This window comes from Tiliqua scincoides, chromosome 4 (assembly GCF_035046505.1).
Source record: "Tiliqua scincoides isolate rTilSci1 chromosome 4, rTilSci1.hap2, whole genome shotgun sequence".
In the NCBI taxonomy this organism is placed as follows: domain Eukaryota; kingdom Metazoa; phylum Chordata; class Lepidosauria; order Squamata; family Scincidae; genus Tiliqua; species Tiliqua scincoides.
Window position 1 is genome coordinate 15,920,982 of NC_089824.1, and position 117,482 is coordinate 16,038,463.

The following is a 117,482-nucleotide window of genomic DNA, read 5'->3' on the forward strand; positions in this document are numbered from 1 at the left end:
ACTACAATAGGGTGTAGTAATCTGCAACTAAAATCATAAGAAAAGCCTTGCTGGACCAAGCTGCAGCCCACCAGATGCCTCTGGGAGTCCTGGTACCCTTCCCATGATGCTGTCATCACCACATGATGTTAAGGTCCTTGGAGAACTACATGAGTTTGCAGGTTTATTGTGCTCCAAGATGAAATACTCATCTTCCTGTGGCTCATGGTGGCAGGCACCTGCTGTGGCATGCAGAAGCTCCTGGGGCTTGATCCCTGCCAGCTCCAGGTGAAGCCAGGAATGATCCCAGTCTAAAACCTCACACAGATGCTGCCAGTCGGTGTAGACAATTCTAAGGGGGTTAAACCCCAGGGGTCTGACACAGTCAAAAGCAGGAGCAAGACTGTTACAATTACAAAAGTTATATTTCTGTATCTGATTGCCTTTTGGTAAAGCCAGATTTGCTGGACTAAAAGCCCAGTCCTAGGCGTGTCTACTCAGAAGTAAGTCCCATTACAGTCAATGGGGTACTCCTGGGGAGAAAATGAAAGTGGTGGAAACCATCTGACAGCCCACTCCTGTGCAGGCCTACTCAGAAGTAAGTGCCACAGCAGTCAGTGGGGCTTACTCCCGGGTAAGTGTGGACAGGATTGCAGCCTGCACAGCCATCTACACTTACCTAGGAGAAAGCCCCATTGACTGTCATGGCACTAACTTGTGAATAGACCTGCCTGGGCGTGGGCTGTCGGCCTGTTTCAACCGCTTACAGCCTCTTCCGAGACTCAAAGGGCTTCAGTCCCTCCAGGCCGCCAGGATTCCAGCGCCAGATTAGTCCCGCCTTCCAGCCTGGAACCCGACAGCGCCGCGAGATGCTTGCCTCTAGTCCAACTAGTCTACTGTCCATCACGCACGCGCGAAAACCCGTCCCCTTACTGCGCATGCGCTTCTCTGCGACGGCGCGAGACGTTCCATTACCAGCTTAGCTGAGCGGGGAAGTCTTTTCTATCCCTCTCACTCGCGAAGCCCCGCCCTCTCATTACTGCGCATGCGCACCTCTGTGGCGCTGTAAAAAATTTTTTGAAACATTCTATTTCTTCCCCTGTGGCCGAGGCCTCCCTTTCGTCAAGCAAGCCGGGAGCCGCTAGTGACTCCAAATTAAAAAAAAACAAAAGCAGGGACGACGGACGTTGACGCTTCAACTGACGGCGGGAGGTCAAAGGGCAGGGTCAAAATGGCGGCCGCTGAGGAGGGGCGGGCGTGCATGGAACGGGAGGTCAAAGGTTACCGAGAACATGGCGGTCGCGGCCGTTGGCGCTGAGGAGAGGCGGCCGTGCAAGGAAGGGGCCTAGAGGGAGCCGCGCCGACCGCCTCCCTCCCCCGCCTGGGCCGGGCCGGGCCACCCTGAGACGGCCTTTCGGCGCTCGCTCGAGCTGAGGCGACGGCGTTCTCTGCGCCCGGAGGAGCCCTCCAGAGCCTCCCTGGACCAGCCCCGTCGCCCGCTGCGGGTGCCTCTCCTGAAGCCCCTCAGGCGCTTTCTTCCCAACCAGCAAGGCCTACCTGAGGCCTCCCCCCGCAGACCCCTCAGGCCTGAGGGGCCTGGTCTGAGCACAGCAGCTGTGCCTTCCAGCCACGAGGAGCCCTGTGGGAGCACCTCAGGCACCCTCCAGCTGCCTGTGGGGCCTTGTGGCAGCCGCGCACCCTGCTGGAGCCACAGCAACACCCCGCCCCTGGTGGGGGCGCTTCTGTGGACAGCATCGCCTGCTCCACAAGGGCAGGCCTGGCAGTGGACGCTTCACCCGCGCGGTGTGGACACATCACAGTAGTTGGCCCTCGATGTACAGACTCTGTCATAACTCACAGCCTATTCTTGCTCCAGCCTCCCTTCAGCCTACCTGACAACGCCGGAAAGAAGCTGTACTTGCTTGCTAAGTCCGATGCTTTGCTCCCACGGGGCCATGTTGTGGTCTGGGTCTTCTCATTGTGCTAGCCATGCACCCTGCTTGAGCCACATGCCAGATTAGGCTCAGGCACCTAGTGGTGTCGCTTTCTAAGGATAGTGTTGCCTGCTGTCCTAAGGCCAGGCCTAGGAGGCTGGACTGTGGTACGATTGGGCACAGCACAATAGTTGGCCCTTGATGTAAAGACTTCGTCATAATTCTTGCTTCAGCCTCCCTTCAGCCTTTTTGAGGCGTTGGAAAGAAGCTGAACTCAGATTCTTTGCTCATATGAGGCTACTGTTGCTTTTGTTGTAGCTCTGCTTTGAGCCACATGCCCCCCTCCAGATCAAGTCCATGTGCCTGGTGGTGTTGCTTTCACACACAACAATAATTGGCCCTTGATGTAGAAACGCTGTTGTAATTCACTGCCTACATTTCCTTCAGCCTGCTTTAGCATGTTGGGAACATTTTGTTAGTAACCTTTGACCTCCCACCATCCATTGGAAAGGTCAGCATCCACCTGTTAAGACAGCAGCCACACTCCTTGCTGGAGCCAGTTCTGCAAATTGGATCAGCTGCACATCGGTTATTGGTGTTTAGTCTGGATAGGAGCATCAACAACAGCCAGGCCTCAGTCTACAGGCACAACCACAGCTCAGCCAGGAGCATCCAGCAACTGCTGTCTTTAACAATAGTACAATAAGCATCTTTTTTTTGCCATACCTAATGAAAAACCTGCAGAAAAGATGTCAGAATGGCAATCTGTAGGTACTAGAAAAGCTCTCATACTTAAATATCTATAGGAAAAGATGCTTTCTTTCTAGATCCTTGTTAATGGTCAGTTTACATCACATGGTCCTGATCACAATGCGTAAATCTCATTTAACAGATCAGTGTAGGTAGCTTTAAATTTAGGGAGATTTTTGAGATCTCCCTAAACTTGTAGTATTTGCACATTGAAGACTGCCATCTGTTTTATGGATAAATCCACCTCCTTGGACAGTTTGAATTTTGCCTGTTCTTGTATCTGCTGTGGAGAGATCTTTAACAAGAAGAAACTTGTTAAGAAAGGAAGAACTGAAAGGACTCTTGACAAGCCTTTTGATTAGGATGGTGGTGGTGTGTATTTGATTTTCAGCAAGGTTCACTTCTGTCATTCATGATGAACAGGAAGAAAGGAGACAAGGGATTTGAAAGCCCAAGACCTTATAAATTATAAGTATCTATTACTGATTCTTTTGGTGTATCTTGTGATCATGGTTTCATTGTTTTAAATTGATAAAGTAACCCTTCAGTCTCCATAAAGCTCCTGCTTGCTGAAGGCTGGTATATAAAAATATTGTAGCGGAAAAACTGAAGAGTTGTTAAAATTGTATTTTGACAAAGTCAACTTGATGCATAGTGTAACATACAGCACAACTTTTAAATAACTGGAAGTGGAATTTTTTTTATTTGTGTGGATTACTCTTATTGATGTGGGGCTATTTAGAATTAATTCTCATTTCCTCAGTTTAATTAGTTTATGAGTTACAGTCAAAATAAACATGTTCACCTATGTTACTGAGCTATGTTTCTAAGTTAGTGTTGCATTGCTTTTAGAATAGCTTGCATTGTAGAACAGCAAGTCAGCTTGGTTTTAGGTGGGGGTGAAGTCTTTTTGCTGAGGCTAATTGTTCTCTGCAACAGAAATAACTGGAACTGTTGCTTCAAATGTTTATTTTAAGCAGTTTAAAACAAAGGGTTCCTGCCCTGAGTGGCTTACAGTTCAGCATGGGGCACAACAGGGAAGGGGAAACAGTGGTAAACGGGAAAAATATACATTTATTTTTGCTGAATTTATTTAGGCTTTGTGATGGGGAGTAAAAGACTGTGGCAGAGCAGTCATAGAAGCTTATCTCTTCTAGCCTTGTCAGTCCAGCTTTAGCCAACTACAGAGAGTGAATAATAACTCTCTTCAACCAAGTCACCTGCTTATAACTGGCACACCTAAAAACTGTTATGTGACACATGAGAGTGTGCAAAGTGGCAGACTGGTAATTTCTTGTTTGGATTATATTTATCAAGATACTTCAACAACATACAGCAAACCTTTATTAGGTATATAGTTTTACAACTAATATCTCCAGACAGTCATGTACGAAAGTATATGTTAAAAGAGAGATTAAAAAAACACAATAGTAATAAGGGTTAAAACACAACAATTTACTTACAGGGTTGCTCCAAGTTGCTTAGGACCAGCAGATTAGCCCGCTTCAAGTTGCTAAAATATAAAAATTAAGCAACTGGAAGGGTCACTAATTCAGATTCACCTGCCAGCAGAAGTTGTAAAAAGGTGTTCTCAGAGAGACCTTTTTTGAGTCTTTTGTCAAGATACTTATTTTGGTTCTTTTCCCTCTCCCCAGCACAACCCACCAAGTGGTGTGTATCAACAATATAAATTTTCAGCGAAAATCTGTTGTCGTAAGTATATAATTGATACAGTGAAAGACTACATAAAATATTTCTGCTTTTTTATCACAGGTACTGAGGACTTTGCTTTTTTTAGAGTGCAGCCCTAGTTTCCTGTTAACTTCCCCTTGCGCCAGCCCAGGAGTGTTGCAAATGTGTCGTAAAGCACAATCACTGCTACTCTCAAACTGGCTTGGCCAGTGCAAGGACATGCACTGGCCTACCGGCGCCTGATCCAGCCCTGGTGCTGGCCCAAAGGAATAAGTTTGCACCTGCTTCCCCAGGCTTGTACAGGGGGTGGGAGGTGAGGAGGGGGTGTTTTGGGGCAGGGAAGTATAGAACAAGAGGCGGATTGGGTCAGGGAGGGGGTGGAAACAGCGGCTGCAGCCCACGCTGTATCCTAAACCCCACTCCTGGGCCCTGCAGCCTTACATAGGCTGCTTGAATTTATGCCAGTGGTTTTGCTGGTGCAGATCTGAGAAGCCCCATAGGGGTGGCTGGGGCTCAGCACAGTGTAAGGGGAAAAATATATCATCATGAGCGTTACTACGTACATGAAAGCATTTCTGGTTTCATGAAGTAACATATTTTGATGTGGAGTATTGCCAACCACTGTAAGCCTCATAAATGATTCAGAGACAATTACAAGAGAATATGGCATAGTAAGTAGTTGTTGGATTCAGATCCAGGGACCTCATTTTGAAGCCTCATTCATTCTTGAGGCTCCCTGGGTGATCTTGAGCAAGACACTTTCTTAACCTGACCCACCTTCTGGGGTAGTTGTAAGAAGTAATGTGATACCCACACGTACCTGCCCTTGAGCCCCTTGGAAGTAAGAATGGATGAAAGGATGATAAACAGGAAAAGAATAAGCAGACATTTGAGGGAACTGAATGTGGCCTAGACACTTTCATGTGTATGTGTGCTGTGGATTAATTTAGAACTGGTTCTTAAAGGCATAAGCACTTGTGATCCAAATCCATGAATTAAGTTATGTGAAAAGAATAATAGTGTATGTGTTTGGTGCTGATAGGTGACGCATAGAATGATTTGTAGAGTCTCATTGGACTTTTCATTGATGTAAACGGATGTTGTAATTCTCTGGTTACTATTTCATTATTAAAAAAGCAATGTGAGAAGGAACCTTAGACAAAGCTTGAGCAGAGAGTGGGAGGGGGAGGCTTCTTTTCAGTTCAGAAGTTTATTCTGAAATAAATCACTTTGAATATTATCCTTGAATTTAAAATGTGGACTGATTATACAATGTATGCATGTTCCTGATTTGTGTTTTTTTTCCACTCTGCAAAGGGTTATGTGGAACTGACAATATTTCCTACAGTTGCAAACCTGAATAGAATCAAGCTGAACAGTAAACAATGTAGGATATACAGAGTGAGAGTCAATGATTTGGAAGCAGCTTTTATTTATAATGACCCTACCCTAGAAGTTTGTCACCATGAGTCTAAACAGTAAGTAAATGGTTTATTTATACTAGCAAGTCAGATCATTATCACTCTGTTATGATTGGATAGAAACTTGTTTGAAATTGTGGATTCTCTGTAAACAAGTGTGGCAAAGGCAAGATGATTCTACCTGTCCATTAAGAAATTTGGCAGGTGTGTGTGGGGGGTTCTGCTTCACATCCCACCTCCATCTGGTCTCAGATTGTTGTGTTTTCAGGACTGGGTCCTCTTGGTGGTGTTGCTTCAGCTTTGGAGTTTCATTCTCTGAGAGGCACATATGGCCCTCTTCCCCTTGGCTATAGACCCTCAAATGCTGCTTCTTTTTAGATGAGTTTTTATTTATAACCTACATTTCTACCATCAAGTAGTTTACATGAAGCTCCCATCCAGGCACTGACCAGACCTAGAACTGTGCAATGTAGTTCTGTCTGGTTTCTTGGGACCAATGCTGTCAGATTTTCTGCTGTTATGGATTGTAATGGATTTTGGGTTGCTTTTTTTTTTACAATGTAAGCTTTTATTGGAATTGAATTGACTAAACTTCATTCATTTTAATGTATTTTGGGTTTTGGCTATGAACTGCTTTTGAGGGTTTCTATGTAACCACAAAGTGGCATATGAATGCCAAAATAATTTAATCCAGGTGGGGCCTGCATATCTGTGGCTCCTGTATCCGTGGCTCTGGTTCAATGCTGGTCCCTTGGACCTGCATTGAACCAGACTTGGGCCCCACCTGAACCCTCCAAAGGGGATTGGAGCTGTGCTCCGGACAACTCCGGAGGGCTTTCTGAAGCCTGCTGAGGGTGGATGTGTGTGGCCTCTGCAGGCTTCAGAATGACCCATGGAGGCGAAAAAATGGTTTCCAAAGGAAATGGGAAGTGCTTTTAAGGCATTCTGAGGCACACAAAAGCCCTGTGGGTTTTTTTGCCTCCATGAGCCATTTCAAAGCTCTGGTCCCCTTTGGAGAGCATAAGGGCCTGAAAATCGCACTTACCTGTGATTTTCAGTATCTGCCTGGGATCCGAGAACAGATCCCTGCGGATACTGAGGCCCCACCTGTAATTTATTTTACATTCATGCTTTTCGTGCTTACAGTGTTCATGCTCTTTAAATATAGTGTGCTAGTGTCTTAATTCTTCTGTTAAACCAGTGGTTCCCAACCTTTAGGAGACCGTGGACCACTGAGGCAAAATTTGGAGTTGTCGTGGACCACATGCAACCCCCCATCCCCGCACACAAAAAATACATTTAAATTTGTAATAAAGTGGCCCTCATTATCCATGGGGGTTCTGTTCTTGGAACCCCCATGGATAATAAAAAGCTGCAGGTAACAAAAACCACACACACCCCTGAGCTCTGATTGGTCCACAGGCTCTTCTGAAATCTGCAAATGCCGCCTGTGTCCACCCTCAGCCTCTGTTGGCTTTAGAATGAAGCTTGGACTTGTTTAAAGGTAACTCATGGTTTTCACAGAAAACTGAAAGTCACCTTTAAATGATACTGGGCTTCACTTTGAAGCCCACAGAGTCTGTGGGTGGATGTGTATGGCCTCTGTGAGCTTCAGAAGAGCCTCCAGAGGCAAGAGCAGAGCAGCTCCCCTTACCTCCGCGGGCTCCAGGCTGGTCCACACCACGGGTTCAGGGATTAGAGAAGATTTGTATAGGTCCAGCCTATTTATGCATGGTTTTGACTCAACACAAATGGCCACTGCAAATGAGTATAGTGAGGTTCAACCTGTAATTGGAAAAGATTTTAGATATTTTTTATTTATAGAGAAGATTTTTAGTTTGCTGCTTTTGCTGCCAGCTGCAGCTGCAGGGGGTCCATTCTTTGCCCTCTTTGGTGGTCCATGGGGGACTGCTCGCTCAGCGACACACTGGAAATGATCAAAAACAAATTTTTTTCCTGAAACTTCACAGACCACTTCTCAGGGTCTTGAAGACCACAGGTTGGGAACCAGTGTGTTAAACCAAAGGGGTGTTAATTCTGGAATTGTATATAAGTTGAGAATGAGTGCTGTGATTCTGCTTGATTCTTGGTATATTCAAGCATATGTTCTGGCAAAATATTTGGGAGCAGATGTTGTATTTGCAGATGTATCTGTAGTACTGCTGCAGTTTTCAGTTAGGGTGTGAAAAGTGCACATGTTATATGAGACTTCCATTTTCTAAGGCTGATTACAATTTCTTAAGCATTCATCTTCACAAATACACTGATGGGGTCTGAAGTGTTGGTCAGGAAATAAATCTTGAATTTCCAGCAGATAGTTCAGTGAAAATGTTGACCCAATGTACAACTTCGGTGAAAAAGATAAATTCTATGCTAGGAATGATTAGGAAAAGGATTGAAGATTAAACTGCTAATAATAATGATACAGCCAGATTTGGAATACTGTGTAAAGTTCTGATCACAGTATCTCAAAAAAGGATGTTGTAGAGCTGGGACATTGACTTCAGATTTACAAATGAATCATAGTTGGCAATACAGGCTTTCCCCGTATCCAGTTGTCTGTGGTTCCCCATGCTCCCCCACACTCTATTACCTTTATGTTGATTTCATTCCCCCAAAGTAATAAGCTATCTTGTTTGAACAAACACTATAAGCAAAAAGCTTATAGCAAAACAAACAGGCAAGCAGCCTAGGCTAAAAGCAAGCAGGAAACTTGGAAATAGTTTTCCAAGATAAAGTAAATTCTAATGTATACAGGCAATAAGATTTCATGTGACTGGCAGAACACCAGCCTTGACATTCTGTAAGACTTTTCTGACAGGCTTATGCTTGCTTTTAGGTCAGATAAAGTCAGTAGCTCACGTAGGTTTTTAGTGTTAAATGAATATATGTAATATGATTGAGGTTCACATCAATGCTCCACAGTAGCATTTATTAATATTCCACTTACAGAGGAATAGCACGGCTATTAAACATCTAACAGCCAAATCCTATGCATGTCTACTCAGAAGTAAGTCCCATTAGAGTCAATGGGGCTTACTCCCAGAAAAGTGTGGATAGGATTGGGCTGTGATTCACCTAATTGGTTGTCTAAATATTTGAGCTGGAGCAATCCACATGAGAAAAAGAACAAAATAAATAATGGCTATTATGAAATATTAGCCTCTATTCTAAAAAGACCACCTTTCATTATATAAATTGGCTTCTTCAAGTCTGTGAATCCGCTGGTATTTAGTATCAAACCACAAGTTCCCTTTAAATACAGACATTCTGGAAAGTTGTCCCTTGGTGATAATCAGAGGCAGAAAATTCCTGCAAAAGATTTGGTTTAAAGTAATTTGAAATAAGGATACCTGAAATTAATATGGAAGTTGAGACTTGTGTTAATTTTTATTTCTGGCACTCATTATGTGCTCTAGTCACTGAGAATACCATTAGGACAGAGGCACAAAGTAAGAACTGCTTTGTGGATAGTTTATTGTTCTTGGGCTTGGATCTGATTCTGGAATTAAGTGCCTAGATAATCAGACTGCAGTTACTGGAATTTCATATGTTTGAAGATTTGTGGGGAAAGGGTGTGTTCCAAGTACATGTGTTCCAAGTACATTGTTACTTTAGGGGTGTCCAAACCCCGGCCCGGGGGCCACTTGCGGCCCTCGGGGACTCCCAGTGTGGCCCGCGGGCAGTCCCCTAGTCTCCAATGAGACTCTGGCCCTCCAGAGACTTGCTGGAGCCCATGCTTGCCCAATGAGAGTGCTCTCGGCATGAGGGTGATTGATTAACCTCTCGTGTGAGGTGTGGGATGAGGTCTCCCTCCACTGCTTGCCATTTCACATTTGTGATGCGGCAGCAAAAGAAAGGCCAGCCTTGCTTTGTGCAAGGCCTTTTATAGGCCTTGAGCTATTGCAAGACCTTCATTCATTCATATAAGTTCCATCTCTAATATCTCTAATATATTCATTTATGTAAATTTACTCAAATTTGAAATGTAAATTAATTCCCCGCACAGTGTCAGAGAGATGATGTGGCCCTCCTGCCAAAAAGTTTGGACACCCCTGCTTTAGAACAAAACACTGGTAATTCTTAATCAAGAGCTGAATTTTGAGGGAGTAAATCTAATGCCAGCAGTCTCCAGGTGATGGTGTGAGACTTATTGGACTAGCATTCTGAAATTCTGCTAATAATAATGCAGTCATTCAGGTTCTGTCACTCTTGCTACTGAAAATAGAATTGTAATTGTGAGAGATTAATAAAATGACATTAAACCTGATATTGTTGCAGTTTTGCATGGTGTTTGACACCATTTATCATAAACATATGAAGTCGCCACAGTCTAGTTGTCCATATGGTCCACATCTGTTTGGTCTGACTGGCAGCTGTTCTCTCAGATTTTGTGTCTTTCCCAGCACTTCTACCCAAAATCCTTTGACATTGGGATGCCAGGAGTTAGCTCTGGAACCTTCTATGTGCCAAGCATGTGTATCACCATTAATGGTTTCTTGGGATAAGGAGGCTAGTGATAGGTGATTTTTACTTATTGCATCTTCAGAAAACATGGAAGGGGCTCCTGCATGTTTTCTCCTTGCCATATGCTAAGAAAAAGCAACAATGGAAAACCAAATAAAACATTTTGTGAAGAGTTCTTAACTTGTTTTAATTGTGTTTTTAATTGTTTTTGTTTTTGTATTCTTTTATTTATCGTTGTAAACCGTCTTGGGTCCCTTCGGGGAGATAGGTGGGATATAAAAAAACTTGAAGGGAAAAAATGCTGTATTTCTCATTTTATTTTAGCTGTTGAATTTTCTTGACTTATTTCATATGAGGGTCGCCCAGAAAGTAATGCACCACATTTTTTTTCTCAGCCTACAGTAATGGTACGAATGCGAAACTTTAGATATACATTATTTGAATTTTCAGGAGTGCACACACAAATTTTTGGTTTCTTCAGACAGATAGCGTAGCTGCAGCAGTGTTTTGAAATGGCATCTGTAAGTGATGTATGTTACAAGCAGCGTGTCGTCATTGAATTTCTCACTGTGGAGAAAGAAACTTTTGGGAACATTCACAAACGTTTGTGTACAGTTTATGGAGAATCTGCAGTCAACAGAAGTACGGTTAGTTGCTGGGCACAGAGGGTGAGGCCATTAGAAGGCGGTTCGGTAGAGCTCCAAAATTTGCAGCGTTCGGGACGGCCACCCACGGCTCTCACCCCTGACAAGACGCAGCTTGCTGATGTGCTCATTCGCGAGGACCGACGCATAACGACTAGGCAGTTGGCGCTGAAGCTGTCAATCAGCAAAGGAAGTGTGGATGCAATCATCCGTGCTCTTGATTACTCAAAAGTGTGTGCACGATGGGTTCCGCGCTGTCTTACGGTGGACCACAAATCTCTCAGAAAAAACATTTCTTCTGAGTTGCTGAAACGTTTTGAAGATGAGGGGGAAGCGTTCTTGTCCACGATTGTGACAGGTGATGAAACCTGGGTTCACCATTTTGAGCCCGAAACAAAACGACAGTCGATGGAATGGCGTCATCCTCAATCTCCACAAAAGAAAAAATTCAAAGCAACTGCTTCCGCCGGTAAGGTCATGATCACTGTGTTTGGGACTGTGAGGGCGTCATACTCATTGATGTGATGCCAAGAGGCAGCACCATTAATTCTGAAGCTTATGTGAAGACATTAACCAAACTCAAGAAGCGCTTCCAGCGACTTCGGCGCCATAACAACCCAGGTGAATGTTTGATTCAACATGATAATGCTCGGCCTCACACAAGTTTGAGGACTTCGGAACACATCACTAAACAGGGTTGGACTGTGTTACCCCATCCACCCTACAGCCCTGACCTAGCTCCCTCAGACTTCCACTTGTTTGGGCCATTAAAGGATGCCATTTGCGGAAGACATTTTGAGGATGACGAAGAGGTGATTCACACAGTGCAGAAATGGCTTTGTGACCAGAACAAGGAGTGGTACCGACAGGGCAGATGCCCTTGTGTCTCGCTGGAGGAAGGCCATAGAACTGGACGGAGATTACGTGGAAAAATAGGGAGTGTAGAAGAAACATCATTCTTTCTTGTGTGTAAGTTTCATTGTGTTCAATAAATGTTGAAGAAAAAAAATGTGGTGCATTACTTTCTGGGCGACCCTCGTATATAATTTTTCCACTGCTGAAGTTATTTATTTATTTATTTATTTATTTATTTTGAAAATACTGTACATATGCTGCCTTTCAACCAAAAAGAGCCTCAAAGTAGTCCAAGATGATACAAAAACACTGAGAATTGGAGCAGAGCATTCTTTTTGGCCAGGAGAAGGAAAGCAACCCCCCTACAGCCACGTCTTTGGCCAATGGCTAGGTCAGACTGGTCTTTCCCTCATCATGTCACACTTCTGGGAAGGAGGGAGGGAAACCTCTTAGTAGCCATTAGTTCAGTGGCAGATGCCAGCATGTGCTTCCCTTCAGCAGTTTCAGGCCAATTGGATCAGAGTATTCTTTTATAAATAAATGCAAATTACCTCTCAGTGAGGAACTTCAACTAATCCAGAAAAGGAAGGCTTCTGTAAATTAGGTATGTTAGAAAAAATTCCCTACCTAAGAAAGGTATTCTCTGTTCTCCATTTGATCACCCTTTAAAAGAATGTTAGAGGTATGGTATAAAGCCACCCTGCCAGGAAACTCAATTGACTGTGAAATCACCACCATTAGAATGCAAGAGGATGTAGCAGAGTTAGCAGTAATGAATGGGCTTCGTTGTGGCTAGGAACTGGAGGGTTGATTCAACTTCCAATTTCTATGCATTCATGGTTTGAAATTTAATATATGAAAAATTAAAACTGTGTGTGTAGCACACAAAATATATTGTATATTATAGCCTGTGTCAGAAGGATGGTCCCAATAAAAATGGTTTCACTCTTATATTCCTTATGTAGATAGTTGGAAAAATCATAATTTTGTCAGATGTGAAGAGGCACGAACGCATGCAACGTATTCTGGAGTAATTGTATTGGCTGCCAGCTGGCTTCTGGACCCAGTTTGAAGTTCCTGCCTTAGACCCCTGAATGACCTGGAACTCTCATACCATTGAAACTGCCTCTTTCCATATATAGCTTTTGTTTACATTGTGTGATAAACAATGTACTGCTCCTTCTATTGACCCTATGTAAGGTGAAGATATCTGTGACAAGGAGCAGGGCCTTTACTGGGATTGTTCTGATGTTGGGGAAAAACTTCCCCAATTAGGTCAAAAGCTGTACAGCTTTTTGGAAAGCTTGCAGTTCCTATTTCTTTCAAATGACCTTGGGTGGACACTCTTGTTTCTGTAGTGATACTGAATAATGTACTGCATTTATTATTGATTTTGAGACTTAATTAAAACTGTCATTGTTACTGGTGGCATTTCATTTGTTTTGTTGATTCTTCTGCATAGAAGGGACTTGTGTCAAAAATACTTTCTCTTCTTGAAGAAGCTGTTGTGTATTTTCTTGTTACAGGAGAAATCTCAACTATTTTTCCAATGCTTATGCTGCTGCAGTGAGTGCTGTGGATCCAGATGCTGGAAATGGAGAGCTGTGTATTAAGGTGCCATCAGAGCTCTGGAAACATGTTGATGGTAAGTGTAGAGATGCTGTGGATTCTTAAAATGAAAGTTCTACAGACTTGCTAGCAACCTAGGATCATTTTACCTTGAAGAGATATGGATGTGGTGTTATAGTATGGGAGTTACTCTCAAGCACTGTAGACCCTTTCTTGTATATAGAAAAAGATATGCTAAAAGTAATAGTCTCCTGTAAATGTTTTCAGTTGTCTCATTTTACATTATAAAATCATATAGCACTAAGATGTCATCAGCTCTTTTCAAACATTTCAACTTCACAGTTTCTTCTCCCCACTGTACCTCTCCTTAGTATATTGAAGTTCTGACTGCAGGATGCTTTTACAGAGCTGAATACTAAGGGCAGGTTTTCAGTGTTGCTGTTTTTGTGTTGCAGAATTAAAAGTCCTAAAGGTACATATCAACTTTTCTCTGGACCAGCCAAAAGGAGGCCTTCACTTTGTGGTACCCAATGTGGAAGGCAGTTTGGCAGAGAGAGGGGCCCATGTCTTCTCTTGTGGATATCAGAACTCCACAAGGTGAGAATTATACTTGTCTTACTCTCACAGCGTTTCGCTACCACAGCCTTTGTTAACTTTGTAATGGCAAAGTGCTCTAGGAGTTAGATAAAATCTCTATGGAAGTCTATAAAAGATAGATTTTTTCCATTATAGCAATAACATCTCTGTAGAACTGGATAAAATTTTATCCTATTGTGCTTCACAGTTATCTCTAAGTATCTTAGAACTTAGATATGACATACTCCCCACATGGTTGAGATGAAATTTCTGTAGACTGTCACAAAAGTTGTGACTGTCTTATGTAAACAGTGATTGACCACTGTGTGAACATGCCTCAGGGAGTCATGAACTTGCACATTTTCTCTTCCTCACGTATGAGAGAAGGATATGTTTTTCCAGCCCCTTGAAGAATAAAGAGACGTTCTACATTAAGTACTAAATTAGAACTTTCTTAGCTAACTAGAGTTACTGTAAACCATCGTATCAAACCATAGCTTGATCCTGGTTTGATATCCTGGCTTGTTCCAGCTAGTTAGTTACAATTTGTTACAATTTGTTACAATGTCACCCACATTTATTTCATATTACATAAATTGGAATTACACTTTATTCTGTTCAGAAATGTTAAGTCCTCATGCATGCAAAAGAGGAAGGAGAGCGTGTGAGACAATGACTCATTTGAGCATGTGTTGTACATGTAGTCCTAAACCATATCTTGGAGTATGTGTGAACTGGGCCTTAGTCTCAACTCTCTGGGCTTGTCTCCCATGAGACTGAAGCACATAATCACAGTGAGAAATTTGTGGTGATTGATGCGTTAATTTTCTTTTTAGGTTTTGGTTTCCTTGCGTTGACTCGTATTCTGAATTGTGCACATGGAAATTGGAGTATACAGTTGATGCCACAATGGTGGCTGTCTCAAATGGAGACCTAGTGGAAACAGTGTACACTCATGATATGAGAAAAAAGACCTTCCATTATATGCTGACAATTCCAACTGCAGCATCTAACATCTCTTTGGCTGTTGGACCATTTGAAATCTTGGTTGATCCGTACATGCACGAGGTAATACTCTTCATATGGTTTTATGGAACATCTGGCATATTGACCTGAATTGATTCTGGTGTGAGGTTCTTGGGTGATAGGATTTCACTGTTGGTGCATTAATTGACTTCTAAAGTGGTTATCTCTTTTATTCTTAAACACACTGTTATGAGTTCTGAACTTTCAGGCTAATGTGGAATAAACAGCAAAAATACATTGACAAACAGAACCATATAACTGAAATGCAAATCTTCCTTGCAACTTCTGCTGCTGTTTGTCTGCATTTTTCAGTTTTTTGCTTTTTAGAGATTTGAATCTTCTCCTGTATCTATTGCAGTATCTTTAGAAATACTATTTTTAGTTAACTTGGGTGATTGGAGGTGACTGTGTCACAACTCGGGACAAGACAATAACATGTGCCTTATGGCACGTTTGCATTACTCCTGGGCCTCTGTAAGGGATTTACGCTGACCCAGTATAATCTTTGGATTGTGCTGTTAGTTACATAGACTATAGATAGGCATCTCCCCATGCAGTTGCATGTGTCCTAGTCGCCTGGCTTAGATGATTTTGAATGTCGGATCAAAACTAGTTTTTATTAATTGAACTTCAAACTGTCAGTGTTTGGACTCTCTGCTACTTACGTTTTTTGTTCCCTTTATTGCAGGTGACTCATTTTTGTTTGCCCCAGCTTCTTCCGCTGCTCAAGCACACCACATCATATCTTCATGAAGTATTTGAATTCTATGAAGAAATACTTACCTGTCGCTACCCTTATTCCTGTTTCAAAACTATCTTTGTAGATGAGGCCTATGTTGAAGTCGCTGCTTATGCATCTATGAGCATTTTCAGGTTCATACTTCTAACATGTCTAAAATGTGATGGTTTAAGAGATGTAACAGGATGTGGTGGCTATAGGCTATTGGCTATTGATGCGGAAATGTGATTAAGACAAAATCACCTTTGAGTCATATGGTATGAAAATGGAAACCCACATCTTCCTTGAAGTGCATGTATCCCAGAGGATAGTTTAGATTTGGGTTGTGCCTTGGTTCCAAAAGGACATGAAGGGTCATGGGACAAAAGTCTGTCACTGCACTGTGTGTGCTTCGTGGTGAGAGGCTTTTGTCCTGTGATCCTTCCCTGAAACAATACTCAGAGAAGTTTGTTCTGAAATTTGGTTTTAAATTATAGTCTTATTTAGTGATATTGCTTTTTTTTTTTTTTAATCAAAATGTAACTACATATTGGGGGGGGAAAAACACTCCACTCAGAGGAGAGGCTGTAGCTCAGCTCTGTATGCAAAGTATCATCTTTGCATACAGAAGGTCCCAGGCTCAATCTCCAGATAAAGCAGACAAAAAATCCTGCAGAACTACTGCCAGCATTAACAGTACTGATCTAGATGGATCAGTGGTCTCACTCAGTGTAAGATGGTTCGTACTTTGAATCTTTGAGACCATTAAAAAATTGAATGTTGGGGAAAAAAATTATGTGTATGTTATACCTAATTTTGTTTCAGAAAATGGAAAGTATCACAAGAGCTTCTTTGGTAAAACACACAAAAATATGGTAACCGTTTACTGTATTTGGAGAGCAAATTTTGATTACAGATTTGAAACAAGCTTGTGTTTTGAAGCTTATTTATTTCAAAACTGTGAAGTACAGGATGGTGTAGACAAGTGGTTCTCACACTTTTAGCACTGGGACCCACTTTTTAGAATGTGAATCTGTTGGGACATACTGGAAGTGATGTCATGACCAGAAGTGACATCATCAAGCAGGAAAATTTTTAACAACTCTAGGCTGCAATTCTACCCACCCAGGAGTAAGTCCCATTTACTATCATTGTTTAAAGCATATCTGTGTACCTGTTACAAGTACAGATCTGAAACATTTCAATCAACAATCAATCAACAGTATTTATATACCGCTTTTCAACTAAAAGTTCACAAAGCGGTTTACAGAGAAAAATCAAATAACGTAAATGGCTCCCTGTCCCAAAAGGGCTCACAATCTAAAAAGATGCAAATCAATACCAGCAGACTGCCACTAGAACAGACAGTGCTGGGGTGAGGTGGGCCAATTACTCTCCCCCTGCTAAAAAAAGGAGCACCCACTTGAAAAAGTGCCTCTTACCCAATTAGCAGGGGTTTCACCAAATGTAGTCACATACCATGGTAGCATCAAATCTAATGTATTAAAAATAAAATATTGAAATGAACGGGGACCCACCTGAAATTGGCTTGCGATCCACCTAATGGATCCCGACCCACAGTGTGAGAAACTCTGGTGTAGACAATTAGGACACCTAACATATACTCTTTTTAAAAAATGTTAAGAATAGATGTGTTTCTTTTTCCAGGAGATTTATATATGTTGTGCATTTGTTGTTTCTTTTTGTTTTTTAATTTAGCACAAACCTTCTGCACAGTGCAATGATAATAGATGAGACACCACTGACAAGGAGGTGTTTGGCTCAGGCTCTGGCACAGCAGTTCTTTGGCTGTTTCATATCTAGAATGTCATGGTGAGTTCTTCTTAAAACATATAGGTCACATGCAATATGATGTATAAGAGAATGTGACACATCAGCATTGTTAGTCATAGTGAGATCAGTGGTTGCCAAACTTGCGACCGCTGCATAACAGAAATGCAGTCTCCGCTTGGACTGCATCTTACTCTTCCGCCTAGTCGCAGCATGTATTCCTACTAGATTGGGGGACTGGGAAGCTATAGGCATCTGTTGCCCGGTGTCCCAGAAAGCTGCATGACAGGATGTCCAGGCAGACGCCACTGCCCAAACCGTCCCTGTTCCTCGATGTAGTAGTAATACACGCAGCAGCCCGGCAGAATGGTAAGATCTGCTCACTGGGCAGACGTTTTGTCCAAATGCCAGATTCGGCCCCCGGGCTGGGGTTTGAGTGGCCCTGGTGTAGATATTGATCTGGTTATCATAATGGCTACTAAATGTACGTGATAAACTACTGGACTTTACGTTATTATTTAACAGTGCGTGTGTTGTGTGTACTTACTTACTAAAGTAATAAAAAGATCCCCCATATCTGCATATCCCATATCCATGGATTCACTTATCTGCGGATAGGGTCTGGACCTTCCTGATGCGTGCACCACCTCTGGAGCAGGGACAGCCCCTCGGGACTGCAAGGATAGGCATTTGCCCTTATCCATGGTTTCAGCTATCCACAGGGAATTCCAGAATGGAACCCCCGTGGACAAGGGGGCACGCCTATACCAAAGTATAAGATTAATTGCATTTGTCTCTTATAGCGAAAAAGGGAGTGTCTTGGCATGTTAAACATGAGGATCAGGATCTGGAAAAGTTAATGTATATGCTGGGTCGGTGCGTGTGCGTGCATGCACATGTTCCAGTTCTTTGAACTGGAGACAACCCTTAGTTCTTTATTGGGTGCTTCTTTGGAGGTTCCTCATGTACGTGAAGGGCTGGTGCTGCTGGAAGTGGACAGGAGCTGAAAAACCCCCATGTAGATGTGGAACACTGAATCCTAGCCTAACCCTTTTGTTGTGATACGACGCATATGAATCTATCATTAAAAGGACTATTCTGAGCAGCTAATCTTATCCCATCATCCCCAGGCTCATCTGTGTTGCTTTCAGAATATATCTGGACTCTGTTCTTTGTTGAACAGGAAGGCAGAAATTGAGTAGATTCCTCTTAAGGTGTATGAAGTTTGACCACGAGAGAAAAAGCTCCTTTAGACACTAGCAAGGATTTATGCATGTTCTGTTCAACCTCTGATTTTTTTGAAAGGAAATCCACATTCTACCCTAAGCTACTGTTCGCTTTTGCACTAAAAGCAGCATACTATGTGGTTTCAGGTTTTTTTTGTCTATTTTTTTAAACTAAATTGAAAGCCCAGCTGTGTGCATGGAGCTGAATTCTTTTAATGGTTTCTGTTTTGGTTTACCCCTTGGTACTTGTATAAAAATACATATAGTGAATGAGGGCATTCAAAAGTCAGTTTTGTGCACACTTTGGCCTGAAGTTACCTAGTAGCTAGATGAACTTCAATATGATGATGCACACTGACGTCTATCATAAAGGGAGACAAATACTAGAGAATTATAATGTCTGCACTCCTTTTGTGGCAAACTACCACTGAGTGGTTTTAATGTTATGTGGGATACTATCTTAATTTTGTATTATTGGGCAGTCTGTATTATTAACAGACTTCAAATGTAGACTTTAAAGTTATGTAACGGCAGCATATTTGCACAAAGAAAATGTTAAGAATGCTCTTTTCTGTGATCTGACTATGAGTCAAAAATTATGGCACTCTTTTTTTTCTTCATTGTTTTATAGGTCAGATGAGTGGGTGTTGAAGGGAATTTCTGGCTATATTTATGGCCTTTGGATGAAGAAAACCTTTGGCGTAAATGAGTATCGCCACTGGATCAAGGAGGTACTGCACCCTGAGTGATAACTATTTTGAAAGCTCTTTGTGCTTTAAGTTGTGGGAGGACACAGTGAATGCAACTGCCCATGCTCTTTTCTGTTTAATGAGAAATTGACTCAACGGAATTGCCCACGACGTGATTGTATGTGTGTTAATCCTAAAGCAGTAATACTGCTTCCAGTGATACTATTAAAAACATGTTATACTTTTAAGGCCATATACTATTAGATTTGATTGTCTTCTGCTTGTAGTGGATTACTAATTAGTAGATTACTAACTTTCCCATCTTTGGTTGCACTTTTATAATCCACCACACAGAGTGATCTGCAGAGCTCTGATAGTCTGAAAGTTTCCAGTGTGGTGTTGCTTGCAGCAGGTTAGGTAAGCTAGCATTTCGGGGAGAGAAAAGTTCTAACCTAGCCTTCACATTCTTTCTGCAAGAATCTGTGTGAGTGAGAATGTGAAGAAGCATTCCCTTGTGCTAGCTCCATCTTGTAGTCTGAAGTGATATGGTGCTTACCACCTTAGTGAGAACAAGGTCGAAATCATCTTAATCTAATTTTCTAGCCCAGCATCCTGTCTGCGTATGTTTCCTTAAACAGCCTCACATTTTTTGTGGGAATATTACTTGTTGCTCCCTACCTCCAGAGAACAACCCTGTGTTTCATTTTTCTACTAACAGTTCACTCTGTCCACTTAAGACAGGGCATCAAATAATAGATAGGAAGGAGGACAGTATCCCTCTATCTTGTGTAGAAAAGAACGTTTCATTAGGTGACCTACCTCCCCATCACATTTACATGCAGAACAAGCTACATCTTCCAAAATTATATTTTAGACTGCTTCTAAGTGTACAGAAGACCTGATTAGATGCAAAGTAGTTTGCCATGTGGCATGGAGGGCTATTATTGAATGCCCTTTGTTGTATCCTGACTTTGATGATGAAAAAAATCACTGAAGCTAAATGGATATGTTCCCTTGTTTTTTATTCTTGCATGCCTTGATATGGTATGTCAGGTATGCATGTATCGGGTATGCCTACTTGCCTCTGGTAAGACTTTTCTTTTCTTTGCAGCCAAATACTCATTCACAATGTTAGTATGTGTTGTGTTTCAGGAACTAGACAAAATAGTAATGTATGAATTGAAGACTGGTGGAGTCTTGCTGCATCCAATATTTGGTGGAGGAAAAGAAAAAGACAAGTACGTTTAATGAGGCAATGAGTAAATTTCTGGGGCTATTAATATATGCACTTTTGATAAATAATGAGACATTATATAAAGGCTTAATTACCTCAGCTGCCTAATGGTCCCATAAAGGACATCTCTGGTAAATACTGTATCAGCCTTGCTTGAATTATAAAATGGAAGTGTATTAACTGAAATATCTGCTAGCAGTGAAACTCTTCTAGCAGTGGAAAGGAAATTATTTCACTGAATAAGGAAAAATAATTTAAAAACTAAATTTTGATGCTTATACAAACACTGATATCCTGTCAATGTCTGATGCATGTTGGTTTTCAGAGAGACCTGCAGTTTTTTAAAATGCACATTGAGATGTCTTTATTGTTCATTGCTTTGAATACCTTGGGTCCTGGGTCTTAAATCATTATATTTTAATGGCAACTTATAGCCCAATCCTATCCAATGTTCCAGCACTGGTGCAGCCACAGTGCAGCTCTGAGGAAAGGGAACAAATATTACCTTATCTTGAGGAGCCCTCTGTGACTGCCTTCCTAATACATGGCGCAGTACACGTCCCAGTGCCCTGGCTGCACCGGCACTGGGAAATTGGATAGGATTGGGCCCTTAGACGTTTATAAACCATGATCTGCTTTTGGGGAAATATAATTTATCATGTGTTGCTTAATGCCACATTGTATCTGTCCTAGAAAGGACTTGTTAAAGAAGTTTTAATTGACAGCTATAGGCAATTTAAACACTTCTCCAGTAAACTATAATGGCTGCTCATTTTAGCTGTTTTCCATTATTTTGCTGCTTGGAAGTACCATTGGCTGCACCTTTATCTGTTTTAGGGATAGTTTACACTTGATCAGAGGTGGTGTGAAGTTATCACCGTTATGAAGACCCAGCAGTAGGATTCTTACTGTTTTTCTTGGTAACTTGAAAGAGAAGTTCAGAAAAAATGTAACTGTTGCTGTCTTCCTAGGAAGAGAATCTGGCAGAATGTATTTTGTTTAAAATAGCATTCTTCAAACTCACTTATTCATTGCAGGGGAATATGGGACTTTGGTTTCCCACTTGTCATCATAAAGAGAATCAGCCATAGTTTGTATCTTAGATTGAAGTGTAAATAGAAATGATACAATGAAGTGTTTTATTGCTGAAGTTCAGATAGAAATAAACTGCTATTACTTTTGAAAGCTAGAGGTTCCACATTTTGGGGAGCTATTGTACCTAGATAATATTACTTCTATAGCTGAAAATTTTTATTTGTATCTGAAATTTTGTACCTGAAATTAATTTAATATTAATTTTGTATTTGAAATTGTATGTGCAAGTTTTAGAAGTTGTGCATAATTTGTGAATTCACTTGAACTCTGTTTTATTTTTACAGCCTGGTCCTAACCAACTTTCCAGAGTCAATGAAGCCCCAAGGTAAGGGAACAAATATTCCCTTACCTTGAAGAGACCTCCGTGATTGCACCCCCCCCCCCATGTGCAGAGCACACCCTGTTGTTACAGCTGCATCGGCACTGGAAAGTTGGTTAGGATCGGGCTGTGAATACCATAAACACTTATAATATATGACTTGGGTATATATCCCATTAGGCTCTTGGGTCTTTGCATTTCTCATGGAGAGCAACTGTGTGAGCACCTTTTCCTGAATGTATCCACCAGCTCTACCGCACCCGTAATACAAAATAGTCTGCAGAGGCAATTGCTGAATGCACAGAACATGTTTTTTCCTGTGATTGGAAGCCAAAAACAACCAGGAGAAACTCTTCCCATGTTCAGCATTTTCTTTTGTACACAAGCACAGAATGTGGGGGGTGGGGGGGTGTGGAGGTGGGGCTAATGTGCATCATTGGTGGGGCAGGTTTCTGCCCACGTTCTGGAGGAGCCTGTCATGCATTTGCTGTCTGTGGGAGACCAAACAACTATAGTCTGTGGTGTAAACTGGTGGGATTTTTCTTTTATCATTCTAAACAGAGAGCCCTGACATGACCTTGATTTAATTTTCCAGCCCTGCATCACATCTGCATTTTTCTATAAAACACCCTCACACGTTGTCATGGGAATACTACACTATGTTCCAATGCAAAGCTCACCTAGTCATGAGACTCATAGAAAACAGAATAAGCATGGAATTCATGTTACAAGTAAGTATAAATAAAGAAATAAATGTAGTGGCAATAGCCTTGTTGGGCTTAAGATCTCTAAAATGTGCTCAACAATTGGTATATAACTTGTCTATAACTAATTTATTTCGACTCTAATAACCTAGAGTGCTTCTTCCCTAGAGCAAACATCCCCTCTCCTTTTTTCCATGGTTAAGGAATTTAGTCAAACCAAGTTTAGCTGTGGTTAAATGTTAATCAGGTACTCTGCTTATCCAAAGTTTGAAACCAGTCTTTGGTGTTGGTTGACAAACCTATGTACAGGGTGTCTGGCCCAGCCATGAAGTAAACTGAATTGGCTACTCTGAGCTGCAGGCTGGAGGAGACACCAGTGAACCGCTGTGCCCCACAGCTGCCTGTCACCTCCTCCAATGTGGCACCCACCCAATTACTTCACTTTGCATTTCAGTTCTCTTCCTGCTCCTAATCTTTTAACTGTGGTTGAGAGAGAGCCAGCAAGCTAGAATTACAGGCATACCATGGTATCCGCGGGGGTTTTGTTTTGTACCACCCCCGCAGTTAATTGAAACCACAGATACCAGGGAATGTCTCCCCACCCTCTGGAGACAACCCTCCAGAGCATCCTCTGAGCCCAGCAGAGGCTGCACATGTCTGCCTGTGGCCTCTGCCCATTTCGGACTGTCAGAATTAAAAAAAAAAATTTCCTGGTTTTTTTTTCTTCATAAAACTGTAAGTGACTTTTTAATCTTTTTTTTAATAAACTTTTTAATACCTTATAAGGCATTAGGAGGCTTGAAGGCAAAACATCGCTTCCAGTTTTACAAAAAAGCTGAAACTGAAAGTGGTATTTTTTTTTTCATTCCAAGGCTCAGTCTGAGCCCGGCAGAGGCCATGGACAGACATGTGTGGCCTCTGCTGGGCTCAAAGTGCCCTCTGGAGGTGAGGGGGGCAGAGCTTTCCTTGCTTCTAGAGGAGGTGAGCGAGGGGGGCACGGGGATCCCACAGACCCAATCTGCAGATAAGTGAATCTGTGGATACTGGTCCCCCTGTACTTGTATCCTGTCTTAGGTTATTACATATGGACTTGCCCCATGGCCAGACTTAGATTTGCTTAGCTTAAGCAGTGTATCATGCTGCCTTTACACTATTCTTTGGAACCTAGGCTGCATGGGTACTTCTCTGCATGCTTAAATTATTTTTATAATGGATCGATATGGTTTGGACCAATCTGTAACCATGTATAGAAAATGAGGTTTCTCCTCATTTGTGTTTTGCATAGCAGGCAGTGGAATTGCCTATACCAGTGGTTCCCAAAGTGGTGGGTCGCAACCCACCTTTGGGAACCAAAACTGGGCCATTTCCCCTTAAGCGATGCAGTGATTGCAGCGCTGCGGGAACCCAGGGGTTTTTCCCTCTACTTGGTGGATTCCTCTGGCCTAGGAGAGGGTCCAGGAAGCTCACAGCCCCCTCCACCGGCCTCCCTGATGCTAAAAATTGCTCCATTTGGGGATCGGAGCACACTTCAGTTTTTTGTGCGAAAACCAGAAGTGTGCTTTGATTCCCAAATGGAGCAATTTTTAGCATTGGAGAGGCCCACGGAGGGGGCCGTTAGTCTCCTGGACCCTCCCCTAGGCCAGAGGGACCTGCCAGGTAAGGGGGAAAACCCCAGCGTCTCTGTGGCGCCGTGATAGCTGCGGCACCATTAGGACAGCTCCTAGCCCCGCTTATACTTAACATGTCGCTGGCCTATACATTTTAGATACGTTGAATTGAATGAGCTAATCTGTTCCCTGCATCGAGATGTTTGTTACTGGAAAGCTAAATCTCTCAAACAGCATCCTTCTTATAACTATGCATGCAGTAAGGAAGCTGTTGGACAATGGCGTATAACTAAATGGAGTTTGCATGTACGAAGGCAAAATATCTCTAAATGCTAGATGGTGAGGGCCAGCAGCATGGCAGGGTTGTTGCTTTCATGCCCTTTTTTTTGAGCTGCCAAAGGCATCTCACTGGCTTCTGTTGGAAACAAAATGCTGGCGCACATCTCAATGGGCTTATTCAGCAAGACACTTTTTATGAGCTTTTGCAAACAGAACATGTGTCAAAGCAGATGTGTTTTCTGATATGATTTTACTCCAGCAGTGCTCGCAAGCATTGTGGCAGTATTGTTAAATGTAGCAATTTTGAAATAGTTTGCTTCCTACCATCAAGGTACAGCTGAAAACAACGTCTGAATTGTCTTAAATCTTATTTAACTTTGTGTTTAAATGAATTCAAAATTATATTAAGTGATTTGATAGTCATTGATATTTCTTAAAGATGCCAGAACTCATTGTCTGTTTTGATACTGACTGAGGCTCTTTTCATCTTTAGGTTTTCAACAAATTGTTGAGTCTGGCCAGTACTGCCTCATCCCAGAAGTTCCAGTCTCATATGTGGAGTCAGATGTTGGTTTCCACATCTGGGTTTTTGAAATCCATCTCCAATGTCTCTGGCAAAGATATTCAGCCATTAATAAAACAATGGGTGTATCCTTTTTATACTTGCTCTTGGGCTGTAACAGTGAAGATGAAAAGGTAGCTATTTATCTTGGAACGTACAAAGCAACCTTAAATTTGTCTACAAAGTTGCAAAAAGTGGTATTTAAAAATTGCTATGATTTAAACCCTTTTTCTCAGCAGTCATTGTTAGGACTGTTTAGTTTTCAGCATTGTAGTAGTGGTAGTTATGGTGGTGGCATCTGTAGCATTTTGTTATAGTGTTCTCCATCTGTAAGTCTTAGATTATGGATGAATTCAAGGCCAAACTACACAGCAAAGATCCAGAGGAGTTTTAGAAACATTCTTAAGTTGACTATGGAAAATGCCACAGTCTACTTCATTCTCAGAATTGGCAATTCCAATTCTTTTAGCCTGGCACCAAAGGACTTGGGAAAACGTACTTTAATTTAAATCACTCAAATAACAGAGTGGCTGGTGCAAAACATGCTGGCATTTTGACTTAATGAGCTGTGCTTTTGAAACTGCTTAAATTTACCTTGAGAATAGTAAGGGAGACCAACAGCCTAATCCTGTCCTTCTCTTCCCCCTTGTGCTGGTGCAGCCACACCAAAAAGGCACGTGCTATATCCAGCAGGGGGCAGAGTGGGTGGCTTTGGAAGGAAAATCTTCATAAGCCTCCCACCCCGCATTATATTATGAATGAAGGACAAATTTACAAGAGCTTCTCCTTCACTAGCCCAACTGAAAGGAGAACTCTTACTTCTTAATGTTTACGGTTACTGTTCTGAAATGTAGAAATTTAAGTGGCTTGTATTTTTAAGGATCGGTTATTCTCCTATTCCATTTGTTAGCGATCAGAGTGGTGTAGTAAAATTTTACGGCAGTTTTGCATTTAATAGAAAACGAAATGTTCTAGAGTTAGAAATAAAGCAAGACTATACCTCTCCTGGGACTCAGAAATATGTGGTAAGTTCAGTTTTTGCTGAAATATATCAGTATTTTTATATATTTTTCTTTAGAATGTTTTATATTGTGTTACTGCCACTAAATTAGGTGAGCAGCTTATTTGTTACTGAGTCATATCTAGGAGTCTGTGGCCCCCAGTCTGTTTAATTACTTTGTGGCATGTGTAAATGTTAACAGAATATCATATTCACTATGACTTAATACTCTCTAGCTAACATTTTTCATTTATCAGTAGTTGCCCTCAAATATTCTTGGACTATTTGTCAGCATGTGGTTGGTCTGTGGAACCCCTTGCCACAGGATATGGTGATGGCATCTGGCCTAGATGCCTTTCAAAGGGGATTGGAAAATTTCTGGAGGAAAAAGCCATCACGGGTTACAAGCTATGATGTGTATGTGCAACATCCTGGTTTTAGAAATGGGTTATGTCAGAATGTCAGATGCAAGGGAGGGCACCAGGATGCAGGTCTCTTGTTATCTGGTGTGCTCCCTGGGGCATTTGGTGGGCCGCTGTGAGATACAGGAAGCTGGACTAGTTGGGCCTATGGCCTGATCCAGTGGGACTGTTCTTATGATTTTATGTTCTTGTGACTAGCTCTTAGGAAATCTGATTTATACACAAAGAATTCAGTTCTTCAGACTGTCTTATTTCTAAAACATAATGTTTCCTATCATATTATCAAATGTGACTTGCTAATGATAAAACAATTTGTTTTTAAGGGTCCTCTTAAAGTGACTGTGCAAGAGCTTGATGGATCTTTCAACCACACACTGCAGATAGAAGAAAATAGCCTTAAGCACGACATACCTTGCCATTCAAAGAGCAGACGGTAGTAGTGGGATCATTTCTAGAGCATCCTTTATACCCCATATTACTGGAATGACTACAATTTGTTCCTTCCATATACTCTGGTCCACTTCTTGTTTTATACCAGCAGCATGAGAGCCATTAAGTGGTGCTCCTACATGTGATACCAGGTTTTTGTGAGAAACTCAGGATCACATGTGATAGAACCACACTCTGACTTCTCCCAAGACCAGCATCCTACCAGACACAGGTAATGCTGGTAAGGAAGACCCAAGCCTGATCTGAAGCTAATGACAACCTGGTGGGCTGGGAAGGAGCAGTGCTATACTGGCTGTCATGCCACCATTGTAATGCAGTAATATATGGTCTTGGTAACTAGCATAGATTTGAATTCCCTTTTCAGGGACAAAAGGTATATTGAAAGAGTTGAAAAAAGACCTTTCTCTCACTCTTGAATCACCCTAATCAGCAGAACTGAATGATTAAAATGTATTAACAGTAACTTTAGTTGATGACATATGACCTTGAAGATTCTTGTTTAATAAATTCTATTAGGAAAAAAAGAATTCCTTGAAATGGAGAGTTTGCAAAAAAAAAATAAATTTAAGAACTAGCTTTGATTGGCACAAAGAAGTTTTTGTGACTCAACCTTAGTTACCTCTGTGATCTGCTTTTACACAAACAGAACTTTATCTCTTTTCAGAGTTGTCAAAATTATTTTAATGTACATGTGATTTTGTTTTAAATTCAGGAATAAGAAAAAAAAGATTCCTCTAATGAATGGAGAAGAAGTAGACATGGATCTTTCTGCTATGGAGTAAGTTGTTGAAAGCAAAGGAGTACTGTCCTCTTTTGTGCATAAGGATGTCCCAGGCACATAGCTGGGCTTTGGGATGGAGACAACCTTGGACACTCTGGTGGATGACCTACGCCAAAGACTGAACAGAAGGAGTATGTCCTGGTTGGTCCTGCTGGATCTCTCCGTGCCTTTTTTAGCAACATTAAACAGTTCTGGGGGCTGTTTCTCAAGTTGGGGCTTGGAGGCATCACATTGCAGTGGTCCCGCTTTGGCTGACAGATCAGCCAGAGGGAGTTCTAGGAATTTCCTCCTTTCTGGTGGGATTTAAAAACTGTCCTTTCCCATATGACTTTCTTCTGCTAGTGGTGTGAGTTCTGTGTGTGTTTTGGGGAGAAGAACTATGTTAATTTTTGATTGCTGCTGTTTTTAAATCTAACTTCATTTTCCTGTGGTTTTATGGTTTCTTTTTTACTGCTTCTGTGTGCTGCTTTTATCAATCCTTTCTTTATATTTTATGCTGCTGCTTTGGTTATTTGGTTTGTTTATGGAATTTCTTATTTTTATTGTGTTAAATATTGTAATGTATTTATTTTTGTTGTAGTATTATATCAGAATTTTATTATGTATTGCAAGCAGCCTTGAGCACCGTGATGTGAAAGCAAAGGCTGGCTAAAAATTGTTAGTAAGTAAATGTAAATGAATGAATAAATGTTAAGGCTAACATAGCACAAATTTTGCTCATCTCTTGTAGTGCTGATTCCCCTTTGCTCTGGATAAGAATTGATCCAGACATGTCCGTATTAAGAAAGGTAGAGTTTGAGCAAGCTGACTTCATGTGGCAGTACCAGCTCCGGTATGAAAGAGATGTGGTTGCGCAGGAGGAATCCATCTTGGCCCTCCAGAAGTTCCCCACTCCGGCATCACGACTTGCATTGACGGATATACTTGAGCAAGAGCAGTGTTTCTACCGCGTGAGGATAATGGCATGCTTCTGTCTAGCGAAGGTGAGATATGGCCATGTTGGGCTAGCTTTGCAAGAATATTCAGTTCTGTCACGGTTTCTAGAAATCTGTATAGCGACAATTGTGAACTGTCGAACGATAGCTTCTGGAAATGCTAATTTTAGCAGTTGGGGACCAGTGTGTGAACAGTTCATGGTGGTGGTTTGCTTTTACCCAGTGGCTTAGGAACGAAAGGATATTCCTGTAGAAACTATGGGTGACCTCATCCAAAAGAGTTCAGGGTCATGACTCAAGTTCCTGTATTGATCTGCACCAGTTTCCCTCCCATTGTGTATTTGACCCTAGGACTTGGAGCTTGCTCAGGCTCTGACTGGATGTTGAGTTGTCATATTGAACATATGACAGATCTTTCAGGACTAAGTTGTAAATATTCTGATATTCACTGCTTGGCAGGGGAGAACAGAGAAAGAAGGAGCAAGTGACTGCTGCTATCTCTTGAAATTGGAGAAACCAGACTTTTTCCTATTCTTTTATGAAAGTAATTTTAGTGGTACTCAGCTTAACAGGATTGCTCCCTCTGGTTTTCAATTTATGGACATAATTTACCCCTTCTACTCTCTCTCTTTCTTTCTTTCTCTCTTCAAAATCTTCAGCCTTAATAAAAGTATGCATAATATTTATTGGTGCTACATAGGACGTAAGAAGAGCCCAGCTGAATCAGGCCAAAGGCCCACCTAGTCAGCTTCTTGTATCTCACACAATAATATTGGCCACAATTCAGAGAACTACACAAGCGCTGCAGGTCAGTTCTTTGGACCCTAGTCTCACCTCCATACATGAACAGCCCATATGACTAAATCTTTTTAAACTGTGTCTGTTTCAAGAATAGCTTGTGACTTGCCATTGTTGGGTGCTACTGGGGGTGTCTGCTGTTCTAGAACAGCGGTGCCCAAACCCCAGCCCGGGGGCCACTTGCGGCCCTTGGAGGCTCCCAATCAGGCCCTTGGGGAGCTCCCAGTCTCCAATGAGCCTCTGGCCCTCTGGAGACTTTCTGGAGCCTGCACTGGCCCAATGCAACTGCTCTCAGCATGAGGACAACTGTTCAATCTCTCATCTGAGCTGTGGGACGAGGGCTCCCTCCACTACTTGCTGTTTCATGTCTGTGATGCAGCACTGGTAGTGAAGGAAAGGCTGGCCTTGCTTTGTGCAAGGCCTTTTATCAGCCTTGAGCTATTCCAAGACCTTCATTCTCTCTATAAGTTTAAGTTCCCTCTCTAATATATTCATTTATGTAAATTTATTCAAATTTTAAATTTTAAATTCTTTCGTTCCCGGCCCCTGACACAGTGTCAGAGAGATGATGTGTCTCTCCTGCCAAAATGTTTGGACACCCCTGTTCTAGAAGAAAAAAGTCAGGAATTGTACTGGTGGCATGTAAGGCACAGCTAAAATAGTTCCTTGGATGATGGTCATTATTTTTGATGATTTAGTAATTTGAAGACCAAAATACAGTTTTTCTAGTTAAGCAATTGTAGTGTAAAATTTCAGGCTCCTTTTCAGTATTTTAACACATCAGCAGATGAAAAAGACCTCACCACTTCTGAGCTGGCTTGAAATCCAGCCTTATGGAAGTATTTACCAAGTGCTTATAAATGACTGATGTGAAAAGAAAACTACATTATTTTAGTCTGCAAAAGGAAACTAGAGAAACCTTTAATAATTGCTGAAATGGAGATGTCAGACATTTAAAACAGTTTTTTCCCTTTTTGTCACTAATCCTCAGGACTAAAGGAAAGGTTTTTTTAAAGCCAACATTTTTACAGACAGCCTAAATGCACATTGTTTTGATGAAAAGTTCTTTGGCGCCTTAGAAATCAGGGGCAGTGGTGAAATGTTGACCTCGTTGTTTAGCAGAGCCTGCTGGCTACCCTCGTTCACTTCAAAGCAATGCAGCATATTCTTAATAACATTCTAAATAATATTGTTGTGAATTTAAAAGTATATAAAATCAAATTTAAAAGTACATAATGGCTGAGGTTTAAGAAGCCCTTTATCGCATTTCTCTTGCAAAACAAATGTTCTTTGGGTATAAAGTTGAAGTGAAGTTTGCATTGGACAGATATAGATGGGGTATAAACAAAAGAGGAAATACATAAATGTAGTTGAAATTATTAGCACCCTTTATTTATATCCCATCCTTTGTCCATGGAACTTTGAGTGAAATACGTTTTTTCCTACACCCTGTTTTATTTTCACAACAATCCTTTTCACAAAAAGTAGATTGGGTTGAGAAATAATCAGATGCAAGGAAGTGGCACTAGGATGCAGTTTTCTTGTTGTCTTGTATGCTCCCTGAGGCATCTGGTGAACCACTGTGAGACACAGAAAGCTGGACCAGATGGACCTTTGACCTGTTCTAGTGGGACTCTTCTAATGTTTTAATCCCAAGACCATCATATGAGCTTCAAAGGCTAAGCGAAGATGTGAACCTGGGTCTTCATAGTTTGTGTCCAAGAACTTAAACACTATACCCTATTCTTTCAGTACTCAGTGGACCTTTTATATAATTTCCCTTATAATTCCCAAACTACCAAGAGCAAATATCAGTTGCCCCTGGAATAGGTAAGTGACACATAGCACCTGCCTGCATCATACTACTATACTGTACTTCACCAGCTGTGAAACTTGGTGCAGGGCTATGGTAGCAATGTGCCCCCTCTTCACTCCATAACTTTTCATTTGTAGATGTCATTTATGGGTGAAATATACTAATTTTTTTTGTTCTACACGTTTCTTGAAACAGATTTTAAAAAATTACATTGAAATTGATTGACTGTTGCATTTAGTGCAGTGTTTCTCAAACTGTGGGTTGGGATCGCTAAGTGGATCGCAAGCCAATTTCAGGTGGATAGTGTAGCACCTAGCTTAGCCGCCATTGAAAATACAGAGCTGTAAATGCAAGATACAGAGCTGCTGGGCAGGACAGGCTCCCAATGGGAGAGAGGCATGGTGCTTTGCCCTGGATAGGTGGGAAGATGGAATGCTGGCTGGAAGGGGGGGGAGGGCTGTGCAGTTGGAGAAGGATCCAAGTCTGTGTTTTGCTTTGACTTCTGAGCTAGAATGTTTGAATTTTGAGCTATGCAAAATAACAGCATGAGTGTGCTGTGTAGTGGGACCTTTGGCTGATCATGACTTAGGTTTGAAGCCTAAATTGATTATGTAATTTCTGACCATGACATCACTTCAGGTTAATGACTTCCCTTCTGGTGGGTCCCAACTGTCATTCTGTCATGATTGTCATTCTAAAAACGGTTCCTGGTACTAAAATGTTTGAGGACTGATTTGAGTGCTTACATAATTCATCTTTAGTGGGTAACAGATGAGTAAATATTTAGTCTTCTTTTTAAATGCAGTTATTTGAAATCTCATCGAAATTGAACCCGTTCTGCTGTGTTATGTTTAGAAGGATACATTTTCCTGTGTTGTCTTATGAGAACTTGCATTATAGAGAGAAATCCTATCTCAACTCCTGCCTCCTTTATTGACTAATGCAGTACAGGTCCAACCTTTTTAATACACGGATTTTTTAATACATGGATTTGACTCAACACAAATGGCCACTGCAGATGAGAAGGAATGTGCTGATCCCTGGAATAGGGGAAAAATGCACCCCTTTAAAATCACAGTTTAAAAAACTTCTTATTGTTGTAGAGCGACAGTCATGAAAGTGATTACAGGTATAACCCAATAATCCATAGATTTTTCTTTCTCAGCAAAATGAGAAGGGCCCTTTAAATTAAAGAAAAACAGTCCATTATGGGCAGCCAGCTGACAATCCATCAGTCATTCTCTCTGCAGGCTTCATTCCTCTCTTCCCCCTGAGCACATGAAAGAAGGCTAAATGGCCAGGATTATCACCTCAATTCTTTCCCCCTTGCTGGGGCTACTGGTGAAGGGAGGGATTGCTGCCTCCTAGTGAAGCCTAAGCCTGGAGAGAGACTGATTGCCTCTGTGTGCATTTCAAAAGGTCATCAAGGCTGTTTTTAAATCAAAGAGACTTTGTTTTTTAAATTGATTTGCTCTAGTTCTTTTTTTGCCATCCACTGAGTTTTTGGAATGGAACCCTTGTGAATAATGAGACTCAACCTGTACATACTACTTTCTGCAAGCCTTTACTAGTCTATACAATAAAATTCAGCATTTGGGGCAAGTTTGTCTCTGTATACCAGTCAATAACTTTGCTTCACAGCTCTGCATGCACTCTGACTAGAACTTAAAGCTAGACAGAGTTCTGAGTTGTCTATCTTTTTGGGTGGTCTTGTACTTTCTGGGTGGCTGAACTATGTTTGAAAGCTGCACTGAGGTTATTGGCAGGGTAAATTGAGGAAACTGGTAATGCTAATGTCTCTGCCATGACTGACTTCTGTAGGGATTGAGTATGTGGCTTAACAACTGAAGGAAAAAAAACCCATATGAAATGTAAATGTGGGGGAGACAATTAAAACCAGGTATTGATAGTGGGAAGGTAATTAGTTGCAGATGACTTAAAGTAGAAGCAATTTCCACATTCTGTTGATCCAGCCTATAGAAGTAATGGTGGTGATAGGCTGGCTGGTTTTAGGTAATGCAGTCATTTAAATAGGTGGTTTTGAACCCCAGGCCTCTTTGAAAGCTTCTCAGGAGTTACTCCAGGAGAAGTTTTCTAATAGCAGAGAAACTGTGTCAGAGACCGCTATTGCTCTCCATTACCAGTCTTACCCTTCAGTGCCCGGCAGTTCGATAATGTGTTGAGTTTGTTGTACAGCGGGAAATGACATTGGGATTTCTGCACGATTAATGTGCTGTTGATTGACAAGGATTTCTGACTTGCTGTAGTTTAACAATACCACATTCATTTCACTATAGTCTCAGTGTTCTTAACTAATAAAATAGGAGTTTGAATTGATTGCTTTTGAGCAGAGTTTTGTGCAGCTCTGCCAGTCAGTTTTTTCAGTTGTGTTCATAGTACATTATCTGTGGTAACTCGGATGTAGATTTGTACTTGCATATACAGGTTACCTCCATGTATGGCTTGTAAGGTGCAGCTGAGCCCTTCTTTTGCTTCTGGCTCAATCTCCAGGGCCTCTTTTCTGCAACTGGTTAGTGGCTCTTGGGAAAAGCCGTAAAGAAGATTCTGGGAGCAGCCTGAAATCTGTTTACTCTTGTTTCAGGATGAAGTCTCTGTTTATATGGGGCAAGAGCTAAACCAGCTATTTTCAACCTTTTTCAGCTCACGGCACACTGACAAGGCACTAAAGTTGTCAAGGCACACTACTAGTTTTTAACAACATTATTATGTTACAATTAATTTAATTATTATAATTAAGGGCACAATCCTAACCAGGTCTACTCAGGAGTAAGTCCTATTTTGTTCCATGGGGCTTACTCTCAGGAAAGTGTGGTTAGGATTGCAACCATAGATCATTACATGACAATGAAAAAAATTCCCAAGAAGCTTGGAGAGGGAAGTGTATGTGGTTTCTGGAAAGGAAGAACAATGTTTTGAAGCAGTTTTGTTCAAACTGTTATCAGTTGGTGTGCTCTGATATGCCAGGAGGTGCTGGCAAAGAGAGATGAGACTGAGCATACTGGAGAAATGTGCCATGAGGGACAGTGAGGAGATGTGAGTGAAACAAGTGCAGGTTTCACTGGGGTGGGGGAAGAGAGAGAGAGAGAGAGAGAGAGAGAGAGAGAGAGAGAGAATGGGAGGCAACTGGTTTTGAACTTTGGAAGGTGGGGAAGAGGGAGGGGAGGAGCAGTCAGAGAAGGGTTAACTGCTATTATGATGGGGGAATGTGTGTGCAGGAGGGGAGGAGGTGGATGGGGGGAAAGAAAAGCATCACTTCCCTGCTCATTTATTCAAGAAAGAGGGCGACCAAGCCTCTGTGCGTCTAATCAGAAGTAAGCCCCATTATAGTCAATTGGGTTTACTCCTAGGTAAGTGTGGATCGGATTGTGGCCCAGCACCCTTACTGCCAAAGCCTTGCCAGGGGAGGCAACACAGGCAGGGTCACTTTGGGGCATTGTAGGCAAGGAAAAGGGTCTTTCCAGGATCCTTTCCAGCCAGCTGCTTCTGGTTCCTACCTACTTCCACCTTCTGGCTCACCGCTCGCTCTCACTCCCTCCTGCTCTTGCCGCTCAGCCTAACTCCCACCACATTCCTGACTGCCAGGAGCTCTTCCAGGCTTCTCGAGCTGCCTGGCTGGCTGCCCAATCAGCATGCGGGGCAGGCACCAGCAACAGCAGGAGTGTCCAAGCCCCTTTGGGGCTGCCCCTTTTTCTCCTACTGCCCCGAGGCTCCAAGCTGCTGCTGCTCTCTCTCTCGCGCGCGCTGCTGCCTGACTCCTTGGCCCTGCGGCACACCTGAGGCAGCCTCACGGCACACTAGTGTGCTGCGACACAGCGGTTGAAAACCACTGAGCTAAACCCTCAAAGATTAACTGCATACCTTTGGATATGCCTTAGAATTAATAACAGATGCACAGATGTTCTATGGTAGCAACCTGAGCAGGGGGAAAAATGGTCACTGTGGAGCCCTTGCGCATCTACTTAACTTAGACTGAATTATCTACTTATCAAATCATTGTAGATGCTGTTTCTTTTTATTGCAGTTGTTTTCCCTCTTTGGAAATAAAGGTCATGAAAAAAGAAGTTGAGGCTGGGAGAGCAGTAGTCCAGACCTTTCAGTGTTGGTGATACTATGGCTTTTCTTCCTTCCTAATTCTGTAGATTGCAAATTTCATGGTGAGCACTTGGACAGGACCACCAGCCATGAAGTCTCTCTTCACCCGAATGTTCTGTTGTAAAAGCTGCCCAAACATTGTGAAAACCAATAACTTCATGAATTTTCAGAGCTACTTCCTGCAAAAGGTAAAAGGCCATTTACCATCTCATTGTTCTTCCACAAGCTGGCGATTTCCCCAGGCAGAATTGAATTAAAGTGTGGGCTAGGAAGATTGATGGCAAAATAAGAATGGCTACCTGCTTCATTTGCCAGAATACCATCTTTCCTTTCTTGGAGATAGATAGAACTGTTGCCTACCTACACTGAGTACTATATGCCATGCTCCATACAATAGATTTGTATCCTGCTTTTTGTCTGGAGCCTCTAAAACAATTCTAAACAGTATTTTTTGCTTAAATATTGCCTCAGAATATGGAGGCTGTATATCATAACCTTAGCTGAGCTATGAGCATGGATTTGTCCATTTTTAAAACCACCAGAACAGGTGACTATCACCACACCTTGAGCAGCAAAATCCATCAATTACTACTGTGTGAAACTACTTTGTGAATAGCAGTTCATACATATTCTCAATAATAATAAGCAGTTGACCTGTTAGAAAACATACAAAATCAGTGTAAGTGGAGAAGTGAAAGGTTCTCTGGTCTTTGTTGGCCTCCCCAGGCCAGGGCCTCTGAGATGAATTTTATCAGGGGGTACCAAGTTTCTTTGCAGCCCCTTCCCAAAAAGGGAGGTGGTGAAACAGAGTGGGGGGTGGCAATGGGGGCAGGCAAAACGGGGCAAAACCGACAGGGGGAAAGGGGCAACAGCCAGAATAGTCTTTGGAGCCCAGGTCTACCAGTCTTCCCAGTGCAGAGTCCTGTGTACACCAATACTGACTTTTGCAGTAGCTGCAGTCCTGCAGCTGTGTCCCTGAGCTCCTCCACACTCTTTCATGGTTAGTGGATCCGCAAGCCAAAGAGCTACTATAGTAGGTCAGTTTCCTTCTAGTTGTGGCACCGTTAAGGAATGTATGCATTTCTGGTCTTGGTGTGTATGGCTTGTGGCAGCAGTCCCTGCCATGTGCCCATGGTAATGCTCCCAGCATCCCATGTGGGCACTGAGTCTGGATCAGATTGTAAAATGTAAGATCCCAGGAAATTTCTGGGGCTCCTTCTTTGGCTCCTGGACCCCCTTTCTGACCCTGGGCCCGGGTACAAATTACCCCCTTTCCCCCCCTCTCCTAGGCCCCCCCCAGGCCCCCCCAGTCCTTCCCCCAGGACAGCTGGTATCCTGTCTTCTTTCCTGATTAGCAATTGTTAGGCGCAGCATAACATAACAGCTCACCGTTATGTCTGTGAGCTTTTGCATACCTGTGTCTGGTCACTGCTGGACATACGATATCAGATAAATTGAGCTTCTGGTCTTGTTCAAACATTTATTCCCATGTTTCTATCTCCTTTGAATTAAAGGCCTTGCAACATATATTCAACGTGTATAATGTATGCAGCATCCACATACATCAGTTTATTGATGGTAATATTTAAATTAAGGCTGTTAATGTTCATCCTTTTTCACAGACAATGCCTGTTGCGATGGCCCTGCTCAGAGATGTTCATAATCTGTGCCCTAAAGAGGTTTTAACGTTCATCTTGGACCTAATCAAGTACAATGACAATAGAAAAAACAAGGTAAAAATGTTTGCATTTTCTATGTGTGATCCCACTCCTTGGCGCACAAAGGGCAACTCTCAGGCAGATTAGATTACATTCCAGGTCACTTCCTGTAAAAAGAGAATCACATTTGCTGGTTTAATCAGCTTGTGGTTGGGATATATCTTAAGTTGCAGACAATTCATCTGTTTCCCAGAATAGACAATTTAGGAAGCTGGTCCAAGGGTGCACATCTTTGGAAAATGAATACAAGCTTCTGTATTGTGTGAGTACCCTTCTTTCATTTTTAAACATGGTTTTGTGATCCATGCTGTTAAACATGTGACATTAGAAATTCCAATCCAGTCCAATAACATTTATTGGCATACATAGATAATACATGTGGCAACAGCCAATTACAAGAGAAAACATGGTAGAGTAAAAACAGAAATTGATAGAATAAAGTAGGGTATGGAACATTGTCTGTGGTAGGCTTAGCAGATAGACTAGGTGTACTTGGAGGACAATGAAACTAAGAATTTAGAAACCATCTCCATTATATCAATTGTACAATCATTGAGAAAAAATTTCAAATTCTCTGGATCAGAAAACCCATCTCTATTAAGTAACAACAGTCCCAAATAGATGGAACGGGACCTAGCATGACGGGGACAGTAAACAAAATATGCTGGATGGTTTCAGTTTGACCTTGATTGAAGGGACAGATATGTTCTGCGTAGGGGATCTTACTATACCTCTCCTCTGTGACCATGGACAGCAGCAGATTAAATCTTGCTAGAGAAGTAGCACGCTGCTCGTTTGGATTGGTCATAAAAGAGAGAGATGACGCCATGAGACCATGATATAATGGAATGGAAAAGTTAAGGGGGGGAACAACTTCTCGAAACCACTTCATGGAGGTTTTGGAACTCAGTGTCCAGCATTCTTTGTTTTATGATCTTATAAATCGCTGGATAAGACTGCAGGCCCAGGAAATAGAGTGAGAGTCGAATTGTTTTGATTTGATGTTAGAAATTGCTTGTGTCTGTGTGCATATTTTTAACATAAAGGTTACATTATGTAAATAGAAAATTAGAAACCTGCCTTCTTATTTGTTTGTTCTCATCACTCAGAATTCCTAATTCTTAAAATGAGTGGAGTGATTGCCACTCACCTTAGACTCCACCTCTTGCTGCTCTATTAATATTAGAATATATTGTAGACCAGTGCTTCTCAGTGAACTGGTGTCTAGCAGTACTCATGGTACCCTTGGACACCTACCACTCGGAATGTGACACAACAGACAGTGGTAGGAGGCTCCAAAGCATGCTTTTCCACTATTCAAAAAGCCCTCTTGTCCACCCTCTTACTTATGTTTGTCATGTCGCATCCTGCCACCCAACCTAGAAGTAATTGGCAATAACGTCATCGTCAGTTAGTTTCAGTGGTACTTCAGATAGGGGGACCATGTGAAGTAGTACAGCGGAGGACAGACGCTGAGAAACACTGCAGTAGAGTTGTGGAAAGAACCACACCGCCACCCCATTCAACCCAAACTCTGATATTATTGCTGGTTCTTTTTTCACAAGGGATCTGACAGTGTCCATGCGGGTTCTAAATTTTTACAGTACCAGAATGTCGTGGGATGGAGCCATGCAGTGTCAGCCATGCTCCTCTAGAATGTAAGATTTGGACCTGTATATGTTCCTTAGATTGTAGGATGCCGTTCTGTGAATGGATTTACACATCCCTAAGTACCATTGAAGACAGTGGGAATGATTCATACTTAACTGATTACAGGATGGGTTCCATGACTCTAGAGGTACTCTGCTGTATAATGTTCCATTTTGCACAACTTTAGCTTATATTTGGATCTTTGGCTTCAGTTTTCAGATAACTATTACCGTGCAGAACTGATAGATGCGCTAGCGAACTCTGTGACCCCTGCAGTCAGTGTGAACAATGAAGCTCGAACGTTAGATAATTTAAATCCTGATGTTCGCCTCATTCTTGAGGAAATTACCAGATTCTTAAACATGGAAAAGCTGCTACCCAGTTATAGGCACACCATTACAGTCAGGTATGATATGATGATAATCTGAATTTCTGATTTTGAATTTTTACATATATCTAAAGGAAACATACATAGGTTTCATTTCTGTAGTTTGCTTCATCATCCTTGGCAGTTAATCCTAATGTAGACATTATGATCTTGCACACTGTAGCATTTAATAGCATTCTTGCTATTGTCAATAAATACACAGGAGCCAAAGATGGAGGGGGGATTTAATGGGTGCTTGGAAAGTTATTTTAAAAATACTATAACAGCCTTGAGAGAGAATGCATCGCTATGCACTTTAACCCATTTCTGCCCAGCCCATAGATGTACACACTTTAACCCTGTTGCGTATATGCAGCGTTGGACAGAAATGGTTTAAAACCAGAGCTTTTTGGAATTTGAATGCACACTTTAATATTCTTCTAATCTTGCACAACAAAACAAGGTAAAATGCTATAGATAATGGAGGCTTAATGTTTAAGAATTAGATGCATATCAGATCAGTACAACTAATGCACAGTGCAGTCCATACCTTCTGATAGGTAGTGCACACGTGCATTCCCCTTGCAAGCACACATTTCTTGGGCTGTGAGGGGAGCAGCAATAGAGGAATCTCATACACAGAGTGGCAAGTATGGAAATGGAAGGGAAGAGTTTTGTAAAAGATTGAATTATTTTCCCTATTTCTCTGATAATTTTAGCCTGATATCTGATCTTATTTTTAGTGTATGTTGTATTAGGTTATTTAATGATTGCCAACCTAAATATTCCAAAGTTTCTCTTGGTGTAGTTGAAGCAACTTTAGGTGTCAAAAACGAACCTCCTTAATTTCACTTCTGTAATATTTCAGATAAAGCCAATATTCTTAAAAAAACAAGACAAAACAAATACACTTCTCTCACATGAATGAGGTATATTGCAGGAGTTTATAAAATTCATTAATAATTTGCTATCATAGTGCCTATATAAGCTTATTTCCTGTAATCAGAAATTCAGAATTCAAAACAGATCATTCTTGCTTTCTCCATTTCTGTTCTCCTAAACACTTAGCTGCCTGAACGCAATCCGCATACTGCAGAAGAATGGACATGTCCCGAGTGACCCTGCTGTCTTTAAGTCATACGCAGAATATGGACATTTTGTAGATATCCGAATAGCAGCTTTGGAGGCAGTTGTTGATTACACAAAAGGTAAAATAAAGTTCATTTTATCATTTGATTCATCATGATTCAGATTTACGTAACCTTATAGTTTTCATATTAATGCTTCCTGTTGTATTCTTGCAACATTTTCTCACTGTGACCAAGAAACAGAACCCAGAATGGGCTCTTGTAGACTTAGAGCCCAATCCTAAACAGTACGCAACAGTTTACCACCGGCATGCACTGTTGCAAACATGCCATAAAGCACATTTGCGAGGCCCTGGCACTGGCCGGTGCTGGGCTAGTGCTGCTAATCACTGGTGTTCTGCCACTTGGTGGTTGTGTGGTCTGCTGGGTGGCAGAGGTGTGCGGGGAGGCGGAGAGGAGGCGTTCCAAGGCAGAGAGAAGGTGGGGAGGAGGCGTGCCGGAGAGGTAGTGGGGTGGGAGGTAGGCAGGACTTGGAGGCTCTTGTTTCTACAGAGACTCAAGGGTTGCTGTAGAATTGAGTAGCCCCATTGTAGGGTTCCTCACCTTACCCCGGGGAATGAGACAAAAGTCCCCGTCTCCTGAGGTACTGCTGGCGCTGCCCAGTTAGCACTCAGGATGCTGCAGCAGCCCCGCACTCCAGGCAGCATAGGATTGGACTGCCCATTCTTAATAGCTGGGATCACTGTCATTAAGGCATTACTTAAACCCTAAGTAAGACAGATTCTGGAGTTATTGTGAGCATGTTAGAACAATGTTATAATTGCCTCCTGTAGCACTCTTTTTCCAGGAACATTTCCACAGAAATACAGAAGGGATTATTGCATTGTGCCCCCCCTTGAAATGATGATAGTGATATATTGTAACATATATATTCTATGCCATTTCGCAAACAAGGTGTTGTATATCCCTTCTTGTGGATTGTGTTTGCGGTCTTTTCTGACTTCTTGCTTGTGAGGTCTATATCTTATTTATCAGGACATATTTTATCTTTATAGTTGACAGAAGCTATGAGGAACTACAATGGCTGCTGCATATGGTTCAGAATGACCCTGTGCCTTATGTCAGGTGAGTCTCCGCAGCTGGCAGCGAAAGTAGTATAATTTCTGTTTATTTTTAATAGTCCATTTTTATTTCTTTTACAAAGGATTTCCTGTAATCCAGTTTTAACAGACTTAAAAGATTGTTCATCTGGGTTCTAAATAAATTGAGATGCTAGTATATTGTTAACCACCTTGGGTGCCCTTCAGGGAGAAAGGGGGAATACAAATCAAATAAATAATTATAATAATGTTATCCCGCCTTTCCTCTAGAGAGCATGCATGGGGTTCACACGAACTAGTCAGTCTAAACTTCAGTTTCCTCAAAGATGACCATATTTGAGGTATCTTGTTCCCAAAGGGGGCAAACACGCCTTCCAGAATTGTGAAGAAAAATCTGCCATATTCTGCTAGTTACAGTGTTTGGTTATTGTCTGAGTCGAGAGACTGTCCCGGTTTTAGTCTAGAGCTGGGGGCAATTCGAAATTATGAAGCAAGAGGGTGGCACTTTTCCATGTCCCAAGGAAACAGTGAATTCTCCTGGTGAAACCCCAAGAGAGTTTAGGAAGAGGTCCTGTACTTTTCTGAGCCAGACCTCCTAAATGAGACCTTCCTCCCACTTTTTCAAACTTTGGCCATAGATGAAGCATCTCTAAAAATGTCCTCATTTGAAAACAGAAATCCACACTGCTCCCAGTGTATCAGAGGAGAGTGAATATCATTATATCTGGATACCAAAGAAAATGTAAATTGCTTTCAAGGCTGTAGCTGGCAGACAAAGCTCATAAATGACACATTTGTAGTTGAATGTCTGACTGTTGGTTTTGAGTTGGAGAGTGTGCCAGTGCAGGTCTGTACGCCTGGTGACCTGAATAATGGCTACCTTTGAGCACTGCAGCCCCTCTTCATGCTCTTTGCCGCTTGATTTCTTGTTCTTTCCACTGACCATTGCTGCCGCAGGACTTTTCTCTAAAATGGCCATTTGATGTATTTTTAGGAACCAGTGTAAGTACACTAAATTTGATTCCCTAAGATCTGTGTGTACTGAGGTACAAATCTGACTATATACAATTTCTGTAATCCTAAAATAAAACTTTGGAGCCAAAAAAATGCAAAAGTTCATTTGTATGGGTTAAAGGTTTATTTTTGTTCTATTTTAGGCATAAAATATTGAACATGTTGACAAAAAACCCACCATTCACCAAGAACATGGAATCTCCTTTGTGCAATGAAGCTCTAGTGGATCAGCTCTGGAAACTTATGAATTCAGGTTAAATCTTTTTTCTCTGTCAAAGAACTTGTCTGATTAGCATACTAACATTCCTTTCCTGTACATGTTTATTGCAGTCACACTGACAGTGGGCAGTGGTTCCTAAACTTTTCAGCAGCAGGGCACACCTAAAAAAAAGTTTCACTTTGCCAGCTGCTCAAGCCTCTGTGGCTGTAAGGGTGATTGGACAGCTTCCCCCAAGTAGCAGGTTGTTTAACCCTTGATATACATAGCCTAATCTGCCTTGTCAGTTTTGCGACACACCAAAAATTGAGTTGGACCTACTGGTGGGCCACTCAGTTTGGGAAATGGTGAATATAGCAATCCCTCCAATAATGCAGGAGATATGTTTCTGGAAAGCTACTATCTGAAGCAATGCTGTAGGAGATGTCACTGATCATAAGTCATGAAACTGACTCTGATTGGTTGTTCTCATTGGCTGAAGTAGAAGTCAGTCAAGCCAGAGCAAAGAGTTTTATATCAAAATAGGATTCCACCTTAATTTCTTGCAATTGGCAATTCTTCAGATTTTGCTTTCACTCTTAGTAGAAGGTTGTCCTTTCACTGGGGTTTGATTAAGTGTGATGTTAAATTAATGGAAGCCTGTTCTATTGCTGTTGCCTAGGATTGCCTTTGTGTAGGTTGAGTATGCCTGTCCTGATCCATATGATAGGGATTTTCAGTGTTCCTCTCAGCTCAGAAATTAGTTCATCCTGTAACAACACAACAGTGGATATATTTCTAGCTGCAGCTAATGTTGATATATTGATAAGAGTCAGGAGCAGAGTCAGAACTTATCAAAATATGCTGTCCTTGAGTGGATACCATCTGGGCTACCCAACTTTTTTTTACTGCAGTGGAGTGAAAACAGGGAGCAGCTTCCAAAAAGTGCTATCATTCTACTTAGAGCAGTGAAACTCAAACTTTATAACTCAGGACTCACTTTTTAGAATGACAGTCTGTCATGATCCACCAGATGTGATGTCATGGCTGGAAGTGACATCATTAAGAGGAAAAATTTTAACAATTCTAGGCTGCAATCCTATCCATGTTTACCCAGGAGTAAGACCCATTGACTATCATTGTTAAAAGCGTATACATTGTAGTCTGTTAAAAGTACAGATCTCCTCAAATAAAGTCACATACCATGTTGGTATCAAGTCTAATATACTAAAAATAAAATGTTGAAATGAATGGGGACCCACCTGAAATTAGTTTGCCACCCACCTAGTGGGTCTTGACCCACAGTTTGAGAAACAGTGATGACTTACAGTTTTAAGGTAATGACAGTTTCAGAATTTTAATTCACTTTCTAAAGCAATTTCTAAAGAAGAGAAAAAGTTATTGATTTTCCTTTTACTCCAGTAAGAGTTACTTCAGGGATAGGGCATACGAGGACCATCAGCCACAGCCAGGTGCAATATCATAGCTACTCAGAATTACAGAGCCAGATGCAAAATGGTGAATTACGGGTGGGGAACCAATTACTCCCTGTACCTCATGCACCATACAAGTACAATCTCTGTTGGAGTTAGTACTGGCAGGGAATCTAAAACTGGCCAGTAAGAGCTACACCCTGGTCGGAGGCAACCAATTAATACTCTCATTTCAATAAATTAATATGCCTCTCTCCGATGAGGCTGAGAGAGAAGCAATTAACACAGTGTCAATGATGGCAGAGAATGTTGCTTGCTATCAAAGTTAGTGAATGTCTGAAGCTCTTTTCAGTGCCTGCCCAGATATACTGTAATTGCATTCACATCTTAGATAATGAGTGCGATACCATAGTCTTTCAAGACTGAAGGTTGCCAACACATACTTAGATAATGGGACATGTTCTTTATGTTGTCGTTTATATTTATTTCTCATGTTGCTTGCTTGCTTTATTTTCCAATACCCCTCAACACATATGAGTGTAACCATTCCCTCTTTTGTCCACTTCAAGCATCTGAATCAGTGTCTTACGTATGAAAACCTTTATCATAAACTTGTTAGACTTCAAAGTGTGTTTTTTTCCCTCCTTCAAGGAAAGCTCTCAGCAGTGAAAAATGAACAATAGGATCTGAATAGCATAAATTAAAAAAAAAAATCATGCTCATATGAATTTCGCAGGCTAGTGGTTCCCAAACTTACTGGGACCAGCACGCCCTGGCTGCCTCCTCTTCCCTGCTCAGCCAGATACATATCGGTGTAGCCTCATCCCTTCATTTTTGTTTCTCTAGTCCAGTTCCATTTTGTGGTACCATTTTGTGTACCATAATCTGTCAACTCTGGGTCTTGGGATTTATAAGCATTTCTAATTGAAAGAGATTTTGGGAAGAATTTTGTTAAGACTGTAAGTTAAAAATATGGGACAGATGAGTTGTATTTAGGTTATTTCTGATGTAGTGATCTTCAGTGGCTGAATACATTCAGAAAATTTTGTATTGAGCTGATAAGAATCTATATAGATTTTGCAGTTAAGCTCTTTAAATAGGATACTTAAGGAGATTTGGGTGCAAAATTAGTTTGATATTTTTCCACGTGTATTTCTCTTTGGAGGGCAAAAGACATACAAGAATCGATCTGTTCATATGCTTTCCTGTAACAAACCGATCTTATCCACTGTGTATGAACTGGTTTTCAAAATGTGACATGTTGGTTTATAGTGCTTCCATATGATTATTTATATCTCTTCTTCTAGGAAACATTGAGGTTTTTGTGCTCTCTCTGCACAATTATTTTTAGTGTTTAGAGTTTACAGCTGTTCTTTGGGGGCTGAAGCAATGTGGGGGGGGACCCGCTTCAGTTAATTTTTTGGAAAGATTTACCAGATGTCAAATTCAGGAAGTAAACAGTTTGGATCTTGCCACCAGAGAACTTGTGTTCCTATTTTTTCCTCAAGAGAGTTGTGTGTACACAGTTAGTATTTAACCAATTGGCCTTGTTGTAACAAAAGGTGATAGTGAGAGATGTTCTTGATTGTTGGTGTGTTCACAACATTCATCTCTGTGAATCATGTGGACTGTTTGCCAGAATCTTACTTTCTGTAAAGAACAGTTTTAATGTCCCAGAGTGTCAGTAAGAATATTCGTTAGAGGGCTAAATGAAACTCCGACCTTCCAGGTTTAATGCTTCATAACTTGTTAATGCCTAAAAGCCTAGGGAGGACAACAAATCTTCATGGTTTTGGCTATATTTGTAGTGGGAATCTGAAGTATCAGGATTTAAGAAACTGCATTTGTAAACATTCTTACTTTCTCTCTCTCCCACCCTCTCTCCCCAAAGGGACCTAAGGCAGCTTACAACAATGACTAGAAATACAAAAACATAAAATCACAATTAAAAACACAAATTTAAACATGAAAACCCTTCACATTAAATAGTATCTTAAAACAGCAATCACACATTAATAAAATAAAAAGAGCAACAGCAGTAACTTTATAAAAGCCCTAAACCTGTAAAAAAACCAGATGTTAAAAAATGTTTAAAAGGCTGAGAACTCAGAAGGCTTGTCAGACCTCGCTGGAATGTTTCCAGGGAGGGAGCAGTTCGTAAATCAAGAGGGAGGGAGTTCCATAATGTTGGTGCTGCTACTGAGAAGTCCCTATTTCTTGCAGCTGTCCCATGCTCCTCCCTGGGCGGCGGCACTCATAAGAGGGCCTTCTCCAGTGACCTAAGCCTAGGGGATGAGCTGGATTATATGGAAGAACACAGTGAAACTTACTTCTGAGTAAACATGCATAGGATTGTGACCTACTGATGGTAAATTACAAACATTTAAGGTGTGTACCAATCTATTCTACAGGTAAAATTACTGTTATGGAACTACCTTTGTCTTCCAAATGTACAAATCAGTGCTTTCAGCAGTGTTGGTTTTTTTGCCTGTAACAGAAACCAGTGTATAGTTAATGAATAAGTAAGTGGTTCTCAAACTTTCTAGCTCCACTGACTCACTAGAAAGCGTTATCATTAACCTGGAAGTGATGTCATGGCCGGAAGTGACATTATCAGTTTAGACTTCAAACCTAAGCCACGATCAGCCAAGGTCCCATTACACAGTGCGCTCGTGCTGTTATTTTGCATAGGTTGGAATTCAAACATTCTAGCTCAGAAGTCAAAACAGAACACAGACTTGGATCCTTCTCCAACCACACAGCCCTCCCTCCTTTCCCATATCCCATCTATTCAGAGCAAAGCATCATACCTCTCTCTCACCAGGAGCCTGCCCTGCCCAGCAGCTCTGTACCCTGTATTTTCAACTCTGTATTTTCAGTGACAGCTGAGCTAGGTGCTAAGTGACCCAACTGAAATTGGCTTGCGACCCACCTAGTTTGAGAAATACTGGAATAAGTCATTTGGAAAAAGAGAAGCAAAAACAATCTTTAGTTTCTTATCTTCTTGAAGAGTTGTTCAAGTTTGTGTGACAAAAACAGTTGAGTATCACGTCATTGTGTGTTCCCAGCTATTCTAAAGTCTTATCAGAGCAAAGCAGCATTCCTCTCTGTGTATAACTATACAGTATTACATGCTGCAGGTTCTCGTGACTATTGTTTTCTAACGCAGCTAGTCTTGTAATTTTCCTCTGAGTTTTTTTTTTGGGGGGGGGGGTGGGAATATGCCTTTAACATTGTTTACTACTTTTCCCATCTTGGAAATGACCACTCATGGTCAGACTTGATGTTACATTAGGCATGTGCTTAACACTGGCATGCTTGTTTCTGTTAAACTAGATAGCAACTGGGTCAACACCAGCTTTTTTTCCCCATGGTAGGTAACAGGCCAGTCTGGACTGGGATGCTGGTGGAGAGTTGGTATTAAATCCTCCCTCTCTCCATGCTCTGATAGGGCAGCTATTTAGTGTAAAGCAATTTAAGCATGTGCTTAACAGAACATATAGTTTAATTCTCAGTAAGTTGTCTTTCAAATGGGTCAGCGTACACTCACTTAGCTTCCCACACAGTAAACATAAGGCTGATCTGACCCTGTTTTTATGCCATCTGATAGCATTGTTCTTTGGAGAAATGTCAACCTTGTCAGGAACACCTCCCTGACTCTGGAATAACTGAGCCCAGTGTGGCAACTGTATTCCCATGCAGCCTTCCTCAGTCACCAGTCTACTTCTCCACTGAAGTGAGCTGCTTTCTCTGTAAACATGACTGAGGCCAGCCAGTGACTGCCAGTCACTGTCTTTCAAATGAGAGCCTCTTCCTGAGCAATGTCACACAATTGCTGTGTTGGCCAAAGCAACAGTAGATGCATCTCTTGCTCCCTCTCACTGTGTTAGTTACTGAATAAGAAACTGATTTTGGGTCCTAGTCACAACTGAGGTAGAAAACTGTCTCAACTGAAACACTTCTGGCTGCCAGTTGGGTCTCATGTAGTTGAATGTGCATGCGAAAACAGTTCCTGCACTTAGGAAACTAACATCAGAGAGAAAGCTAGGTTAGAACCCTTCTCATTGAAATTTTTCTGATTGGAAGCATTTTGTAAATGTGGAAGCTAGTTGCCGCTCATCCTCTGAGAATAACCCAGTCCTTGCCAGGGAGCTGTTGGCTCTGCATGAGCAGCAGTGGAAGGGTCAGAGGGCAGCACTGAAATCAATAATGAGTATGTTAATAAATTATTCTTGATTAGAAATCTGAGTTTTTTATTGCAAAATGATTGTTAGCTTTAGCAGGGAGAAGATTTGGGCAGCAGACCTGTAGTGCCCTCCAAATCTCTTGCTGTTCTCTCCCCTCCCCCCCAAGAGACATAGCAAGAGATTTGGAGGGGCACTACACATCTACTGCCCAAATCTTCCTGCTAAAGCTAACAATCATTTTGCAATGAAAAGCTCAGGTTTCTAATCAAGAATAATTAGCATACTCATTGTCATTAAAGATAACTGTGTACAACCTCTTAACCTTCGTGATGACATTGGATTCAGAGACAGAATTCTTCACTCTGTCTCTTGGTTTTTGTTTCAATGAAGCTATTGCAGTGTACTGTAGCATGTGAAGACCTTAAACCCCATTGTATGGCATAGAAATACATGTTAGAGAGGTTCCTTGCTATGTTTACTTAGACTTTTTACTGATTCTTGTGACATTCAACATGGTCTTCTCCTGGCCCCATGTTTGTCTTCTTAACCTTACAGTAGTTTAACCAGGATTTGAGACATGACTTTGGGCCTGGAAAAGATGAGTAAGAAGGCCCAATGTCAACAATGGCTTTTCGGTTTCTCATTACTTTATTAAGAGCTTTGAGGTTGCAAAAAGAGAACTTGGATCTGTTTGTAGTAAACATTGTCCTTCTCTGTTTTATGGTGTGCAAGCTGCTGTTAAAAGGAGGGATGTTATCAGTGTGACATGTAGAGTGTTCCATAGGAGGCAATATGAGTTAAAACCAGTTAGAAAGTTTTTTTCTTTCAAAAGTAGCATGTAGGAGAGGGGTGCATTCCCAATTAAAATCACAGCAGGGTTAAAGTCCCCCAGCTCCCTCCTGCAGTTTCTCTGTACCCCAGATGCTATTTTAAGAAAAACATTTTTAAAAGAACAGGCCAAAACTCATGTTTCTTGTAACATGTACCCTGCCAAATGATGAAACTGCAGCCTGATTTAACAACTTCAGATTTACAGATGGTTATTTGTATTATGGAACATAAATGATTGACTAATGTTAGTTTGGCAAGGCTTGGTTTGTTGCTAATAATATTTTTAAAGTCACTTTTCTCTTGCGCTGTCTTTTCTCCCCTGATACTAACTGTGCTGGAACAAATACTGTGTTCTATTGTAGTCCTATGTATAAATTTGTGTCATCTTGTTCTGTACAATTCCCTTTATTTGGGAGATGACCTAGTTTTTAAAACAAGGTTTGTTTTAGAGGAAGACAAGATGGTTCTTCACTTAATTTGCAGTTGTTGATACGTGAAATAGACAGGGATGGGAAAATCCAACACAGCTTGACTAAAGTCAAGACTAAAGTCACTGCCCCCCATGACATGACTTGAAAATGAGTCTTAACGGGGGCACTTGCTGAGTCGCCCTTTAGTACCTCTAAAGCAGTGTTTCTCAAACTTTGGGTCAGGACCCACTAGGTGGGTTGGAAGGCAATTTCAGGTGGGTCCCCATTCATTTCAATATTTTATTTTTAATGTATCCGACTTGATGCTACCATGGTATGTGGCTGCATTTGGGGAAATGTGACAGATCTGTACTTTTAACAAGCTACTATGCACATTCTTTTAAAAATGATAGTAAACAGGACTTAATCCTGTGTAGGATTGCAGTGTAGGATTGTTAAAAGTTTCCTGCCTGATGATGTCACTTCCTGTCATGACATCACTTCTGGTGGATCCTGACAGATTCTCATTCTAAAAAGTGGGTCCCGGTGCTAAATGTGTGAGAACCAGTGCTCTAAACCAGGGGTGTCCAAAGTTTTTGGCAGGAGGGCCACATCATCTCTCTGACACTGTGTGGGGGCCAAGGGGGAAAAAAAGAATTAATTTACATTTTAAATCTGTACATCAATAATTTGTACATCTGTACAAAAAATTTACATCAATAAATCCACATACGTTTACATAAATGTATGTATTAAAGATGAATTTATATGAATGAATGAAGGTCTTGCAATAGCTCAATGCCTATAAAAGGCCTTGCACAAAGCAAGGCTGGCCTTTCCTTTGCTGCCACTACTGCATCACAGATGTGAAACAGCAAGCAGTGGAGGGAGCCCTCATCCCACAGCTCATGCAAGAGGTCAAACAGTCACCCTCACGCTGAGAGCAGTTACGTTGGGCCAGTGTGGGCTACAGCAAATATCCAGAGGGTCAGAGGCTCATCGGAGACTGGGGGCTCCCTGTGGACCGCATTGGGAGTCCTCGAGGGCTGCAAGTGGCCCCAGGGCCGGGGATTGGGCATCCCGCTCTAAAGGACTCAAGTTGAGTCACCTCACCTTAAAAAGACCATGGAAAAATGGAGCAGCTGCTGGTGTGTGTGTGTGTGTGTGTGTGTGTAAAGGCTCCCTTGCTGCCCTGTTCCTTCTGTAAAGAAGGCAGAAGGGGGTGGGAGGGACTGCTTGAGAGCAGGGACAGAAGCAGCAAGAGGGAGGAGAGTGATGTGCAGCAGCTGCGAGGCTTACCTGGATGTCCCGATTGTTTGCAGCTCTGCTCAGAAGTAAACCCACTGCAGCCAGTCTTTCAATGAGGCTTCCTCCACCCAAATAACAGCAGAGCTTGCAGCAGTCATGCCGTGTGGTTGGCAAGCATGATCGCCACAAACCGTCTCCCTCCATCTCCCTGAGCTTCTGCAGCAAATCATACGGCAAGCACCTTTTTGGGCTCCTCCTCCTACCCTCTCTCACCAAACATCCAATGATCATTGGTTCCTTCCTTTCTGTTAGAGACCCGCTCCCACCTCTCCCCTCCCACCCTCTGCAAAAGCAAACATTAATCCTTCCCTACCTCCTGGCTGGAATTCCCTGCTGCTTGCTTGGTTGGAATGATGGTGCCATAAGGGTTTTCATGCCACGAAAACAGTAAGCAAGCACAGTGAAACTCAAGTCAGACAGACTCAAGTCAGTGTGCATGGGGATGGGTGCCAAGTCAGGGGTCCCTCACTCAAGTGTTTTTCAGTCTTCCATATGTGCAACTCATGAGTCAACAAGTCACCAAAAAACATGCATTTTCCTGACTTGAGTCCAAGTCTCTGACTTGAGTTCCCATCCCTGGAAATAGAGATATTGAGAGCAGAATATACAGTATTCCATCATGTCCCAGTACTATTATATTTCCCTTGAATCGGAGTCAAATTATATTCCTGTTAATGCAAAGTCATATGGTGTGTGTATGTAGGAAGAGCTGGCTCATCTCATATTATCTTTAGCCATATGAGGGACAGAGTTGGATTCAAAAGTGGGTTGTATCGCTATTTTTCTCATTTTCTCTCCCATCCCCAGTCTTTTGTGCTTGAAATCTCTTGTAAGTTAAATGTCAAGAGAAATGAAACAAACAAAAAGCTACGTACAAGAGGTACATAACAAAATAGGTGTGGAACCCTAAGAGCAAACTTTTGGTCAGGGAAAGTTGATGGAAAAATATAAGAAGCTACACAGTATCTTGTATATTTATTTAAAACATTTTTGCCCCACCTTCCCCTCCATAATGGCAGCTTATAACAAACATAAAATGCAGTAATTAAAAGTCAGTACAATAAAAGCAGTGCAGACAAGCAATAATAAGAAAGCCAATGGCATAATAAAAGCAGATTGAAAATCTTGAAACAAAAGCAGCCAAATTCATGAAATAGGAAAATAAAAGGCTGGATTGATATCCAGTCAATGTCCAGAAAAACAAAAACATACCTTAGCAAGTCAAAATGCAAACAAATCTATAGTGGAAAATCCAGATGAAAAAGAAAGGTTTATAGCCCCTGCCAGAAAGGTAGCAAGGAAGACATAAATCTCAGTTCCAAATGGAGGGAGTTCCATAATTGTGGCAGAAGCACATTTACATAAATGCAAATTTTAATAAATGAATATATTAGAGATAGAACTTATATGAATGAACGAAGGTCTTGCAATAAGGCCTATAAAAGGCCTTGCACAAAGCAAGCCTGGTGTTTCCTTCGCTGCTGCTACTGCATCACAGATGTCAAACAGCAAGTAGCCCTCATTCCACAGTCTAACATGCTGAGTCCCTCATGCTGAGAACAGTTGCGTCGGTCCATCACGGGGTCCAGCAAGTCTCTGGAGGCCCATTGGAGACTGGAGGCTCCCCACGGGCTGAATTGGGAATCCCCAAGGGCCACAAGTGGCCCCCGGGCCTGGATTTGGGCACCCCTGTTCTACAGAGTTGTGGCATATATCCTGTCCTGATTGCAGCATAACTGGCTTTAAACGTACTGCTTGACAGCATGTGGAGGTGATTGAAAACCTTTTCTCTCTTGCTTTTTAGGTACATCCCACGACTGGAGGCTACGGTGTGGTGCTGTTGACCTGTACTTTACGCTGTTTGGCCTCAGCAGACCTTCCTGCTTGCCACTGCCAGAGCTTGGGTTGGTCCTTAACCTAAAAGAAAAGAAAGCTGTGCTGAATCCTACCATCATCCCTGAGATAGGGGCAAGTGGTCCGGAACCAGCTAACAATCCAAATAATCTGGGTCAAATAGTTGGCTTCCAAAGCACAGTAAGCAGTTCCTTGTTCTTACGTAGCCCTCCTTTTGAGTTTTGCTGTCTGTCATTGCATTCTGCTGACCTTGCTTCTTCTTCTGTCTATTCAAATGCCAGTCATAAATCTGTTCTGCTTCTGCTTTGACTAATGCACTTGCTATTGTTTTTCTGACCTCAAAAATTATATTTATCAAGCCAGACACTTTTCATCATTCATTCTTTTAAAAAACCCTAATTTTAATCATGTTTCTTAAAAGTAATGTTACAGCAGCATGTGCCTGGATATCAAACTTTTACTCAGGGCTTTCCAAACCCTGATTTATGCTTGAACTTTATAAAGCTAGCTGTTTTGATTTTAGTTGCAGTGAATGCATCATTAATTGTAATCTTACCCTTCTTTTCCTTGGGAATTTCAATACTTACTCAACAAGGATTCAAAACCCCAAATTTCTGTCTATAAAGAGCAGCAGTCACTGTTCAAGAATGTATTGGTTACATGACGGATTTGAAGAGCGACAGATTTTTTGCATTATATTTTATAGTGATGATGGTGCAGGGACATGTGATCAGGGAAGGCACAGCCTCCCCTGTGATTGTGCATGCATTCCAGCCAGTTTCTGAGTGGTTGCATGATTGCTGGGGAGGCTCAGCACTCATTGCTGCAGCACTGGTCTCTTTCTGTATAGACTTGGCTTAGCCTCCTCTGTAATTCAACTGTACTGAAACTCTTTGACGTGGACATTTGGGGATGATGTGATGACATCGTCATGTCACAACAATACTTCTGGGTCACTGAGCTCCACATGTAGTGCCTAACCAGCTTTAACCTCACCGCGCATCACTGTGTGCTTACATGATGCATGTATTCCCTCTCAAATTTTGCTTCACAATGGAACTATGCCTGCAGATGAAACTACTTAGGGGTGTTATATGAATTGTTTTGAGTTCACAGATATTCTTATTACTGTTATGTTTTGCCACTTTTAGTCTTGACAGTGTTTTTGGTCTGACTTGGATGAAATCTGGAGTTTTTTAATTACTTCTTCAGGATGATGATCATCTTATTAAGGAAGCAGCAGCCATCCCCCCTCCTCATCAGCAAGGGTTGAAGAGAAAAGCTGATACACCTCTTGGATCCCCACTAGAACCAGGCCAGATTCTAGAGAAGAATGAAGATAGTAAAGTCAAACTCAGAATACGAGTAAGTAAATGGTAGGCTACCTGCTCTGGATGATTGAAGAGGCTGCCCAAGGTACTGCCTAAGATTGGCATCATTCCCAATCTTAAGCCTCTGTTGATATCTCCAGTCTATTTCTGTGTCTATTTGGTGAAAGATCCTAACACATTTTGTAACATACTCTGACAAAGGGGCAGAACAGCAAAGGAATACTCTTAACATTTGGTGTTATTTTGCCCAGATGCTAATCTTCCTTCTCTAATTTACAGTGATGGTGAACACTGGTGGTTGTTGAGTGCACACTCGCTAGCTGTTCATTGTCTCCTCCATTCATTCTCATTGCAACAAGTATATCTTAAGAACTACCATGAACTGTTCCTCTTAGATTTTTAGCCTTTAGAGAGCCAAAGTTATTAACTAATAGAGCTCTTTGTTGTTTTACCGAATAACTGTTGAACAACCTAATAACCTCAATGAAGTTTTACGCGCAGCCTGTTCCTGTGTAGAGCACACACAAGCCCCTTAGTTTCAGTGGGCTTAGAGATGCCTAATTCTCCGTAGAACTGGGCTGTTAAGGTTTGGTAGCACATGTGGTTTTTAAAATTTGTGTCATCTTTTGAATAATTTTTTGTGGTAGAACTTTCTATATCAGAGAAAATATAGCATACTTACATTGGTGTATCTAAGGTAGTTGTTCTCAGACTTTTAGCACTGGGACCCACTTTTTAGAATGTGAATCTGTCAGAACCCACCAGAAGTGATGTCATGACAGGAAGTGACATCATCAAGCAGGAAAATTTTTAACAATTGTAGGCTGCAATCCTACCCACATTGTAGGTTTAGTGGATAGGCTGCAATCCTATCCACTACTAAATGGAACCCACTAAGTTCCATTTAGTATCATTGTTAAAAGCATATACATAGTAGCCTGTTAAAAGTACAGGCTTTTAACAATTGTATCAATTTTTACAATTGTTACAATTTTAACAATTGTAGGCTGCAATCCTACCCACATTGTAGGTTTAGTGGATAGGCTGCAATCCTATCCACTACTAAATGGAACCCACTAAGTTCCATTTAGTATCATTGTTAAAAGCATATACATAGTAGCCTGTTAAAAGTACAGAGCTGTAACATTTCCCCAGATGCTGTCACTTACCATGGTAGCATCAAGTATAATACGTATATTAAAAATAAAATATTGAAATGAATGGAGACTCACCTGAAATTGACTCGCAACCCATCTAGTGGGTCCCGGCCCACGGTTTGAGAAACACTGATCTAAGATATGGCAGGTAGGGCACATGCCCTGGGCGTCACTTGAAGGGGAGGCGCCCCAGCAGTTTCCATTAAAGTCAAGCAAGTGGAGGTTCTCTCTGAGCCTCTAGATGGGGCAGCAGCCAGACCATGAGGCCACTGAAACGTGAGGGGGTGATCCAGAGAAGGGAAGCAGGATTGCAAGAATCACAGGGCTAACACTGCCAGCACCTCCTCAGGAGAGAAGAACCTGGAACTGACATTGATGTCCTGCGATGTCATGACATCACGATGTCATCTCCCCAGGTGCTAGGGCCTCTAGCTATGCCACTGCATGTTTAAGCAGAATAATTAACCCTTGCTAAATTTCTTTGTTCTGATGTTACAGTTTTCAAACTCTCAAGAAGAAGAAGAAATTGATATGGACACTGTTCATGATAGTCAAGCTTTTATCCACCATCATTTGACCATGCTGGAAAGACCATCAACACCAGGTTGGTTAAACCAGGAGCAAGCTGTGGTCAGAATATTGCTTGCAAGCTCTATGTTCCTTCTCTGTGTGAATCTTAATGGTTGTATTGCCAAACTCTGCCCTTCTAGACTTCTTGGCATAGTTAAAGTGCTAAGAGCTTTATTTGATTTCTTATGCAAATAACATGAATGGATTGTGAATGGTCAGTGTCTGCCCCCACCCCAGTAATTTAAGGACATCTGAGTAGGACCCGCTCCAAATTCCTTCATTTGTGGGAAACTGGAATATCTGTGGCAAGGCTTTTACAGCAGTAGCTCAAAGTTTAGGAAATTCATGTAGTAATGTCGCTCCTGGTTTTATTTTTTTGAAAGCAGTATAATGCTATTTGCCTAGTAGAGTATTTGCATGCTGTAAATCTGTGCTGCTGTAGGGGCCTAAAGGAGGCGACCCTTATACAGGAAGGATGCAGTTACAAGTATCCCCTGCTTGCCTTAGGTTTGTTTTTTGACACAAGACGTTTTAATTATTCCCGGAAGTCATTCATTTAACACTTTCCCCTCTTTCGACCTCTCTCTGCTATTCTAAAGGCTAAAATTGCCATCCCCCATGCTGATTTGCATATCACATGGTGATTCAAACTGTTTTGGGGTATATGTGTGTGTGTGAGAGAGAGACTTTACCACTGGGTCTATTCCCATTCCCGAAGGCATTAATGAGAGTCCATTTGCAGAAATTTTTGTGTGACAGCAAGAATTTGCAAGATAAAAAAGGAGTTTGCAATTTGCTAACTAAAAAAAGACTGGGTTCCACTTTTCACCATTGCTCCAGTTCCTAACCTGTCAAATGAGCCGGAGTCATCTGTGTTTGAGTGACTGCGGGTTTGTATATCTGCACCGCTGCTTTTTAATATAACTATTTTGTAATTTATATCAGCTAAAATCCATAGGAATATGTAATTGATCTGTAAAATAATTTTTTATAATTTATTAAACCTCACCTCTGGCTTAATGCTCCTATTGCATTCTCTGTCTACAGAAGTCCTTGTCTTGGTAATTCTCAGAGCAAATTTTTTGAACCTAGGAGGAAGAGGCTACTCAGTGAGTCTGCGATCAAGATTAAATTTGAAATTCACTCTCCCAAGTGCTTGATTTACAAAGGTGTTTTAAAGTGAACATTCATTTTATTGTTTGTTCATTCAGGTTCATAATTTGATAAGTTAACAGGGACAGCAGCTCATTGACTAATCTGTCAGTGGAGTGACGAAGACCCAAAAGTGGCCTCTGAAATGCTTATGACTTTCAAGATTTGACAGATTTCCAGCTATGACTAGTGTTTTTCCTGTTCTTAAGCCAATTTTCTAACATACTCTTGTACTGTCTCCATTGGATCTCTTTTTTAATTATTATTTTATTTTACAGGGAGTACTTGGCATATTTCTTCTAGGAAATTTAAAAACAGATTCCCTACTTTGACAAGGCTTTCTTTGTTACTGATATTTGAAGGCTGCAAACTAACTAGCTTGTTTCAGTCACTTATTACACAGTAGCCATTGTAATTCTCAAGCTATTTGCTTTTGGAGTTCCAGGCTTTTGATCTGAATCAGACTTTCAGGAAGCATAACTTAATCCATTTCTGCCCAGCCCACAGGTGTGCACTTTTGATCCCTGTTGAGTTATATGCAACTGGGCAGAAATGGCTTAAAGGTGCACAAGCCACACATCTAACCAAAAACAAAAATCCCAAATTGTGGTGAGATGTCCCAGCTTTTCCTTTTTGAAATGGGAAGGTCAGAAGAATTGCAGAGTTAAAGATATGAACAAGCTTTTATTGGAATTGGCAAACAGATTTTAAAATTTAGAGATGGCAGGCAAAGCAGGTCTGTCAGGTGAGCAGGGGAGGGATAGCCCTTGCTTTCCCAATAGCAAAGTGGCATGGGAGCGTAGGAAGACAGCACAGGAAGCAGGCGATCCCAAACAGAGCCAAAGAAGCAGACACAGGCTTGTTTGTTGCAGAAGCAGGTATTGGTAAAAGGAGCAGGCAGAAGAGTAGTCCGTCATATGGTCCAGAAGTCAGAGATACAGAGAGGCACAGTCACAATAAGAACATAAGAACAGCCCCACTGGATCAGGCCATAGACCCGTCTAGTCCAGCTTCCTGTATCTCACAGCGGCCCACCAAATGCCCCAGGGAGCACACCAGATAACAAGAGACCTCATCCTGGTGCCCTCCCCTACATCTGGCATTCTGACTTAACCCATTCCTAAAATCAGGAGGTTGCGCATACGCATCATGGCTTGTACCCCATAATGGATTTTTCCTCCAGAAACTTGTCCAATCCCCTTTTAAAGGCGTCTAGGCTAGATGCCAGCACCACATCCTGTGGCAAGGAGTTCCACAGACCGACCACACGCTGAGTAAAGAAATATTTTCTTTTGTCTGTCCTAACCCACCCAACACTCAATTTTAGTGGATGTCCCCTGGTTCTGGTATTATGTGAGAGTGTAAAGAGCATCTCCCTATCCACTCTGTCCATTCCCTGCATAATTTTGTATGTCTCAATCATGTCCCCCCTCAGGCGTCTCTTTTCTAGGCTGAAGAGGCCCAAACGCCATAGCCTTTCCTCATAAGGAAGGTGCCCCAGCCCCGTAATCATCTTAGTCGCTCTCTTTTGCACCTTTTCCATTTCCACTATGTCTTTTTTGAGATGCGGCGACCAGAACTGGACACAATACTCCAGGTGTGGCCTTACCATAGATTTGTACAACGGCATTATAATATTAGCCGTTTTGTTTTCAATACCCTTCCTAATGATCCCAAGCATAGAATTGGCCTTCTTCACTGCCGCCGCACATTGGGTCGACACTTTCATCGACCTGTCCACCACCACCCCAAAATCTCTCTCCTGATCTGTCACAGACAGCTCAGAACCCATCAGCCTATATCTAAAGTTTTGATTTTTTGCCCCAATGTGCATGACTTTACACTTACTGACATTGAAGCGCATCTGCCAGGTCCTCTAATTCCCTGATTGTGGAGTTTTTTCAGTAGCCTTTGGTGAGGGACCGTGTCAAACGCCTTCTGAAAGTCCAGATATATAATGTCCACGGGTTCTCCCGCATCCACATGCCTGTTGACCTTTTCAAAGAATTCTATAAGGTTGGTGAGGCAAGACTTACCCTTACAGAAGCCATGCTGATTCTCCCTCAGCAAGGCCTGTTCGTCTATGTGTTTTGAGATCCTATCTTTGATGAGGCATTCCACCATCTTACCCGGTATGGATGTTAGGCTGACCGGCCTATAGTTTCCCGGGTCCCCCCTCTTTCCCTTTTTAAAAATAGGCGTGACATTTGCTATCCTCCAATCTTCTGGCACCGTGGCAGTTTTGAGGGACAAGTTGCATACCTTATTCAAGAGATCTGCAACTTCATTCTTCAATTCCTTAATAACCCTTGGGTGGATGCCATCAGGGCCCGGTGACTTATTGATCTTTAATTTATCAATGAGGTCTGAAACATCTTCTCTTTTAACCTCTATCTGACTTAACTCCTCGGTTAGGAGGGGCCGTTCGGGCAGCAGTATCTGCCCGAGGTCTTCTGCCGTGAAGACAGATGCAAAGAACTCATTTAATTTCTCTGCCATCTCTAAGTCTCCTTTTATCTCCCCTTTCCCTCCCTCACCATCCAGAGGGTCAACCGCTTCTCTGGCGGGTTTCCTGCTTCTAACATATTTGAAGAAGCTTTTATTATTCCCCTTAATGTTGCTGGCCATGCGTTCCTCATAGTCTCGCTTGGCCTCCCATATCACCTTCTTACATTTCTTTTGCCACAGTTTATGTTCCTTTTTATTCTCCTCATTAGGGCAAGACTTCCATTTACGGAAGGAAGCTTCCTTGCCCTTCACAGCCTCTCTAACTTGGCTGGTTAGCCATGCGGGCACCCTCCTGGATTTAGTGGAACCCTTCTTTCTTTGCGGTATACACCTCTGCTGGGCCTCTATTACTGTTGTTTTAAGCAGCCTCCATGCACTCTGGAGAGATTGGACTCTTTTTACCCTCCCTTTCAACCTCCTTCTAACCAGCCTCCTCATTTGAGGGAAGTCCGCCCGTCAGAAGTCAAGGGTTTTTGTTAGAGATTTGCCTGGTATTCTTCCACCAACGTGCACGTCAAAACGGATCGCAGCATGATCACTGTTCCCCAATGGCTCAGTAATGTTTACATCTCTAACCAGGTCCTGCGTACCGCACAAAATTAAATCCAGAGTCACCTGTCCTCTGGTGGGCTCCGTGACTAGCTGATCTAAGCCACAGTCATTTAGCACGTCAAGAAATCCGGTTTCCTTATCATGACCAGAACACAAATTGACCCAGTCAATATGAGGATAATTGAAGTCCCCCATGATTACAACCCTGTCCCTCCTTGTCACCTCCCTGATCTGTTTCCTCATTTCAAGGTCCCCATCAGATTTCTGGTCTGGAGGACGATAGCACGCCCCCAGTATTACATCGCTGCACAAGCCTGGTAATTTAACCCACAGAGATTCTACAGTGGAGTCGGACCCACCTTCAATCTCTGCTTTGCTGGATTCTATCCCTTCCTTAACATAAAGGGCCACCCCACCTCCAACACGCCCCTGCCTGTCCCTCCTGTAGAGTTTATAGCCCGGGATTGCGGTATCCCACTGATTCTCCGCATTCCACCAGGTTTCCGTTATGCCCACTATGTCAATATTTTCCCTTGTCACCAGACATTCCAGTTCTCCCACCTTTGCTCGTAGACTTCGGGCATTCGCATAAAAGCATTTGTACATAGAATGCCCCAGGATGGGCTGCTTATTCGCTCCTTTGTCCCCGCATCCTCTCATTGTGCCAAACCGTCTATCACATCCCATCACCCTACCTTTCCCAATTTCTTCTCCTACCCTGCCTTTGTCTTGTTGTTCTCTAACCTCCCCATCCTCATCCCATAGGGATGAGGAGTCCCGAACCGGATGCCCCTCGGCTCCTGTCGGCCTTCCCCCGGGGATCAGTTTAAAAGCTGCTCTGCCACCTTTTTAATGTGGCACAGTCCTTTTTAATAAGCACAGTCCAAGTCAGAACACAAACCAGCAGCCTGGCACGCAGAAACTCCACCACAACAACCCACCCATCTTGGTGTTTGTGCTTCCCCCATATATACTGGGGCCAGCCAATTAGAGTAGGGCGACCTCATAGTCACAAAACAGTCTTGTGACCCACTGTGATTGGCTGTCCAGTGGTGCATTGCACCACTCCACCACAGCCTGCACACATCTCCCGTGATTCCCACCTGTAACAGGTGCAACTGATTGCTAATCTGCATACAGATACAGTGCTGCTGCTGTTCCTTTAAGTATATTTTATACCAGGCCTGGACATCAAGGCCTCTCCTGCCACATCCTGGCTTATAACAATTCAGGGCCTGGGGTGCCAAAGGCCTGACAAGGTCGTTTTGGTACCTTATGGAGAAAGCTGAACTATCCTTAGATAATTCGTAGGCACTTGTTTGTAGTGATCCAGTCATGCTCTAAGTTTGAAGTTACTTACTCAGTGATGCATACTTTGACATTTGTAAAATTAGCTGTGCCCTTTGGGCCATGTTACATTTTGAATGAGTATTTTGATTTCTTATCTAAATAACTAAAGGCAGATTACAATATAAATGTTGGGTTGAATCAGCGACATTCTCCTTGATGACTGGGCAGGGATTTGGTCTTCTGCAACCCAAAGCAGCTCCATGGATACTTGTTCCCATCCCCTTCTGGGAGGCTGGGGGGGGGGTACTCTGCGTATTCACTGCAATGTATTTCCCCCAACAGTTCTGACCTTTACATGACCTATAGTGATGTTTGATATAAATCAGGGGTCTCCAAACATTTTGGCCAGAGGGCCGCATCAAATATCTGGTGTGGTGTGGAGGGCCGGAAAAAAAAATTTAAATATATCATTTAAATAAACAAATTAGAGATGGAACTTAGATAAGTAAATAAATGAATGAATGGGCTCATTCGTTTAACCTCTCTGGCCCTCAGAACACCCTCCAGACACAATCAGAGCACAGTTCTGGTCATGTACAATTGAATGGGCCAGAGGCTTTTGGGGGACAAGAAGTTGGCGGCAGGCCGGAAAGAGGCTTGCTGCGGGCCGCACCTGGCTCCCGGGCCGGGGTTTGGAGACCCCTGATATAGATCTTCAACTACTCAATATTTTGAACTCAGGACAATGTTTCTCAAACACTTTGAACTTGGATCCCCGTTTTAAATTTGCTTTATCTTCTATCCAAACCCAACACAAAAAATTTGTTCTATAAGTTCATATATCAAGATCTCTGCACACCATGTGCATTCATTTTGCAGTTGCATGCAAAGATCTCTTGTTCTAGTTCAGCACTTGCATTAACTAGAGCAGGGGTGCTCAAAGTTATTGGCAGGAGGGCCACAACATCTCTCTGACACTGTGTTCATAAATGAATATATTAGAGACAGAAAATGAATGAATGAATTCAATCCAGTTTATACTCAAATTCACCCTAAGAAGGGGAGGGGATCTTCATGCCAGTTTATGATCCCATTCACACACACACACACACAAATGGAGGGGGGGATCTTTCACACTTTGACATACCCGCCTGCTCACCTGCCCCCTCGCCCTCCCTCCTTCCCTCGCTTGGGCTGCCTGCCTACCTGCCTGCCCATGTACTAGTGCTGTTGCCTGCCTGCCTGGCCGGCCAACTGGCTGGCTGGCCAGCCAACCAGCCCTCCCTCCCTCCGGAGGGAGACGTGCTGCGAGCTGGGCTGGGCTCCCCTCCCTCATGATCTCTCTCTCTCTCTCTCTCTCTCTCTCTCTCTCTGTCCCCCCTGGCTCAGGCTGGAGGAGGGGAAGGGAGGGGAGCCGAGCAGAGCCAAACGGAGCTGCTCCCAGCCCAGCCCAGCCCATGGGTAAGGAAGAAGAGACTAGCAGGCAAGCGCGCAGGGTCTTTTATAGGGGGACGTAATGCGAGACCTGCAAGTCTCACATTACCTTCCCACTATAAAAGGCCCTGCACGCCGGCTGGGCTCGTCTTTCCTTCGCTGCCACTGAGCTCAGTGGCAGCGAGGGAGAGCAAGGCGCGGAGCTAGCGCGGCAGGCCAGCACGGGCTGGGGTGAGGGCTGGGTGCCCATTGGAGGTGGGGGGACCCCCTGGGGACCGGATGGGGACCCACAGCGGGCCGCAAGTGGCCCGCAGGCTGGGGTTTGGGCACCCCCTGCACTAGAGGATAGAATAGGTATCTCTGGCTCCCTCCTCAGATTATGTGCATGAGAGAATTAGAATAATAAAACAGCTCTTCTTCCTAAATCAGTTTCTCTCAACCAGTGGTATTCGAGGCAGTAAGACCAGGAACATGATGCAACAAAGTAGTATTTGAGGCAGTAAGAGGCTTGGCTCTGTGGGCAGAGCTCCAAAGCTTGCTTTTCCATGCTTGCAAAAGCCCTCCATGCACCCTGAGCCTCTTTTTGGTGTTGGTCATTATCATCTGACCTCCCAACCCAGAAGTAACTGGTGATGGTGTCATTACCAGTTACTTCCGGTGGTACTTTGAATAGGTGGACTATGTGAAGTGGTACAGTGAAGAACAAATGTTGAGAAACACTGTCCTAAATCATTTTGGAATTATAGAGGAGTAGTCAGTGCTAGTCACCCCACAAGTCCAGTGCGCATCACTAAGTGTCCTGTGCCAGGGATAACTTTTAACTCAAGGTCTTGACCGGTGGGAGAGAAAAGCTGTACCTGCCTATCTACCTAGACTCGCTTCCTTCAGTGCACTGGGACAAATGGACAACCCTGCAGCTTGAGAACCTTAAGAGAGATAATTGAGGCAATTGATAAGCAGAATTGGAATAAGGTTTTGTTGTTGGCAACTTTCAGTCTTGAAAGACTATGGTATCGCACTCTGAAAGATGGTTCTGGAACAGCGTCTAGTGTGGCTGAAAAGGCCGATTCGGGGGGGAATAAGGTTTAATGACAGATAAATTATGAAGGTTCAGATCAGATTGAGACATTATAGATACACAGTAAAGCTTCCAAAACAGATTAGCCATGAATGTAGTTGGTATTTATAGCTCTTTTATTAGTGTTTCCTAATACTTGTTTTGTGCTATTCTTGTATACCCTTATGATGGGGAGGAGGGTATAATGTAAACAAGAGGTGTTGTAGGAGTGTGCCAGATAGTTAACAGATGTTCCTTAAGGGACTATTGTATCAGCAGCTGCATGCTCCATATTGTTCTATGTCATGTATGCTGGGATACAAAATTGACGCAGTGCAAATCAGTGGAGAGATTGGCCAGTTGGCTGAGATTCATATAAAACCTACAGCAGGCAAAGAAACTATTTTGAGCTCCCTGTTTGTTCAGAATGGCCATTCTTTGAATACTGCAGGGTAACCTCCTATCTCCAAAAGTGACCTTGTGCTCTTAGCTTTTTAAAAAAGAATATGAGTCCCTTTCTTCCCTGAATGAAGAAGGGCTGAATAGTTCAGGCTGAGTAGCTTGGGCTTTTGTGTTCATCTTCCTTTGATTGTCAGTTGTACAGATTAACTGCTTTTCTATCCATTATAAGTGGATATCTGATCCAATAGCAGAGGGTGATTGTTATGGCAGAGTTTGGTTTGTTTGTGGTTTTTTTGTTAGAACTGAAACAGCTTGAAAATGGATTATCATCTCTTGATAGAAATGGGAGTCCCATAAATCAAAGCATGAGGCCAGCACTGAAGTTTTTAATTCTACTTACATAGAAGTTTTTGTGAGCCAGTTCCACTTAGTTTAAAAACATACAACATCAGGGTTCTAAACACAATAGTCAAGCTTATCTGTTCATTTTGAAAGCTTCCAATCCTTCAGAAAGCAAAAATGAACTTTATGTCTTTGTCCAGTCTGCTGTTGGCATGTTAATCGTAACTCTGCCCTAAGTACAGTAGCTTTGAAGGCATCAGTACAAGCCTTTTAAAGCGTCTGATGCCATTCAGGACCTGACTTATAATATGAAAAACAGATTTTCATTTGCTCTTAAAGCTTTAAAAACAGTAGGGAGTGTTCCACCCTCTGTCTTGCAGGGATCAAAAGAATCCAAAGTCCAGACTGTATTCCCATCTTTCATTTTAAACTACTTTCAACTTCCATTGCAGGTTATGAGGGAGTTTGTACATCCCTTTGTATGTGCATCCCTTTGTATATGTGAATATAAAGAAGGTTGTTTTCTTGAGAACCCTTACTTGGAAGGTTTACTAGTATAGTATTTACTTACATCTTCCATTTAAAACTTCATCCACTGTATTGCAATCACTTTTAACCAAGTATAATTTTTTTTAATACTGTGCAATCAATATACATGGCAATTTGCAGTGTTACATATATAGGTGGAGCCTGTTTATCTCTGGAATTTCCATCCATGGATCTGGCTCAATGTGGGTCCCCTGGACCTGTGTGGAGGCAGACTTGGCTGCCCTGAGTCTTCGGGAGGCAACCAGAGGCTCTTCTGAGGCCCGTGGAGGCAGTGCACAGCCTCCACAGTCTGGTTTTGGGGCGAAAACCGGAAGTGCCTTTTAGGACCTCCACCACCTTTCTGAGGCCTCAAAAGTGTCAGAAGGCTTCTGATGCTTTCAGGGTCCTTTCTGAAGCCTATGGAGGCCAGGCACAACCTCCACAGGTTTCAGAAAGGCCTCTGTAGGTCCTAGAAGGGCCCTTCTGGATTTTGTCCAAAAACTGGAATTGCCCTTCTAGGGCCTCTGGAGGCCATTCCGAGGCCCATGGAGGCTGCATGTGGCCTTCACGGGCCTCAGCACAGCTGTGGATGTGACCGGAGCAAGGCTCCAGTCACATTTGGAGCTCACTGGACCCTGAAATCTGCATGATTTGATTTCACACAGCATTCAGTATCCAAAAAGTGTTCCAGAAGTAGAACCCTCGCAGATAATGAGGGTCCACCTGTACAAAAATAGGATAGGTCCTTGCACCCAAGAAGCCTACAGTCTGTACTGTGGAGAATCAGCAGGGGGAGGGAAGAATGGGGGTCAATGCCATTATGTATACTTGAACTTGGGTTACATTTTGGAACAAAGATTAAAAGGATAAGTGAATATAATGGTATTGATTGATATAGTGGAGCAGAGGCTTGTTAGAAAGAGTTGCTTCAGTGTTGAAAACTACTCCGTGCTTAGGGTTGATGTTGCTTCATGATTCGTACAGAAAACCACATTTTATTGCAGTATTGATTTAAGACTGGAATGCCAGAAGAAGAAAGAACAGCAGTATTTATGAGACCCAAATTAGGACAAGTGGTAGCAGACAGTGAGGCCGACTCTAGATCTCCGTCCCTGGTGCCAGCACCAAATTACTGTGGAGGCCCTGAGGCAAAGCCCTGCCTTTGGTTCCCCAACAGCTGCTGGGTGGGTAGTGATTCTTTCCACTCTCTTCATCTGCAAATTGGGTGTCAGACCAGAACTGGAGGATTCTGGAATTGGCCCAACTAGGGAGGACCCTTGACTTTTTGGATATTGGTGTTGTAGTGGCCTTCGTTGTCATGTATATGAGAAGCAGTTGGCCTTCTCCACAGGGACACAGTCCCCTGCTGATTTTAAACATCTGCAGCGAAGCTAATAATTACATTGGCCTCTTCACATCCAAATGTGGAGGAAGGTGCCAAGTGAATCTGCTAGTATAATGCGTGTTCTGTTCCAAGGAATATTAGTAATTGCTTCAAAAGCAGACTCCAGGACCTCGCCCTCTGTGGCTGTATGAGGCAGTTATTGAGAAATCCTGATTTAGTCTCTTGCTCCTTGAAAAGTTAGAAGAGCACAGCACCCTTGAGGGCAGCAGGGCGTACGTTCTCTGTTCATTCTCTTCAAACAATGGGAAGGAAATCCTTTGAGCAAGTTATTAATCATAGAGAATTGTGGAAGATTATTCCACAATTCTTTATGCAAGTTCCACTACTACTTTATACAAGTTGAGAAGTAGAATGCAAAGAACACGTTAAGGCAGTGGTATTCAAACTGGGGCGTCGTGACACCCCAGCCTGAGGGTCCTGGTCCCTTTCCCTTAAGGGGCGGGGGCAGGGATGAGACAGCGGCATGATCCCCAGGATTGCACCACTCAGGGGGGCTGCAGTGGCTTGGGTAAACTTGCCCAAGCCTCCTGCAGCTGCCAGGGGTGCAGGGAGCACTGCGAGACCTTTGGCAGGGCTCCCCAGGTCAGGGAAAGTGAGAGTGGGGCGATCGCGCCTCGCCTCCGCTGAACCGGAATCGGAGCACAATTGCTCCACTTTCCCTTCTCACGGGGCTGCAGGGACTGGGTTGCACCAGTGAGAGTGGAGAGATTGCGTTCCGCTTCCAGTTTTGCGAAGGCAGAGCACAATCTCTCCACTCTCACTTTCCCTGACCTAGGGAGCCCTGCAGGTGCTCACGCATGGCTTCTCGCACCCAGGGACAGCTGCTGCAGGGACTGGAGGGTGCACCCCAGTCCCTGCAATCCCTGAGTGACGCGATCCTGGGGATCGCGTCGCTGCCTTCCCCCTGCTCCTGCTGCCTCTGCCCCTGCTCCGCAAAGACTTACTGCGGGTTTCAAACTCCCTGAGAGTTTGAAAACCGCAGCGTTAAGGTATAATTTTAGTATTTTTCAATCATTTCAAAAATATTTTTTTCAACTTAAAATTCACAAAGTGCTTTATGTAGCAAAATAAATAGAACAAAAAGTTGAAGGAAAATATTTTGTTCATGATGCAAATACAGAGAAATTGTTGCCATTTGTGAGGAGTACGTTAATCTCTGGATTTTTCTTTAGCAGCTAAGCTCACAGAGAATTGTAACAGTATTCTGAGGAGTGAATGGCAGCAGTCTAATGAGATATTCATGTTGATATTTCTATGTTCAGAACAGTACTCGAAATCTATTCTTCTGGTCCGGCTCAAAGATATCTGGTCTGAGATGTTTTAATTGAATTCGGACACACACAGTTCACTTAAACATGATGCCAAACCATGATGTAGCATTCCATGAACAAGCCCCAGTGAGCCTCAGGCTCACAACCTCCCTCCTTCCTTTGCATTTGACAGAAATTCCAGTCCTTGTTTGTGACAAACAATAGTTTGCCCATTTGATTGAATTGGCAAACTTTTGGTTTGCCCCAAACAAGGATTGGAAGTTTGCACTTGCTGCACATGAGGTATGGGAAGGTAGAGAAGGCTTGGCGTTGCATCAGAACTCATTTGATACTGTCTTCATGTGTATTTGATAGTTTATGTGACAAACGGCTGTAACTCATTTGGGAGAGTTAATGCTATTAGAGGCCTTGAGGAAGATCTGCTGGCAAGAGAGTGAACCTGGCAAGATCTTGATGCCTATATTTGACAAGAGATAAACATTAAGCTGTGTGTGTGTGTGTGTGTGTGTGTGTGTGTGTGTGTGTGTTCATATTTGGCATTTGTAGACTGTTGCTGAAAAGTAGTGTATAAATATTCTTAATGATTTCTGTTATGTAGTATAAATGTTGTTGGGGCGTTGTTGAAATATGAGTTCTTGATTAGTGGAGGATTTTTTAAAAACCAAGCAAGCAAAGGTGTCAACCCCAATTTTAGACTTCTTAGTTTATGGAATTTCATTTTTGTAAGACAAAAGCCATAAAACAGTGGGATTAGGGTCCCGTTCCATCCCTCTCATAGCCAGGAAGATCTCCAAGACTGACTACAGACTTATTTTCTACAGTTTACTTTGTTTAATTATTTAGGATCTTCAAAAAGCCAAATAGGTGTAATTTGTATTTTGAAAACTAGAAGTCTACATAGAATTTAAACTTGAACCTGTCCCTCGTTTTGCTTAGTTTGCCTGCTGTCTGATACCGCAATGTTCTCCATTTCTATCAACAGTAAAGTTCATGTTCTACTTTTTCATCTGGTTTCTGAACTTGTGTTTTGAAATGGCTCTGAAATCTGGTTATGGTTTAGTGTGTGTTAGATGTGTGTGCCCAGATCATCATGGGTGCACTTTTTATGTTCATGCCATGAATTGTGGATGACAGCTTCATTGCTACAACGTAAGCTTGTAATGTAGAAGCTGTAATCATGTGGTCAGAGGCTTGACTGGGAATAGAACAAGGCAAGAAATCCAGCATGTTAAAGCGACGGTAAAGAGACAAATAGGCAATAGACTCAGGATTCCTGGAAGACCACAATTAAGTCTCAACAGCTTGGTCTCTTCAGACCACCTTCGGATGAAATTGCTGGTCAACACCAGAGCAGTACCCTCCATGTATTAAGCAGGAATAAGGTATTCTCAGTCTTTCCCCTGCTGCAGGTTTTTCACAGCTTGAGCTTATGTATTTCATAATAAATTTTATGACAACAAAAATTTGATTGAGCTTAAAAATGGGATGAATTTTTATACTTTGTTTGGTAGAGTGAGGATGTTCTTCTCAAAACTTTTAAATCTAAAATTAAAACCTGATATTCTGTATAAAAATGCTTGGGATTCATTCATTCATTCATTCACTGTTCTTCCAAAGTAATTCTTAGCCCCATTTTAAAGAGACCTATTCCCATCCATCTTTCTGTTCTGCTTGCTGCTATTGCCAGGAATGGAAATCATTTGTCTTTCTTCATTTTGAATGCTGTTTTGAGTTTCTTTTCCATTCAAAGTATTGTTCAAAGCCACTGCACCATGCACCCTGCATATTCAGGAAAATGTGGGTGTGTCAGAATTGCTTTGGATTTCTCTGTGGTTGTGCTAGAGTTTATATGATGCTTTAGATAGCATGTTAGATTTTGCCTCTGGGAGATGTGGGCTCCCACCTCATTTCAGCAATAGATTCACTGATGTCCTCAAGACTCCCATCTGTAAAAATGGGCTTAATTATAAGTATATAAGGACTGGTTTGCACTGACTCAGATCAGTAGTCCACCTGACCCACATTGTCTACTTTTGACTTTTAAGCTGAAGCACTGTTATCACGCACATGGCTTGAACCTGATACTATCCTCTTGCAAGAACATATACTGTTCTGGAGAGCAAGGGGCCCTTCCTTACCCCATCCCCAACTTATAGCTGTGCAAAGTTATGCATTTGAAATTCATGAAAAGAATATACTACCACAACTTTAAAAATAATTTTATTACAGTTCTTAGCAGTTGGGTAGTGCTTTTGAGTGTTCAAAACACTAAATATATATTACCAGTGGTCGGGAGCCAATTTCAGGTGGGTCCCCATTCATTTCAATATTTTATTTTTAATATATTAGACTTGATGCGACAATGGTATGTGACTGCATTTGGGGAAATGTTACAGACCTGTACATTTAATAAGCTACTATGTATATTCTTTTAACAATGATAGTAAATGGGACTTAATCCTGGGTAGAACTGCAGCCTAGGATTGTTAAAATTTTCCTGCTTGATGATGTCACTTCCAGTGGGCCCTGACAGATTCTGATTCTAAAAAGTGGGTCCTGGTGCTAAATGTGTGAGAACCACTGCATTATCCTGATACAGTTCTTGCAACAACCCTGTAAATACTAGTATCTTCATCAGCAGCTAAGGCAGAGAGGAAGTGGCTTGCCTAAGGCTGTTTCGTGAGATCTCATGACAGAGACGAGACTTGAACTGCAGAAGTCTTGATTTGCAGCTCACTCTCTTAGCCACTATACTACACCAGCTCTCCTATTAAAATTATGTTGATGAGAAATGTATATTTGGTCTACAGGACTCTTGTGAGTTCTGATCATCATTGTGAGTACACTGTGGTACAGTAAACATCCCCAAAGTTTTGCATTCTTTAAACTTCTAAAACAGCAGTAATAAAATGTTAAATAAGTAGTTGAGTTTTACAAAACTTAAAAATGATGTATATGGAACATCATACTTGTAATGATATGAATATCATACTCCTACATTGGCATGAGTATTACTTGATTCTCTGCCCTCAGAACAATTGAAGCCACACTTGCTGTGAAATTCTGCATGCTGTGTTGCCATAAAACTGAACTTCCCCATGTCTTTCTCTTTCAGGTAAAGAACAGCCTTTACTGGAGCTAAACATGCTACCAGTGACCACACCCCCGCTGCCTGGTTTTCCTAAAGAGTCCAGCTCTTCCAAGCATAGTGAGCACCACCATCACCACCATCATGAACACAAGAAGAAGAAGAAGAAGCACAAACACAAGCATAAGCACAAGCACAAGCATGACAGCAAGGAAAAGGAGAAGGAACCCTTCACCTTCTCCAACAGCCCTGCCAGTGGGCATTCCATCCGCTCGCCATCGCTGTCAGACTGAAGGAAGCAGCTCTAGAGCATTTGGATGCCGTGTACATGTGGGGACAGCCCAGTTTACCGTTTCTCTTTGTGAAAGTGGGAAAGCATGAGTCACTGCAGTGGTTCAGAAGCCACATTCAGATTGGAATTCCAGAGTTTCTCAGCTGCTGATGATGATCACATTTTGGAAGGGATGTGGTAGTCCTAGAGATCCAGGTCAACTCCTATTAGACTGTTCCATCCATCCGTATTATATTTTCCTCTGAGATGAAGCAACTTTTAAAAATATATGGTACCATATTCACCGCACAACAGGCTGCCCAGGTGTCCTGCCAGAACAAATTATGTTTTAAACCTTTGATGGCTGTCATGAAGTGCATTTTAAACAGAACCCCACTGCCAAACCTTCTGGAAAAGCTGCAGCTCCCTATACTGCGTTGTATAACGTAATGTCCTCCTGACAGAGACATTGTATAATTTGTCCCCAACATATTCCTTAACCTTTGTGGCTGTCTTCCCACTTTTTTTAATGCCTAGAATACTTGTGTGCTTGAAATTGCAAGCTTTTTGTTTTCAGATGCTGATTTAAAAAAAAGACAATTATGAGGAAAGCATCATTTGGCAACTGTTTCCATAACTCTGTTTTCTTCAAGAAAAATGTGACTGTACACTGTGCCCTGTAATCATCCTTATAATCATATAATGAACCTCGGGGAAAAACAACCCTTTTACAAAACGGGCAAAGGAAGCTTTTCCATAAAATGATTAACCTTTAAAATATGCTCGGTTGGGGGTGATGTCTTTGCAAAAATGTTTTAAACCCTGCTGTTTTCTAGTAAATTTCCTCAGACAAGGAAGTTTAAACTCCTGTAAAAGTGCCATCTGTAAACTTAAATGTGAAGTGGTGTCTTGGGCTCTTCTGGTATATAAAAGTATAATATCCAGCAACTATGCCATAGAAGAACTTGGTAATTCTGCAAAATGGCATTGCTTTCTTTTATATTTTTATTTCATTTCTGTGTAGCATTAGTGCATCCCTTTGAGTCCTAATCTCCACTTTTCTAGAACGTTTTGAGTTGCTCCTATACTTGGTTTAGATTTTTCTTACAAGTTCAGCTGTTAGATTCAGATTTTTCTATTTGGTGTGCATATATTTTTTAGTTAAATAACTCATTGACAGTGGAAAGGATAATGCTGATCCAGGAAAAAGAGACTTCATGAGGGACCCAAGAAAGATTTTTTTAAGAGAAGGTAATTTGTTAATAAACCCTTTTATATAATCTTTTGGTTGAGTATTATGGATTTTTTGCTGTTTACAATCCTCTGTGTAAAAACATGAGACAGTAAGGAAAGAAAAATGCATTCCATCATGGAAGCTTGTCTTTTGTTTCTGGCTGACATATTATATAAAAAATGCAGGTTAGTTTCCATCCCAGTCTTTGGGAGAGAGATTTGTGAGTGAGATTCCAATGAATAACAGTCTCACATCATTCATCACAATAGTGTTGCTTCCTTTTTTTTCACAAAGCTGCATCCATTTTGTATTAGTCCTAAGTTATGTTGTCTCAAGATATATTGTTTTTATAAATATAATTATTTCCCTGGTACTGTTGAATGCATGTGGTTGGTTAATTACAAATCCAAAGGAGTCCATGTATGGTGATGGTGGTACCTCTCTTTTGGCACATGGTAGTGTGTTCATAAGAGTAGTACCATAGTGGAATGAGAGACAACGAAGTATATGCTATTTTCCTCAATTGAGGGAAAAATTACATTTACTGTCTTCATTGATGAATATTCACTGTTATATTTTTTGTCAGAAAAACACGATCACAAGGGTATTCTCCAGAGAACACATATTCTTGTGCATTGTGGTGTTTTTTTAAAGTATTTGTTACTTTGCACTTTCACCTGAAATCAACGATCTCCGACACTCTCTCACTCTCAATACCGAGCTAAACAAGCGCATCGGTAAAGCAGCTACCACGTTTTCCAGACTCACAAAGAGAGTCTGGTCCAACAAGAAGCTGACGGAACATACCAAGATCCAGGTCTACAGAGCTTGCGTCCTGAGTACACTTCTGTACTGCAGCGAGTCATGGACTCTTCGCTCACAACAGGAGAGGAAACTGAACGCTTTCCACATGCGCTGCCTCCGACGCATTCTCGGCATCACCTGACAGGACAAAGTTCCAAACAACACAGTCCTGGAACATGCTGGAATCCTTAGCATGTATGCACTGCTGAAACAGAGACGCCTGCGTTGGCTTGGTCATGTTGTGAGAATGGATGATGGCCGGATCCCAAAGGATCTCCTCTATGGAGAACTCGTGCAAGGAAAGCGCCCTACAGGTAGACCACAGCTGCGATACAAGGACATCTGCAAGAGGGATCTGAAGGCCTTAGGAGTGGACCTCAACAAGTGGGAAACCCTGGCCTCTGAGCGGCCTGCTTGGAGGCAGGCTGTGCAGCATGGCCTTTCCCAGTTTGAAGAGACACTTGGCCAACAGTCTGAGGCAAAGAAGGAAGGCCCATAGCCAGGGAGACAGCCCAGGGACAGAGTGCACTTGCTCCCAGTGTGGAAGGGATTGTCACTCCCAGATCGGCCTTTTCAGCCACACTAGACGCTGTTCCAGAACCACTTCAGAGCACGATACCATAGTCTTTAGAGACTGAAGGTTGCCAACAGTCACCTGAAATCTCCAAGACAGCTAAAGATTAAGACATTTAAGAACTAAATAATCATAACAAATGCAAACATAACACTTTCTTGAACTATGTATGTTTGTTGAAAAAAATACTGTGAGGTTGTATCCTAAGATTTCTCATCGTATCCTAATTTCTCCCACTGGAGGAAAAAACTTTAGAACAGAGCACTTAATTAACACACACACATTTTGTTTATTAACAGGGAACTAAGAACAACATCACAACCAGCCATAATTCAACACTAAAACCACCAATAACATTATCTTCTGAATGCCTGTAAGATCAGAACCACAGTGGTGAAACAGTGTTACAGACCAAACCCTCTGGCCCTGTGGTTCTCAAACTTACAGTTCTGGGACCCACTTCTTAGATTGAGAATCTGTCAGGAGCCACAGGAAGCGATGTCATAACTGGAAGTGACATCATCAAGCAGGAAATTTAACAATCCTAGACTGCAATCCTACCCACACTTACCCAGGACTAAGTCCCATTTACTAGCATTGTTAAAAGCATATACAAACTAGCCTGTTAAAAGTACAGAGCTGTAACGTTTACCCAGATGCAGTCATATACCATGGTAGCATCAAGTCTAATATATTAAAAATAAAATATTGAAATGAATGAGTACCCACCTAAAATTGGCTGATGACCCACCTAGTGGGTCCTGACCCACAGTTTTAGAAACACTGCTCTGGCCAAATTGGATCCCTGTGCATGTACTGTTTACAAAGGAAAATATCCCTGATTTGCTTGCAGTGACATTTTTGCAAACAGTGGTAGACAGTTAGTGCTGACCCCAGGTTGCTGGGGCTTGTGGGGCAAAGCCCTTCAGTGGGTCCCTGCATGCCCCAATGGCACATTAGGTGTTACCACTGCCATCACTGCTAAGCATTTAGACATCTTGGCCAGTAGCCCATCTCACTAAACTCTGATGTCACCCCTATATCTTTAGTGACTGAATGTAGAAGAGGAAATCCTGGTTCAAATCCTTGCTCAGCCACAAGTTACTGGCTGAGCTGCGCTAGTTATTCTCAGCCCATCCTACTTCACAAGGTTAGTGTGTACATAAAAAGCCTTGAGCTCCCTGGCCAGCTTCTGTTGACTGTCTTAAATCCACAGTAAGCTATATTATGATCTACCTGCCATAAGCCCAATGTAGATAGTGTTCTTCCCATGTTCATGGAGGAGGGAATAGGCACATGCCAGCTGACAGTTTGCCACCCCTGTATGTTCCACGCTTCTTACTGGCAGTCCTCAGAGCATCCTGTGACAGGATTGCTGAGGGCAGTGGTTCTCAAACTTATTAGCACCAGGATGTACTTTTTAGAATGACAATCTGTCAGGACCCACTGGAAGTGATGTCATTAACCTGGATGTGGTGTCATGGCCAGAAGTGACGTTATCAAGCATGAAAGTTTTTAATACTCCCCATATCAAATCAATCAAGTAAAAGTTTACAATAAGTATAAATTTAAAAATTTATCTAAAATAAAGAACCCTCCTAATGTTCCCAAGCAGTTGCTGATCTGTTAAAAAAAAAAATTCCTCAAAAATCCCAAAGGCTGCAATCCTATCCATATTTACCTGGGAGCAAACCCCATTGACTAGTATTGAAATGAATGGGGACACACCTGAAATTGGCTCGCGACTCACCTAGTAGGTTAAATATTAAAGGTTAATAGCAGCACTTTGAATTCAGCCCAACAATGAAGATGGGACAGTGTTGACAGAGCTTGGTGCTTCAGTCATCTACTTGCTGGTCTGTACTCTAATTTGCTTTGTAAATGGTGGAGTCTCCCTTTCTAAAGGGAAGCCAGACAACTACGCAGAGACATCCTGCTGTTGGTCTTCCTCTGACCAGGCATGTTTATTTGCTTCTTTCTGAGTCTTGGAGAGAGCCTGTGGCCAAGTATCAGAACTTCAGCCAAACCTCTGCTGCATCCCTCTTATTGCTGGGTGTTCTTTAGAGTGGTTCCAATTAAGAGACTTTGCTGGCGTTGCTCTCTTTGGTCACTTCAGTATATACTTTCTGTATTGGTACAGGGCAAACAATGGTTGGCAAGGAGTCCTCACTCCATTTTTCCCTGCTCACAATATAAAATCAGGGGTCCTAAGGTAGTTTTCAAAGAGATTTAAAATCACAGCAGTCGTATTTCAAGCTTGCTTATGTGGGTAAGAGATATTGGGCATTTTCCAGGTCCATATGCCTGAGCAAAGAAGTTATTTACTTCTGGCTGGATTCAAACATCAGACAAACGTTTAGAGCTGTGGCTTCCGTGACGTGCTGATGGCCTTCCCAGAAGTGTCTGATCTGGCAAGGCTCTTCATATGTTCTTGCTATCACAGCAGACTTAGTTTTCCTGTGGTGGATTTCCACACTACACCAGTCAAGTGGATCATGTGAGGCCAGAGTTTTGCAGCACAGTCTGACTTGTCAGAGGTGGTCAGGCTCTATATACAAAATGCAGCTGTGAAACTCAACAGCAGCATAATATTTACACCATATTACACCCCTCCTCTTCGAGCTGTGTTGGTTGCCAGTTTGTATGAGTGAAGTTTAATATGCTGGTTATGATTTTTAAAGCCCCAAATAACTTAGGACTGGGATCAGGTTTGAGGAGAGGGCCAGGACATAACACAAGCTGTACAGTACAATTTATTGCAAAATAAATTTGGGTACCTCAAATCTCCAGCAGTGGACTTAGCACTGGGCAAATGGAGCAAATCCCCAGGCACTGAGTCCACATGACTCTAGGACCACATGGGAAGGCTCACTGAGGCTCCCAAGATGGTCAGAAACTACTTCCGGTTTTCCAGAAGTGCCGTTTAAGAGCGCAGGGAAGCCTCAGAAGGTTTCCCAAGTTGGTTCTACCATTGTGTGAGGTAGGGGGCGACTTTGTGCACAGGGGGCAGCATCTTGGGGGGGACCTTCATGGACCTTTGCTCCAGGAGCAGGAAGGGGTAAGTCTGCCACTGTCAATCTCAGCCTATCCAGGGCCGCATCTCCACTACAGCTTTAATCCACTTTCAATGTGTACCTGAAAATGTCAGTATTTGTCTTCTCACTTTTAGTAAAGCTGAGAATTTCTAGTTTGCATTGCACAGGTAATCACATAACAAAAAATGTTATGGTTGATTTTCCTCCTTGTTGGCAACCTTCAGTCTTGAGAGACTATGGTATCGTGCTCTGAAAGGTGGTTTTGGAACAGCGTCTAGTGTGGCTGAAAAGGCCGATTCGGGAGTGACAATCCCTTCCACACGGGGAGCAAGTGCAGTCTGTCCCTGGCCTGTCTCCCTGGCTATGGGCCTTCCTTCTTTGCCTCTTAGCCTCAGACTGTTGGCCAAGTGTCTCTTCAAACTGGGAAAGGCCATGCTGCACAGCCTGCCTCCAAGCGGGCCGCTTAGAGGCCAGGGTTTCCCACTTGTTGAGGTCCACTCCTAAGGCCTTCAGATCCCTCTTGCAGATGTCCTTGTATCGCAGCTGTGGTCTACCTGTAGGGCGCTTTCCTTGCACGAGTTCTCCATAGAGGAGATCCTTTGGGATCCGGCCATCATCCATTCTCATTACATGACCAAGCCAACGCAGGCGTCTCTGTTTCAGCAGTGCATACATGCTAAGGATTCCAGCATGTTCCAGGACTGTGTTGTTTGGAACTTTGTCCTGCCAGGTGATGCCGAGGATGCATCGGAGAAAGCGCATGTGGAAATCGTTCAGTTTCCTCTCCTGTTGTGAGCGAAGAGTCCATGACTCGCTGCAGTACAGAAGTGTACTCAGGACGCAAGCTCTGTAGCCCTGGATCTTATAATACAGTATATTCAACGTTTTCACCACCATAATCGTAGTCACAGTTACCAATATTTACTATCTATTTAAGGGATTTTTATTCCACCTTTCTCAAGATTTCTTAAGACACAAGGCAGTTTCCAGTGGGAGACTGCTCATAAATCCCATTTTTTAATCAGTAGGGTTAGTAACTTCTGTCTTTTTTCTTCCTCTGCACCCCCACAAACTGCCAGGATATCCAGCATGATGAAATTCCTAATGAAAAATAAGCTAGAATACAATGGCAATGTTACAATGGAAACCAACCTCTAGCAGGGGAGAAGATCTAAAAAAAGGCACAGATGTTAGAACTAATCTAAAGCAGATCACAAACTGTGAGCAAAGACACAAACCAAATTGTGCAAAAGAAACTGGAATAAGTTTCTAAGAAACCTCTTATAATTATACGTGGAAAGTACAGCAGTGTTTTCTGTCCACATGTCTGCTGCTAGCCATCTGCTCTGCTCTGCTCACTGTTCCTCTGCAAGGAGGTTTTCTACTAAATTAGCATTCTAGTTCTGAGATACAGACCAGAGGTGCCTAAAGTACGCACAGCCCTGAAAAATGTCATCAGTCTTATCAAAATATCTGCCTTCTCTCAGAATTCCTTTGATGGTTCACCTGAAGATGACTTTCCAGATGGTCCACGAATTTAGTTTCAAGTGACATTTCAGTACTGGACAGATGAGCTATGAGGTCATGGCCTGACTTTTCAATGAGGGTTAAGGATTGTAGCTATTGCACTCAGACATTCAAGATGGGCATTCCACAAATGAGTACAGTTCTCTAAACAGCCCAATCCTAACAGTAATAGAGGCCCAGCAGAAGTGTATACCGCAAAAGAAGGGCTCAACTAAGTCCAGGAGGCTGCCCACATGGCTAACCAGCCAAGTTAGAGATGCCATAATGGGCAAGGAAGCTTCCTTCCGTAAATGGAAGTCTTGCCCTAATGAGGAGAATAAAAAGGAACATAAACTGGTGATACGGGAGGCCAAGAAAGAATATGAGGAACACATGGCCAGCAGTATTAAGGGAAATAATAAAAGCTTCTTCAAATATGTTAGAAGCAGGAAACCCGGCAGAGAAGCGGTTGGCCCTTTGGATGCAGAGGGAGGGAAAAGGGAGATAAAAGGAGACTTAGAGATGGCAGAGAAATTGAATGAGTTCTTTGCATCTGTCTTCACGGCAGAAGACCTCAGGCAGATACCGCTGCCTGAGCAGCCCCTCCTGACCAAGGAATCAAGTCAGATAGAAGTTAAAAGAGAAGATGTTTCAGACCTCATTGATAAATTAAGGATCAATAAGCCACCGGGACCTGATGGCATCAACCCTAGAGTTATTAAGAAATTAAAGAATGAAGTTGCTGATCTCTTGACTAAAATGTGCAACTTGTCCCTCAAAACGGCCACAGTGCCAGAGGATTGGAGGATAGCAAATGTCATGCCTATCTTTAAAACAGGAAAGGGGGGACCCGGGAAACTATAGGCCAGTCAGCCTAACATCTAAACTGGGTAAGATGATGGCGTGCCTCATCAAAGATAGAATCTCAAAACACATAGACAAACAAGCCTTGCTGAGGGAGAATCAGCATGGTTTCTGTAAGGGTAAGTCTTGCCTCACAAACCTTATAGAATTCTTTGAAAAGGTCAACAGGCAAGTGGATGTGGGAGAACCCGTGGACATCATATATCTGGACTTTCAGAAGGTGTTTGACATGGTCCCTCACCAAAGGCAACTGAAAAAACTCCACAGTCAGGGAATTAGAGGACAAGTCCTCTCCTCGATTGAGACCTGGTTGAAGAGCAGGAAACAGAGAGTGGGTGTCAATGGGCAATTTTCACAATGGAGAGAGGTGAAAAGCGGTGTGCCCCAAGGATCTGTCCTGGGACTGGTGCTCTTCAACCTCTTCATAAATGACCTGGAGGCAGGGGTGAGCAGTGAGGTGGCTAAGTTTGCAGAGGACACCAAACTTTTCCGAGTGGTGAAGACCAGAAGTGATTGTGAGGAGCTGCCGAAGGATCTCTCCAGACTGGCAGAATGGGTAGCAAAATGGCAGATGCGTTTCAATGTAAGTAAAGTCATGCACATTGGGGCAAAAAATCAAAACTTCACATATAGGTTAATGGGTTCTGAGCTGTCTGTGACAGATCAGGAGAGGGATCTTGGGGTGCTGGTGGACAAGTCGATGAAAGTGTCGACCCAGTGTGTGGCGGCGGTAAAGAAGGCCAATTCTATGCTTGGGATCATTAGAAAAGGTATTGAGAACAAAACAGCTAATATTATACTGCCGTTGTACAAATCGATGGTAAGGCCACACCTGGAGTATTGTGTCCAGTTCTGGTCACCGCATCTCAAAAAGGATATAGTGGAAATTGAAAAGGTGCAAAAGAGGGCAACTAAGATGATTGCTGGGCTGGGGTACCTTCCTTATGAGGAAAGGCTATGGCATTTGGATCTCTTCAGCCTAGAAAAGAGGTGCCTGAGGGGGGACATGATTGAGACACACAAAATTATGCATGGGAAGGATAAAGTGGATAGAGAGATGCTCTTTACACTCTCACATAACACCAGAAACAGAGGACAGCCACTAAAATTGAGTGTTGGGAGAGTTAGGACAGACAAAAGAAATTATTTCTTTACTCAGTGTGTGGCTGGTCTGTGGAACTCCTTGCCACAGGATGTAGTGATGGCCTCTGGCCTAGATACCTTTAAAAGGGGATTGGACAAGTTTCTGGAGGAAAAATCCATTAAGGGTTACAAGCCATGATGTGTACGTGCCACCTCCTGATATTAGAAATGGGCTATGTCAGATGCAAAGGAGGGCACCAGGATGCAGGTCTCTTGTTATCTTGTGTGCTCCCTGGGGCATTTGGTGGGAAGCTGGACTAGATGGGCCTATGGCCTGATCCTGTGGGGCTGTTCTTATGTTCTAGGTGTGTCTACTTAGAAATATGTCTAAGGAGACTGACTCCCAGGTAAGTGTATATACTAGGATTGCAGCACTCACTTATTGCCTTCCAGAGTCCCATATAACAGTCATCAATATCTGGATGAACATGATCTCCGAAACATAATGCCTGACTGAACATATTGAAAATGTGAACTACTTTGAGAGGCCTCAGCCCAACAGATGGTAGACAAATAATCCAAATAAACTAAAAGCAATTAACTATGAAGTGAACAAGTATTAAGAATGGTTTCAAACAGAACTGCAGTCATCCAACAAATTCTGATCTTGTCACAAACATCAGGTCCAGCCCAAGACCTCCTGAAGGGGTATGCCAAATCCTGTCCCCCTTATCCAATCATGGTCTCTGCTCTTCCCAGTCTCAGCACTCTCCTCTCCTCCATTTGTCCTTTTTCTTTCTGTAGCCCTGGTTCCTTTTTCTGTCTAGGAAGTGGAAGGGAGGAGTAGTGGAGGCAACTAGGCAGACAGAGTTGGGCATGTTCCACCAATCTGCTACCTGAGGCAATTGCATCAGTTGACCTCATAAACAGACCAGCCCCACAGACACATTCTAAAACACTAATTTCTTTTTCTGTTGGTTATTCTCAGATCAATGGCAAATCAATACAAAACTACTGATAACACAGAGGCCAGAAGTGCATGCAGAGTTGACTCCTGTATGTTTGAATAGGGGAAAGCATCAGAGCTTGGAAGTTCTTAGAAGAATCCCCCCAAACTAAATGAAGGGGCTGGGGTGTGGGTGTAAAAAAAAAGCAAAAACAAAACCCCCAAGCAGGTGCATAGCTCTTGGGAGAGACAAACAGAAGGGACAGATTCCGCAGCACATGAGACAGAACTGAAAGTTAAAGATGCCTTATCAGTTTGGGGGGTTCTATGGTAGACCACAGCTGCGATACAAGGACATCTGCAAGAGGGATCTGAAGGCCTTAGGAGTGGACCTCAACAGGTGGGAAACCCTGGCCTCTGAGCAGCCCGCTTGGAGGCAGGCTGTGCAGCATGGCCTTTCCCAGTTTGAAGAGACACTTGGCCAACAGTCTGAGGCAAAGAAGGAAGGCCCACACCCAGGGAGACAGACCAGGGACAGACTGCACTTGCTCCCAGTGTGGAAGGGATTGTCACTCCCGAATTGGCCTTTTCAGCCACACTAGACGCTGTGCCAGAACCACCATCCAGAGCGCGATTCTTCCGAGACTGAAGGTTGCCAACAGAAATCTAGGAATCTCATTTGATCGGTTGCTGACTTGCACATACTCTTTACCACCACCTGATGCTCAGCTTGCGTAGTTGTAAATAAACCCAATATTACAAAGACACCATCAGTCTCCAGGGATCTTTCCTCCAAAGGAAACCAAAACCCAAATAGCGCTACTCTTAAACGTCTCATCCCAAGGGACAGTGGGGAGCGCATATGGATATATTTGAACCATAGATATGTCCTTCAGCATCATATGCGAGGGACATGTCCCCCAGCGCATGACATGGACAGATCTCATCTCTTCAACCACAAAGGGCAAGTCTACTTGAGCTTTTCCATGCCATAGCATGCCTGGGTTTTTCCCAGGTAGAAACAGGAAAACTATTTCTGTACTTATGATTTGGTGATAAAAATGTCCATTTGGAGCAGAAAAAATTCATGTGTAGCATGCCTGTGTCATCTTGGGCCTGCTCAATCAAGATTCATTATAGAAATTTAGTTATATGAATAATCCTCTCATTTATACATTTCTCCAAATTCTCTCTAACATGGCAAGAAGAAAATTTGCAGTAAAAACCATTTAAAATGTTCTCCTGCTGGATTTACTGTGCTTGATGAACCTTGGAGGTTGTGACTTTGCTGTTTTGGCACAGTTCTATATGCTAAAGTTGACTGACTGTTTTGTTTACAAGATTCTCTTGTTACAGTCCTGAGGTGAGGAAGGGCACTATCTCCTTCAGGAAACTTGCATGCAATTGGAGACCTGGAATCTGTAGAGAAAGCATGGTGTGACATTTGCCCAAGTCTACAAAGGTTTGCAAATTAATGGGTCAAGCAGTCAAGCAGGGATGGGTGCAGAGAGTGAATGGAGAAGTAAAGCTGAACTAAAAGCTTTAAAAAGCCATTGGAGATAAGAGATAATGTTTTGACTGGGAGCCCCCCTCTGAACTGAGGAAAATAATATGGATTAGTTGAGGAGATTAGATAACAGGAGACTACACATCAGGCGCTCCACAGCCTATTAGAGGCCAGTACTATTCCACTCTTTCTGAGTTCTGAGGCTTGACACTCCCTTTACTGCCCTGATCCCTGACCTGAACACCCAGGGTTCAGTTTAGCATGATAAAAGCAGTAATACACTTCAAGATACCAGCAGATTCACAGATGGGCAAGAGCCTTTTGTCATGAGCTTATTCTTCTTCACTAGGAGTTGCCATCTTTGAACCTGGTCAGTTATAGACAGTTCATCCATTCCCTGCATCAATGAGGCAAAAGAATGTCAAAGGGACACACTCTAATGTACTATACAATGCTAAGTATCATGATGATGAAGATGATAATTATATGATGACCGCAGCATAATGAAGGGTCTAATTTCCTCTGCATGTTTTGTTTTCATGGGTTATTTCTCATCAGAAGCAAAATTCCAGCAGATACAAACTTTTCATAAATGAGAAATTACACAAAATGAGTTCAGGAAGGAGGAATTTGTCAGATCAGAAGTGTGCCTGACAGCCATGCTGATGCACAGTCAGATGTTGCTCCCCAAATCCAACACAAGTACAACATTTGTCTGCAGTGAGATCTTCCCTGAACACAAATTCCTCTCCACTCTGAAGGTGACATCTGAAGAGGGTTTCTGATTTGAAAAGCCATCTTCAGGTGTCACGTTGAGAGTGGAGAGGTGATGAATGTGTTTCATGAAGTAGGGAGGGGCTGCAGCTCAATGGAAAAATCACACATTTTGTGGTCTGAGGTTCATTCTCTAGCATCTACAGGAAGGGTTGGAGAGGAGTCCTGTTTAAAACCCAAAAGATATTTCCCTTTCAGGAAGACAGTTTTGAGCTAGATGGACCAAGGTTTGACTCCATGTAAAGCAGCTTCATATGTGACAGAAACACTCAAGGTTTTTTCTTTTTCAAAAAGGCCTTTTTGCCTCTGTGCTAGGACTTTGCCCACATACCAATTTCGTGGCTATAGCTCTTAACTACCCCCAAGCTATTATTAGCCATGCAGGGAAAAATTTGTGGGTACAGTGAACAGGGTTTGGGAATTCCCTTTGCATTTGAATTCCTATACAAGAGAACAAAGAAGCCCCACTACATTTGTTTAGCTTTATTCTATGAATCATCATCAAATCTTTGTTTTGCTTGGTCAAAGAAGCCCTGAGAAAGATTAGATCAGATATGAAAATGCTAGTAACCCAAGATTCTTTGTGGTTTAACTGGAACATTCAGCTCTTCTCTTTGTTCTTTGGCCTGTCCATGTGATCTTGCTATTCTTAAACAAAGCTTGCTATGTATGTACTTTTAAGTTCAAATCAGGGGTGTCCCAGAGGGAGACTTTGTCTTCTAGTTTACAGCCTGATCACATTCATTTACAGTAAGTTCCAGTGCATTCAAAGGGGCTTACTCTCAAGCAAGCGTGCATACTGCTTGGCCCTATGCAGAGCTGAAATCCATGAGTTTAACAGCACAGTCCTGTGCATGTCTACTCAGAAGTGCCTTTGTGTTCTGTAGGGTTTATTCCCAGGAAAGTTTGTATAGGATGGAAGCCTAAGACAAGTGCACCAAACTCTGTGTAGAGGACTGGGCTGAAAATTTCTCTCTTGCTCTTTTTCTTTCTAAAGATTATAAACTAGCAACCTCGTTTTCAGTTCTCTGAACATTTTTGACAGATGACCGATAAATCCCTTTCAAAATGCAGGACATAGCAGAGCAGATGATCAAAGTGCAGTAACTAAAACCTCCCCCCCCCCCCAAACACTCAAGAAATCCAAGCCAAAAAATTAAATTATAGATGTGGCTCAAAAGCACACATTCTGATTGCGGGATGCGACAGAAAACAGCCCCTCTCAACTACAGCTCCAAGTAAACTTCTCTGCTAATTGAACCTTTGGGGCTCAGTGGGTACTGTCCTATGGCTGTGCAGCTCAAGCCACACTAATCTAAGGTAGCAATTGCCAAATGATGGGTTGGAATCATCAGTGAGTCAGAGGAGGCAGGCAATGGGTGAGCAGCCAAGGCTACTTGAAGGCTACTTGGCAGCGCTCTGGAAAGAACTGCAGTGGCAAGCTAAACAGGAGAATGGCCTTACACACATCTGACACACTCTCCCCCGGGTGCCCAGGACACAAGATGCTAAGAACCCCAGCCTATGCATGCCTACTCAGGCATAAATGCCATTAAAGTCAATTGAACTTACTCCCAAGGATTGGCTTGCTGTCTGAATCCTTGGTTAAAGAGGGTTGTTTAAACCTAGAAGCACCCCCTCTTTAAAGAAAAGCAGTTGCTCTGGAGAAAGGATTCAAAATGGGACTGCATCACATGGGGAGGAAGGGGTTAACTGGTGTGGCTCAGAGACTGAGCTCTAAAATCAGGATCCATATCCTCATTTAGGATATGCCATGAACAGGCTAGGTGGCACTAGCCAAGGGACAACCCCTGAGATTGGGTCCTTCCCCCATCCACAATACGCACCTACATACCTTTCAGGGTTGTTAAGATAATACATGTTAAGCCATTTGCACACTCAACCCTCCCCCCATCACCTGCATTTTTTTTTTATGATTAACTCTTTCCCCCAGTGACTTTATCCACCAAAAACTAACACCCCCCCCCCAAAGTTACTACTTTTCCATGAAGCAACTGGGGTGGTGGGGGTGGGAGGACAATAGCACAAGAGGAAAAGTTCACCACCCTCACCCTGTGCACTGTGTTCAGGATTGGGCCCCTTTTGTGTGATAGAAAAGGTACTTGCCACTTTAAAAGGGAATACAGAGATTGTTCCTTATGAAGGGTTCATGTTTGGACCCTTAAACATACTCAAGGTAGATTATAAAATCAACATCATTGTACAGTTGGTGTGATGAATGCCCTGGTTCCCCTCCCCTCCCTTTTCTTTTTGCATTTCTGGACACTTCCTAGATGCTCCTCTGCATGTTCAGCAGCCTAAATAGCTGCTGGGGCACCTTTTGCAAGCACCCTTTGTTTGGGACTGGCCATTATTCCCCAAAGATGTGCTGTTTGTGGATTTGGTTTTGCTTCCTGCCTGGAATGGCTATCTGCTACCCAGGATTGGAATGTACTTAGCAACTGGACAGCCAAACCTATCCATGGTCAAAGGGATGGAATGAAGTGACCAAGTGTGTTCCTCAAATCAGATAACTTTTGGGGGTCACCACAGCAAAGCTATATATTTCCTAGCCCACAGGAAGTATAGGTTGTTCTTTCCCACTTGCCTGAGTGCCCCATTTGCTGGTAGCTCAGAGAAGAGCACCCACTTGCTCACCTATGAATGTATGGCCTGGTTATTCCTTGAGCAATGTAAGTAGCTAAGCTAGAGATTGCTTAGCTAAGGGGTGGTCATCCTGTCAACTTTAAGAATTGTGCAAAAGAAGGAATTTCAGCACACATGTCACAGATGACAAGCTGCACCTGCTGAAATTTCCTCTTCAACACAATTGTTAAAGGTCCAGGAAACCTAAAGTTGAAAGGTTGGTCTAGCTAGATTGCAATCAGGGACTTTTTGTTGCTTTGTCTGCTATGTAACCCCAGCTAGTGTGCAAACTTCCCCCTAAGCCATTTCTGCCCAACATTGCATATACACAATAGGGATCAAGTGTGTACACCTGTGGGCTGGGCAGAAATGGGTTATGACAAGGATGTTGGTGGAGGATGAGTTGAAGGCTAAGAATTTTGAACAACAAATCAGCAGAAATATCAAAGAACAGAAACCTCCTCCCCTCCCCCCAGGTCTTCCAGAACAAAAAGTTTTTTACTTCAGGGCAAAATGCTAGGAATGAAAATGACAGCTGAGTACCCAGGGAGAGAGAATTCAAAAACACAGGTGCGATAGCAGAAAATGCCCTTAGCTATGTCCTTACTCACATGGACTCTGGGAGTGAGGGAATGCAGAATCTCCATGAAGGTCTTAAGAGAGCAGGCAGTGGGAGAAGGCTGCCCTTTAGGTACCCTGGTCTCATGGTCTGTAGGACTTTAAGAGTCAGTGCCAGCACTCCAAGTGGGATTCTGACATAAAGCAAAGAATTGCATCTACTCCTCCTGTTTATTCTAGATCCATTCCTGCTCTGTTTTCCCTTTGTGTCAATTTCTAGATTGTAAGCCCTTGGGGCAGAAACCCTTCTTTTTAAAATTCTATGCGCCATATAAATTGTATCTACTCCCTCTCTCACTATTGATGGCAGTAGTACAATCCAATGCAGGGTTTTGCTGTGGGGCCCCCAGGAACCTGGCACCAAACTAGGGGTCCATTCACCTGGTTGGAGGTTCCACAACCTGGACATTGCTATAGAAGGGCCCATCATGCCAGATACATGCCTAAAGGCAAGAGGACTCAACATGAGATCCCAATGGATGACTGAAGCAGGTAGGCAAATTCATGTGGGTAGAGTAGGGCCTTCAGTGGTTCTCACACATTTAGCACTGGGACCCACTTTTTAGAATGTGAATCTGACAGGACCCACTGGAAGTGACATAATCAAACGGGATCATTTTTAACTATCCTAGGCTGCAATCTTACCCACACTGACCTAGGAGTAAGTCCCATTGACAATCATTGTTAAAAGAATATACATAGTAACTTGTTCAAAGTACAGGTTTGTAACATTTCCCCAAATGAAGTCACATATCTGGGCAGGAGGTTTGGTCTAGAGGGTAGAGCCTCCATTAGCCTGAAGATAACATCAGAAGGTAGCCAGTTCAAGGACACCAGCAGCTCCCTGAACGGTTGAGAATGGCGAGACTGTGAAGCAGCTGACAAGCCAAGCTGAGTGATTCCACCTGCTCTTGGTGTGAGCAAGAAGCATCTTGGCTGCCTCCATGGGAGGCCAGGAGTGAGACCAAACCAGGAAGATCCATTCTGAGAGAACCTTTAGGATTGTAAAAATCCCCTTGAGGGATTTAGAAATGCCTGCCTATGTAAACCATCTTGAATAAAGTCAGAGGAGTAATCTGATGACTAGAAAGATGGTATATAAATACCTAATAATAATAATAATATCATGGTAGCATCAAATCTATTAAAACTAAAATTTTGAAATGAATGGGGGCCCACCTGAAATTAGCTCATGACTCACCTAGTGGGCCCTGACCCACAGTTTGAGAAACACTGTTCTATATGATGGCAGGGCTGGATTGGATCCATCTCCAAACCTGAGATTTTCAAGTGGGCCAGGTAGTTCCCAGCAGCAGTCTAAAAATGATCTGAGATTAACCTTTCCTGCCTGTCCATAGGGCTGCCAGTTCTGACTGATGCTACTCCTGGAGATTCCCCCCCCCCCAAAGCATGCGCTGGGATCCAGTTAAAATCCTTAGGGTTGCTTCCAGTACCTGCCTATGAATGAATTATTGGAGTTTTCACACCATTTCTGGAAGGTTGGCAGCTCTACCTGCCCACCTAAGAATAATGCAGAAGAAACTGGGTCATGTTTGGCAAACTGGCAACCCTGGCTCCCTATAACAGATTTCAGTTAGAATTCTCACCTCTGGTTTTGGTTCCAGTTGAAGTTTCTGAGTGCTTTTCAAAGGTAGACCCTAGAGACCACGTAACAGTAATCCAACTTGGTTTTACCAAGGCATAACTGTGGTCCGATCAGATGTTGGTAGGGTAAAGCTGAGCTCGCTACAAGGGATTAACTATGATTTAAATTTGAAATATTCCAGACTGTGTTGCTACATAATTTGAGCTGACAACCAAGCCTAATATAAAATTACCTGGACTTATATATTTGGAAATGTACGCCCTCCATTAGTTGCTTCAAGGCTGCTTGGAAATAAGAAACATTCTAAACCTCATAAAAACCCATCAAAGGACAAAACAATTAAATTCTCAAAATATCCAAAATACCTGCATGGACACTATTGCACATAAAACATCCCTAGAGTTTGTTGGAACAGGAATTCTTTACACACTTCCTTTGAAGTTGGCTGCAGAATGGCATGGAATAAATAGTCTTCCAGCACTCAGTATATGCTGCTCAGAAATTAGATCTTACTTGCGTCATTATGATTAAAGCATCAGTAGTAAATTGATCCTTACAGCCATGTGTCCCTCACCTTTTCTGTTCCCAAATTATTTATCTTGTTAGTGTTCAAAATTGTCGGTTGGGACATTTATAAATACTCTTGTCCAACATTCTCTTCCAGGCTTTCTTGTCCACTCTGATCTCTTCTTCCTTCTCCAGTCCAGAAAGCAAGAGAAGGAGCAGCAGTGGAGGTGAGTGGACAGATGCCCCTAACAACCTGCTGCCTGTACCAACCTGTACCAGTTGACCTCATGGAAGGACAGGCCTCTTTTTATAGCTTCTGCAGTGATGTCATTGCCACTGTCTCCAGATTTGGTAGAGTTGCTTTTGGTTAGCATTACAGTACATAAATAGTTTTGCTGTTTTACATTTTAAACACTCCCAGTACTGAATGCAAGCTCCACAGGCTGTCAATATCAGCTTCCCTGCTGCAAGGTAGTCCAGGAGCAATATCAGAATGACTGACTAGGGTTGACTTTGAGCTTTTTCCGTACAGAGTTAATGAAAAATGTTTTTGTGGGACTTCTGTACATAGCAACATTAGCAATTCCAGCACACCAATCTGTTCATTTTAGGTATTGTATCTGACACAATCTTGGTTCCTGTTTTGAAGATTACCATTGCCTCCTATTATGTTTCAGCTCTAAAGGTATAGTTTCACTGCCCTGCAAATATATGCAGAAAGGCGGTTTATAAATTCTGTTGGTATCCAAAAATGCCTTGTGTTAGCAGAACAGCCTGTCCACAAGGTGACCCCCCTCCATTTCAGTTGATTCCCCCTCTCACTGCAGCTGTCAGTGTAGCTCCACCCTACACTGTTCTGGAGGGTCCCTTGACTCTTAAAAGATTTTTTTTCAGGGAACAGAGGGCTGCAATGAGGAGAAAAGCCACATAGCAGGAGTGGGATGCCACTCACTCTTTTGGATACAACCCACTGTTACAAAACTCCAAGATAAATAAATTAGCTGTAGCAGCATCACAGTGTCCTAGGGTGAACTATTTCCATTTCAGAAATACTGTAGCCATAAAGAAAGATCATATGCTATAAGGACATAAATCTTGCTCAGGGGCACTGTTGAGCAGGAGCAGGGACTGTCATCAGCTGGAGCACTCAGGTGCTGCTGTTGAAACTTTTTGCAAAGGACCTGAGCAGAGAAAAAGCATCAGGCAGTACATTTGCCCAGGGGCAGCATGTGTTAATGTCTAGGCCACCATCTTTCCTGAGGCCTGCCTGCGAGACAGTATGGAGCCCATGCAATCTAACAGACCTTTTATACATCTCTGGGGTATGTTTCAATACCACTTTTCCATTTTTATACATACGTTTTAAAACTAGTGCAGGCCACTTGAACAGTTTAGATGAAATGAACTAGATCAGTGTTTCTCAAACTGTGGGTTGGGACTCACTAGGTGGGTCACGAGCCAATGTCAGGTGGGTCCCCATTCACTTCAATATTTTATTTTTAATCTGTTAGATTTGATGCTACCATGGTATGTGACTGCATTGGGGAAATGTTGCAGATCTGTCCTTTTAACAAGCTACTATGTATAGTCTTTTAACAATGATAATGGTACTTGCTCCTGGGTAAGATTCAGCCTAGGATTGTTAAAAATTTTCCTGCTTGATGATGTTACTTCTGGTCATGACATCACTTCTGGTGGGTCCTGACAAGTTTCTCATTCTAAAAAGTGGGTCCCAGTGCTAAATGTGTGAGAATCACTGAACTAGATCTTTAAATGAAGAATCATCACTGTCAAAGCAGAAATAAGAGGCACAGAAAGAACGATCTAATGCAGAAATTTAACTTTGATGTTTTGTTTGTTATACTATGTTAATGGGGCATGACTTTTATGGGACATGTCATGGCAAGTTCCTGTATGCTAAAATTTGCCACTACACCATTGGCCTCAGCAGATCAGATCATAGGACCAGTAGGTCCTTCTTATAGTACCAACCAGAAGCACCTGGGAAGTCCATATTGCAGGAGGTCCACCAGTACATTGTGACGGTCCCACATGTAGCTCCCTCATCCTCCCTTTTACTTCTCAGAGTGTAGGTTCTCTATCAGGAACCTACACCCACCTTTCTCCACAACCTGGTTGAAGTAACAGCTGGGCTGGGTATTTTCCCTGGAAGCCCAGTTGAGAAACAGAGAGAAGAGGGGATGAGCAATCAGCCTCACAGCTGCAAATGTTTTTTCTCCTGTTGTGAACAGGAGGCTTATTTTCTATAATTGACCCACTCTAATCCACCATAAGAGCAAGACTGGGTGGTGTGACTGAAAGTTTGGGGACCCCTGCCATAAGGAGAGGGCTACTCTCTGCTACTATTTTGATGCTATCAGTGTGCAGTACATCATATAAATAACAGCATGGCTATGTGAAACTGTGATGTGCAGAGGTGCTATGCCACTGAATAGCAGTTCCTGGGAAGCAATAGTGGTGGAGGGCTATTGGCACTTGATTATTGGATACTGGAGAACAGAAGAACACTCTGAACTTTAATAAATCCATTATGTATTACTTACACCTGAAGGCCCAATGCATAACGCTTGGACTGGTGCAAAAAAAACAAAAAACACAACAGAACTTACAGCACAATCCTAGGCATACCTACTTATAAGTGAGTCCTAGTGTGTTCACAGTGGACTCAGTCCACAGTGTGTTCCCCTGAAGGAGCGTATAAGATTACAACCTTATACTGGCCCAACTGCTCACACTGACTTTGCCTGCAATGCTGAAACCATTTTGTCAGTTTTCTTATATGGTCTTTCTTATCCTGAGGCCTCCTACAGTAGGCTTGACTCCCTCTCAAGGAGCATAATGATCATAAGCATATGATTTCTGTCTGAAGGAGTTTATAAAATGTCAACACTAGGGGTAACCAGCTCCCAAGAGGGTCACAGAAGATGAATATGAACAAATGACGCTTGCATGTTGTCCTGCCCAAAAAGTGTCCTGTCTCTCAATGCTTGTTTTTTTTTAGCTAATTAACACATCCTTATCTCTAGAAGGAACAGCTGTGGTGTGCAAAGGAATGAACACAGCACTCCTTATCTATAATAATTAAGGAAATTTATTGCTACAAACACATTCCCTGCAATCCCTCTTGTCCAGAGGCTTTCCCTCCCCAAAACTCCACTTAACTCGGTGGATAAAGGTCCAAAGCCTCCAGTCCAAGTCCAATCCAGTCTCCAAAGCACCATTCAGTCCAGTCCAGACTTCTGTAGTCCAATCCTTTCTGTAGCAATCCACTGCAGCAGAGTCCCTTCCTCTGTATCAGAGTCCTCCAGCAGGGTCCTAGCAATCTGTAGGTCTGGGGTATCCTGTAGGTCTCAGTACAGGCAGGTCTGGGTCAGGCAGCTCTGGGTGCCTTCTGAAGCTGCCTTTTATCCTTGGATGTCCCATTAGCCAAAATGCAGCTCAGCTGTGAGCTATCTTGTTAGCCCCTTGTTAAGTCCAATTAGGCTCAGGTGAGCCATCCCTTCAGTCCATGTCTATTCAAAGTTCCATCAAGGTCAAATGAAGCTCAGGTGTCCATCCAGGTCTCCATTGGCCTTGATTGATTACAGCTGTGGAGCCAGCCCTGCCCTTCCCAGAGCTGTCAACCAGCTGTCAAAACCTGGGATCACTGTCAACACCACATCACCCACCTGATGATCTTCTGATCTTCAGTTACACATGCATGTGTGTATACACACACACATTTGCTTCATTTCAGTTAGACCTACTAAGGGGTTAATCCCAAGGCTTCCTGTTAGAGGCAGGTTTTGAGGGTTTTGTTGACTGTGCCATTCTGTTAACCCTGCCAAATGATGGCATGTTTATGAGTGGGTTTAACAACATTGTAAGGATATGTTTCAACTATGATTCACACTGGAAGATCTAACATGGAATTGATCAATAAGATGAGAGGGTATATATTGCCTTTGTTGGTCACAGCTTTTTTCTCTCTCTGCCACAGCTTTAGAGATCCAATCTGAGTCTGTATTTCCTTTTCTCTTTTTAAAATCTGCTTTTCATTTTTTTAATGGAATATTTGAGAGACAGAAGACATTTCTAAAGCATGTGTTTCGAAACCATGACCCTAACATTATAGGGCAAAAGTGAAAGTGAGGGGATGTCAAGTAAACAATGTGGAGTTATTTGAAGTTTCCAGCACACTGGATGGAATGGATGTTGTCAAAACTTTACAAACCATAACTACTATATTCCCTCAGTCCAAAGAAAGCTTCCAAATAACCAGCTTGATTTGAGTTACATTGTACAATATTAGAGCACTTTGGTTAGGCTGACCAATGCCAGGTGAAGCTTCTCTCCCTTTTGCAATAAACCAACCTGCTGAAATCCCTCTTCTGAACAATAATTAAAGGGTATAGTTCTTTTGCATATGGTCAGTCTCCTATAAGTCAGATGAGAACTATAGCTAAGGATTTAATCAGAGTGGGCCTAAGACCTGGACAACTGTCTGTACTAACAAGTTGTCTGTCCCAGAAGACCTGGTGGAGGAAGAGGGACAGACAATTAATTACTACAGACAGTTTCCCTATAAATGGAGCCGCAGAACCTGGGAAAGTTTTTCAGGGGTTTTCAATTGCTGTGCTCCAAACTTCTGTGGCACACCAACGTACCATGGCACCCCAGATGAAAATTGCTGTACTGTATGCATGTTCAATAGTAACCGTGCATGGGATTGTAGCTCCGAAGTATGATTCTATGCATGTTTACTCACAAGGATATTCCATATAATTCAGTGGGATCACTTTCAGGTAAGTGTGGGTAGGGCAGAAGTCCTAAAGCTGACCTTGTAGTAAAACTGCTGAACAGAATGGGACTGACTTCTGCGTAAACATGCTGAGGCTTGGGCTATTCGTCACACACAGGGAGAACTCAAGCGATAAGTTGGGTTCTCTACTTGCAAGGCCCACCTCTGTAACATAGCAGTTTAGGCTTGATAAGTGCAGAGCTTTTAAAAACAGAAATATGCTTACAGCCATTCTTCAAGGTCTTCCGGAGAAACAGTGCTGCTGGAATCTGCCTGGGTGTGCATTGTTGCCTCCTGAGATGAGCACCTCCCTTAAATGTGGTGATGTGGTCAAAGGAATTAAACTTGCCTATCAGGCTTATTAGTTTAAAAGCAGGTCTTGAGGGGGTGATGACACTTTGCACAGAGTCATTTCAGGGAAAGGGTATTGAGGGGGGGGGAGCCTGAAAAATCAATCCTGGAAGTAGCTTCTTTGTTTGAAAGGCATCTTCCAATTGAGCCATTGTCTTCCAAGGACAGCTGGCATCCTGACTTCATCTGTATTGGACCAATCTCAAAAGCAAAGGATACAGTGGAAAAACAACACAAGGTGGGGGGAATTTGGTGCTGTGTTTTACACAATTTGCAAGGAGCTGAAAAGCTGTCCGGGAAGAAAAGTGGGATAAAGGCACCTAAGGTCTTCACGACACATGGATGAGAAAAGCAAACTGGTAGGAATATATTTTTCCTTTTTAATTCAGTGTGGTATCTTTTAAAAAGCTGTTTTATATTAATTGTTATGAATGTGTACTCCTACAAAAAGGAATATGCCTATAAGGCTGTTGTTCTGATTTGGGAGTAAACCCCACTGAACTCACTGACATTCACTTCGAAGTAAGCATGCATAGGATTGGGCTGCAAAGCAAATTTAGATACTGACTAGGCGGTCCTTGAAGTGGTCTAGACATTTTGGCTTTAGATTAAAACTTAAGGCAGGAAGCATTTAAAATGGAAGGAATTGCTCATCGGTTCATCACTATTGTAAGAACATAAGCCAAACTCTATATAATCTTAATGTGGATTCTGACTAGCAGCATTGAAGGGCATTGCACTGGAGTACAGTTAAGGCTGCAAATCTAAGCATGCTTACCAGAAAGTAAATTCCTTTGAAATCACTGGGACTTACTTCTGAGTAAAATGTGCTTAGAATTATGCTGTTTCTTTTTCTGTCTGATGTTTCTCTGCATGTTTGGTTCCTTTTGATTGCTGGAGAAAAATTAATCCCCTTTGAGTTCATTTTGACTCTAGGTTTCTGGTAAGTCTGTTAGCCTTGGACAATGTTCTTCAGAGCTATACCATTGAGATCAAAGACATTTTGCTGGAGTAAACTGTTTGAGGCTCTTTGGCCTATATTTGCCAGCTGTTGAGATTTAATTTGCCTAAGTAATAGACCTGTGATCCCTTGCAGTTAAGCTTATTTTTCTAAGGAAATGTGTGAATTTCCTTCCCAAGGTGATAATACCTTCAAACAGCTGCTAAGCCCTTTTATAGCATCTTACAAATGGGAAATGTTGATTAGAGTACCTGGTGATAAGAAGGGACTTTGCAGATAATCCTGTGTCTTCCCATTGGAGTCTTGGTGAAGTTGATATTGAGACTAGGTACTCAGTAAATAAATAGCTAAAAATAAAATTTAAAGAAGTTGGGTCTTGGATTACAAAACAGTTCCTCTGTGTGATCTCTATACCAGTTAGTCCCCAAAGCCCTTCCAGGTAAGCACCTTTAGATGAGTGATGTAAAAGCTGATGGGCTCCTGAACATGGAAGATACTGACAGTTATTCTTAAATTTTTGCTTCTGATTAATGCATTATTTAGATAAGTGGGGACTGTTTTGTGGTTAATCCGTCTTCAAAAGAGAATACTGATGGAACGTTCCCTAAAGTATCTACTCTGAAATGACATGCTTGTATTTAATAAAATAAATCCTTGCCTCCCAAGAAGCACAGGATAGCATAGTGGTTCTCTTTCCTTCCTCTTCTTCCCCTCCTTCCCATTTTATTCTTGCAATTAGTTAGGTGCTAGACTGAGGGAAAGTGATCATTGCCCCAGTTTTATACCCCGCCACTTGCACCAATGCAGCCACTCCGTGGAGGTGTGCATTGCATCCTCTGGGGGGGGGGGAAGGGGGAACTTTTGTTCTCTTATCTTGGAGTAAGTCTTCTGATACCGTTTAGATCTTGAACCTATACCAGTGCTATAGCTGGCGCAAGTCCATGAAGAATAAGCACACAGTGCGGGCCAAACCAAGGAGGATTGGATGTGGCATGCGTGTTTGCTGCCAATATTCACTCCCACTGGCCTGGTCCCTACCTCATGCCCTCCCCCCAATCTGACCACTAACTCCCCATGTCCCCCCCCCCATGCTGATGTACCAGCACTGGCCCAGTCCAATGGTTGCAGCAGTGCTCCATTTGCAGTGGTGGCTTGGAGTAGCCTGCTGGTGGCATGGTGCGTGTGGGGTTGAAAAATAGTTTACAATAGCAGGACTCTGTCCAATTGTCATAGGGCAGCCCACAGGATTGGGCTGCCATTTGACCAGTGTGCTCCCCAACTGAGTGGGAATTTGAGTGCAAATCTTTTAGCCCTATTAGGATAATCTAATGCTGAGCACCAGTGTGGTGTAGTGGTTCGTGTGTTTGACTCAACCCAGGGAGATGGATTCAAATCCTCAAGGAAATCTTCTGAAGTGTTCCCCATTGCAAAATTTCAGAGAAGAAACCACAAGATGTGCTTGTTGGAGATTTAGGATTCAGGCTGAAATCCTATCCACATTTACCTGAGAGTAATCCCTATTGGTTACAGTTGAATTTACTTCTGAGTAGACATGCATAGGATGGGGCTGTCAGTGTCTTCATGAGACCACCAGTTAATACATTGGTCTTACCCTTCCTCTCACTCCAGTTGGCATGATTCCAGCTACATCACTGCCAAGTCAATTGTATCAGGATTACTATCAAGTAAGCAAAAAACCTGAATTTCAGATCTGCTTATCTTGAGGCCTGAAGCCTCAGTTATGGAAAAGGCTTCAGGAGTCAACCTTGAGGCAAAATCCGGAGCTGGAATCTCTGAGGCAGTTCATGGCTGAACACAGCCATGTTCTGGCAACTCCTGCGACACCGCTAGAACTAACCGTATTGGTCTCTGCCTTTCCATTGGACCATTTCAGCAACGTGGAGAGGGGGGATTGGCTGCATGGGAAACAGTCTATCCTCCATATCTACTTTACCCAGGCTTCATGCACTGGAGAGGGCACTCTGTTCCAGAACCACCAATCAGAGCCTACCATAGTCTTCCGAGACTGAAGGATGCCAACAATCTTGAGGCCTGTGGTCAGTCCTGTGACAGGGAACTACTTGCTCTGCAATGTTGACATGAGGAAAGAGATTTTAAATGTCATTAAACATTCTGTAATAGAAACCTATTATGTCCAGAAAACTAACCAGAAGTTTATTGGCAAAGGAGGCAGCCTAGGGGGGAAAAGGACATAGGGGTTGGTAGCAAAGCTGGGGCAGGACCAGATTGGGTGTCTAGAACAAGAGGAAGAAATAGGGAAATGGGTGAGGGCAGTGATGTAGCTAAGCTATGTCCCACCCGGGGACATGAACATTTTTAACACACACACCCTGTGCGGCCTCCCGAGGGCTCAGAAGACCTACTGGGGCCTTAGAAAGGCGCATCCAGTTTTTGTCAACCCACACCCCCTAGGGTGAGCCTGAGGTGAAAAGTGACCTTCTGAGGCTCAGGGAGGCTACATGTGAACTTCCTGGGTTTCAGAAGGCCATTTTCTTTGCCTTGGGTTCACCATAGGGGGTGTGGGTTGGCACCCTTCCAAGGCATGCTACCCAGAGAAATGTACCCCTCTGCCCTTTTTAGCTACACCACTGGGTGAGGGCACCAGGTCTTGAGTGAGGGGGGCAAGGGAACACAGGGGTGAAGAAAGGAGGGTCTAGTACAGGGGTGCTCAAACTTTCAACTTTAGGGATGCTGGACCTTTAACAAGTGTACAGAAGAGAGAATTTCAGCAGGTGTAGCTTGTCATCTGTGGGATGACAAGTTGCACCTGCTGCAATTCTCTCTGCTATACACTTGTTAAAGGTCCAGCATCCCTAAAGTTGAAAGTTTGAGCACCCCTGGTCTAGTAGGAGGACTGGAGAGAGCAGAGTTCAAGAGAAGGGGCTGTAGCTTGGTGATACAGCACATGCTCTGCATGGAAATGGTTCCAGGTTAAAACTCTAGCATCTCCAGATATGACTGGAAAAGCCCCCAGAGTGAAGCCCTAGCTCAGAACTGATCTAGATGAGCCAGTGGTTTGATGAGGTCACCTTCATACGTTCCCCCTTAAAGAAAGGTGGGACATAGCATGCTGGGAACATGGAGGTTGACACTGCACACCAGCTAAGTCATATACTTATCTTTAAGGCCACATTTCTGTATATGTTCCACTGGATTGGTATCTCACTGCTATATTCTACTGATATACCATTCTCTGTGTATCTTCCATGATTTGAGCTTTGATTACCCTGTGGCAGGGACCCCCTTCCCCACTGATTGTCTTCTACATCCTCCACATTGGAATTGTTTGTTATTTAAGCCTCATCTTAAAGCAGTGGTTCTCAACCTTTAGGAGCTCAGGGACCACTAAGGCAGAATTTGGAGATGGTGGGGACCACATGCAACGCCCCCCACCCTCGCACACAAAAAATACAATTAAATTTGTAATACATAAGAAGATTATTTAATTAATGTGATGGTTGTGCTTGCATTTGCTTCACTAGCTGTGAAAGTCTTGGGTTTACATGGAATACATGGAACACAAAATAATCCCTCCCAACTAAGAGGTTTTCACACCCACCCAATTCAATCCAGTCTCTTTTCCCCCAAACCAGACCACATTATGAACATTTCTTGCCTCTTTTAAGTGTGGAAAAACACCTCAAAAAGAGAGAGGGTAAGCACAAGGGGATTATAGACAAGTCATGCAAGGTAGTTAAATGAGCCAACAAAAAGCACACACATCCCTCCACGGTTCCTTTTGTTACACAGCCCTGGACCTGCTCCCCCCACTTGTGAGTCCAGAGTCCTTAGGAAAGTGTTCAACACAATTTAGACAGGTGGGTCCTGAAGGAGAAGAGACGTGTGAAGGAAGCACCAGCTCAGAGAGACATCTCAGAATGGCTGCTGCATGTCTCAGGAAGAAAAGTCCTTTTGGTGTGCACTGCAAGGTCTTTGGGGGGGAAAGCCTCTCTTCATTTCCTGTTCTAATTGCTGTCATGCTCTAGCTGTGGACTACTTTGGTTGGAGCTAAGAGAGTGTGAGCAAGCCTATAGGTAGGCTGCAGCCACAAAACAACAGCTGCCTACCCTGCCATTAGTCTGTGGAACTCCTTGCCCCAAGATGTGATGATGGTGTCTAGACTAGATGCCTTTAAAAGGGGATTGGAGAAATTTCTGGAGAAGTCCATTACAGCCACAGTGTGATTAACAGCCCCATTCTAGGCATGTCTACTCAGAAGTAAGTCCCATTATAGTCAATGGGGCTTACTCCAAGGTAAACATGCATAGGATTGCAATCTGAGGAGATAGGGGAACTGGCCAAGTGTGGGGTGGGGGAGGGCTCCCCATGGACAAAGCTGCTGCTGCTCTCTGAGGAGGAAGAGTCAGAGGTTGCACCTGCTGTACTTGGCTATGGTGGTGCCTGTTCTGCAACTTCTGGAATTGCTTCTCCCCAGGTGGGCAACTTGCAGTAAGACAGCAGAGGTGCTGCCTGTTTCCCTCTACAAAAGGGGTGACAAAACCTGGTTGCCTGGATCCCATGCTCCACCCCTGGGCATTAGAAGAGCACATCCAGGGGGCCCAATCCTGCCAACTAGGGAGGGGGTTCCAGGGCTGGGGGTTGAGCATATTGTTTCTCCCCTCTCCTGCTGCCACACTGCCTCCAACTCCCTTCCTCTGTGTTCCCTGGTCAGCTGGAGTCTGCACTCCCAAGGAAATCACATCCAGGGGAAACACCCCCCCCCAGCGATGCCTTTGGGAGCCTGTTCCTTCTCCTCCTCCTCATTACTCCCATTCCTCCCTCCCTGCCTGCCTCCAAAAGGGACTTCCCAGGCTGGTTGAAGTCCTGATCTGACTCCTGAGAAACCAGGCTGCCAGGGCTCACCTGAAGGCACAGGATCAAGGAATGGAGGCAGTAGGCTGGAGGCAGTGGGTGGCAGGGCACCTCTCCTCTGCATGTGCCTGCGCTTCACTTTTGTGGGCACTCACAGACAAGGAGGGAAGGGGGGGAGGCAGGAGACAGAGAAAGGTTATGCTCTGAATGGCTCTGAGCGGCTCTGATTGGCTGCTGGTGCTGCAGAGGCTTTTTTTCTGCCTGGAAGGGCATTTTTTTCTCTTTTTTCACCAGAATCCACTGTGGACCATGGGTTGGGAACCCTAGTTTTAAAGGATGGTTTCCTTCATTATTCTTTTGGAACATTTACCCCTCAAAAGACTGCAATGTAGCATTTTACTCAAGTGAATGAATCATACCCAGGAAACTCCTAGTTGCCCTCAAAAGCAGATTCTGTTTCAAAATAAACATGCAACTAATCCACAAGGAGTAATGAAAAAATCTCACTGTAAACCAGCTGTGGGCTCTGCACTGTATGTTTTGAAGGAAAGGAGGTTTGGGAAGCATTGCCATCTCCCTGCTTCCTGCAGTAATGAGACTATAAGTACATTGAAAACTAAAGAGCAAGTGACTCGTAATAACTCTTACCATGAGATTGCAGAGAGGGAAGCAAATTTGGTCCAAAAAAATAGCAATTTGGGTTTTTAACAGAGTTGTTACTATATGATTTCTTTGAGAGTATGATTCCATGCACTACTACCTGGAAGTAAATCCTATTTTAATTCCAAAATGAATATGCATAGGATATACGACCCAATCTGGTGGTTCAGCTACAATGACAATCTTCACTATGCCAGAATTGCATTTAATGTAAATAGTTGGGATCCTGTGTTCCCCAATAGTAATGTTAAAAACACAAGTATAGCAGTAGAAAAAAAGAGAAAAAGTAGCATCAGTGGAAACCATTCCCCCTGAATCCCTCAAAATTTTGCCACCTGTCACAATGTCATGGATGCTTCAAGCAGTACCACAAGATAAATGACTGGTAAGACAGCTTCTTATAGCTATCAGTTACAAAACGTTAGAACTTGCAGAAATATTATAGTTTTAGAAAATGACTATGATAATCCAAAGTGAATTTAATATGCAAAATAGAGAAAAGATTCAAGATAAACATTTAAAGTAGCATTTCCAGAAGCAACTGCCTAATGTTAAAATAACAGCTAAGATGCATTCTCTGTGGTTTAAAAACCCATTTCTGCACAGCCCACAGGTGTACACATTTGATACCTGCTGCGTATATGTAACATTGGGCAGAAATGGCTTAACAAGAACCAAAGCAGAATGTTTCAGTACAGCTATCTATCTGGAAGACAGTCATAACAGTGAGCTAGCAAGTCTGTGTTCTGACCTCCCTTTTGTAGGCGAAAACCACATACAATATTAGAATTTTTTAAAGGTCAAACCCCCATAGTAGTAAAATTAAGCTGAGTTGTCATGTTCCTTGGACCACAGCACAGCTGTACATGAGATCATTAGCTAACACAGTCCTCCTGAGAGGTGAATCAAGCTAACATTAACCAGGTAACAGCCACCACAGTTGGACCATATGTCTGCTTTAGTGGCCTGGGTAGCTCAGGCAGTAGACCATTTGACTTTTAATCAGAGGGCTTCAAGTTGCTATCCAGGAGCCTTCTGTTTTACCAGGCAGGTAAAGGTGTGAGACTTGCTAAGTGTCATTGTATAGTACGAGGGCAGGCAATCTATGACTCAGTGGCCCAGACTGGGAGGGGTTGCCCACCTCTGTCCCCCCACTTGCTTCGACTGGGAGTAGAGGTTGCACATCACCTGTTAAGATGTGATGTGCACATCACATCTTCTCTGGTGCCAGGAGGTCACAGGTTGTCCCTGCTCCCAGCTTTAAGACCTGGTACTGAGAGATGGTATGTGGAGTTGTAGGGAGGATAGGATTTGATGCTGCTTTGGGAGCCTGCTCAACTGAACTTGAGCCTGCCTGTTATAAATCCTACCTTTTCACAACTCTACTGTTTGGTTGACTCCCTATTCCACTGCAAAGTCATTAGGAAGACTTCTGAGAGGAAAAGCATGTGCTAGCCCTCAAGAAAAGGGGTGCACCTTCACAACTTTTATGGATCTGTAATGGTGGCCAAGTGAATTTTGACCACATCACAGAGAAATAGGGGTTGCCCATCTCTTTGTTCTTGCAGAGACTCTGTGCCATGGGGAAGAGGGACAGACAACATAGCTACAGGTGCAGCTTTCCCCACTGCTGCATTGTGTAATGGTCCCTGTTATATTCCCAGCTCTTATGCACCTTTGGAGGGTTACAGGAGCATTGGAGTGGCCCCCCTTCATGGACGAGCTGTTCACTCATTAGTCATTGCTTCTGCTTCCCTGCTTCCAGGCCTTATGACTTGACTGCATGGCACTGGGTGGAGAACACCCTTTCTTCTGACAGTGTTGGATCATTGCCTGTGGGATTGTGATTGTACAGTGGGTAGCAGCTGCAAAAGCCAGTGTATTAGACTGTGTGCTCATTGAATGAGTTACTGAGAGAGGGTGAGGTCACTGAGGTTGTTTGCCTTTCTGCATGCTCCAGCTCAGCTCCCCCATTGGATGTGCGCTTGCCTGATGGTCTCCCTGGTATCTTTCTGAAGAGACAATAGCTGCTCATCCAAGAGTTCTGCTAGAATGCTGTCCAGTGTCTGCTGGCTCCAATTCTGCAAGGAAGAATGAGTCATGAGTGTTTGGCCAGCAATATTAGTAGGGGGATTGAAGGCTTTGGTGTTTACCAACAAAATTGTCTGGGTTTTCCGTTGCCTTCCCCAGTGCATGTTGGAAACTCATCTGCATTTGGAAGTTCCTAGCCAATAAGGGCCCCATAATCCAAATGGCACACTTACTTTCCATAGAGAAAAAAAGTATTCTTTATTTTCTGCAAGAGACATTCTTCTCTCTCAGAAGGAAAAGTTCTTCTAAAATGGTGCTTGCTGCTGCACTTCTTACAAGTACTTGTATTAAATGTCAACTTTTTTTCTAAAAGAATTGTCTGATGAATAAGGCAGTTTCTAATTTATGCATCCAGCCAAGATCAATGTCCAGAGAGGCTTACAATTAAAATGGTCATGAAAGCACAATATATAATGTCTATGGCAGAGAGCTCTGGACCTTAGCAGGTGAGGACACAGTTCAGGTTCTGCACTTTTCTCTCCAGAAAAAGGAGCTTATGGACTTGGGGTTGACTGCCCCAAGACTTGGCCAGGTAAAGGTGTTGGCCCTTGCATGTGCCCCAAGCATGGTGCCCTACCAGGCCCCATTTGTGGTGACACCTATGGTAAGGAGGTGGTGGAGCTCTCATTCTTCAGAGTGTGAAAATAATCTTTGATTATGTTTTCTGAAAGTAATTTCAAGGTTTTTTCCCTGTCAAACAAACAAACAAAAAAAAAACTTGTGCCCTTCTACATCTTTGTATGATGCAGTTAGAAGAGAAATTCTGATGTCCTTGGAAGGAAATGCCAGGGAATTGCTAGGATAAAACTCACATGGCCTGTCTTTAGTAGCTTCTGTGTGTTCTGTAGCTCTTCTTCAGAGTTTGAAACCTAGTTAGTACGCTCTATGATAACAAGCCTCCAATGACAATACAATGTGACATTGTTTTTGGTTGAAACACTGTAGTCTTTTCTGGAGAAAACAGAAAGTCCTGTTCCAATCTCATAGGTTCCAATCATTTTACTTTTCCTTCCTCGCATTTCCATCCTCTAGCAGTCTATGCTTAGTAGTATCATAACAAAATCCACACATACAAAGGGCAAAAAACACATTCAAGGTAATCCTGAGGTATGGGGAAGACTGATGCTTTCACCCCTTTTTAAACAGCCAGAGGACAAGTTGGAATCTCCTTTTAAACTTTTTCTGTTGCATGGTGGAAGGCAAGTGTACCCATGGATTCTAGCCTTGCTTAGAGCAGTACTTAAGAAATTATTTACTTTATTTATATCCCAGCTTACTCCCGAAGGGACCGAAGGTGGCTTACAAGAATGATTAAAAACACAAATTAAAATGCTCTACTTTGCTTACTTCTGGGAGGGGCACGTTTTCAAGGACAAAATGTTGCCTTATTTTGCCTACACTGTTTTTTCTGCTTTTTTGGTGCGATTTGATTATCTCATGTGTGTGTGTGTGTTGTAAATGTACATGGAAATAAAAACACATGTGAACTGTATGTTGGATATGAGTAAGGAAGGGGCCTTTCCACATTCTACTATGATAGGACATGTCTGTGCATGTACATACATACACACTTTTTTCCAGACTGCCTGTGTAGGGTTAGAGACTAATGGCAAATAGGTTCTCTTTAATTGATCCATATTTAGATTTACAAAAGCAATGAATCCAGGAATTCCTTGTCTTAATCTGGACTCCTTCAAAGTTTCAAAATAATAATTACAGAATACACCTCTACTGGCAACACCAAAATCTCAACACTTTGGAAACAGTGTGCCTAGCCTATTTACCGGCGGGGGAGGGGGGATTTCAATATAATGATATAACATTCCCAAATTGGTTGAGCAGTAATTCCCTTTCAATGGAACAAGGAGGGCTAGCAATCTCAACAAAGGTTTCTTGGCACACTTATTAAGCTGCTGTTCCTAAGACTCCTCAGGTGAAGCCATGACATTTAAACTTATATAAGACCAGATACACACGTAGATGAGACCAGAGTCTTTAACTCCCCTCTGCATAATAAAGGGGGAGGGGGAGAGGACGAGAACACTCATGTCTGATGGAGTTGCATGTTTATTGGAATGCATGATAACTTCCTAACTCTGCTCTTGGGGAAAAGAGATGTATTTCTACAGTGGTGTTGGGGAAATACCATATTTCAATGATTGCAGTCTGGCCTGAAATAAACATTGTGTGCTCTCTCTATTGTAAAAGTTCAAGTTTTTCCAGGTAAGGGACCTGGGAATAGACTTATTGGAACAGCTGATGACCACACAGAAGTATGATGTTTGTGAACACTGCAACTCAACAGTGTTTGAGACTGGCAAAGTAACTTGAAGCACCTTTGATTTATAAACTCTCTTAAAGCCAAAACAGATGCTACTTTATGTGCTGTGCAGCTGTGTACTTATGCCTTCTTTCTGAAAAGGGAGCATGATCTGGATCAGAACCAGGGGACGGGGGGAAGGGTGGCAGTTTGTAAATTGGACTTGGAAAGAATGAAGCTCCCTGGGTTACCTTGGGCCAGTCTCTATCACTCAGCCTCACCTATCTCACAGGGTTGTTGTCTGGACAAAAGGAGGGGAGGAACTATGTACACCACCCTGAGCTCCTTGGAGTAAAGGTGGCAGTAGAATGTGAAAAATACTCTTTCCTAAGAGTAAGCATCATTGAAGACAATGGGGCCTACTTCTGAGTAGACAAGCATAGGATTGTGCTCCAAGTGTCGCAGGTTGGTACAAGGGATGGGCCTGTTCTTATGGCATCAATGTTATTGTTGTAAAAAAGAAATCCCATCATGAGGACCGTTTCTGTTTAGACCAGTATTTCTCAATATTTGTCCTTCACTGAACCACTTCACATGGTCCACCTATTTGAAGTACCACTGGAAGTAACTGGCGATGACATCATTACCAGTTACTTCTGGGTTGGGAGTCCAGATTCTACACAACAAACACCAGTAAGAGGCTCAGAGTGGACTGGGGTTTTTTCCAAGTGTGGAAAAGCATGCTTTGGAGAACTGTCTGCTGAGCAAACCTCCTACTGCTGTTTGTTGTTGTGTTCCTGGTCTTGCTGCCAGGTGGCAGGAGTCTAGAGATCCTGGTAAATACTACCAGACACCACCTCAAGTACCACTGGTGGTACCCATACCACTGGTTGAGAAACACTGAATTAGTCTTGCATGTATGCATGTGATGTGTCCTCTTTAACGCCCCCCCCATGTGCCTCTATGCCTTAATTTTGTTTTTATTTATTATGGTTTATATTGTGGTGTTCGTTTTGTTTAAAGTCTAAAATTGAAAGCTGCTTTGGGCATCTGCTCTGACAGAAAAAGGCAAGGTATAAATCATTTAAATAAATAAATACATAAACCCTTGTCACTTTTACCAGCATCAGTTCAAAGGACTGAGCCCCCAGTGAAGCTCTCTTCACTCTTTTATACCTTAATTGTGGCACCTTCTAGCACAGTGGTTCCCAAACTGTGGGGTTTGGACCCACTGGTGGGTTGTGACCTGCTTTTTGGTTGGTCGTCAAAGGGTGATGGAAAGATCAGACAACTAATTGCCTCAAGCCCTGAGGCTTGAGATACTGTAGCTGTTAATTACCCTGCAAAGAGCTCAGCTCCTGCAGTTTGCAAGCATGTGTAAATATAGGGAGATAAATGTTTCAGGGTCTTTTGACTGATTATTACTTATAAATAGATAAAATATTTCTTTCTAGAGCTCCTTTTTTTAAAAAGCCTGGTAAGCTTAGGTGGGTCCCAAAAGCGTGTCATTTTAAAAAGTGGGTTCCAGTGCTAAAACGTTTGGGAACCACTGTTCTAGCAGAATTTCCTTATATGGGTTGGACTTCTTGCCTTGCCTCAGCCTGGCAGTCAGGGCAGAGACAGTTAGAAAAGTCAGTTAGAAAAGGCGGGAAACTGTTAAACTCAATCCCAACTGCTTACTCCCCCCCCCCGCCCTGTCCAAGGCTTCCTGAGGTAACCCTACTAGTCAAACAATTCAAATATTTCAGAAACATCCATCAAGGAATCCTTTAAATATTTTCCAACATTTTCCCCATTCTGACTTTTTTTTACACATCATTATGAAACATGAGAGAAGACTGCTTGACCCTGTCTCTAACCATATACTGTTGTCTGGTTAAGGCTGCAATCCTGTACACACTTTCGTGGGAGTAAATCCCATTCAAGTCAACAGAATTGATTACACATGCATAGTATTATCCAAGCCAGTGCCTCCCAAACCTTTTAGCACTCTTTAAAACAACCCACTCTTTAAAACAACAATATATTGGGACCGACATAGCTTTACTTGACCCCCCCAAAAAAGAAATTGTTTTATTTATTAATATTAATAAATTAATTAATAATAACCAGGGTCCTGTGCACCCTAGGCTGCTATACATATAGTCGCAGTGAGTGTCCTTCATTGGATAGAAAGGTGGGATATAAATCTCTAAAATAAATAAATAAATAAATATAGTATGCTTGTGCAGTCACTTTGTTTATCCCTAGAAATGGGAGTTCAAGGACTATCCCCCAAAAACTTTGCAGTCATTCCAGGGTACCCAGATGGCTGAACTGAAGAGCAAGATGGGCACTTAGGGCAGGGGTGCTCAAACTTTCAACTTTAGGGACCCTGGACCTTTAAAATTGTGTAGGAGAGATAATTTCAGCAGGTGCAGCTTGTCATCTGTGGGATGACAAGTTGCACCTGCTGAAATTCTCTCTTCTATACACTTCTTAAAGGTCTAGCATCCCTAAAGTTGAAAGTTTGAGCACCCCTGACTTAGGGGCTTCCAGGCCAGGCAGAAGGCTGGAACTGGGTTCACACTTGATCTACACAGCATGCCAATTACTAGAGAAAAATGTGGCATTTTAATTTGGGGATATGAAGATTACCTCATACCACAAGTTAGCATTCCAGTCACAAACTGTCTGTCCAGATTGCATCCTATTGCAATTTTCTTTTGCAAACTGGTCAAGGGTGGTTGCAAGGTTTTTAAAATATACTTCAGAAACTTTTTGCGACCCACCAAAAATCTGCTCGCGACCCAAAAATCTGCTCACGGTTTGGGAAACATTGCTCTAAGCCTAGGAAACTTCTGAGACAACTCAGAAGGTAGACAACTTAGAGCAGAAGTTTCCTAGGCTTAGACTGCTAATTGTGCTCTTTCTGGTTTTTTTTTTTTTTTTTTTTGGTTATTTGCTGTGATGAAGAAAGCAGCTTCTTCTTTTGCTAGATATTGTGTGCATTAATTGTCATTATTTCTGTTCTTGTTAGTTGTTTTGGATTCTTTTGAATAAAAGTTGGATGAGAAGTGCCAATGCAAGTTCTCAGCAAACTTTCTCTCTTCTTTTGCCTCCTTAAAAAAAAAAAAGCCAAAACTTCAGTTTGTTGTTCCATCTCTTTTTCCCCTCTGCTTTTGTACTGTGTGGTAGAACTGTAATCAAAATTACAGATTTCACTCATGCGTTGAGTGTGGTTCCTGGTCATTCTGAGGGTATTGGGGGAACGAATTCCATTGCACTGACCCAGTTGTCAGCTAAGCTCTCTCCCTTAAGCATACTGCATATAGAACCTTTCATCAAACACTGCAGAAATTACAGGGAAAATGCATGTTTTATCTTTCACGATTATGCAAGACAAAAAACAAGGCTACTTGAGGACTGCAGGGCAAACAGGTTCAACATGAAGCATTCACTGGACCAAAAATCAGAAAGGTTACCGGAGAAGATCCACAATACCTTAGTGGAAAGCTGCAACACCCAAAACTTTAAAATTTATTTAATTTAGAGAGGGCTGGTAAACTGTTGTATTCTTTAGTATAGTAGATCCTGTAAGCCAGTGTTTCTCAAACTGTGGGTCAGGATCCACTAGTTGGGTCGTGAGCCAATGTCAGGTGGGTCCACGTTCATGTAAATGTTTTATTTTTAATATATTAGATTTGATGCTACCATGGTATGTGACTGGGCAGGAGGTCTGGTCTAGAGGGTAGAGCCTCCATTTGCCTGAAGATAACAGCTGAAGGTTGCCAGTTCGAGGCCACCGGCATCCTGAACGGTGAGACCTTGAAGCAGCTGACAAGCCGAGCCGAGTTTTTCCATCTGCTCTTTGGCTGCCCTTCAAGTGAGATAAGAAGGATTGTCAGCTTGCAAGGGGGGAAACTGGAGGCCAGAATGTGATACCAGATCATAAAACGATCCATCTGAAATGTAGTTCTTGAAAGACAGAACCTTCGTCAATTATAAAAATCCCTATAGAGATTTAGTATAGCCTGCCTGTGTAAACCGCCTTGAAGTAAAGTCTGAGGAGAAATCTGTAGACCAAGAAAGGCGGTATATAAATATGGGTATTATTATTATTATTATTCATTTGGGGAAATGTTACAGACCTGAACTTTTAACAAGCTACTATGTATATTTTAACAATGATAGGACTTACTGGGTAGGTGTGGGTAGGCTTGCAGCCTAGGATTGTTAAAAAATTTCCTGCTTGATGATGTCACTTCTGGTCATGACATCACTTCTGGTGGGTCTTGACAGATTCTCATTCTAAAAAGTGGGTCCCAGTGCTAAATATGAGAACCACTGCTGTAAGCAAAGCAGCCAAAGTATGGCTTGATGGAAAATGTAGTTTGACAGCAGAAGGAAGTAAGGGGGAGGAGATCTAGCCTGGGCCTAGAAAGAGTTGCTGGGGCCTCAATCCTATCCATACTCACCTGGGAGTAAGTCTCAGTGGAACTTGTGAGTAGTAGAAATGAATCTAAATACACTGTAAGTAATGCAGCAGTTGGTATATATCTTGTGCAAATAAAAATAAACACTCAGTCTTACTTGTGACTCAGTTGCTCAATACAACATTTATCCATAATAAGGCTAGCTTCCCTATCTCAAGGGTATGGCCCTGGGATTCACTAAATCTATGCAATCACTAACCCACCTGCAAGCCCCTACCCTAATTACATTATTTAATATTTGGGAACATGATTGGTTCTAGATGGGGTCACAGCCAAAAGACCCTCTTTGGCACCCCCTTCATTTGTTTAACATTTTTAGTATCTTATTTTTAACTGTATTTTTAGCCCTTTCCATGCTCTTGAATGTATGATCTGCATGAATAGGAAAATATCCTATCAGAGTTGCATACACAGCTCTCTAGATATGAGTTTGTTTATAACAAACCCCTACACACACTGTTGAAAACTTGTTTTGGCTGGATTCATTTATGAGCTTTCCCCATTTCAGAACTCAGTGCTATTACGGAGGAAATCGACCACAGCCACCACTGAATTCCATGGGGGAGTTCTGGCTAGGTAAGGGGACATTTGTCCTCTTGTCCTGGGGTACACCCTAACAGCCGCTATGGGTCAAATCAGATTCATGCTAGCTTAATCACTAAGTTGATCCATGAAGGTGGATTGGGCCCAGGAAGGGGGTCAGGATTTGACATGGTCCTGATCCCCTCTCCTTCTTGCCTCCATCACCACCCCATTCTGCTCTCTCCCTGTCCTTTTCACACCCTGTGTGGACTTACCTGCTCTGGCACTAATGGAGTGCATTTTATGGCTGCTTTGCAGCTGCCATCATCAGCAGAACATACATTCTGCTGGCAGGGCAACCAATTGGGGTGTAAGATTCCCAAGAATAAAAAGCAATATGTTCACCCATGATATTATTCTGAAAGCCCAAGCATTTCACAGCATGAAAACTGTCAAGATAACCATGAAATCTTCCATACTCAAATGCATAGTAATTCACAACAGTCTTAACTCAAGGGCATGGCTATTCGTGGAGTGTTGGTATTTGCTAGCTAATCTCTGCTCATAGGGCTCAGTCTTTTTAGAAAAGCTCACTAGAATTCTCTCCACCAATGCTACTAGACATTAGCAGCAAGAACAGTATTGGGGCTGGTTTGAAACAACCCTGAATGCTGAGCTTTTCTTTTGCCAATAAGCCCTTGTTGTAAATGCTATTTTTAAAAAATTTCTGCATTTCTCTTCCTTTTGGGCACCTAAGGCAGCTTACCATGTAAACCTAAAAAACACTGTCAGTAAAATAAAATGCAATGCAAATTAAAACAAGATCACATAGAGCAATGTTTCTCAAACTGTGGGTTGAGACCCACTAGGTGGGTTGTGAGTCAATTTCAGGTGGGTCCTCATTCATTTCAATATTTTATTTTTAATATCTTAGACTTGATGCTACCATGGTATGTGACTGCATTTGGGGAAATGTTTCAAACCTGTACTTGTAACAGGCACTTGTAGATATGCTTTTAACAATGATAGTCAATGGGACTTACTCCTGGGTAAGTGTGGGTAGGATTGCAGCCTAGGATTGTGAAAAATTTTCCAGCTTGATGATGTCACTTCCGGTTATGACATCACTTTCATTGGGTCCTGACAGATTCACATTCTAAAAAGTGGCCCCCAGTGATAAAAGTGTGAGAACCACTGACATAGAGGAACAAAAAAGTCAGATGAATTCAGGAGAAAAAAAATATGTTCAGAGTCATTTCATCTACCTCTGGCAAAAGTCTGACAAGGAGGAAGGCGCTCTTGAGTATTGCTGTGCAGTACAAGGAGTAGAATTCTACATTTTGGAGGCCACCACTGAGAAGGTCCTTTTGCAGGTTGCTGACAATGGAGGGATGGTGGGATGCTCATGAGAACTGCCCTCTCTGATCCTAGAAGATAGGGAGATTCCAAACAGAAAAAGGTAGTCCACATATCTTGGCTCCAAGCCATTTAGGGCTTTAAAGGGAATAATCAACAATTCAAATTGCACCCAGAAACAAACCGGTAATCCAGTTGAAACAACAGTGGTGGTACATGATCAAATCACCTCTCACTAGTTAGCACCTTGAGCAATTGTATTTTATACCAGGTGAAATTTCTGAAGGGCCTTCAAGGTCAACCCCTTGCAGAGATCTAATCATGAGGTTAGTGAGGCACATACCACCATAGCCTGGTCCCTCTGAAATCGAAATGGGCAAGTTGGACCAACCAACCAAGCTGGACAAAAGCATTCAGGGAGATGATATACGAGTATCTCTGTTATGCACTCTCTTTAGAATGTCCCAGAGCCTCTTGATTCCTGATGGCCTTTCCAGTGCACATAGCGCCAACAAGGTATGGCAATTGACTAGTACAGGGGTGCCCGAACCCTGGTCCGGGGGCCATTTGCAGCCTTGTCTGACCCATGGGGAGCTCACAGTCTCCAATGAGCCTCTGGCCCACCAGAGACTTGCTGGAGCCCACACTGGTCCAATGCGACTGCTCTCATCGTGAGGGCCAACTGTTAGACCTCTTGTGTGAGTTGTGGGCTGTGAAGCAGCAGCAGCAGCAGCAAAGGAAAGTTTGGCCTTGCTTTGTACAAGGTCTTTATTTTCATTGGCATCCTTCAGTCGCGGAAGACTATGGTATCATGCTCTGAAAAGTGGTTCTGGAACAGCGTCTAGTGTGGCTGACAAGGCCAATTTGGGAGTGACAATCCCTTCCACACTGGGAGCAAGTGCAGTCTGTCCCTGGTCTGTCTCCCTGGCTATGGGCCTTCCTTCTTTGCCTCTTAGCCTCAGACTGTTGGGCAAGTGTCTCTTCAAACTGGGAGAGCCCATGTTGCACAGCCTGCCTCCAAGTGGGATGCTCAGAGGTCAAGGTTTCCCACCTGTTGAGGTCCATTCCTAAGGCCTTCAGATCCTTCTTGCAGATATCTTTGTATCGCAGCTGTGGTCTACCTGTAGGGCGCTTTCCCTGCACGAGTTCTCCATAGAGGAGATCCTTTGGGATTCGGCCATCGCCCATTCTCACGACATGACCATGCCAACGCAGGTGTCTCTGTTTCAGCTCTGTTTCAGGCCTTTACAGGCCTTGAACTATTCTGAGACTTTCATTTATTCATAAGTGCCATCATATAGTTGTTTATGTAAATTTATTCAAACTTTAAATGTTAATTCATTCTTTTTTCCCCAGCCCCTGACATTGTGTTGGAGAGATGATGTGGCCTTCCTGCCAAAAAGTTTGGACACCCCTGGACTAGTAGTATAAGAAGGAATTAAAACTGTTTTAAAGAAAACTGTACTGAGATTCCAGGAGGCACATGAGCCAGGGCTGCTGACAGGATTTCAGGCTCCACAAAGTAGATGAGTCAAGTAGTTTGATTTCTGATCTTCAGAGCTCATAAAATCAACATGAGCTCCCAAGGTCAGAGAGGAGCATCTAAAGGTGTTTTTCCACTTGTGTACAATATGCATATGTGCCATACACAGGCTTCCGTATCTATAGAAACTAAAGAGCTTACCCAAATGGAATGAAAAGAAGCAAATGACACAATCATTCCCACAAGTTTTCTAAACAGACAAAGCCTTTCTTGTCACTTTCTCAAAACAGACAAGGGATTGTGAGAGGGAGGTGGCATCTGTGTTACAAATTTGTACTGGACTGAGATAAATTATGTTCAGATACTGTGTGAGAAAGACGTCTAGGCCAAATCTCTCTCCCAGATACTAGTTTTCCATCAACAGATGTTTGTCCCATGGGAGACCGTTCAAACATGCAACCTTCCACCTGCAGCCTAAACTGCAGGCAAAAATAGTGCAGGCAGCTTCATTCGGCTGATTGCCTATATCAAGTTTATGATGAGTGTATAAATATTCTTATTAATAATGTGTGTGTACAGACACATACAAGTGCATATATCAAGTTATAAATGAATGTTATGCCAGATTTAGAGTTGCTTTGCAGCTGTGGAAAGCAGAAAGCCTGCCTTTGTCGTTTAGGAAGATGTTTTGAATGCCAGAACCAATGGCTCTGAGAGCAGAGGGGCCCCAATATATTTTAGTGCTGGAGGTAGAACAACTGAATCTACCTTCTTCAGAGTGCATGGTAGGCAAGCGCATGCATGTGCACATGTGCCTACATACCCCCAAGTAACAGGCCAGTTTGCTGCCTTTTAAGAACAGAACAGGACTGAATTAAAGAAAATCTTCCTTGGATCCTATGGGATCTGTCTTGGGATGCTGTCTAATCTGCCTAATGAACCAGCCCTGTTTGAAAGTAACAGAGGAGGCTCCCTGTAATGGGAAGGTTGTCCTTCTGTGCATCTGAGAGTTTACCTGGGTGTACACGTCCTTCATGGTAAAAATATGCAAGCCACCATCCTGTGGCCCTGGACCAGTTTGGCACCCCTCTGCTGCTTTTTAGAAGGAAAAACCTTGAGCATTCTTGAGAAGGGCCAGAGTGTTTGATGGAACTTGTAGTTTGGCCCTTCACACATACCAAGGGCCAATGTGTTGAGTTGTTAAGCAATAATCGTGAAACCCCAAACTGAAATCCATAGGTCATTCACAACCGATCCGTGCATTATTATGCGATCTATCTAGAAGGGTGCTTTTGATGCTTTTTAAATGTTAAAACATTTAACATTTGTTTTAAATGTTAGTCTCTTGGTTTAGTGTAACATATTTCACAGTGATGGCCCTGGAAAACAATTGTCACATTTTCCTAGTGAATACCAGATGGATGACCTCCTTACGCATAGTGTTATGGCACTAAGTGCTTTCAGTTTGCACAGATGCTTAATAAGTTTCCCAGGATTTAATTTTCAATGTAAGAGGAGCCAAGGCTCAAGCATGACATAGTCTTATGCAGGGGTGCTCACACTTTTTTGGCTGGAGAGCTACTTTGAAACCCATCAAGGCCCGGAGATCTACCAGGGGGGAAGGAAGTGTCTGACAGACACCCCCTTTAATGTATGGAGCCCCTGCTGGAGTCTAGTCAGTTTTGTCAGTTTTGTTGCTGCATGCCTGAAGAGCAGCTAAAGTGTCAGTTTCAGTGTCAGTTTAGCTAAATATGTCAGTTTCGTCTAGTCACTAGACGAAATTGACATATTAACAGTTTGGAGAGAGAGGGCTCCGCGATCTACTCATTTTGCCTCGCGATCTACTGGTAGATCGCGATCCACCTATTGAGCACCCCTGGTCTTATGCATAGTGGTGTCGCTAAGTGGTTGCGGGCTGCACCGTATGTTGTGCATGGTGGGGGTGACACCACTACTTGCCAAAAAATTTTAAAACTTGGTATTTTTGAATACTACCATCATGTTATATGTCATTTGATGTAGAATTACATGTAGAATGAAATTGTTTGCAATGAAACAAACCGCGTTGAAATGTCTCTATGCTACCAAAAGTTATAACCAAAAAACCCAGCAGGGGTGGAGCAATGGTGCAGGGCATTGCCCTGCCCACTGCATGGGAGGAGGTCTATCATGGGGGTGGCACACTGGCCTCCTGCACCAAGTACGCCACTGCTTGTGCCTTAATTCCTGATGCATGGGCACCCATGGTTACTCTCAACCCTGGGCATCTCTATGGTTGGCAACCTTCAGTCTCGAAAGACTATGGTATATGCCTACAGCCCCTGGTATTCCCAGGCAGTCTCCCATCCAAGTACTAACCAGGCCTGTCCCTGCTTAGCTTCCAAGATCAGGCATCTACAAGGTAGTGATAGGCATCTCTAGGTAGGCTGAAATCCGGGAGAGCCACTGCCAGTTGGTGCTGACCATACTGAGCTGGATGGACCAAGAGAGTATCATGGGGAAGGCAAAATTCAAAAGTTCCTCAATGGTGAGGGATAAACCTCTCTGACAGTGCTCAGATCATCTGAGTCAGATGTGCCTTCTTCTCTGTTATTACGTCATATATCCTCAGCATTATATTACTACCTGTAATTTTCATGTACTTTTCAGCCAGTGGATGTTTAATATTCAGATTTATTGCAGATGGAGGAATTGCAGAAATTGATGTAAAGACAAGTATGAGAGTATTATGTCATTCCCCTGAAAGTGTTGTGGCTGCTCTGATCCTTACATTCTAGGGCAGTGGTTCTCAAACTGTGGGTCTGGGACCCACCAGTGAGTTGTGACCCAATTGGTTGTTTATGAAACTGACAGGGCAGATTAAGTTAAGTACATCAAGCCTCTAAAATGTTTAGGAGCATCTAAAATGTTTGAGAGCTACTGTTTTAAGGCATTGCTGCTAACACTGATGTAGATTTAAAATTATACAGTGAAAACAGGCATTCTCATTGATGATTATTCACAGAAGAAGGAAATAAGAACTTCCATTTTGAATTAATATTGGCCAATTCATCATCTACGTCAAAAACAACCACAAATGAGAACTGAGTGTTTTGGAATGGAGTGAATGTTTTGAAGAGTGAAATCATTCACTGCTTCCAGTAATGGGCCAGTTCATTAATAATAATCCTCTACAGTTAAATTCTGCTTACATAAGAATTAGCACTAGTGACACTCAGTTAATGAATTCCTTCTGTATTGCTGGGATGTTTTCTGCTGAATCTCCATGGGGAAATAAATCACTCCTTTAGAGGAATACAGGGCTTCCAGAAAAACAGTGTCTTGAAGTACAAATAATGCTATTCAGCATATCTAGGACAGTAAGAGCTGGATACTCTACATGTTTATTTGGAAATTGCTACTAAGTTCAGTGTCTTGCTGTCAAGTAAGAGTGCATAGAACAATAGCCTACATCATTTTAGGGGGTGCCAAAACCAACCTCTTGAGCATGTTCAGAGATTTTAACATACTTTACAACTAACATCTTTTACAACTATTTTACAACTTTCACTCTCTGTTCTGTAGATGAGAAAACATAGTTTTAAGATCAAAGATTACATATGCGCTTTAGTTTCAGTTGCTGATTGTGGCACAAAGGCCCTAGATGAGAGCTAGATGAGAACAAAGTCTGTCTAGTGTCCAGCATCCTGTTTCCTGCAGTGGCAGGCAGATTGAGATGCACTCCCTTGAGCCACCCTGTACACCCAGTCCTGATCAGAAGTACTGTTTACCTATACCCAGGAGTTCTCTTGTAACAGATAACTGGCATCTTGTAATTTCAAAGATAAAAGGCTTACTTATACCTGTACTGTATTTTACTTATTACATTTATACTCCACCTTCCTTCCATGAAACACCAGGTGGCGTACCTGGGGTTCCATGGCAGTCTCCCATTGAGCACTGATTAGCTGCAGCAAGGTGGCTGCATTGCATGCATCTTGGCCCTCTCTTAGCTTGTCTGGAGCTCTGCCTCCCAAATCAAGTGTTTACCTTTCTTGTTACTCATACCACAGGACACCAGCCATGAAATCTCTACATTGACTTATTTTCCACTACCAGATCCAGCATAAATAACTTCAAACGCTCTGTGGCTTTGCCCCACTTGTCTCTCCTGTGTCTGTTGTGATTATTGTTTCTGCCTGTAAATGCCTTCTATGTTGCCTCTCTTCATTTAGATCTTTTCTGAATGCCACCTCTTCTATTATAGCTTTGGCTATAAATAAATACCCTTATTTCTCATCCCACACTGAAATACAGCCTACCGTTAATACTTGTAATTGAACTGAATGAATCTCTTTCCCCATTTGTCCTTACTCCATCTTCCTTCTCTGCCGCTGTTGCCTCCTCTACATAGTAAGCTCCTCCCAGTCGGGGACCTGTTGACATGATATTCTTCTGTTGTTGATGGTTCAGTATCATTAATGTGCTTGCAGACCATGTCCTGGTTATATACTGTGTTGTAGTGTTTAAGAGCATGAAATCCAAGAAATTTCCAGTCCGAATGTCAATTCTGCCATGAACTGATTTGCTCATCGTACAGCTCAATCTGCGCAGGTGTACTCTGAACTCAGTCCCATTGTGTTCAGTGGGACATGCTCCCAAGAAAGTGTGCATAGGATTGTAGCTTAAGGCAAGTTCATCTCTTCCTCTCTGCCTCAGACTTTGATCTAAAATAAAACATGAGAATGGTCATACTGGTCTATAGGACAGGGGTACGAAGATAAAGTCCTTTGAGCTCATTGCGGGGGGGGGGGGGAGGGTGAGTGGGATAGAGAAGACAGCTATATAAATGTTATGCTTCAGTGTTGTATTGCACATTGATGATTCTGTAGACTTGTTGAAGGATCACTTAGTTTTTCAGACAAGGATTGAAAACATAAAAAATAAGGTTCTCTTGAAATCATTTTGTACTGACCTGAACTTAATAGGGATGGGTGAACTCTCTCCTAGTTGTCTTGAAGCACTGGGCTTTTGCAAGTG

At 42.7% G+C, this 117,482-nt stretch overlaps 1 protein-coding gene across 1 annotated transcript; it reads left to right on the forward strand.

Annotated features, from left to right (window-relative positions):
* Positions 1 to 1,197: 1,197 nt before the first annotated feature.
* TAF2 (TATA-box binding protein associated factor 2) lies at positions 1,198 to 72,814 on the forward strand. The gene is made up of 26 exons (XM_066624927.1): positions 1,198 to 3,131; positions 4,322 to 4,376; positions 5,673 to 5,833; positions 13,269 to 13,387; positions 13,767 to 13,908; positions 14,724 to 14,955; positions 15,602 to 15,786; positions 17,351 to 17,464; positions 19,280 to 19,379; positions 20,490 to 20,575; positions 22,581 to 22,716; positions 25,069 to 25,223; positions 26,048 to 26,162; positions 26,883 to 26,992; positions 27,722 to 27,787; positions 28,521 to 28,773; positions 35,500 to 35,640; positions 37,075 to 37,185; positions 39,033 to 39,226; positions 40,256 to 40,395; positions 41,331 to 41,400; positions 42,533 to 42,642; positions 52,559 to 52,788; positions 53,821 to 53,973; positions 55,595 to 55,700; positions 70,723 to 72,814. The coding sequence occupies exons 1-26, from the start codon at positions 3,076 to 3,078 to the stop codon at positions 70,986 to 70,988; spliced, it is 3,606 nt and encodes a 1,201-aa protein (XP_066481024.1). The 5' UTR covers positions 1,198 to 3,075; the 3' UTR covers positions 70,989 to 72,814.
* Positions 72,815 to 117,482: the final 44,668 nt, after the last annotated feature.

Bases quoted from the DNA above. Each gene is read 5' to 3' on its own strand.
- TAF2 (XM_066624927.1), top strand. From the start codon at position 3,076: ATGATGAACAGGAAGAAAGGAGACAAGGGATTTGAAAGCCCAAGACCT. The intron at 5,834-13,268 runs GTAAGTAAATGG...TTCTTGTTACAG, and splicing joins TGTCACCATGAGTCTAAACA to GAGAAATCTCAACTATTTTT. The intron at 35,641-37,074 runs GTAAAAGGCCAT...CCTTTTTCACAG, and splicing joins AGAGCTACTTCCTGCAAAAG to ACAATGCCTGTTGCGATGGC.